The sequence below is a fragment of the Adiantum capillus-veneris genome, chromosome 13, assembly GCF_014529385.1.
Source record: "Adiantum capillus-veneris isolate H3 chromosome 13, ASM1452938v2, whole genome shotgun sequence".
Lineage (NCBI taxonomy): Eukaryota > Viridiplantae > Streptophyta > Polypodiopsida > Polypodiales > Pteridaceae > Adiantum > Adiantum capillus-veneris.
Window position 1 is genome coordinate 101,853,084 of NC_140943.1, and position 144,179 is coordinate 101,997,262.

Sequence of the window (144,179 nt, forward strand, 5' to 3'; positions counted from 1 at the left end):
GGGCATAGGGGCACAATACTATTATGTAGAACATTCAATGAAGTGAGTTTTTTCAGAACGGTTATATCTGCTAGCGCAGTTTCTTTCACCACAAAAGATTTTTTTGTATCGTAGTTATGGAAAGCCACTCCGAGGATACTTTAACAGCACACCACACACCATGGAGTATGGTGTACTCTTGGCTACCCCTGTCTTACCTTTGGCAAGCGTCCAAACATTTGTTATTATTGTGACAGTTGTTTGTGCGATCATGCAAAGGATGGTTTACTTGATATGTAAAGGTGAAGAAAGGAAGTGGTTTTTATTATAAAAATCAGGCTTTTTCAGTCTAATTTAAGTGGTGAAGCATGAGAAAGGACTCATGTAGTTGTGTGTGTGTGTGTGTGTGTGTGTGTGTGTGTGTGTGTGTGTGTGTGTGTGTGTGTGTGTGTGTGTGTGTGTGTGTGTGTGCGTGCGTGCACGCGCGCATGCCCACCCATTCTCAGGCACCATATTCTAAGAGGTAGTAGACCCATGGAATATGGGTCTACTACCTCAAGAAATCTTTTTATAAATTTGAAACATTTAATACTCTTATTCTAGTTCAAGAAGACTAATCAAATTTTGTAGGTCAAACTTAAGGTCGCACCAATTGTACTTTTTTAATGCATTACAGATACAAGCAACAAGGTCTTTTTTAGAAAACCCATTATTAATGAATTTGGTAATAAGCGTAATGAATTCTCCATATGCTATAAAGCTGTCTGACGAGGAATACGTAATAAGAAAAAGCATACCTAGACAGGTGTGTAATGAGTTTTTGAAGAGTCTATTGCTTTTCCTTTTTGTAAATTCAGAGGATATGAGATTGAGATTTTCTCTTTTCCAAAAGAAAGGAGTATAAAAATTGCCCAGGAATGGGGGGGTCAGATTAATCTCAATATTCAAGAAGTGCGTCTTGGAAATGAACCATTTGTCATGCCATATTACTCTATCTGAGCACGTCGGTTCAATGTTAAGACAAGGTGGATAAATATCTTTAAGTGTATCCTTGAACATTGGATAGTTAAGGCTACACAAGTCATCCATAAACCTAAATGAATGACGAAAGTGTGTGAGTGACAAAGTACTAGCTGGGTTACTTAACATTTTTAAGAGCCTTTGATATTTGAAGTGACAAAGATAAATATTACACATAATCGGAGAGCACGAAAATCCCATTGGGATCCCTAAAGTTTGTTTGTAGCAGGCAGCGCCTACTTGGATACAACAATTATTAAGAAGCCAAAAGATATATTTATATAAATCATCCTCTTTGAAGATGAAAGGTGTGGACTTATTAGACATTTTTACCCAACCTTTATGCATTTTTGTTGAGATACATGAATATCCTAATTTCACTCTGTGAGAAAAGGCCAACTTTATAAGAGTAGATAGAGTATTAAAAAGACCATTAGGTCCTTTTAGAGGAATATTCTCATAACATTGTGTTATGTATGCAGTAAAGATAGAGATTTTTTTTTTGGAAGATTAATAGAAACCTCAGCATCGCTTTTTATGATCCAAAAAGGGCAACAATCTATATTTCTGAATCATTTAAGATCATTACGCTTGATGGCACAAATTGCTTCAATTTCAAGCAGAATAAAATTTAAGCAGTAGGTGATGTCATTCGTAACCCAGAGAAAAGACTATTGGATGCATCAGAAATCCATCTAAATTTATGTTTATGATTTCTATAAGTTGGGAAGAGTACATGAATTTTCAGAGAGTTAGGACAATATCCTAGTCCTGCTAACTCATTATTTAAAAGTGTAGTAGTACCAAGAAAACAACTATCAATTTTTAAAAAATCCAAACCGTTGAGCCTAGAATATGCATACTCAAATGCTAACCTTTTACATATAAAGGAAGCGATATTCGAGGCTTTATCAAGGCCAATAATGAACCATTTCTCCTTAACATCAGAAATGGAATTCTTTATTTTAGGAGTAAGCCAGGTAGTATCAGTACTTAGCCATACTTGCGGCATAAGACTGATCTTTTTCCAGAAAAGTTCTTTGAGTGTTGAGGTAAGTAGAATGTAAGCATCCGTCTCCAGTTGGAGTTTTAAGGCTAAGTCGGCCAGGCATTCAAGTAGAGCCAAAAAGGCAAGCTGAGGATTTAGTGGAAACGCAGGAATATGATTCAAGCCTTTACTCAAGAGGTTCCTAACAGGAGCATCAAATATGATTTCAACGTAGTCGTACAAACATGTGAGCCAAAGTTTGTGAAAGTCTTACAAAACTTTGGAAATAGGTGACAAGAGTAGATAGGAACCTCATCATTATGGAGGAAATTATTTGAATAAAATAGATTCTTGATAGGCGGCAGGTATTTCCATCAAAACATCACATCCTTTAGTAACAGAATTGATCCAAAAACATGTCTAAAACATTCTGTAAAGATAGCTTGGGGAGTCAAGAAATCCAAAATCTTGCTAGTACACAAGCAATGTGAAAATATTATCTTACAAGCTTCTTCCTTTGGAGGTAGGTAAAGTCTTCCACAGGAATTCCTCTGTACCTGCACATTACATATCCAAAAGATTTTTGATTGGTAGGTTTCTTCCCTGGCCACTAACATAACTTCTACCTCTCCCTCTCCCAAAAATAGAATCACTCGAGGAGGGAGTCAAGAAAGAGGTGTAAGAAGCAGACGGAGAGACAAGAGTGTTGGGGCGTTTGGAGACTTGAGTTTCATCATCATCAATATTAGGCTTGATTTGCCCAACCATGCTTTTGATTCCTTTATAACCTCCATATGTGGTTAGCAGTGTGCCACACTCATCAGAACCAAGCTCTTGGAGGGTGTCACACATAATCGATCTCTACTGAATAAAGGATATTTAAGCTAAGACCAGCTCCTTAGCTTGTCCACCAAGCCATGAGCAAACGAGGGAGAGATGAAACTCTTTTGCTTTGTCAAGAAAGATACTTGGCACATTGTTGAGGGCATACCAAATGGCATGGTCAAACCAAATGATGCTCGACTTGCAAGCAACTTTAGGATCTAAAAATTTGGATGCACACTTAAGGTAAGGTTTGAACACATTCCATACTGTTTCAGTGTAGTAGTCATCATTATTTTTACTGAATGTCATCACACCTTTGGTTCTTGCATATAAACCTGTATTTGAACTAAATTTTTTGTCATCAAGGAATTTTTTTGTCATCAAGGAAATTCATATTGAGCGAAGCTTTAATTAGATCACCTTTATCCAAGAGTTGAATTCCTTTAAGAACTTTAAGTTTGCATTCTTCAATAGTGGCAGGTGCCAGGTTGGCAAGGAAGACCCAAGTTTCCATAGAAATGGGTGCAAGAAACCCTTTATTTGGGAACAGCCAAAGTTTGTGCTCTACACCCAAGGATTCTACTTCAATCTGTCATGATGGTAAAAAAGGAGAGGCCCTAGATACTTTTGGCACCATATCTAAGAGGGAAGCTTCACTAAGTGAACAAAGGTCCTTTCGAAATTCTTTTACAGCTTTCAAAGTAGTAGCATCTCTACAAAAGAGGCTATTAGTTGGAGGGACTATAGGAGTAGAGGGAGCAATAATAAAGATGGGACTAAGCCTGCAAAATTTTTTGAGGAGATTGGAAAGTTCAGAGCCCTTAGATGAGAAGGGAGCTAAGTCCTGCATATGGGCTTTGAAAATACCAGCCAAATTAGAGGTAAATTCCAGTAGTAGGTTGATACCATCAGATTTATTCTTAACGAGGAGAGCAAGAACCTTCATCCATTGGTCAAAAGAAATAAGCTGGACAAGAGACAGACTAGAATCCTTCGAGGCATCAAAAATTAAGGCTGAAGCCTCGCTATCTTGTATACACTTCAACACAAGTAACGAAGCAAAGGAAAGGGGTTCCATAGGAAGAGTGAGCCCTTGGGAAAGGGAAACAATTTGCATAGATTTCAAGAACAGTAGTTAGATTACATCATTTTGGAAGAGCTGAGTAGACTTGAAAATCTTATACAGAGTTTAACTTCTTTTTACAGCCCTATGCAGATAAGGCCGAATCCTAAGAGAGATATAAGGAAAGATGCTTTCTATTTCTTTAGCAAGTCGTAATTTCTCTGAAATAAGAGCTCTTTTATCACGGTCAGAACAGACCTTTATTCTTGCAGTGAGCTTTCTAGTAACCTGGTAGACAGAAGTAATAAACTAGTGAAATGACAAGACAAAAAGGAAAATTTCTAGAAAGTGAGAATATAGAGTGGAATGGTCGTGCTAGAAACCTTTCACCAGTCAGGTCAAAGGGGACCACTGAGACTGTGTGATAGCACCCCTACCTATTAGCATATAATAAATTATATAGTAATAGGCATTTCTAAGCAGAACTATGGTCTGAGAGAGAAAAACGTATTAGTCAATCTCTCTTATGCGTTTATTGTGTCTGTAGAAATTACATATATATATTGATAGCCATTTTTCGGCTTTCCATAATTGCCATAGTAAGCTACCTCACCCTACCAAATTCACCCAAACACTATGGCTATCCCTACCATTTCACTGTAAATAGGCGTGTGTGAGTTAGGGGGCTTTTCCCATATCTTCTTAAAATCCTCAGCTAGCTAGTCACTAGGCTAGTTGAGCCAAAAAAATACAAAAATAAAAGTATATTATGGCCTTTTTGTGTGTAAATATTTCATTGTATATATAGCCTAGATATAGGGATTTTTTATAATTATTTTGGTATTTTATTTAAATATTTCTACTTAGGTGTGTGTTTTATTAAACCTATGTACACCTTCTTTCATCCTCTTACACCATAATTATATTTTTTGCCAATATGTAGTACATACTCTAACCTCATATTTTTCCTTTATACAAATCACTCCCACATTTTCACCCTCACCCTCGTGAAAACAAAAAATTGATTTCTACTCATTGGTTACGTTTATTATATTATTTACTTGCATACCTTTTCCTCTTTCACCCAAAATAATTCAAGGAGGGACCATATCATATGAGTCCAATATCTTTCCATATCCATAAATCCTCCATATTATTATTATTATTTTTACTCATTATTCTAACACCATGTGCTCATTGAGCTAAAGTCCATGAATAGTCCATACACTAGTCCCACCATGTATATATTTCTTTATTCACCAATAATCCTCCTCCATGCATGGGTCAAGGGCAACTTGGATGCTTTGTATTATGATATGACAAAGGAGGGGCTCACTCTTGGATGCATTGTACAAATTCAACAAAGGAGGGGGCCACTAAAGACTTTTGCAGGCATAAAAACAGGGTTTTTGGTGAGAATTTTGGCACCTATCTCCACTCTGAATTTGGAGTGGTGGTCAAAAGAGAAAATGTAGCCCACGCTCTGAATAATCACCTCCAATTTTTCCATGATTTTTGGAGCTACCAACGGTGAGCTATGATTTTTTGAGTGGACCCTAGTCTGGCCACTTTTCTCACAAGTAGCCCTTAGTCTTCTCTCACCCTTCCACACACCTACTCACTCTTACACATCCCTCCCTCTCCTTCCCTCACTCAAACCTGTAATTTCCATGGCTTCTCCCACCCTCTTCACCATTACCCTTCTCTCTCATCCCTATAGTTCTTTTATGAACCTCTACATACATACACCCTCTCCATGTCTCTCTCTATTGCTTCTATGTTACAATTTCATTTACCTCTCCTAAAAATATCTAAAATTCAGCATCTTAACCATGATAACTTCTGAAAATTGAGGATTTTTCATCAACAAATACTCTTTTCATCGTGGTGGTCAACCGTGGCGACGGCGTAAAGAAGCGAAGAAGAAGAAGACCAGCGGTCATTTTTTCCACAATCTACACAAGGGTGAGTTCAAGCTTCTTCAAAGCTTCACCATCTCAATGATTCTCTTTTAATTCACCCCTCTTCCTTCATCAAATCAACTTATCCTACCCATTGTAAATGTATCACTAACAATTCTAGTGATTATTACCACTAACAGCTAACTTCTCTTGTAAAAATGCACCCACACTATCAACATATGGAGTAGGCAACCGCACAAGTAAAACAAATTCACTCACTCCCATGGAAGTTTCTCTCCTTTCACCACATCAATAATTCTCTTACTTGAGCCCACATCCATGTGACTCAAGAGAAAAGAGAGACCCCATTCTCATTTGAAATTCATAAAAATTCATAATCCTTGATCTTTCCTAATAAAATTGATTAGGCTTAATCCTAATCAAGGCTTCTAAAACCTATAAATAGAACCCATTCCTCCTTGTAAAAGACATCACTATACCATTGCACATTAGATTGAGTGTACCACACGCCAGTTCTATCTTGGTTGTAAAGAGAGAGTAAGCTTTCTATACACCATCACCTTGGTGCATAGAAAAGCTTGAGCTAGTTTGAGTGAGTGCGAGTAGAAGATATTATTCCTACCATTGTTGTATCTACCCCAACATCAATGAATTGGTAGTTTTGGGTGCAATTCATGTCCAAAGGCTCACGCTTCTTCTCCAATTTGGCTTGGCAAACTCATTCAGCTTCATAAGGTGACTTGTTTCATTGAAGGTTGTTGTTTTGTTGCTTGTGATTCATTGGCTATTGTTTGGCTACCATTGTAAGAGGGTGGATGGTGAGAGGGCTCCCATAACCCTAAGACAATGTGCTAGTGATGCTATAACCAAATCTTGTCACTTGATTCCACAAGCTCTAAGTTCCTTTTTTGTGCAAAATATAAAGTTGAAGCTAAGTTGTACACCATCTCTCTCTCTCTCTCTCTCTCTCTCTCTCTCTCTCTCTCTCTCTCTCTCTCTCTCTCTCTCTCTCTCTCTCTCTCGTGTTTTAGTGTGTGAGAGTGTTCCATTGGTGTTAGGGTTAGTGTAAATTCCTTGCTTGTTTGTGGGTTGCTCTAACGATTCTCCTCTTTTGCGTCCTAGTTCGCTCTTAAACTAGGTGGTGCCCCTTGTGTAGTTGGGATTTGGCTGTGGGTTTGTTGTTTTGGTTTGTGTTGTGTTGTGCCCCAGCCCCATTGAGCAGCACGGGAGCCTTGACAGGTGTCTAGAGGTTGCTCTTCTTGTTGCCCGCCTCGGACCGCCTCAATATATATATGAGTTCACAGACCAATAATTCTAGGAAAATACAATGGATTTGTACAATAATTTATTTGTAGTTGAAAATGAATTATGTACAAGGAAGTGAAGATAACAAGTAAAACATGGGAAACAGTCATCCCAGATTTTGGAGTGAAGTTGCTTCAAGGTAAGCGAACTACCACCAGTCATCTACCACATAGAATAGAATGTTTTTATCAAAGAATGTAGCCCTCACCTGCATCCATAGCCACAAGAAAACAATTCATTAGCATGTGACTTTACGCAGGTGATGTTGGGCATCCCAATTGTTATCCATGTCACAATGAAAAAAAAAAGAGTTCTTCTATATGTAATTTTTTGTTGTTTTTTTTTAATTTAAAACAAAGCATAATAAGAATCCTTTTTTAGCCAATCTATCCAGGAGAGTGAGAATCCTCTCAAAGCTACTATATATTGAGTTCGTTCCAAATTTTTTCCATGCCTAACCATAGTTTCAGAAAAAAAAAACTATATAGGGTTTTAAAATTTCCGACATTCAACATATCCATTTCCTATGTTGGGGAGTGTATACCCCATAGGTGCAAGTCCAAGTAAGCATGAGTCAACTAACCCTATACTTGCCATTCAACATATCCATTTCCTATGTTGGGGAGTGTATACCCCATAGGTGCAAGTCCAAGTAAGCATGAGTCAACTAACCCTATACTTGCCATTAGATTTTAACGAAAAAAACCTTCATGAGGAGATAAAGTAGCATCCGGTTTATGTTTGCAAAAAGTTCGGTCTTGAAATTTATCCCACTTACAACTCCTAAAAGGGACCTCTGTACTATATTAGTGAATGCAAAACAAATACATTTTAGATCGGCAAAGTAATGAATATGATTAGTAGACCAGCCAGAGGAAAAAAGTCTGGATTTAACAGACTATATTAATATCAGAATTAAAAAATACTTCTAGCCATATTAATATCTCAATATCTTCCAATGTCATAGTCGACATATTCTTCCCAAAGCCAGTCCCACAGACCTGCTAGTCGAAACATTTACTCATACCAACCAATTTCTACCAACATATACCCAACCACAACGGATTTGTTCATTTTATGATGAAAAACCAGAAAACGAACAGATAAACAATTACTTTTTTAGTGTAGTCTAGCCTTGCCATTCTCACAAGTCATGCTCACGAGGGTCGGTCATATTAATAGGCTACTACTAGCCCAGCCAGTACCAGCCAAGAAAAACCAGAGACCTGCAACCACTCTTTCCCGGAGTAACCCACACACATGTTTATTTTCCTAGTATGGTCAATTCATAGTAAGACCAGTCGGGAAGGTCAACTACCAAGGGATAGGCAATCAGGCAAAACAAGAGACTATCACAGGTTTAGTAAAAGGACCAGTCCATACTAGCAAGTACGAACTATCTCGTTAGTAATTCATCGAAGTCTACACATTATGCTGGAGATGTAATTTCTATACGCTTCCACACATGCTCATACAGGTATGGAATCACTCCCCTATGCACTAATAAAATAAGATTAAGTAAAGGTAAGTTTTTACAAATAGCCATGTTCAGGATTTTTTCAAAAAGAGGTGACTCAACCCATTATAGGCAAGATGCATCAGTATCCACATGTTACACACTTTGAGAGGTGATTCTTCTGACCCTTAACATCAGCATGCAGAAAGGCATTTTTATTTTATCATTTAACAACATCCCATTATTCAGATGCTCATAAAAATTTCAACCAATTTTCCCATATCTGGTTGTCCCTCATTAACCAACTGGTGAAACAATAAAAATAGATTCGAGATTTGGCAACTCACATCATCAAAAAAAAGTTCCTTAATTTCTTCAAGTAAACCAGCTAAAATTACCATCGCAAAACTATAAAGTTATTTTAAAATTTATGTCTAATTAAGCAGTGCTTAAACAATTTATCAAATTTAAGAATATTCATTTAAGCCAAACCTTCCAGCATATATTGTTTTTAAGGCTTCAAGACAACCGAAAAAAAGTTAACCAGTAGACTAGGTGAAGAAGCCGACCTGTACGATAGGCCAGGTCATAATACTAGGATTAATAATATCCACACCCGTACAAGCCAGAAAGAACAGAGACCTACCGACTCTTTTTTCATGAGTAACACATATTAAGTAAGTCATGAGTCAATCTTAGTAAGACCTACTCAGCCAAAAACAAAAAACAAAAAACATCGAGACATTCAGCGGTTTAGTAAAAAGGACCTTCACACATGATCAGTATTTCATTCAGAGTCTACATAGTAAGCCGGAGAACCATTTTATATTTTTCCACACAACATCATGCATGTATGCAATAATACCCCTATGCATTGATCGAAGAGAGTAGGTAAAGTGCAAATTCAAAATAGCCAAGCTTGGGACTTCATAAAGTTGGTGGCCCAACCCATTAAGGCAATATGCATTCAGCATCCATAAGTTACACCCTGTAAGTAGTAATAAACCTAGCAAAAAAATGTCTGCAAGTAGAAAGCTCTCAAGTTTCAAGCATCTTAATAGAAAATAAATTTTATGCGGATATAAAATGCACCAACAACCTCAGTAAATTTTCTACAACCTGGTTGTACCATAGTAACCAACCAGAGACACCACTTTTAGTCTTGAGATCTGGCAGCGTTCCCAAATTTCTTCAAGTACATCAATTAAACCTACTTCTCATAACCATAGATTTATTTGGAAAAACTATCAAATTAACCAATTGTTAAAATATTGCAATTCATCTATTTAAAGCACCTTCCACAATTTAGCAAAACCTGTCCAGATCACAACTTTGTAAAGGCTTCAAGAGAGCAAAAAATTAAGGTAACATGTAGACTAGATGACAATGATTCCATCAATACTTTATCAGTTTTTTTTGACATGATGAAGTCACCACAACAAACTAGATTTGAACACACAACAGTAGTCACAGAACACAATGCCAAGTGAGCATAAGTACTCACCTTATGAGGTATTTATAGGTGATGATGCCACTCTTTAGCAGAAGGGCCCGAAATCAGCCAGGTATTCCTGCCATCGAGGTCGGCCTTCAAGACCCCCTTTTGTGGAATTATAATCAGCACGAGATCTGGAGGCGAGATGTCGACACAGAGATCAAATCGCTCCAGCACTAGCCTGCTAACACTCTCACACTATGCACAAGTAGACGTGTGACAGGCACTTACAAAGAAAAATTTGCAGAGGAGTTATCAGATGCAACATAATAGAAGTATCAAGCATTAGGGTGAACAAAAGACAATTTATGCCAATGTGAAATGAGTATTAAAAAATAGTATCAAAAATATATATAAAAAAACCCTTTATTATGAGCCACATGTGCTTTATTAAAATGGTAGTAGACAGCAAGGTATTTTTGCCTGATTTCAACGTAGACGTACAAACATGTGAGCCAAAGTTAGTAAAAGTCTTACAAAACTTCAAAAATAGGTGACAAGAGCAGATAGGAACCTCATCATTATGGAGGAAATTTTTTGAATAAAATAGATTCTTGAGAGGCGGCAAGTATTTCCATCCAAACATCACATCCTTTAGTAACAGAAATAATCCAAACACATGTCTAAAACATTCTGTAAAGATAGCTTGGGGAGTAAAGAAATCCAAAATCTTGCTAGTAAACAAGCAATGTGAAAGTATTCTATTACAAGCTTCTTCCTTTGGAGGTAGGTAAAGTCTGCACAGGCGTTCCTCTGTACCTGCACGTTACATATCCAAAAGATTTCTGGTTGGTAGGTTTCTTCCCCGGCCTCTAACATAACTTCTACCTCTCCCTCTCCCAAAAACAAAATCACTCGAGGAGGGAGTCAAGAAAGAGGTGTAAGAAGCAGACGGAGAGACAAGAGTGTTGGAGTTTGGAGACTTGAGTTTCAGCATCATCAATATTAGGCTTGATTTGCCCAACCATGTTTTTGATTCCTTTATAACCTCCATATGTGGTTAGGAGTGTACCACACTCATCAGAACCAAGCTCTTGGAGGGTGTCACACATAATCGATCTGTACTGAATAAAGGTGATTTGAGCTAAGACCAAATCCTTAGCTTGTCCACCAAGCCATGAGCAAAAGAGGGAGATATGAAACTCTTCTGCTTTGTCAGGAAAGATACTTGGCAGATTGTTGAGAGGCATACCAAATGGCATGGTCAAACCAAATGATGCTCGACTTGCAAGTAGCTTTAGGATCTAAAAATTTGCATGCACACTTAAGGTAAGGTTTGAACACATTCCATACTGTTTCAGTGTAGTAGTCATCATTATTTTTAATGAAGGTCATCACACCTTTGGTTCTTGCATATAAACCTGTATTCGAACTGCATTTTTTGTCATCAAGTAAACTCATATTGAACGGAGCTTTAATTAGATCACCTTTATCCAAGAGCTGAATTCCTTTAAGAACTTTAAGTTTGCATTCTTCAATAGTGGCAGGTGCCAGGTTGGCAAGGAAGACCCAAGTTTCCATAGAAATGGGTGCAAGAAACCCTTTATTTGGGAACAGCCAAAGTTTGTGCTCTACACCCAAGGTTTCTACTTCAATCTGTCGTGATGGTAAAAAAGGAGAGGCCCTAGATACTTTCGGCACCATATCTAACAGGGAAGCTTCACTAAGTGAACAAAGGTCCTTCTTAAATTCTTTTATAGCTTCCAAAGCAGTAGCATTTCTACAAAAGAGGCTATTATGTGGAGGGACTATATGAGTAGAGAGAACAGTAATAAAGATGGGACTAATCCCGCAAAAGTTTTTGAGGAGATTGGAAAGTTCAAAGCCCTTAATGGAGAAGGAAGCTAAGTCCTGCATATGGGCTTTGGAAATACCAGCCAAATTAGAGGTAAATTCCAGTAGTAGGTTGATACCATCAAATTTATTCATAACGAGGAGAACAAGAACCTTCATCCATTGGTCAAAAGAAATAAGCTAGACAAGAGAGAGACTAAAATTCTTTCAGGCATCAAAAATTAAGGCTGAAGCCTCGCTATCTTGTATACACTTCAACACAAGTAACAAAGCAAAGGAAAGGGGTTCCATAGGAAGAGTGAGCCCTTGGGAAAGGAAAACAATCTGCATAGATTTCAAGAATAGTAGTTTGATTACATCATTTTGAAAGAGTTGAGTAGACTTGAAAATCTTATGCAAAGTGTAACTTCTTTTTGAATTTTACAGCCATGTGCAGATAAGGCCGAATCCTAAGAGAGATATACGGAAAGATGATTTCTAATTCTTTAGCAAGTCATAATTTCTCCGAAATCAAAGCTCTTTTATCATGGTCAGAACAGACCTTTATTCTTGCAGTGAGCTTTCCAATAACCTGGTAGACAGAAGTAATAAGCTAGTGAAATGATAAGAAAAAAATGAAAATTTCTAGAAAGTGAGAATATAGAGTGGAATGGTCGTGCTAGCAACCTTTTACCAGTCAGGTCATAGGGGCCCACTGAGACTGTGTGATAGAACCCCTACCTATTAGCATATAATAAATTATATAGTAATAGGTGTTTATAACTAGAACTATGGTCTGAGAGAGAAAAACATATAAGTCAATCTCTCTTATGCGTTTATTGTGTGTGTAGCAGTTCTATATATATATACACGCAAACAAACTCTACCAGTTCACAGACCAATAGTTCTAAGAAAATACAATGAATTTGTACAATAATTTATTTGCAGTTGAAAATAAATTATGTACAAGGTAGTGAAGGTAACAAGTAAAACATGGGAAACGGTCATCCTAGATTCTGGAGTGATGTTGCTTTAAGTTAAGCGAACTGCCACCAGTCATCTACCACATAGAACAGAATGTTTTTATCAAAGAAGGTAGCCCTCACCTGCATCCATAGCCACAAGAAAACAATCCATTAGCATGTGACTGTACGCAGGTGATGCTTGGCGTCCCAGTTGTTATCCATGTCACAATGAAAAAACAAAGAGTTCTTCTATATATAATTTGTTGTTGTTTTTTTAAAAATTTAAAACAAAGCATATTAAGAATCCTTTTTTAGCCAATCTATCCAGGACAGTGAGAATCCCCTCAAAGCTACTATATATTGAGTTTGTTCTATATTTTTTAAATACCTGACTATAGTTTCAAAAAACAAAACTATATAGGCTTTTTAAAATTTCCGACGTTCAACATATCCATTTCCTATGTTGGGGAGAGTATACCCCATAGGCGCAAGTCCAAGTAAGCATAAGTCAACTAACTCTATACTTGTCATTAGATTTTAACGGAAAAAACCTTCATGAGGAGATAAAGTAGCATGTAGTTTATGTTTGCAAAAAGTTCAAGCTTGAAATTTATCCCACTTACAACTCCTAAAAAGGACCTCTATAGTATATAAGCGATTGCAAAACAAATACACTTTAGATCGGCAAAGTTATGAATATGATTAGTAGACCAGCCAGAGGAAAAAAGTCTGGATTTAACAGAATGTATTAATATCAAAATTAGAAAATACTTTTAGCCATATTAATATCTTAATCTCTTCCAATGTCATAGTCGACATATTCTTCCCCAAAGCCAGCCCCACAAACCTGCTAGTCAAAACATTTACTCATACCAGCCAACTGCTACCAACATATACCCAACCATAGCAAACTTGTTCATTTTATGATGAAAAACCAAAAAACGGACACATAAACAATTGCATTTCTAGTGCAGTCTAGCCTTGCCGTTCTCACAAGTCATGCTGACCAGGGTCGGTCATATTAATAGGCTACTACTAGCCCAGCCAGTACCAGTTAGGAAAAACCAGAGACTGGCAACCACTCTTTCCTGGAGTAACCCACAACACATGTTTTATTTTCCTAGTATGGTCCAATCATAGTAAGACCAGTCGGGAAGGTCAACTACCAAGGGATAGGCAATCAGCCAAAACAAGAGACTATCCGAGGTTTAGTAAAAGGACCAGTCCATAGTAGCAAGTACAAAATATCTCGTCAGTAATTCATCGAAGTCTGCACATTATGCTGGAGATGTAATTTCTATACTCTTCCACACATCCTCATACAAGTATGAAATCACTCCCCTAGGCACTGATAAAATAAGAGTAAGTAAAGGTAAGTTTTTACAAATAGCCATGTTCAAGATTTTTTTTAAAAGAGGTGACCCAACCCATTAAAGGCAAGATGCATCAATATCCACATGTTACACACTTTGAGAGGTGAGTCACCTGACCCTTAACATCAGCATGCAGAAAGGCATTCTAATTTTATAATTTAACAACATCCCATTATTCAGATGCTCATAAAAATTTCAACCAATTTTTCCATATCTAGATGTCCCTCATTAACCAACTGGTGAAACAATAAAAATAGATTCAAGATTTGGCAACTCACATCATCAAAAAAAGTTCCTTAATTTCTTCAAGTAAACTAGCTAGAATCACCATTGCAAAACTATAAATTTATTTTAAAAATTTTGTCTAGTTAAACAGTGCTTAAACAATTTATCAAATTTAAGAATATTCATTTAAGCTAAACCTTCCAGCATATATTGTTTTTAAGGCTTCAAGACAATCGAAAAAAAGTTAACTAGTAGAGTAGGTGAAGAAACCGACCTGTACAATAGGCCAGGTCATAATACCAAGCTTAATAATATCCAAACCCGTACAAGCCAGAAAGAACAGAGACCTGCCGACTCTTTTTCATGAGTAACACATATTAAATAAGTCCTAAGTCAATCTTAGTAAGACCTACAAGGAAGGTCTACTTCTTAGCAACAGTTACTTAGCCAAAAACAAGAAACAAAAAACATTGAGACATTCATCGGCTTAGTAAAAAGGACCTTCACATAATAATGAGTACATAATATACCATCAATATTTCATTCACAGTCTACATAGTAAGCCGGAGAACCATTTTATATTTTTCCACAAAACATCATGCATTTATGCAATAATACCCCTATGCATTGATCGAAGAGGGTAGGTAAAGGGAAAATTCAAAATAGCTTAGACTTCATAAGGTTGGTGACCCAACCCATTAAGGAAATATGCATTCAGCATCCATAAGTTACACCCTGTAAGTAGTAATAAACTTGGCAAAAAAATGTCTGCAAGTAGAAAGCTCTCAAGTTTCAAGAATCTTAATAGAAAATCCATTTTATTTGGATATGAAATGCACCAACAACCTTAGCAAATTTTCTCCAACCTGGTTGTACCATAGTAACCAACCAAAGACACCGCTTTTTAGTCTCAAGATTTGGCAGCCATTAGCCACAGTTAAAGTTCCCAAATTTCTTCAAGTACATCAATTAAACCTACTTCTCATAACCATAGATTTATTTGAAAAACTGTCAAATTAACCAGCTTTTAAAATATTGCAATTCATCTATTTGAAGCACCTTCCACAATTTAGCAAGAACTGTCCAGATCACAACTTTGTTAAGGATTCAAGAGAATAGCAAATTAAGATAACCTGTAGTCTAGATGACGACGATTCCATCAATACTTTCTCACGTTTTTTTGGCATGATGAAGTCACCACAACAAACCAGATTTGAACGCACAACAGTAGTCACAGAACACAATGCCAAGTGAGCATAAGTACTCACCTTATGAGGTATTTATAGGTGATGATGCCACTCCTTAGCAGAAAGGCCCCGAAATCAGCCAAGTATTCCCTCCATTGAGGTCAGCCTTCAAGACCCCCTTTCCCGGGCTACAATCAGCACGAGATCTGGATGCAAGATGTCAGCACAGAGATCAAATCACTCCAACACTAGCCTGCTAACACTCTCACACTATGCAGAAGTAGACGTGCGACAGGTACTTACAAAGAAAAATTTGCAGAGGAGTTATCAGACGCAACATAATAGAAGTATCAAGCATTTGGGTGAACAAAAGAAAACTTATGCCAATGTGAAATGAAGATTAAAAAATAGTATCAAATAAATATATAAAAAAACCCTTTATTATGAGCCACATGTCCTTTATTAAAAATGGTAGTAGATAGCAAGGTACTTTCGCCTGCTTTCGAAAGGTCGATACTCGGTGAACATACTTACGTAACGACTACTGCACCCAGCACTGGGTGGATATAAACAATCAGTAATTCATAATACCGATATTTCACTTGAGATTATAGTCAGAAAGCTATTAAATTGGACAAATTACGAGATTAGACATATGCCAATCCCTACGAAGTGAGATAATGTAAAGAAGTCAATTATTTTGGGAATTTTGAACCCATAACCATTGCGTTCAAGTATCAATGTAGGTCTATAAAAGATGGGCATTTTTTAGAAAAAAGTTAATGCACAGTATCTGCCTTGAGTAGCTTTTTGAGAGTTTACAGCCAACATCTAACTTTGTCATCAGGTGTGTCATACATATTTATAAGCTATGACTTCTAATGAAGATCTGGTTTTAGCTATATCCATTGGACATCTTGAGCAGTCAAGTGAGTCTACTAAGAGAACCACACTACTCCATTATGAACGTCGTTTATTTCCGCAATTAGGAACATCCGTTAATCAGACGAAGTGGTGGACATATCAGGACAGAGTGACGCGGGTGATTCTTTGGGGTCGAGAGCATTTTAGGAACAATATCCATCTGGCGATGGTAGTTGAAGCCATGGGCATAGGGGCACAATACTATTATGTAGAACATTCAATGAAGCGAGGTTTTTCAGAACGGTTATATTTGCTAGCACAATTTCTTGCACCACAAAAGATTTTTGTGTATCGTAGTTATGGACAGCCACTCCGAGGGTACTTTAACAGCACACCACGCACCATGGAGTATGGTGTAGTCTTGGCTACCCGTATCTTACCTTTGGCCGAGTGTCCAAACATCTGTTATTACTGTGACATCTGTTTATGCGATCATGTAATGGATGGTTTACTAGATATGTAAAGGTGAAGAAAGGAAGGGGATTTTATTGTAAAAATCAGGCTTTTTTAGTCTAATTTAAGAGGTGAAGCATGAGAAAGGACTCATGTAGTTTGTGTGTGGGTGTGGGTGTGTGTGTGTGTGTGTGTGTGTGTGTGTGTGTGTGTGTGTGTGTGTGTGTGTGTGTGTGTGTGTGTGTGTGTGTGTGTGTGTGTGTGTGTGTGTGTAAGTGAGAGAGAGAGAGAGAGAGTTGTGGACATTAGCTTTCATGGCTTCTATTGGATGGAGAGAGAGGGGGGGGTGGACAGAGAGTTGCAACCACTGTGCGCTTTCAAGCGGAAGTTAGTTTTATAGGAAAAAAGGCCATGTTTTACTTTTTTCCGCAGCAACGCGCGAGTCACATACTAGTTCATCTTTTAAATGTCAAAGATCTCTTAAGCATTCATCCTGCACTTACACTACTTGTTATGTGATTGAAGATTTGTGAAGCCATGGATCCTACAATATTAAGGAAAAAATAAAAAGCCTTTCAAAACATCTTAAGTGCATAAGTGAAGGGTGAGTTTAAGAAAGTGCAAAGCCAAAGGAGGAGGAGGGGGGGGGGGGGGAGAGAGAGAGAGAGAGAGAGAGAGAGAGAGAGAGAGAGAGAGAGAGAGAGGGAGAGGGAGAGAGAGTCTCCTAAACCAACCAACCTTGGTAATAAATAAACTGATACATGTACAATGGGGGCAATGGGTTGCATATATACCCATTTACGTAAATTGCTCTACCCAAACTTTGACAAATAAGTAAAATAAGTACCTAAAAGCCAAAATAAATAATGGGATCACATTGGTGGGCAGTTCACTTGAGATTCCATAACTTTAATAGGATTATGTGAACATAGCATCCAAGAAGAAACCAATAGTATCATATAAGACTCAAAATTTAGTAACAAAAAGGTAACAAAATAGTGCAAAAAAGTACCATATGAAATAAAAAAGCACCATAAAGTACCAAGGAAAGTACTAGCACAATGTCTAGTGTTAGAAAAAGTACCACAATAGTTAAAGAAAGCACCAAAATAGCTTGAGAAAGAACCAAAATCCCCTAAAATCTTCAGCGAATAAACTAGTCAAGAAGTGAAACATGCCAAATCACCAAACCGTGTGCAAAATAAACATTTTCAGCCTACAAACACAATACAATAAGCCAAAAATACAATACCTCCTTGTTGTTGAACCGTAGCTTAGAGCTTTTGGATATTTTGGAAACCCTGTGTCATCTTAACAAGCGTAGACTTGCTCCCAGCTCATCTCCACATCTCTGATCTCTTCATGAAGAACAAGGATTTGCTACCGTAGTAGAACAATGTGTGCTTCTAGTGTATTAATATCCTCCATCAATTTTTTTGCCACGCCCTCTTTACCTTCATATACTAGTAGTTGGTCCTTGTTTGCTTGGATAGAGGCCTTTAGGTCTATTTGGATGTGACATCGGTTGTAGCAGCCTTTGCAACAATGCTTCTAAATCAAGTAGGTAGTCAACAAATGCTCCTATGTTGGCATGTTTTGGTTCTGTGCAAATTTTCCTGCCACTTTGAGTCATCCGAGCCTTCTTATATGAATGCAAGACATTCTAGGGGAGGAACCATTGTTCTTCCTCCATGCCTTAATTTTATGATCAAGCCATTCCTAGACGCTAAAATCTACAACACTCTTTTCCCAAGCCAATCCCGTGCTACTCTATGCCCTACTGGGTCTTTTTTCTTGCTGCATGCATCTCAAAAGCGTAGCACCTAGCAAATTTGTTGGTCAATTCACCACATGAAGAGGGGTCCTAATAAACTTTGGAGAATAGAAATATGTAGTATGTGGTTGCAAATGGTTTAAATAGATCTTTGGTTTCTTCTAGTACTTGAACTTGAAAATAGTTAATCTCAGTGCTCCAGTGCAAGTCTTCATCAGTCAGGTCCTTAGCGATTTTGAAATCTAGATTGAGGTTGTACTCATCATGCAAGTATTGCGTTGTGTAACACAATTTGGTTTGTTAAGGGTACTCCTCCATTTTATTCATACTTGAAATGTGAAACAAATCAAAGAAATTTTTTGAGATATAGACTAAAGGTGATGCCGGTCATTGTGTCTAAAAAACCCTTATTCTCTTCTCCTCCTTCCTCTCCTCTCCCTCGCTCCCCCTACCTCTCTCCTCCCCCTTGCCTCCTCCTCTCCTCTCCGGCCCTGCCTCTTTTCTTCCTTTGCTTCATTAGGGGATCAGTTTCCATGGTGCTCAATGACATCAGTTTCCATGGTGCTCAATGACATCATGGAAAAAATTGTGTTCCTCCACCACCTACTCCGTAGATCACAACCTTACATATTTGATTGCCCACGAAGTTTTCACCGAAGATTGTACGTGTGGGTCTAAGTTGCATTATACGTTATATGGGATACATATAATATGTCATATACGGGTGTATTTTACATGACCTCATATTATACGAGTGTATTATACGGTGCCATGTCAACAAAAATGGGCAACCGTTTTTTCAAGAAACTTCGATCGGAAAAAAACTCAATGGAAAAATACTTTGCACAAACTTTTTTTCGATCGAAGTATACACTTATATATATATATATATATATATATAATTCAAAAATCATTGAAATTTAGAATAGTTTTGAGATCATTTGTTTAAAATCAATTTAATTGTTTTTAAAATTTGATTGATTCTTCTTTTAGGTTCAAATTGTGTAAGCTTTGTATATTGTGTAGAGCTCAAACTCTCACTCATACAAGGTGTTTATTTTTTAGGAGTCACTTGCTACGTGCTCAGTCTACTCAAACGTGGAAGTGAATTAGTGATATAATTTAGAGGTTGTCGTTGTGTGCACAGTGTACTCTCACCTAAGGTAATCAGTCTGCAAAATATAATAGAATAGAGGTCAGTTTTATTTAGGTAGGTTCGATTATGACGTGCAGATATTTTCTCACCTCAAAGTGAACATAAGTAGAAATATTTTTATGCTGTCAATCACACTATGCTCTCACTGAAATTAAAATTTAGGAATCTCATGTCCAAATACAAAGACATTAAATGATCTTTATTTGGAGTGCTATGTCTATCATGATGTGTGACCATACATGTGCAGCAACTGCAGATAGATAAGCTCTCAAAGATCTACCATGGAGTGTGAGAACTTCATGTTCGCACTTAAGATAGATATGACAATTGTTAAGGTTCGCAATTAATCCTCATGTTACAATGAGGATCAATTGCAAGATTTGATTAATATTATTGATTACCGTAATGTGTGAAAGCCATAAGCTTACACTTTAGATAAATCGATATAGTGCAACGTGATGAAATGAGAATTATTTGTATTGTTTTAAATAAGTGATTAAGATTATCGATTATCGTAATATGTGAAAGCCAAAATCTTGCACTTTAGATAAATCAATATAGTGCAATGTGAGCATTGTGATTGAAATGCTTTGTTTAAAGTGATGAAGTTATTTTGCACTTGAAAGGATAATTCGATTGACATAAGTTCATACATGAAGAACGATAAGACTATCATTGCTTATTTCTAACTGATAATGTAGCATGAGTCTAATTGATAATGTGGACTTGTGTGCACATCATATCGTGTTGGCACATGGAGTATTTTTTATGCACAAGTATATATTTCTTGATATTTTTAGCATAGGACATGGAGAAGTCCCGTCATTGAGCTAGGCAGTGTACTTTAAAAATACCCATCATGGTGGGGCGTAGTGTAGTCTAATTATTTGGAAGAGATTTTCAACTGGTTCATTTGCATGAAATTTTCTCGTAATCTCACCATGGAGCATGCCCAAAGATCCAAGATTGTAAAAGGAAGTAAGAAAAATGCATCATAAAGAATCAAGCAGCAAGTGGAAAATGTCACAAGGCCCTGCCAACCATGCAACATGGCTCCACAGATGTGTGCATGTGCATGTGGGAAAGGGGAGAGGAGAGTATGCATAGTGTGTGGGTGTGGCAAGACTCTCAAGAGGGGCCATGAGAGTGCTCCTTATTCATGTGCATGTATAATGAATAAGGGTAAGTGTGGTTAGTGGGAGGTTGAACATCGGATGTTTGGCCATGTGCAACTTAAAGGTGAATGTGCCAATAAGTGATTGTTACTAGCTAAACTACTACTAACAAGAAAATAGGTGAGAGATTCTCTCAACCTACATCACTAGCTTGCTCACTCAATCTACATCCAACTGTATTGTCTTTAGTGATTAGGGAGCGTGTGTATCCACTTTAGAGTCTGCATGCAAATCCTGCATACAACTTTGTATGGTTTGCATAGATCCACAATGCAACCTTCTAGTGTTTGTCATCGTATGACGAGAAATCCCTACTACAAATGCTCCCACTACAATTGCTATATCAAGCCTCCACACTAGGAGGTTGTACATGACATAACCGAACGCTAACAAAATCTATGCAAAATTGGTTGTACTAACCTCATTAGTGATATCTGCACGCACTAACATCCTTAGTGCTATCTGCATGCACTACATCATCAAGACTACTCATCACGTATGAATGTTTCATCATTGACACTAGGATGGCTACGTCCATCTCATCCATAGGTAGAACTATGTGTCCTAGAATCAACTCATCAACCTCAAGCATATCAAATAACTCCATGCCATCATCTTTGTCTCTCTCATTAGGGAGTAGACATGCTCTACCTCTATCCACATAGACTATGATGACACGAGTGTGTCTTACTAGAGCACTGCCACTGTACCTTTGTCTCTCCAGAGTCTACTAGCATTTCTTGCATAGCTACATGCTATATCTCATGAGTATGGTGGAGCTCACTCATAAAGGAGACACGTCCTCTCTTGCTCATCACATGCTAGTAACAAATTGAGACTATTCCATCTCATACCATAGATACATGCATAGGATATACCAAGCCACTCAAAGCTCCCCTAGCAATCACTAGTGATCTACAATGCATCTAGAAAGACCACTCTTTAAGTAGTATCTGACACCCATAATCCTCCAACTATCCCATTGCGATAAAACTCTATCTCAACCGAGGAACATAGTGCACATGTTGTAGCGTATACGATGCACCACTAGGTAATGACAAGAAAATCTCCTACACCTGCAATTTCAAATGCCAAACCATTGGGCAAGTGTATACAACCAAAGCTCCCACTAAGAAAGTGTTAAACCACCCACAATGTGGTGTGATGTGGAAAATTATATCCTCATCTAGCAACCAAGAAGGGAAGTGCCGCCTCTCGATGACATGTAAGCAAGAGGAATGCTAAAGGTGAATGTGACATCACCGTCACTAGGATATGAAGCCACCACTCTAGCATGTGTCAAAACCTCATCTCCATCATGCATACATCCCCGATGTTGACTCATACATCTGAAATAATGATGCCTATTGTGCCTTGTGTGACCACAATGCCAACATTGTATATATCGGTAACTAGGAGATTGCCATCTCTCACAAGTCCTTAATGTCAACTTTGAATTTTCACACATGTCTGCTATATGGATGTTAAGAAATCAAAACTATGGCAAGAAATCATGGGAGAAAACCAGTAGAGTCTCCCTTGTAAAGTGATCAAAAACTCAAGCAAATCTACCATTAACCATGCCAAAATGGCAACAAAGTGGGAGACCACTCGACCACTACACAATCACAACCATGATCAATGCATAAATTTGATGCTCACATATGTGTAAAATGGCTCTACAATAAGTATACAGTGTAAAGTGCTCAATCTACAGGCATAAATAACATCACTAAACCAAGTGGTTGCAATTTGGGACAAACACTTCAATTGACGTTGTGGAGTGCAAACGACAATGAAAATGAATGCCCCTATGGCCTTGCACCGATCACACTGTCGGAAAGAACAACAGCTGCACTGTCGAATTCACCTGTGTTAAACACATGTAAATCTTGGAGAAGAACAGATCTAGCAGAAACCACACTTGGAATTAGGAGAATTAGAGAACATAAGTGTGTAGATTGGCTCGTGTAGATGTCCGTAGAGCATCCATATGCTTGATTCCGATAAGGAATGAGAAAATTACAAGCATTTGAAGTTCGGGGGTTTTGAAAAAGCTCCAAAAAGGAGGTCTCTGGAAAGTGTCTGCAAGTGTGCTATTAAAGGGGGATTTTTTGGCTCTTATCCCAAGAGATTGTCTCTCCCCCCTTAGCCAACTTCATTCCCCCCTTTAGGCACCTCTTTATTGGTCCATTTTGAGCATTTTTTGGGTAAAAAATGGGTTGTCGACCACTTTTTGACCAAGGCAAGTGGGGGGGGATAGTGTTCGAGGACCAAAAAGTGGGTAGGGCGCCTGTCTAGGCAGTGGGAACACAAATTGGGCGCCCCTCCTCTCCCCAAAGTCCACGAGCCCTCTCAAGCAAGGCCAAGAAGCTCCATTAACTACTTTGATACATCCTTAGGGGGTACCCACTCCCCCCCTTATACCCTCCAATTTTCACTTGCTCCCCCCATGTGGGGTTATTACATTGCCACTTGGCACCATCCTCCCACCTCCCCAATTGAGCCAATAAATTTATTTTTTTGCTCTCCACACCGAGCAATCTTGGCGGAGGCGTGGCGGGTAACTCCGAGCACCGAATGCAACGCTGTAAAGCCCGGCTCGGAGCTTATCACTTCGGCTATTTCTAGAAATTCTCGGCCACACTTTTTCTAATTAAATCATTCAGATCATCCCACTTGCCTTTCCTCGCATGCATCCGCATCCACTTTCTAAATAGGGTACCACCCACCTCCAATGCATGTAACTCATGATGTATGAGTCTGATTCACCGGCTATCAAGTATGACTAAAAGCACTTATCAAAAACCACCTTTTAGAAGTTTGACCAACCTGAAACTCTTGAAAATGACTAATAAGAGCACTCTAAAAACTCAAAGCATTATGTACATCTATGTACTCGGGGCTAGTGAGCAAGCTTTTTAGCATTGATTAGCAACTTCATTTCCACCCAAAAAATGCCTGACAACGTCAAGTGCATAACCATATAGGCAAGTAGTGAGAAAACACAGTGTTCAAAATGCATCCCACAACAAAACTACTTCCAAAGATCTGATAACGGTTTTAAAAACTTGTAGAAACTATAAACCTTGGGATTACCTGTAATATCTAGCCACGCAAGCATATGCAGCTCTCACTCCTACGAGAGTAGGAGTGAGAGTAGATGCAAAGAACGCCAATCTATGTCTGAAATTGACAAATCCTGTCAAAGTGAGAGTAAAACCTTGATCACTGTCAAAGTGGGAGTCACACTTGACCACTAAACCATCAGAGAGTAATTTGTAGATAGACACAAAAAATGGTAAGAATTTGGGAAATTTTTAGCAGTCTCTCTCCTAAATCTTGAGCGAAATCTCAAAAATCTCACCAAAACTGCATCATAAACATGAACAGACACTCAATGTATCGATAGAAAATCCGCATATAGTATACATAAACTCCCAAAAGTTTGGCAATCTAGATCACACTTGAATGAGTAGAATCCATCCAAAATCCCTATAAAGCTATTAATCTGCCACATGCAAGCTATAACTAGCTCACTCCATATTTGCATATGCATACATAGCATAAAACGGCAAAAAATCATGCTAAAAATATTCTTTGAAGTGATCTACATAGTCATACATGAGCACGTACCTGTGTTGCATAAAACAATGATTGTGTGTTGCCAAAAAACATCACCAATGTTAGAAAGGGACACGAAAACTCCTCTTCTTATATCTCTGGTGTGTGTGTGTGTGTGTGTGTGTGTGTGTGTGTGTGTGTGTGTGTGTGTGTGTGTGTGTGTGTGTGTGTGTGTGTGTGTGACTATTTTACCATAAAATGTGTGTGTGTGTGTGTGTGTGTGTGTGTAACTATTTTACCATAAATAATAAGACATAATTGAACTTTTTACATTCAAAAGACAGTTGGCTTGAGAGAGAAGGAATGATAAGTACAAAAATAACTCAGTCTTAGAATCATCTTTGTACAATTTTTATATGAATGAAGTTTCATTCCAATATACAGATATCAGAAGTACTTCTCTTGTCAAAAGTGTCTGTGGAATCATGTAAGGACAACTACTTAAAGCCAAAAAAAACTCCAAAGATAAGATACAGTCCTTACTTGCATCCATCCAAACAAGACAACAGATATGTTAGCATTGAATGTGTTTTGCAGGTATCAAGTGGACTATACCAGTTGTTATCCATGTCCATATTTAACAAGTTTTTTTCAAAAAACTTCAAGCCTTAGTCCAAAGTATTTATTTTATCACCCAAAGTGTAAGGTATTTTAGAAGGTCATACTACCTTTAGAACTAGCTCCATTGATGAAGCTTCATATTCACTTTGCTATGAAGCAAAAGCAATATAAATGATATTTCTTTTAAGAATAATCAACAAGTTTTTTAGTATTTACAGATAAAGTTTAACCCTAATTAGGGTTTTATGTCCTTCTCCTTCCTCAAATGTTACTTACCTTCATTCTCCGATGAGTAAGCCTCTTAGCAAAGGTCTTTAGATATAAACACGATGTCTAGCTAGACCAAGTGTAAAAAAGTAAGTGTGTGTTTTCAAAAAGGTATAGTTAGTATGCCACAAGCCAATCGGCTAACCCCCAATCCATGTATAATGTTGCACCACAGTAAGCAGTAGCGGCCTTACTATATAGACTTAGCCAACTCATATGATGTATTATACCTGTTTTAAACAGCAAGGAATGTTACTCCTCAAAAGTTTCATATTAAGCTACAGCCCACCACACACTGGTTTTAATTTCATCAGGCTGTATAGCTGATTATGCCCCCCAAAGAAAAATTTGATTTTCGCTTAAGTGCCATTACACAGTAAAAAAACAGTGAATATCGGGTATGAAAATTCCCTTTTTTTTAAAAAAAAATGTACCTACAGTTAAATAATGACCAGTTTCAAAAAAAACCAGTAATTGTACCATAGTAATGCTCCCCATTAAGGAAAATTTGGACTCACAAAGGAGCCTTTTGAGGAGTTTGACTTCCTCTCTCATGTCCAAAACGGGCATACGATAAATTTTCTGCAAATCAACTCTAAACTTGGCAGAGATTTGGCAGTTAGAATCTACTCTTCAAGCTCTTTCTATTGATATATAGCACTCCACGAGATTCCTCATATTTTTGATTCTCTTGTGATGTGACAACTCCGTATAGAATCACAAGAGAATCAAAAATAGAATCTTTCAAAATATGAGGAATCTCGTGGAGTGCTATATATCAATAGAAAGAGCTTGAAGAGTAGACTCTAATTGTCAAATCTTCGCTAAGTTTAGAGTTGATTTGCAAAAATTTTACCGCACGCCCATTTTAGACATGAGAGAGGAAGTCAAACTCCTTATAAGGCCCCTTTGTGAGTCCAAATTTTCCCTAATGAACAGAAACCACCTTTAGCATGTAATGACAGTACAGGCTGTAGCGCGAGGAACAGAGCCCACCAACCAGAGGTTCAATCACTTATAGCATGCCCTGCTAAGTATAGTCATCCCGACTATTTAAGTACAGTGAATATTGGGTATGGAAAAATCGTGAATAACGGGTATGAAAAACCCCTTTTTTCAAATTTTTATGTACCTACAATTAAATAATGATCAGCTTCAAAAAAAACCAGTAATAGTACCATAGTAATGCTCCCAAAAGGGACCATCTTTACCATGTAATGTCAGTCAAAGCCAACCACTGTAGTGGTCCTTACCATGTTCTAGAACGAGGAACAGAGCCCACCAAACAGAGGTCCAATCACTTATATCATACTATGCTAAGTATAGTCATCCCGACTATTTAAGTACACCTTTCGCTAAGTACAAGCATTTTTATGAAACAACGTTTTTACCATTTAATCAAAAAAATGACAGTAACGAGATTATTGATGTTAAGCTTAGTGACCAACCTGCATTGGCTGAGTTGTAAGCTCCATGCTTGGTGCAACAGAGATGAAAAAACACGGAGCCCTTACTCTTGCCACAAGTAAAACACACGCCCTCACCTCTTTAAATAGAAGAAGGATGGTCGCCCTCACTCGTGGCTAATCGTCTGCAGCGTATCCTGAGTAGATCAAGCTCCCCCTAGGGAAATGTGGAAGTGTAGCCGCCCGCAATGCACAGTAGGTTAAATCCAAGCGTCTCTAAAAGTTTGTAATAAGTAATTTTTTCACGCTTTGTAACCATCATACCCTTCTATGGGTTCTATCCCATGTTTCAAGAGTAGTAGGTCCCCTTAAATAGAACCTAGAGTATTGACAAGCAAAATACTCCTTAATCTAATTCTTAAAATCGGCTACCAACAAGTGGTTAAGTGTGTGTGTGTGTGTGTGTGTGTGTGTGTGTGTGTGTGTGTGTGAACTAAGCTTTGAAAAAATTATTACCAGTAGCAGCTGGTGAAATGTGTGTGTGTGTGTGTGTGTGTGTGTGTGTGTGTGTGTGTGTGTGTGTGTGTGTGTGTGTGTGTGTGTGTGTGTGTGTGTGTGTGTGTGTCCGCCCTGTCCCAGGCACCATACACAATGGGTCGATAGTAGGCCCGTTGTGAAAGGGCCTACTACCTAAGTAAAGAGATGAGACTATCAAGGTCAAAATGTAATTCAGGCCAGTCATGCCAAGTAAGTGATAGTAGAATTTTACCAATAATGTCATATCCACTGAAGCCATTAAGGCGGTACTTTTTAATAAGTATCTTAATATCCTTCCAAGCAAGGAGGTAGTTAGAAGAGGAGTAGACAATTAGATATAGTAGGCTGATACAAGTGCTAAGGGTTGCGGGGTCTATTACTATTCTTTTTTATGAACTCAAAAGGAGGAAGTTCCAGAATATCTCTCTTCCATATAGATTTTCGGTCATATCCTCCAACACAAGGTATATGAAGCAAAATAGAGAAGTTAAGGAATTGTATTGAAGTGCAAAATAATCCATTGGGTGTTGTGAACCCATGTATAGAAGTTGGTTCTATTTTCAAGCAGTTAGGATATATATGATGGATCTCCTCAAAAAAGATTCTGTTGTTGATGCTCAGTAAGTCATCCATATATCGGTAAGTGTGTCTGAACAGTTAAAGCTTATTAAAATTATCTCCCATAGTTTTGAGAAACCACTTGTACTCGAAGAAAGCAAGGAATATATTACACATAAGCGGGGAGCAGGAAAATCCCATGGGGATGCCAAGGCTTTGGTTAAAGCAATGTCCTCCAGAGATAATGGTACAATTTTCAAGTAACCAATATATATAGAGGCATAGCTTCACATCATTGAAGTGTAAGGGATGTGAAGAGTTTGTCTTTTAGTCCATCTAAGTTTTTTTGAAAGAGATATGTAGAAACAACCTCTTTTACTAGCATTAACAAAAGCTAGTTGGATAACTTGTGATAGTATATCTTTAAGCCCAAGATCTCCTTCTAAAGGAATATTCTCATAACATTGAGTAATATCTGCCCAAAAAAAAGATGAAAGATGTGTTTAGGGAGGTTAAGAGATACCTTAGTAGAGTTTTTTGCTATCCAAAAGGGGTTGTATTGTACTTGTAGAAAGTTATGGCAGATTTTTTATTTAGATGCACAGATAAGTTCAAACTCTGCTAATATAACGTCAAGACAAAGAGTGATATCTTTGGTGATATCCGTGAACATGCCATTTGAAGCATCTGATATCCATCTGAATTTATGTTTATGAGTCAGGTAGGAAAAAGTACTGGCAGTTTAGTATTCTGAAGAGAATATCCCAAATTTTCTAAGTGTTTTGAGATGTTATCGGTAACTGTTTGTAGAGAAGTATTGATTCTTGTGAACTCCTTACCGGATACTCGAGAATGAGCAGCATGCCAGGCTAAGTTTTTACAAATAAGAGTGGGATAATTAGAGCTTTTATCTAGATCAACAATAAACCATATCTTTGATATTTTTTGAAACTCATATGCGAGTTGTGGTGTTAGCCATGAGTTATCTGTAGAAAACCATTTCCTAGGTATTTGTGAGATTTTTTGAAAGAAGCATTCTTCCACTACTCTGGTTAAGTCCAGTAAGACTGCCTTCTCCAGTCGGAGAAAACTGACAAGGTTAGTTAAGCAGCTAAGTAAAGCTGATAGAGCAAGATAAGGGTTTCTTGGAAAGTTAGGTATGTGCTTAAGCCCTTTAGCCAAGATTTTTTGGACTTTGTTATTTCCAATGATGGTATGATCACAAGTACAAACATACATACCCTATGTATCAAAGTTTTTACAAAATGTGATAATCTGATTGCAGATGCATTAAGGGACGGAGTTATGTCAAAGAAAATTATTACTGTAGACCAAATTTTTAATTGGTTTTTGATATTTCCATCCGATAGGTACATTGTCTAGTAGTTTGTGATTGCCAAAAACTAAGTCGAAGCACTCACAAAAAAGCGTTTTAGGATGTACCCAATCGAGAAGCTCATTTTGAAAGAGACAGTGTACGTAAATAAAGTCCTGGCTTGGAAATTTTTGTTGAGAAACTTCCTTCCACATGGGCTCACAACAACCTGTTGTTACATCAATAATTACATTTCAAGAAGGTTCCTGATTGGTGTGTTCAGAGGATAATTCCAAACCTTGCAAGAGAGCAAGGATTTGCAATATCCAAAAATGTTAATGAGAATATGACTACTTAGTGTAGTAAGTAATACAACATTTGGCCTTTCTTGGTAAAAAAGGTCAGATTCTAGCTACTAAGGCTTTTTTAGGAGTATGGTAGACTATGATAGCCGTGAGCAGGAGACCAGAAACATAGTCTATGAGGGCCACCTAACAGCAGTCAACCGGTTAAGGGTTTATAGATTGTAAGTCCCACTTAGAACTATGCTTCAAAACTATTCTTTAAAGCCAACTTCCCAGTTTTTCCATAGAATGGAAAAACCTTATGTTTAGGACGTGTGTGTAGCTATTTTACCATAAATAATAAGACATAATTGAACTTTTTACATTCAAAGATAGCTGGCTTGAGAGAGAAGGAATGATAAGTACAAAAAATAACTCAGTCTCAAAATCATCTTTATACAATGTTTATATAAATGAAGTTTCATTCCACTATACAGATATCATAAGTACTTCCCTATCAAAAGTGTCTATGTAATGATGTAAGGACAACTGCTTAAAGCCAAAAAAAACTCCAAAGATAAGATAGAGTCCTTACCTGCATCCATCCAACAAGACAACAGATATGTTAGCCTTGAATGTGTTTTACAGGTCAAGTGGACTATACCAGTTGTTATCCATGTCCATCATTAGCAAGTTTTTTTCAAAAAACTTCAAGCCTTAGTCCAAAGTATTTACTTTATCACCCAAAGTGTAAGGTTTTTTAGGTCATACTACCTTTAGAACTAGCTCCATTGATGAAGCTTCATATTCATTTTGCTATGAAGAAAAAGCAATATAAATGATTTTTCTTTTAAGAATAATCAACAAGTTTTTTAACATTTACAGATAAAGTTTAACCCTAATTAGGGTTTTATGTCCTTCTCCTTCCTCAAATGTTACTTACCTTCATTCTCTGATGAGTAAGCCTATTAGCAAAGGTCTTAAGACATAAACACGATGTCTAGCTAGACCAAGTGTAAAAAATTAAGTGTGTGTTTTCAAAAAGGTATAGTTAGAATGCCACAAGACAATCGGCTAACCCCCACCCAATCCATGTATAATGTTGTACCACAGTAAGCAGTAGCGGCCTTACTATATAGACTTAGCCAACCCATATGATGTATTATACCTGTTTTAAACAGTAAGGGACGTTACTCCTCAGAAGTGCCATATTTTGCCACAGCCACCACACGGGGGCTTTAATTTCATCAGGCTGTACAGCTGATTATGCCCCCCCCCCCCCCCCCCAAAAATAATAATAATAATAATAAAAATTGATTTTCGCTTAAGTGCCATTATCAACAGTAAAAAAAACTGTGAATATAGGGTATGGAAAACCCCTTTTCTCAAAAAAAAACGTACGTGCAGTTAAGTAATGACCAGTTTTGAAAAAAATAGTAACTGTACCATAGTAATGCTCCCAACAGAAACCACCTTTACCATGTAATGTCAGTCAAAGCCGACCACTGTAGTGGTCCTTACAAGGCTGTAGCATGAGGAACAAAGCCCACCAAACAGAGGTTCAATCACTTATATCATGCCCTGCTAAGTATAGTCATCTCGACTATTTAAGTACAGTGAATATCGGCTATGGAAAACCGTGAATAACAAGCATGAAAATCCCTTTTTTTCAATTTTTTATGTACCTACAATTAAATAATGACCAGCTTTAAAAAAAACCAGTATCAATACCATAGTAATGCTCCCAAAAGGAAGCATCTTTACCATGTAATGCCAGTCAAAGCCGACCATTGTAGTGGTGCTGTAGAACGAGGAGCATAGCCCACCAAACAAAGGTCCAATCACTTATATCATGCTATGCTAAGTATAGTCATCATGACTATTTAAGTACACCTTTTGCTAAGTACAGGCATTTTTATGAAACAACACTTTACCATTTAATCAAAAAAATGACAGTAACGAGATTATTGATGTTAAGCTTAGTGACCAACCTGCGTTGGCTAAGTTGTAAGCTCGATGCTTGGTGCAACAGAGATGAAAAAACACAAAGTCCTTACTCTTGACGCAAGTAAAAACACACGCAAAGCTAAGTGAGGGTCAGAATGCACCCTCACCTCTTTAAATAGGAGAAGGATGGCCCCCCTCACTCATGGCTAATCTTCTGCAGCGTATCCTGAGTAGATCGAGCTCCCCGTGGGGAAATGTGGAAGAGTAGCCGCCTGCAATGCACAGTAGGTTAAACCCAAGCGCCTCACGGCATGGTAAAAGTTTGTGATAAGTAAATTTTTTCACACTTTGTATCCATCATACCCTTCTAAGGGTCCTATCCCATGTTTCAAGAGTAGTAGGTCCCCTTAAATAGAACCTAGAGTATCGACAAGTAAAATACTCCTTAATATGATGCTTCAAATAGGCTACCAGCAAGTGGTCAAATGTGTGTGTGTGTGTGTGTGTGTGCATGTGTGCGTTTGCGTGTGTGTGTGTGTGTGTGTGTGTGTGTGTGTGTGCTCTCTCTTTCTCTTCTCTCTCTCTCTCTCTCTCTCTCTCTCTCTCTCTCTCTCTCTCTCTCTCTCTCTCTCTCTCTCTCTCTCTCTCTCTAGCAAAACCAGGTGTCTATGTGCATATGCAAGTGCATACCCCCCTTCTTCCTCCTATCATTTCTCTCTCTCTACTTCAGCCTATAGCATTACAAAACCCAAATTTAATAGCATTGTCTTATCAAGACTCCAACGTTTGTTTTTTTTGTTTTCTAATTCAGCGCTACCACTAAATTGCCTTGGTTTTCTTGCCTACGCTACCGATGAGCTTCCAAAAAAATTATAATGTTATTGATTTCTTCTCCTTGTGCTATTATTGAAGGTATTGATTTCTTCTCCTTGCACTACTGTTGTTGCTCGGCTTCAGCAGTCCTTACCTTCAAACTCCCCCAAACTTTTTCTCTGATTCTGCTACTTGACTCTATTGCACCGATTCTCTATTATATTCATGCTCAATGTGTTGCAAATCTTGTTTAATCCGGGGACCAAATCATTGTTGGCGCCTACTCTTGCCATCATTTTGGTCATTGCTTTGACCTCTACCTCCTTGCAGTCAAACTCTCGTTGATTGGAATTTGGTGAGTTCTTGAGAACATCCAACTCCTTATATAGCAGTAGCCGATTGATAGTGTGAGGACCTGCAGGCAATGGATATCTAAGTAGGAGTAGCATTGCAAGATAAGATGACAAGGATGTCGGGTCAACGAGCGATGGATTGTAGTAGCAATAATGGAAGGCTTTGCATGGCTTAGTTGTAGAAGGCAATGAGTATTGCAATTTTTGGGTAGCAAATGGGTAAGAGGGCTCCCCCATACACCCTTTAAAAAAACAATTTAAAAAAGGGCCCTCTAAAGTTTGAAGGGCCCTTTCAAAATTTCATTGTGTGCCCATATGCCCTTTGAAAATAGGTTTTCCAGTGGACTATGCAAGGAATTTCAGAGCACACCCTCACTTTTGACTTGTTAACCTTCTATAGCAAGTTGTAATGGCGTTTTTGAAATGTAGGGGGTGGTAGAAGGACCCCCTAAAACTTTTGTGCTACATTTTAGGTGAAGTACCCTTTACTTTTCAGTAACCTTATGAGGCTCAAATTATTTTTTTGCAGGTCCCTCTAATAGCACCATTAGAGGGTCTATGGGGGAAGCCCTCTAAGGTCGATAGCTGATGCGGGAGTCTGAATGGTGCCTCATCAAAGGGGTGCAAACAGGCAGAGCCAAAATGCCCTTTGACGTGCCTTCCCTCCTTAAATAGGAGGTTCTCACCAACACTTCAAAAAAAATTGAGCTTTAATGCAATGAGTTGAACTTTGAGTAGCAAGTGATTGAGGGAGTGCATTAGTAGAGCAATAGGCGTAGGTACAAAACCGTCGACTCTAATACCACTTGTAGGAATTGGGGTGCTCAACCCTAAGCGTCATTAGTGAGATAGGCTATGGTGGATGAAGCCTTAAGCTCACCATGATGCTAGGGTTAGGGGTAGGGCAATGAAAATTAAGCTTATAGTTAAGCCAAGATCAAAAGCATAAAGCATGAGAGTATAGACACAATGATTGAAACTCAAAGTGCAAATGCTTCATTAGAAAACAAGCCTCTAAAGTAAGCTTGGTGCTTTACAATCATTGGCTAGAGAGATTGCACCCTCTTGCTATTGTACCATGTCATCTTTATCTTTCCTAGGTGGCTAGAGGTGTTTCCCACATGGTGCCACAAGTTGGGATTACCCTAACAAGGACAACCCTTTATCCTAGCGTTTTTTTCCTCAAACATGTTTTGCACTAGGTTGTGTGATCGCGATAGCCAAGACTTCTTGCTCCCTTCGACTGCGATGACAACACGTAACTCTCTCTCTCTCTCTCTCTCTCTCTCTCTCTCTCTCTCTCTCTCTCTCTCATGTTCTATGAGAAATAAGAGAAAATTGACTACGCTTGATTTGGAATGATAAATACACATGCATTTCATTTTCAAAAGTTTGTCAATGCCGTGAAATTGGACCATTTTACATAAATGTATAGAAGTAATTAGTCATCATATACCCAATTCTTTTTTAAAATTCGTCAATGCGCTTTCTACTTTGTTTACTTCAGTGTTAGACGCTTATGTCAATCTGCATATATCATGTTAGGTACTATAGCAATGCCCACCAAGCAAGACTGGTTTGCTTTTGGACAAAGAAAACAACAGTGGTAGATTTCCGTAGGCCGCATCTAAAACAAGATTTAGATGTCCCCCTCCAAGGGGATTTTGGCGACCCGGTGACTTGCCCTCGGTTCGGCGGTTGAGGTGACATCTTTGCTCCGAACTAGTGGGCCCGGCAACTCATGGAGGATAGAGTGCATCTCTCCTGCCTTGTGACTAAGTGACACACAAAATTTAATAAGGGGGGGCGAGGGGATCAACGGCGTGGAAGTGCAAGGTAGGATCTCGAGGCGGGCTAAACCCGAGCAGTGAAAAAATCGAGGCAAAAAGGAATCCGGGCAACGCAAAGCTTGGCCATCTGTCAACCAGTTTTGAACCCACCACCTCCGCAGCCCAGGTTTTGGATCACATGGGTACTTATTGTATTCATTCCTGATTTTATGATGTTCTATCCTAAAGAAACATCCACTGTGAGGTTTAGAAGGTTCAATTTGTGGCCAGGTTTAGTTTGAATGTGACTGTTGCGGCTGAGATTGCATAGGCTTTCATGTGTGGACTTGTGAATCATGGATCCCGTAATCACCCCACATTAAATTTTGTGTGTTCTTAGTCCTAAGGGCTCTCCTGCAACAACAGCTTAGGAAGACTTTGGGGCTGCCTCATGCTGATCTGATTCTGGCACCCTGCTTTTGTCTAGTTTTTTTGGTAATCTGAAGGTTGCGCCCAGCATTCTAAGCATGTTGTCCTTGGGTGGTCGGTCTCGGTCATCTAAGCGAGGTGATGGAGGTTAAAGACTCCCCCCCTTATGCAACGGTGCTTGGTAGGCTTCTCTGCAGGGTGGTGCCCTTTTCCACCTTTTCCTTGTTATGTAAGCAGTATGCTTACGTCAACCCAAGCGAATGTGGAAATTACTTCTAGGGTAGTTGCTAAAAGATTTGGTTTGTTGATAGTGACCATGTTTTGGCAACAAAATAGAAATTTGTGAACCAAAGAAAAACCATATTGTAAGGGTGAATCCATTACCAACACCATCTACCTATGCCACTACATTACCAACACCATCTACCTATGCCACTACTTTAAGATTTATACACAAGAAGTTTTGGACAAATTCTCACAATATTTCCCACATTGTGACTTACCTCAACATCATGAGCTTCTATGAGGGAGGTGCCGCATACCTAGCTAGGTATGCGGTGCCTCTTGAGCAGAAGCTCATGATGTTATGCATTGTATGAAAAACATTGAGAAAGACTCCGTTTTCCTACATGAGAAAATTTCTAAATCCTCTTGTGATACCTCTTGGACTTTGGGGCCCCTTCAAAATAGCAGATGAAAACTTTGGCAAACAGTGGCAACAATGGAAGAAAACTTGCAATGTGATTAGTCATAAAATACTCAAATGCCCCATTTAATGTGAAATCTGGAGCCGACTTAGAGATGTCTTATTTCTCTTCCACTTTACACCTTTTTTTCCCCATCTTCTTGAATGATCCTTTAAGTTACAATCTCCACTAATACAAATGTTTGGTTATGTCTTTTGGGTTGAAAAAGCTCCGGCAATATTCAAGCTAATGGTGGAAACACTTCTTTGGCAACATAGGTTTGCCATGTAAGTATACTTTGATGATATCATACTTTACTTTGAGTCCATAGAAGAGCACCAAAGACATCTCAATGTAGGATCCAAGCATTATGTTGGTTCTTCTTAGAAATGATTCAATATCCAAGTCATATTCTCAAAGGATGGCATCCATATGAATCAAGAAGTATATGATCCTATGATAGGAGGTCCATTGAGGAGTTCTTTTTCGTAGCCGACCCACTCCATGAACTAACCAAGAAGCACATTAATATCAATGGGCTACTAAGGAGAAACAAGCTTTCTTGATGCTCAAAGAAAAACTCGCATCTTAACTTGTGCTAGTGTTGCTTGACCTCTCAAATCCATTTGAGCTTCATTGTGAAGCTTACAATGATTGCATTGGAACACTTCTCCAAGAAGGGCATCCTATTGTAAATGATTTAAGGATTCAAGTTTGCACAATGCAAATGTCTAAATTAAATTTTCATCAAAATATATGTTTTTAAAATTGTTTTCATTTGAATTGTATCTTCAATCAATTTAATGAACGATCCTCATCAACTTCTCTTTTATAATTTATGAGGCTTTTAAACAACACCCTATATGCCTCTAATTGATTGTCATCCCATGTAATTCCTCTTCTTTCTTGCTACTAGAAGATTATTGTTATCATATTATCATCTACTACTTTAGTGTTCCCGTTTCGTACAGGTCGTCTCTTACTATTGTGATATACTCACCTAAATAAATTTTTTAGTCCCTCCTTGACTGAGGATTTCACTCTCTTTAGAATGCTCTTGTTTTTTTTAACCAGTAATTTAAGATCACATTTCAATACTACTCTAATTTTTCTTTGACCATATCCTTCATGTAGCCCCTGAAATCCCTTGTTCTTTGCACTTGCTTAAAGCCCTTTTTCCTTACCAATTATACCTAAACTAATTGATGTACAATATATTTATTTATTTATTTATTTAGTGCAACTTTACAAGTAAGAAAATGATGTTGCAAGAAATGAATGCTAACATAGGCAACATGAGCTACCACATACGATGCGGGGGGACTACTAGGCATGATCCAATTCTAAAAAGAAAAATAAGGTTATAAAATATGTGTATAGTGAGTATACATAAATGTGTGTGTGTGTGTGTGTGTGTGTGTGTGTGACACATAGGTACATATGCATATGTGTATGTGTATTTACACGTACATGGTTACATGTGTCCTTGTACTTTCATACCCGTTCACTTTATAATACATGCATGCACATGCACGCGTGCACACATACTTAGGTACATGTAAGCATATACGTGTACATACACATACACATATGCATATGTACCTAAGTATGTGTCACACACACACATTTATGTATACTGACTATACACATATTTTGTAACCTTATTTCTCCTTTTAGAATTGGCTCATGCCTAGCCCCCCCCCCCCCCCCCCCCCCCCCCCCCCCCGCGCATCATATGTGGTAGCTCATGTTGCCTATGTTAGCATTCATTTCTTGCAACATCATTTTCTTACCTGTAAAGTTGCACTAACAATGTTGTGTCAACTACTCATGCTATGATAGCAACATCCTTGTGATGAGTGGAATTATTTAGGCTACCAAAAGTATAAACCCGTAGCCCGCCCCTCCCCCCCATATGTTTGAATAACCACACAAGAACCTATTGCAAGTACCTATCCTTGCATATTAGAATCTCTCTCTCTCTCTCTCTCTCTCTCTCTCTCTCTCTCTCTCTCATCATCCATCATTTTACAGTGTGTTCTCAAATGTTGCACCCCATTACATAATTGTTTTCTTGTTTTGCTTCACCAAAGTCAATCATGGTTAAGAGTCTTCTTGCATGCCTTGATTACTATCAAGCGCATTCGCTTGGCTTTCTGGTTCTTTCTTATTGCAATCACCTCATTGAGGCATCAATTGAAATCTTAATGATTATTGGATTTCACTCGTCTTTTTCCCTCTCTATCATAACTCTTCTTGCCTCTATGATAGAAACTAGCTTGAATATTGAAAATCTTCAAATGGCACACTATACATTTCCTAAGTCCTAGACCAGCATTTGTTGGGTTAAAGGCATGTGTGCCCGGCTGCCCGTTGTTCAGCTGCCCATGTACAGCCATTCTTTTACCCATTCATAATAACTATACTCATAACTACACATTGTAGTGTGAGTACTGCCCCGCCACACACTGTGTCTATCTCCTTCTTCGTGCTGGCTCTCTATGTGTGTGCTCTCCGATCCCAACAAGTGGTATCAGAGCTTGGTAGTGAGAGCATTGAGAGCTCCATCATCATTGTTGAGTCTGCTGAAATTTGATGCTGTTTCATTGCCGTTTTTCGGTCTCGCGCACGCGCGCATTTCTAAAGAGCAGAAGGTTTTTTCGATCTTGGCATTGGAAGGTTTAGCACTCCGCGAGTATTTTCATCGGGTGTCCTAGGGTTTAACCCCCCTTTCGGAGCCATTCGTGCCATCAGAAATCCCATCCAAGCTACAGACTAGGAGCTGCGTTTTTCAGCTCTCTTTGGTAGTTTTCTGCTACTGCATAGCTTCCATAGCCATTATAGGTGCCATTTCTGCAGTGTCTTCCACTTACGTGAGCCCACAGCTCATTTGAGAGTGTGTAGCCTCTTCTTGGAGTGGCCTCATACACACCGATAGAGTGGGAGTTTGGCAGCATTGTCTTCTTCGACTACAGGTACAGGTACAGGTGCAGGTGCAGGTGCAGAGACAGGTACAGGTTACAGGGAGCTTTGGATACAGGTTTCTTCTGTGGTTACAAAACATGAATTTTGACTATGGGACAGTCATGTATATGGTTGTGGTTTGAGTGGGAGCTTCTACTCTTCTAGGCAGTCTGTTTATGTGTGTTCTTGAGCTACAATTTTACATCATCTATGTATGTTGATGGATGTGGATATGGCAGTTTGGCAGACACTCTTTATGCATGATATTGTGGAGATTTGGTTCACTTATACATAGAGTGGGTTTGCTCTTGCTTGCAATGTTGCGGTTTGAGTACGAACAGGTACTTGGTTGACAGTAGAGATTGGACTTCGTTGAGCTTGTGCATTGGTTATATGCTCACTTGGATCCATTTATGCTCACGGATTTGTGTAAGCTTGGTCAGCTTATGTCTCTATTGTGGTTATTCAGACATGGAGTATGTTTATGCCTCTATGACAGCTCATTGTTGATGCATTTTGTGGCACGGTTTGCCTAGGCCGGTTGAGTTACAGGTGTCACAGGTTTATGCATTTGTTTGTGGATTTCTACGTACATTTTTTGACCATATTATGGGCTGATTTATACTCTATGCGTTTGCTCTTTGATTGAGCAGCAAGTGTTGTCAGATTTGCAGCACTACTTTGTTGTGGCAGTTTGTTAGTTGGTTATAGGTTACTGATTGTTGTATTCTTGTTGTAATGGGCACTAAAGAGGACACAGTTTTCAAAATTGAGAAGTTGGATGGTGCTAACATTTCATATTGGAAAGATCAGATTTGGGATGTCTTGGTGCAGAAGAAACAGATTCGACCTCTAAAGTTGCAGGGAGTTAAGCCAGAGAACATGGAGAGGGATGATTGGGAGGAGTTGGATGAGATGTGCAGGTCTACCATTAGGCTTTCCCTTTCAAAGTCTGTTTATTACAATGTGAAAGATGCATAGGGTGGAGCTTATGAGCTATGGCAGCGGATTTGCGATATGTATGATAAGCATTCGTCTGCTTCTATGGTGTATTGGATTAAAAAGCTTATTGATTTGCGAATGGAGGAAGGTGCTTCCATGAACGCGCATTTGAATGAGTTCAATACAATTTTCAGCCAACTTGCGAGGCAGAAAATTACGTTTGAGGACAATGTAAAAGCTATGTTTTTACTTGTCACGTTGCCTGAGTCATGGGACACATTTAGGACAGCCATAAGTAACTCGGTTCCTGCGGATGAGTTGACAAGTACTAATGTGGAGTCTAGTCTTCTCACGGAAGAGATTAATCGAAAGAATAATGCAGGTAGTAAGTCTTCTAGTGCAATGGTTGTCAGAGGCAAGACTATGGACAAGTATAAGTCCAACAGGGGTAAATCTAGAAGCAAGTAAAAAGGATGTGGAATGTTTTCATTGTGGTAGAAAAGGCCATTTCAAAAAGGATTGCTACAAGTGGAAAAGGGAAAATGGACATGGTAAGAAGAAAGACCATGATGCTAAGGACAAGCCTAAGTCCAATGTCAAGATTGAGGAGTTAAATGCAACACAGGGAGAGTGTAGCTCTCAAGATGACCATGTATGTGCTCCAACTAGTGCTACTAGTGAAGAGCTTGGTGATGTGCTACTTGCATCCTATTTTGATGATGCTTTTCTTCTCACTCATGAGAGTAGTATGCCTATGGATTGGGTCATTGACAGTGGTGCTTCTTTTCATGTTACGCTTCATAGGTCGTGGTTTCATGACTAGGATGCTTCGAGCACAGGTACTGTCAGGATTGCCGATGGGCGTTCTATGCAGATTCATGGCATTGGGGATATTCATTTGGCTATGCCAAACTCTACTACGTTTGTCTTGCAGCGTGTGCGTCATGTGCTGGCTCTTGCAAAAATCTTGATTAGTGTGGGTCAGTTGGATTCACTTGGTTTCAATGTATCTTTTGGTGACGAAGGTTGGAAGCTCACTAAGGGCAGCCTTGTTTTGGTTAAAGGTGCTAAGAGGAATACATTGTATTCCCTTTGTGTAGCTAGTGTGGTTGATGACATTGTGGGGATCATTGAGCAACCTCCTGCTTCTTTATGGCATCAGCGTTTGGGGCATATGTCACTGAAAGTTTTGAAGTTGTTGGCACGTGCGGATTACATTCTCGTTTCAGATTTTGGTGGTTTTGAGTTTTGTGAGCATTGCCTTTATGGTCGACATGCTCGGTCTTCTCATAAGAAGTGTTCCACATATATCTTTGAAAAAGCTAGCTTTGGTGCATAGTGATGTCTGTGGGCCGATGCCCAATGCTTCTCTTGGAGGTGCTATGTACTTTGTTACGTTCATTGATGATGCGAGCAGGAAGGTGTGGGCATACCCCATTCGTAAGAAGGATATAGTGTTTGATATATTTAAGCAATGGTTGGCTCTTGTTGAGAACCAATCAGGTTGTAAGTTGAAGTGCTTACGTACGGACAATGGGGGTGAATTTATGTCTCATGCTTTCACTACATTACGTGTTGAGAAGGGTATACGGCGTGAGCTTAGTGCTCCCTATACACCTCCTCAAAATGGTGTGGCAAAGCGCATGAACAGGACTATACAGGAGAAAGTCCATAGTATGCTTTCTATGGCTGGTTTGTCAGATGGATTTTGGGCTGAAGCAGTTGCCACTTCTGTGCATTAGATAAATCGTTCACCTAGTGTTCCTTTGGGCTTCAAAGTGCCTGAAGAGGTATGGACAGGTTTTCCACCTTCGTATGGTCATCTTCGTGTTTTTGGTTGTGAAGCTTATGTACATGTACCTAAGGCAAAACGCAGCAAATTGGATCCAAAGAGCAAGAGATGTATCTTCTTGGGTTATGGTAGCTCTGGTGAGATGGGTTATCGATTGTGGGATCCTATTGATAGGAAGATTGTGCGCAGCCATGATGTTGTTTTTCATGAGGACTCTATGTATAGAGCATCACCGCGAACGGTTGAGGTTCGGCGTGTGATATTTGAGGAGGATGGTCATCGGTATGATGGTCCCATGGCTACTCGTGGGCAGCCCATTGACCCTCAGGTGGGAGATCAGCCCTTGTTGGGAGATCATGTAGATGTGGGACAGCCAGATGCACCTCCTGCACAGTTGTTGAGGCGTTGAGAGCGGCGTGCAAGACAGCCTCAGCGTTTTGTGCCTTCTATGGATGATGTATTGTTGACTGATTGGAGCCATCATGTTATGATGAGGCCATGTCTAGTTTTGACAAGCTCAAGTGGGAGCAGGCTATGCAGTCAGAGATGGATTCGTTGATCCAAAATGATACGTGGGAGCTTACCCCTTTGCCAAAGAGTAAGAAGGCACTACCATGCAAGTGGGTTTACAAGATAAAATTGTGTTCAATGGATGCAAAGCCTAGGTACAAAGCAAGGCTTGTGGCTAAAGGATTCAAGCAACAGAAGGGCATTGATTTTGATGAGATCTTCTCCCCAGTGTGGTGAAGATGTCTACTTTGCGTATGTTGTTTGCTTTGGTAGCTACAGAAGACATGGAGTTGAAGCAAATGGATGTAAAGACAGTTTTCTTACATCCGGACTTGCACGAGGATTTGTACATGGAGCAACCAAGTGGGTTTGTTATTCATGGTTCAAAGAAGATGGTATGCCGGCTTCCTAAGACCTTGTATGGGTTGAAGCAATCACCTCGTGAATGGTATCGTAAGTTTGATGCATTCATGAGTTCATTGGGCTATGTACGCAGTTATGAGGACCCATGCCTCTATACTCGCAGGGCTGCAGATGGTAGTCTTATTGTTTTGGTTTTGTATGTGGATGACATGTTGATCGCAGGGAAGTGTATTTCTTATGTGGATGCCTTGAAACATAGGCTACATGAGACCTTTTCCATGAAGGATCTTGGGGATGCCAGTCATATTTTGGGTATGCGGATCACTCGTGATCGTTCTCGCAGGGTGCTCTTTCTTAGTCAGAAAGAGTACATTGACAAGGTGCTTGAGCATTTTCATATGGAAGGGGGGAAGGCCATTAGTACCCCGTTGCCTCCATATGTAAAACTCAGCCATGATGACTGCCCTCAGACAGATTTGGAGATTGCAGAGATGTCTCAGATTCCCTATGCGTCAGCTGTTGGTTCCTTGATGTATGCCATGGTGGCTACGAGTCCAAATCTTGCTCATGCAGTTGGTGTGGTTAGCAGATACATGTCTAACCCGAGCAAGCGTCATTGGGATGCAGTGAGAGGTATTCTCAGATACTTGAGAGAGACTTCAGAGTTGTCCCTATGTTATGGTGAGAAGGATATGTCTGTTTGCGGATATACAGATTCAAACTATGCAGGGTCAGTGGACTCGAGGAAGCCTACTAGTGGCTATGTGTTCACAATTACATGACCGGTTTTGTGGGCATCACGTTTACAACCATGCGTTGCTTTGAGCACTACAGAGGCTGAATATATGGCTGCCACTGAGGCTGCCAAAGAGGCCATATGGCTCTCACGACTAGTGGGAGATCTTGGTATGGCTGGTGATGCTCCGATGCTACATTGTGATAGCCGAGTGCCATAGCGTTGGTACGGAATCCTATCTTCCATGCGAAGACAAAGCACATTGAGGTGAGGTATCACTTCATACGAGAGATGCTAGAGGACAAGCGCATAAAGCTTGTCAAGGTACACACTGACGATGACCCTGTTGACCTACTCACGAAGTCGTTAGCCTCACAGCGGTTTGCACACTGCAGATCGCTGATGGGCATGGCTTTACTTATTTTGCTGTACTTTGGCCACTTTAAAGGCACACTGCCTTTAAGTGGGAGATTGTTGGGTTAAAGGCCTGTGTGCCCGGCTGCCCGTTGTTCAGCCACCCATGTATAGCCATTCTTTTACTCATTCATAATAACTACTCATAACTACACATTGTAGTGTGAGTACCGCCCCGCCACACACTGTCTATCTCCTTCGTGCTGGCTCCCTATGTGTGTGCTCTCTGATTCCAACAACATTGAGGAAAAAGCAGCTTTGATGTCCATGCCAAAGGAATTTAGTTTACAAGAGGGTCACACGCAATGCTGCTAAGGTCTGAACTTGAGTTATAACGTATCTTTCTGGTGAGAGGTTTCTAGTGAGAGGTTTGCATGAAGTGGTGATAGAGATACACGGGGCACGTGCCTAGAAGAATGATCCGAACCGCTGAGGCTTGAACCTAAGTTTGAACTTCACTTTCAGACTTGTGCTAATCAAAGAGAGACTCATATGCACCTATTCAGATTTAGCTTCATTCAAGCTTGGCAAGCATTTCCTAGATTTATAATCAGAAATTTGTGTGAAACCATCGATTGCTACATTATGCCGAAGAGACTAAACTTTAACACATGCTATTGCAACAAAAATATATGGAGGTGACTCGAACTTAAATTGAGCCTCACTTGTAAGTATACCCTCATTAAGCAAACTGCCACCAACATCACTCAATAACAATGTTTCTTTTGGTATTGAATTGCTTTGACTACAAATATATATAGAGATGAGACTCGAACTTAAGTTGGACCCTCACTAGGCTTGTTTAAGAGAGGCGTTTACCTTTGATCTCGTATTAGCTGGTAGCCTTCGGCCGCGCCTCTCTCTCTCTCTCTCTCTCTCTCTCTCTCTCTCTCTCTCTCCCCCCGCAGGCTTTTTCTCTCGCTGAGCCTGCTGGGTTCAGAGCACACTGGCAGGACTAAGAAGGAAGCGACACGTGTGTAGGGGAGGGAGACAGAATCCCTCCCCCTTTTATAATAGTATAGATAGATATGGATGATTCACTCGACACTAGTGCAACTTCAATGAAGCGTATGATTTTTTTTCACTTTAATCCTAGGAAAAGAGTTAGAGGATCACAACATGTAAAGGTGTGCTTGACAGGGCTTGTGCATTTCTAGACTAATAATTGACGTACGCTGTTATACAAAAGCAGAGCTAGAAACATAGCTAGAGTTTTTGGCTAGAGTCAAAAATAAAGCTTACTCATGATCTACAAAATCAGTCCACAAGAGGACCTAGCTCAGCACATGACCTGTCTCACGCGCGCACACATGATCTAAAGAAACGTCATAAGCAAACTGCAATTCACTAGCACAGTTCATTAAGATCCACCCTCACCATGCCTCGGCTCCCATGGAATTTTACAGAGCCAAGCTGTGCCACATGGCTCTAGTTTAATGATCCGAGATATTTTTCATGCATCGAAAAGAACCATGCTGGTTTCGGACGTGTTAGAAGTAAATATCTAGAGTGTTGAATTTTCTCCCAATGAGCCTTTCCTAACCATTTCCTCCCATCACAAACATTTCTCGAGGGGCAGAAAGAACAATAAAAAAGGCACCTTTGAAAAACAACAAGAAGACATCCAATTTACCACTCCCCCTTCAAAATGACCCATGTAGAATAATAGTGCCCTGCTTGTGTATAAATGTGTCCTCTTTTCTAAGATTCATCGTTACATTTTCAAACTCGGTGCATCTTCAAGTTTGCGAACATTAAAAAATTAACAAACAGTTAATACTTTCATCCTTGAACTGCTGCACTTCCATGAACTTGGCCCCCCCCCTCCCCCCCCCCCGGAAATCCATCAATTGATGGTTAAAGCAGCAATAAAAGTTGACCAACCAAATACGCATATTGCTCAGCAATCCATCAAGCTTAGGGGGCCCAAGACAAATTGTGTAAACTGGTAAATACAACCAACAGTACTCCATGAGACCGACTAATCCTTGCCAAAGTCCGTACTATAATGAGCTGTTGATTCGAGCTTTTTGGCATCATTGAGCTTTCGGACAGCCTGCACAAAGACACTGTTGAGAAGAAAGCATATGACAAAAGTGGAATTGGAGTACTAACAGAACATGACACGACCTTCATGAAATCTTCTTGTATGACATAATCTCGGTCAGCCCGGATCGCAAACATGCCAGCTTCTGTGCACACATTCCTTAAATCCGCACCATTAAACCCCTGCAATTTTTTGAAGTCACAAGAAATTCAATAACCATTTTTAAAGTGCTTAGAAATGGTCTTAACAAGAGTGATAAGAAAGGAAATTGCCTCAGCCAATTTGACAACAGCCTCATAATCAATGTCCCCGTGCTTAGTGATTCCAGCTGCATGAATCTTAAGAATTTCCATTCTAGATTGCTCATTTGGTAGCGGAATCTCAATCTTGCGATCTAATCTACCAGGCCGCAATAAAGCAGGGTCCAACACGTCAGGTCTGTTGGTGGCCATGATCATTTTCACCTGCAAGATAGCTAACTTAAAGCACCAACAAGAGATGTCAGCATGTGTATGCACTAAATAAGCAATGCTTTAAACCTTTCCAAGCTGGTCAAAACCATCCAGCTGATTTAGTAACTCCATCAGAGTTCTCTGGATCTCTCTATCTGCACTGGTACCTTCACTGAACCTTCGGCCACCAATTGCATCAATCTCATCCATAAAAATAATACAAGGCTACAGCCAACATCAAGGTTACAGCAACCAAGTCCATAGGATAGAAACCAAGACCATAGAGAGACACATCAGTTAAATAAAATATTACCTGATGATCACGCGCATAACCAAACATCTCACGTATAAGCCTAGCACTTTCCCCAATGTACTTATCCACAATAGCACTTGATACAACCTGTAACGAGTATCTGAATTAAAGTGAAGTAAATGACACAGACGACACCTCATGAAATAAGCTGCTGTATACCTTCAAGAAATTTGCATCAATGTTGCTGGCAATGGCTCGAGCTAACAAGGTCTTGCCAGTACCAGGTGGTCCATAAAGCAGGACTCCCTGGAAAAAAAGAAATTTCCTTTAATGGCTTGGAAGCAGACCAAAACATTGAGATTATGGTATGGTTAAATGTGTAATGACCTTTGGGGGTTTAATGCCAACTCGCAGGAAAAGCTCTGGATTCATGAGAGGCAATTCAATGGACTCTCGAAGCTCTCTAATTTGGTCACTTAGACCCCCTACTGCAGAATAACTCACGTTGCCAGGGTCTTCATGCAGCATATTGTAAACCACTGGATCCACTTCACGAGGAAGAGCTCGCATAATCGTCAAAGTAGTCATATCCAAAGCTACTCTTGTGCCCGACGTGAGTTTCTCTTTATCCACCTTATTTCGACACCCAACAACATACCTTGGACCACTACTTGCCTTGACAATCACTGCAGATAAAACAGCAAAGATTAAGATTTAACACCATTATTGATTTGGAACCAGTGCTGTATGAGCCAAAAACGTATTCAACATGATGAACTGTGAAAGGTTTTAGGGTAAGGGGTTTCCATGAAAATCCAAAGAAACAAGTAGTCCTTGTTCTGTGTAGCGTAGCAAGATCTCTATTCCTTAAAGGTGATCCTAACTTAAACCTGAGTCAGAGCAAGAGTCCTCTCTGCACATTGACTTCATCTCTCTAAAGAAAAATTCTCTCTCCTCCCTATCAACAAAGAAATACCTATGAGGGAGCTACCAGTGGCAGTTGAGGGCCACCACTTCTTGTGCGGTAGCATCCCGTTCACAGTCTCTTCTCACTCTCTGCTTTATTCGTTCAGTTCACTTCTTTAAAGTTATCGACTAAGCGATAATTAAAGTGATTGCAGATTAGGTATCATACTGTCTTCATCTTTTCTACTATAGTAGAGCTTGATTAAAAGATTAATTATAAGGATCGTCAAAAACTGGACCAAGGAAAAAAGAAGTCTTACATCGTTCATTATCGAGCTGGCGCAGCACTTCCCCAATGATTTGGCCCACACTTTGCAAAGCTTTAAGGTCATCTTCTGTTTTATCGAATTCTTTCTTTGCTCCCTTGGTATTGTCACGCACTGCATAACAGAACATAAAGAAGCATTAGCAAGCCAGCAGTCTAATGTTTGCTTGTCAAAACCATTACGTCCGGGTGGTCTTTGATATTGCAAAACTTTAAGGATGCATTGGTCACATGTCTGTCTGAAGCACATTCCATCCAACCTAAATCTGTGTGCTGTCAAGTTTATGTCATAGATTGCTTCTGCTAGGATACTCCACCATCGAAGACATAACAAGATCTTGCAAGGCAAATAAGTTGGCATCATTGGAACAGAATTGAAATGTGCAGCGAAAGTGATTTATGGTGATAACTCACAATGGGTGCTCAATGTGTACTCAAGGTTCCTTTTACTTCATGAAAGGCTCTATGAGTGAAGAGAGAGAGAGAAGTCTTAACACCAGATGGGGTCCCAAACCCCCCTCCAAGGGCCCCCCTTCCTATTGGTGGACAGGTATTTGCTTTAGATTGCACAAATGCCAGATGCTAATGGGATCTTGCAGTAGATGCTTGGAACTGTGAGGCTAAGGCTTGAAAATGTTAAACGCTGGTGTTGCTGACTTAGATTTGCAACTGTGACGAGGTAATGGGCTGAAAACTGAAGGACTGATCTGAGGTGCTGATACCACTATAACAAACTTGGACACCCCAAGTCTAGATTCTGTCGCGACACAATAGAGATTCACTTCAAAACAATTCACAAATTCAAGAGTCGGCACGGCCCGGCGTAGTTGACTTAGATTTGCAACCGTGACGAGGTAATGGGCTGAAAACTGAAGGACTGATTTGAGGTGCTGATACCACTATAACAAACTTGGACACCCCAAGTCTAGATTCTGTCGCGACACAATAGAGATTCACTTCAAAACAATTCACAATTCAAGAGTCGAAACGGCCCGGCGTAGTTCCATGCCAAGAGAGATTGGCCCCAAAGACTGGCGCCCCTTTCGGTATTTCTTTTATATTAACCTTGAGCAAAGTACAACTCCCACAGGGGTCCTCCGCTCTCAGACTCTACATTTGCAGTAGATGCTTGGAACTGCGAGGCTAAGGCTTGAAAATGTTAAACGCTGGTGTTGCTGACTTAGATTTGCAACTGTGACGAGGTAATGGGCTGAAAACTGAAGGACTGATCTGAGGTGATGATACCACTATAACAAACTTGGACACCCCAAGTCTATATTCTGTCGCGACACAAAAGAGATTCACTTCAAAACAATTCACAATTCAAGAGTCGACACGGCCTGGCGTAGTTCCGTGCCAAGAGAGATTGGCCCCAAAGACTGGCGCCCCTTTCGGTATTTCTTTTATATTAATCTTTGAGCAAAGTACAACTCCCACACAGGGGTCCTCCGCTCTCAGACTCTACGTCCAGATGCCCTGAAAAGTGAGGCCCTTAGGGCTCTTTTATTCTTACAAGGGATGCCAAAAGCAGAGCCCCAAAAGCAATAAACTTAAAAGCAAGTAGTCCCAAAAGCAATTGGTCAAAAATCTGCCACCAGCGCAAATTGCGGAAATCCGTACTATTTGCCACGTCAACATGTCAGTGCAAAATCCGGGCTTCCATACAATGTGCCATGTCAGTCTGCCGTATGTTCTTGCCACATCATCTAGTTTTCTCCGGTGGTCATGCCACGTCATCACTTTGTGATACCACTGTAACAAACTTGGACACAGATTCTGTCGCGACACAACAGAGATTCACTTCAAAACAATTCACAATTCAAGACTCGACACGGCCCGGCGTAGTTCCGTGCCAAGAGAGATTGGCCGCAAAGACTGGCGCCCCTTTTGGTATTTCTTTTATATTAATCTTTGAGCAAAGTACAACTTCCGCAGGGGTCCTTCGCTTTCAGACTCTGCATCCAGATGCCCTAAGAAGTGAGGCCCTTAGGGCTCTTTTATTCTTACAAGGGATGCCAAAAGCAGAGCCTCAAAAGTAGTAGACTCAAAAGCAAGTAGTCCCAAAAGCAACTGGTCAAAAATCTGCCAATAAAAAGCACAGCGCAAATTGCGGAAATCCGTACTGTCTGCCACGTCAACATGTCAGCGCAAAATCCGGGCTTCCGTACAATGTGCCACGTCAACCTGCTCACGTCATCTTGCTTTCTCCGGTGGTCATGCCACGTCATCACTTTGTGGCATACCCCCCTCTTGAAAGAATTGTAATCGCCCTCGATTACGCCTGCAAAACAGACAGAGACCATAAACTAGCTCGGTAGACACTGACTCTTAAGTACCGACGCACTAGACACGACACATCTAGCACTTGTACAAAGACAATAGTCACATCACTGCACATGACATCAGAGGACATCACATGACAATCAATCACAGAAACATTCATTCCAAATCTCAGACCATGACTGTATTTAGTAACCACATCTAGATCCATTCCGAACCTCACTGATGTCAGATTAACTAATCCCATACTACGATCATGTCTATAGAGATTTTCAACTTGAGCACTGTCGTGTGCAAGTAGTCATTTGCCTCGAGCACTGTCGTGTGCGAGAATCGCTCGCCTCAAGCACTGTCGTGTGCAAGAAATCTATTTCGGGGATCCCAATCCATCACTAAGTTCATACTGAACAAAGTAGTCCAATCATGACAACAACTCGTTGCTTCTAAGTGAAGCCATCAGGAGGAAAGAGCAGGTCGCTGCTGCTGTTCGACCCCCCCCCCCCCGCTGTGCCATCGCCCCCCCCCCTCCGCTATCCCTGCTTGTGCTACCCGCCCACTGCCCCTGCTCGCCCGCCTGCACACACACACACACACCCGCCTGCTGCCGCCTTTACACACACACACACACCTGCTTTCCTTGTTCCCCCGAGGTTTTTCTGCACGTTGGATTGAGCCACATTGACCTCCTTGGGCAGTGATAGGCGCACCTTTTTGCAGTTTCTCCCCGCCGTCAGTTCTTCCGCCACAACAGTAGATACAAATGGAGGCTCCAGCTCCACCACAGAGGGACTCGCCCGAAGCCCCCTCGCCCGACCCCGCTGAGCTCACCATTCGACTTGCTCTCTCGCCGACAGAGCAACAGAGCCTAGCCGCAGAGGTAGAGCGATTGCAGGCGACTTCGGTCATCTGTAAGATTCTCTCTCGGCACTCGACCTAGCAGAGGAGAGCTGCGTGACCTTCTCCAGGCCCGCCTTCTCGCCGCCTTCTCGCAGAGGTGGACAGGATCTTGGACGTACAGATACTCGGACACGGTTACTACCAGATCCGAGTTTGAGACTTCCGAGATGGCGTCCAAGGTCATCGCCATGAGTCCATTGACCATCCGAGCAACACGTGCCCACTTTCAACAGTGTAGACATGGTTTCGACCCTGCTTCGGATGTTCTAGTAGAGGAGGCAGACATCCCTATCTCTGTCTGCTTTCCGGGTTTACGGAGGGAGTACTTACCACTTCTATCCAGGATAGGCTCAACTATTGGGACTGTCCTCGAGACACCTCGCACAGCAGCCTCAGTAGCTGCCAAGGCAGCTGGCATTCCTTCAGTTCGCCTTTTGGTCAGAGACACTCACACGCTCCCGAAGGTTATCCTTCTACCTCGGGTGAATGGGGGTTAGTTCAGATAGAGTGTGGAGTATTCGGGCCTCCCGAACCAGTGCTTCATTTGTCGACAGATGGGCCATCTAGCGAAGGCCTGTCCACGGAGGAGGCCTCGACCTACACCACAGCCTCAGCCCCAGCCTGCAAGGGCTGGCCAACAGACACAGCCAGAGACACAGTGCACATAGGCAAAGCCACCCTCTGAGCCTAGAGCTCCAGTGGAGGGATGACAGCAGATTCGTGGTAGACGTCGCCAGGGGCCACAGCGTCAGACTGGCACTCAAAGTGGTCCTCAGGCACCTACTCAGCAGCAGTGGGTTCCCACGGGGAACCGTTTTGGTCCTCTAGAGCAGGATGAGGTCCCTGCCCCAGCCCCTTCCCCAGCTTCACCCTCGACAGCCCCTCCCCCCCCCCCCCCCCCCCCCCCAAGAGTTCCCTCCATCTTCCTCATCCTTCCCCTCGCCTCCTGCTCCGGCTGCCTCTTCCCCCTGCTCTTCTACCTCTGTCGCTCCTTTCCGCCCCTCTTCTCCACCGCTCTCCCCATCTCCCTCTCCCCCCCCCCCCTCCTGCTTCAGTTCCACATTCGACCCAGGGGGCAGGGCCTTCTCCTGCGGCTAGGAGATCTCTTGGCAGCGCCTTTGCCACGAGTCGCTTAGCGAGAGAGGGACAGCCTTTCCTACGGCCCCCTCTACAGGTACAGACATCTTCCCTTGCAGCTATCCCTCGTGGTCTGACGAGCATTGACATCCGGCGCCGATGGGACTTCTTCGACTACGCTTTACTCGTTTTTTCGGCGACCCCTCAGCAGACCATGAGGCAGCCTGCTTCAAGATCCATGTTCTGTTCCTTGCCGCTAGGGGGACAGAGACCTTGGACTCAGCAGTTGGCTTCTCCTTCCCCCTCTGCGGCAGAGACCAGATAGAGTGGACTCTCGACTCAGTGTTGGGATGGTTGCACACACAGGTACTAGAGTTCTCTCACCACATGGGGCAACTAGGAGTTACAGATTTGCTTCAGACTTTGTGGCCATTGGCCAAGTTTGCGGTGACACCTCCAGACTCAACAGGATGTAGACACATTGTGGTTTACTTCTTTGCTGATACACAATGCTAGCCATGCTATGTATACATTCATGAGGACTCCTAGACAGAGGAGGTTGCTTTACGTACGGCTCGCTCTGCTTGGGCTTGGGCCAGGCACTCGTTGCAGTCACGTCTATCTAGAGGACGCTCGGATGCGGATTACTCCCCATCCAAGCCAGCCTCGAAGATAGCCGGTCTAGCTGTTGCGGCAGCATCTATTCTCTCTCGCTCTCCATGAGGAATGTGTAGGGACTAGGTGGGCCCCAGTTTCAGCGCCAGCGGGGCCGACTGCGTCACGAGCTTCACAATGTCTTGTGGGAGGAGAGAATGATCTCCTTATGCTTCAGGAGTACCATCTGTGTGAGAGCCGCATCAGTGGTCAGCTCTTGCGTGGACGATATGATACTTGTTGGTTACCTGCTGCTTTTGGACCTGGAGGCATCCAGGGTGGGGTATCTATGACTATTGCGGACTCTTTGCAGCAGGCCAAGGTGAGCAGAGGGATCATTGTGTCAGGCAGGGTTCAGTGGATTACTATGCAGGTTCAGGGTGGCCTACTGGGTTTCCTGAACATCTATGCGCCCAATGTGGCGAGTGCTCGTGCAGCGTTTTGGTCTCAAATAGCTAAGTCTCTGCCGCAGGCAGAGCATTGGTGCATAGGGGAGGACTTCAACATGCTGGAGGACCCTTCTGACAGGATTGGTGGTAGCCATGCTACTATGCATGGAGTTGAGTTGGCAGCTTGGGAGAGGCTTTGTATGACTTTGAGGGTCTCGGATGCTTGGCAGCACTCTCATTTTGTGAGGCCCCCAAACACCCTGGCCTTCTCTCGATCGGACCGCAGAGTGGGAGGAGTGAATCTATAGCGGATAGATCGCTTCTACACTAGTGACCACTTCAGTGACTTGGGAGGACAGTGGGCATCCTGGCAGGGACCTCCTTCTCGGACCATGCACCAGTGATCCTCACAGTAGCAGACAGGCAGAGGAGTGGGAGCACGATGCTTCGCATCCCAGAGAGGGTCTTGTTGGACTCAGCACTCAGAGAGAGGGTAGAGGCTCTCTGGACAGAGGGCTTGGACAGGCAGGACTCTCCTGCTGACAGAGTGGCCGCAAGCCTAGCACTGATTAGTCGTCTTTTTCTACAAGAGTCTTTGGCTCACCGGGCTGCAGCGAGAGAGGAGGAGCAGCGTCTCAGACGTGGCATTGCTTCGTTACAGAGGATGCAGGAGCAGCATACAGACAGTCCCTGGTTGGAGGAGCAGTTACAGCAGGCTCCACAGGAGCTTGCTAGCACACAGGAGAGGCAACATGAGTTTGCTTTCCACTGGCAGGCATCTCAGTGGACCCATGTGGACGACAGAGTGACTGGTGCTTTCTTTGAGGCAGTGGGACCTCGGCATTCGCATGCCAAGCTCAGTCAGTTGAGGAGGCCCGATGGGTCAGTTGCTTCTGAGCCCGAGGATATATGCATGCAATTGCTACTGACTTTTACCGTGAGTTACTGTCTGCAGAGTCCCAGTCAGCGCGTCAGGATGCATGCAGGGAGCAGGTTTGGACACAGATGCCTTGTCTTGTGACTCAGGAGATGCGTCAGAGGCTTGAGCTGCCACTTCAGCTTGAGGAGCTGCACACGGCTCTTAAGGCCCTCCCCCGTGGTAGTTGTCCAGGTGAGGATGGGCTGACTCCCAGTTTTTTCTTGGAGTACTGGGACCTGCTTGGCCCATATCTCTGCAGTGCTTTTTAGTACATTTTGCACACAGGAGTGATGCTTGACAGCATGAGTGAGGGCCTGATCTACTTCATTCCCAAGGAGGGTGGCTCCTTGGATGAGATTCGACAGTGGCGCCCCATCACCATTCTCAACTCAGCGTACAAAATTCTTGCCAAGGCTCTAAGGATTCAGCCACTTCTGGAGAGTCTGATAGATGGGACTCAGACAAGTTTTGTCAAGAAACGCAGTATCCTTGACAACATCTTTACCTTTTGGGAGGCCTCTGCCCTGGCACGGCTCCGTGGTGAGGACCTCGTGATCCTTCTTCTCGATTTTGAGAAGGCATACGACAGAGTTGACTGGGACTTTCTAGAGGGCACTCTACGCACGATGGGCTTCTCAGATGCTTGGATCAGAGGGGTGTCAGCTTTGTACAGGCACGCTCATAGTCAAGTACTCTTGGCAGGAGGGAGAGGTGATCGCTTCATGCTTACACGCTTGGTCAAACAGGGCTGTCATCTTGCCCCTTTCCTCTTTCTGTTCTATGCGGAGGCGATGAGCAGGTTTTTGGTGTCGCAGCAGGTTGGTCTACGGGGCTTAGCACTCCCTATTCGGGGAGATGAGCTACTGGACACTGAGTTTGCCGACGACTCAGCCTTGTACTTAGATGGCCAGGAGGCCAACCTCCACAGGTGTGAGCAGGCTCTGGAGACCTTCTGTTGTGCATCGGGCACACTGATCACTGGAGAAAGACAGTGGCTTTCTCGGTTGGTAATGCTCCTGTGCCAGATTGGATGCCAGGAGAGGGTTTCAGGTGGATCCCCCCAGGGACTGCAGTTCGGTACTTGGGCTATCAGGTTGGTTTGGACTTGTCTCCCGAGCAACAGATTGCTCCCCTTCTCCTATCTATCAGGAGAAAGTTGTTACACTGAGCTCAGCACGACTTTCTTTGGCTAGCAGAGTAGTAGTTGCCAACCAGGTGTTGTTGGCGATTATGTGGTACATCACTTCCTGCTAGATCTTCTCGAGTTCTTGTATCAGCCACGTAGAGAGGCTGATCAGGAACTTCCTTTGGTCAGGACGTGACACTCAGATACCCGAGCCAAGGTGGCTTGGCAAGTCATCACTCTTCCTTGTTCAAAGGGAGGGCTTGGGATCATTGATCCAGCACAGCAGAGCAGAGCCCTTCTTGGGAAGTTCATCGTCAGAGGACTTCTTCCAAGTGAGGAGCCTTGGAAGGAGTTCTTGCTACAACGGCTACGTGCTAGGGTGCCTCAGGCAGGAGGCCCTTGGCAGCCTTCGACCAGATGGATCTTTACAGAGATGCGCAGAGTTGGTCTGAGCAGGAGACTGGAGGACCGCTTCGCTGTGAGTCTACTTCGATCTTGGGAGCACTTGCGGCATGGCCTGGAGCAGAGACAGCCTACGTGCATGGAGGAGCACGGCAGCCCCTCGTCTGGAACCCCATGGTTAGCACTCAGAGAGGCCACTTGGTTGGTAGTCGACCTCATGTTTCCTGGGGTCCCATGGCAGCAGGTCCAGCGTGCTCTTTAGGTGACTGGCTAGAGTTCACAGGTTTGTCACAGGAGGTCCAGGGCCTTCAGTTACAGGGCATGAGAGGGGTGCAGAGCATGTGCCAGGACATCACAGAGTCAGTTCCAGCTGAGTGGCTCACGCCCCTCGAGCCAGTAGCACCCCGGTGGATGGGAGCCTTCACACGATTGGAGGTTCTCATCTCAGTGAGGGCCTGCTCAGAGACTGTCCCAGCTCTTTTCTTCGAGCTTCAGGGTGGGGGACGCCTTCAGCGAGTTGCAGTAGAGGCCCCGCAAGTAGCAAAGTGTTGTTTTCAGAGGATCCAAGTAGTGGGCATCTGTAAGAGGACCGTTGTCATAGATCCTGATCCAACAACTCTCGAGACTGGACACTGGAGGCTGTGGGCTTGGGAGTGTTGTCCACTGGCACGAGTACAGTGGGATCCTGGTGAGTGGCTATGGAGGGATCCCTTCTCTTCTGCAGACCACTCAGGAGTCCCGTTCTTTCAGTACACTGTTCGACTGGGACGTCATATACTAGCAGCACAGAGAGAGGCCCGCCCCGCTGCAGCACCTCATTGGCAGGAGGAGGGGCGACAGCTGAGTTCTTGGCAGTTTTTTGGGAGAGGTCGTGGGACTCCAAACAGCCGAGACGAGTCACCTTGTTTCAATGGCTGGTCGCACACAGAGCTACAACAGTCGGGAGCTAGCTAGTGCATAGTGGTCTCTCGGCCGCATCTGCAGCTTGTGACCACCTTGTGGAGAGTCAACGTCACTGTCTTTGGGACTGTCCCTCGGCCCAGCAGGTGTGGCTACGAGTTCTTCGGCTCCTGCCTGCTCTCTCCACGGCTCGACAGTACACTTGGGGAGCAGCGGCTTGGTCCACCCTCTCAGGCTTGCCCCGTGCCACCAGCAGAGACTGTTCGTGACTTCTGGCTAGAGCTGATCCACACTCTCAGAGGACATTTCGAGGGACTACAGGGCAGCTCCGACTGCATGCAAGAGCACAGAGAGGCTTTCCTACGACTCTGGCGTCTTGGGCCTTTCTACACCATGGTCCAGGGTGTACTCCGATGGCACTACCGACCACCTGTGTCGCTTTTCCCTCCCCCCATTTCTTGATTTAGCCCCATTGTACATATGCTGGTTTTTTCATTGGGAGAGTCTCCCACCATGGTTGTTGTAGCCCTCTCTTGAAGAGGTGGTTGTAGCCCTATGGGCAATTTCAGTAACTAATAGAAGGATCTTTTTCTCGGAAAAAAAAAAAAAAGTGGTCCAATCATTCAATTCCAATTGTGTGGCCATCTCATCCCGCAGGAACTCTTGATGCACGCGCGACAGATCCATTGAATTGGTCGTGATTCAATTATCAGGTTCATTCGAGAGCTGTCACTGCTCCAAAATCATCATCATCTCATCTTGTTATCTGTTCACAAATAGCAGGTTCCATTGGTTTCATTCAAAATTCTTAAAACTTATCTTTGTTTTGGAGTTGTCATTGCTCCAAATTCGTAATCCATTATCATCAATTTCACCTGTCATGTACACACATCTAGCAAGCTCTTCCAGCCAACATTAATCTCATGAATCAAAAATCATCTTCAGAAATTCCTATTTCAGAGTTCTTCATTTACACACTTAGTTCATACTGAACACAGTGTTTCAATCATCTAGTCATCTCATTCGTCCAGAAGTCTTGATGCACATAGATCCCTGTGTAGCCATCTCATCCCACAGGAACTCTTGATGCACTCACCACAGTATCCAATCATCTCATTCATATGGGAATCTTGATGCACTAGAATCATTCAACATGCGTCATCATTCATTCATTCATATTCATCATTCTTATCTCAAATCGAAAGGATATCCGATTCATTCCTAAGTTGTTTCAGTCTCGATTTCACCATCTCATCCTTGATTTCACCTGCAAAACAGGCAAAGCGACGGCTCACCTCGTTGCAAAAGAGTAGATGTCCAACTCCATGCTTCCCAATCCATACAGAAGTGAGTTCATCGCTTCTATTTCCGGTTATCTGTCACAAACAACCAGATTGTCAGTACATCAGTATCTCTTTCAGTGTCATTCCCAATATCTAGTTCATCTTCTAGTCAACAGCTCTATCCAGCTCTTCCTACGAATAAAGCTTCCGTTTTTCTGCACTCGTCTGTCCTTTCAGCTCTCGTCTCATCCTGAGAGGAGAATCAATGGCCTCATGTCATCTCCAGTGAATCTCATCAATCGGGTGATCCTTCAGGTATTTCGCAAATCTCGGATCTTTGGAGTACTTGATCAACCTTTTCACACCCACGTCAACCTACAGTGGACGCTTGTAATATGCTCTAGCAAACTTCTCCACCAAAAAAAGAAAGCCCAAGTCTCCATTTTGTTCTTCAGTTCCCGTGCCAAATTTCAATTAGGAGGTGTTATCTCTGTCAGATTCTCCATGAGGACCCATGTGTAATCTAGGAATCTTTATGGCTTTATGCCCTGTAAGACAAAGCGATGAAGACGGGAGGGCGCTCGATGCGCGATGTACGAAGGGTGGGAGTGACTAATAAGTCCGGGGTTGGAACACGAAGATTCTTCAGTGTCAATTTACACTTCAGTGTCGATTTACAAAGTGCCCAAGTGCCACGTAGGCTCTTTGATAGACCCGTATGCTTTGAGGAAAGCACACGCCTGATGCTCTGATACCACTGTAACAAACTTGGACACCCGCGAAACAACAAAGATTCACTTCAAAACAATTCACAATTCAAGAGTCGGCACGGCCCTGCCAAGAGAGATTGGCCCCAAAGACTAGCGCCCCTTTCAGTATTTCTTTTATATTAATCTTTAAGCAAAGTACAACTCTCGCAGGGGTCCTCCGCTCTCAGACTCTACCCTTAGGACTCTTTTATTCTTACAAAGATGCCAAAAGCAAAGCCCCAAAAGCAGTAAACTCAAAAGCAAGTAGTCCCAAAAGCAACTGGTCAAAAATCTGCCAGTAAAAAGTACCAACGCAAACTGCGGAAATCCGTAATGTCTGCCACGTCAGCATGTCAACACAAAATCCGGGCTTCCGTACAGTGGCCACGTCAATCAACCGTACGTTCCCGCCACGTCATCTGGCTTTCTCCGATGGTCATGCCACGTCATCACTTTGTGACACTAAATCCTAGAAGTAGGAGTTAGCTTGTCCACATGCACATAGGGTTAGATGTGCACGTGACAAGAATGAACAGACATAACATCCCAATGGAAGGTTTGAGGCCACAGAAAATACCACCATGACCCCATCACATGAGGAACACAACCAAAACAAAGTAGCGTATATGGGCATTCAAAAAATTAAGACTTTTCTTAATACCAGGTTGTCGGAGCTATTCCAAACTCCAGTGCTTGCATTTGGAAACTAGAATACAACCAAAACCTTTGATGACACAACGCTTAGCCAAGAAGTTCCAGCATTTGAAGCTGTATGTAACACCTCCAGACTCTACCTCCACCTTGAAAGCATTTGGTTGAGGCAGCTTCATTCTGCACTCTTCCTTTCTTCCAGTTTCAACAAAACGAACCCAACCATTTCCCTATCTATTGCATACGCCCACCCTTTCACTGGTACGTGCTTTCAGTTATGGTGCATTAGTTCAGCAATGCCTGAAGTGAGATCTAGCATTCGTGTAACACTCTGTTTCCTCATAGTTGAATCACAAGTTCTAGATGACCTCCTCTACCTGCATCTACATAACATCAATGTGCGAAAGTTTGCAAGTAAGCTTTGAGTAGGAGGAGAAGCTTGTATATTTTTGGCATTAAGGCTTGTAGATTTGAGGGTTAGATCTGTGTCTTAAGCAAGGACAAGAACCAAAGTACTACATGAACCAAGGGAGTAAGCTAGAAAATTGATGAGGGGCCAGAACTTGCAAAGAGAAAGAGAAAAAACCACATCAAATCCGCATGCCAAGCTGCAAACTCGTTTCATCTTGGGCAAAGCATTTCTGACATGCATTCCAAGTTCCAGTGACGACAAAGAAGAGATCTAAAGTACCAAACACTAAGACTGCCACCAACTTGATGGAGAAATTGATGGCTTTGCATGACAACCACCAACAGCCGCGGACAGAACACGGAGAGAACCTTTTACTAGTGCAGATCTACAGATACTCAAGGACAAGAACAAGGGGAAAGGAGAAAGAAGTTGTAACCAGTTTTAAGAATATAGACCATAAGTCTAGGTCAGAGAAGAACTTAATCACTGCGTTTGTCGGGCAGCCACAAATTTTTTCTTCCCTGGAAAAGTGGTCCATGCAAATCTTAGACACAAATGCAAGAAACCTCCTAGCCATGCACTAATTTTCCCTCTCCGGATTCCCCCTTCTCCCTCTAGAGGGCCCTAATGGCTGATGTTATATTTCGAGCACTTCCTCCAACGTGGCGGAGGGAGCTCTAGGCCTAGTACCAAAGACTCGGTGATTGTATGGCACTTACATATCATAATCTCCCAGAAGCTTTTGAGTTTTGAAGGCTTTTCACTGTAAGTGCTTTTCAGGCCAAAGGCCTTTAAATATGAGGTTAGGGCTCATTCTCTGGCATGCTTCCTGGAGAAGGTGCAGAGTCTGGAGTACCGGCTTGTATTGTGTTGATGCAATATAAAGAAATACCGAAAGGGGCGCCAAGGTTTGGGGCCAATATTCTCTGGGGTGGAATTCCGCCACTCTGTGTCGTGTGTCGTCTCTCTATCTCAGTTCTGTATTTATTGAAGTGTTAAAAGTCTGTTCAGACTGTTCTTTTCTATTGGCACGTGGTGCCCGTCTTGTGACAACAGGCACTTCATACGAGGATCACGATCACTGACAATAGATTGTGGCATACCATAGTACTTGAAAACATTGTACATAAACAATCGTGCCATCTGGTCAGATTTTATCTTCTTCCTGACAGGAATAAAAAGGGCTCGCTTGTTGAACCTGTAAATAATAGTCCATAAACCATTATTCCCTGTTGGTGTTTAAAACCGGCCCGTAGGGCGGTAGGCGTTGGCTTTCACCCGATATTCTTTACTTTAAACACACACACAGAGCACTTTGCAAAGAGAACCTGCGACGGGAGTTAACACTTGAATACACACACGGCTCGGAAGCTAGAATGCTCCGAGCAGACGCCGACAACCTGTAGGCCCCAAAATTGGCGCCCCTTTCGGTATTTCTTTATTCTTTAGGAGGGTAAATTACAAGGTAAGGTCCTGGGAATCTTTCACGTGTATCCACCTAGATACCATTTGATTTGGCCAAATTTCGGCAACATAACAGCCCCAAAACTTGCGCGAAACCAATTCCCCTGCTGGAACTCGCTTGCACTGTCGTATACCCTCTGATTCCTGTCCAAAAACAGTAAATTCAGCACGCTGTATTTACTGGTTTTTGCCCTGTTTTCAGCCCCAAACAGTCCCCTAACTGTCCTTTGCCAGTGGGGCACGATTCCCAATGATCCTGGCGTCCGTATGGCTGAAAAACAGTGAATTTACAGCGCATACACAGCGCTGATTTTGCACCTGTACGGTGAGGTTATGACCCTCACCAGTGCCTGCTTTGGAGCAGCAGTTAGCTACCCCTGTTCCTGCTCAAGGAGGCTCTTGCCTCAGCACAAAAGCATGAACCCACACAACTGTACATCAGTCAAATGAGTAGCCCTCTTGTGGGGCATCACATAACTGCACGTAGGGGAGAGAGAGAGCAGTGTGTAGTGTGCAGGGCATCACTCCTAGCACCACATTGTACATGAGAGGGAAAGAAAGCACTCCATAGCTCTTAACCTGTGACAGGTTGCAAATGAGGCTTCTCCCAGCTTAAAAATCAGCGCCCATTTTTCTGCAAGAGGAAAGTTCACCAAAATGTGACACTTGGCGCATTTTCAAGCATTTTCCCGTTTCGGGTTTGCCGCTTAAAAATATCCTGACCGGTTGCCCAGTTGACTTCGCGGCAGAGTTATAAAATGTTCCCCTAGTCATACCGAAAGTAATGACGCGAACACATTTCACGGCCCAAAATAGCAGTTCCCTAAATTTTAGGAGATGCTTTCGTTGGGCTCCCACTGGTCTTCTGACCATCTATCCTCATTGGGACCGCATCCAAAAGTGCAATGTGGCCCAACTGTCGGATACTTTTTGTTGGAAGTCCCACCTCGACTTTACGCCTTAATTGAGTTCACTTCCTAGCATCCACCAACTTGCTAAGTGCGACGGGGGGACCTATATGATCTTGCTCTGAGCCTAGACATCCTCTTACCATACGAATTCCAGTGCCGACCACTTCCCGTCTGCGGGTGAATCTACCATTCACATTGGCCATACAATGTCCGACCGTTTGCTACTTCAAAAAGAGGGTCTCAAAACAAATAAAATAAACCCCATTGGAAAGAAACCAACAACCAAGGTTAGCAGTTGCCACATCTCTGTGACATGGTTAATAACTGCCACGTCCTCGTGACATACCCCCCTCTTGAAATCGCAAACGTCCTCGATTGCATACCATAAATACACGCCACTGATGATCTTGTGCTATTAACACTCTTTTATCATCGCATGTATCCGCAAGAAAGGTCGTAACATACATAGATACAAATGACTTAATGAGGCCTTCATACTTTTGCCATTTCCATCTATGGCACTGAATTTATATGTACATTTGATGTACTAGCTCTATCATTACCCCTCCTTTGCACACGTTGGGTTGGGGCATAAGTAGGCTGTAACCCAAAGGCTTCAAGGTAAAGCTGCAATACATTTGGTGACTATGACAGTTCATGCTCTTCCATCCACTTTGCATCCATAGGCGGATAGTTCTTGAACTTCACCAAATAACGTCTTGCAACTTGTCCTTTAACTTTTCTGTCCTTATGTGCCAAAACTTGCTCAGGTACCAGGATCTCATCAAGTTCCTCAACTTCTGGCTGATCCTCAACTGGCATATCTTCTGGCACATCACCCACGAAGGGTCTTAAAAGACTCACGTGAAACGCATTATGAATCTTCCACGCATCAGGCAATTTCAGCCTGTAAGCCACATCGTTGATCTTGTCAAGCACTTGAAAAGGCCCATAGTAACGCATGCTGAGCTTAGGAAACAGTCGTTCCTTGCCCTTCATCTTCTTTAACCTTGCCTTTTCGAACCTTAAGAGAACCCAATCACCAGGTGATAGTAACAATTCACGACGGTGACGATCAGCAGCATTTTTCTGTTTTGCCTGAGTTTTCTCCAAGGCAACTTTAATCTTCTTATACATCTCATCCATGTTCTCAACATATCGATCTGCCTCAAAGATCCTGTCCTTGGTGTGCAAAATGGGAGGAACCTTTTTGCCGCCTTCAACAATCTCAAAAGGTGCTTTGCCAGTAGATGAATGCACCATATTATTGTACGCATACTCAAGCATAGGCAAATACTGTTCCCACTTGCCCTTATTATCTGACACATAGCATTTCAGCAGATCTAAGACAGTAGAATTGGCCTCTTCTGACTGTCCATCAGTTTGTGGATGAAACGAAGACGAGAACTTGAGCGTAGTACCCATGTTCTCAAACAATCCTCTCCAGAACAAACTGGTCATGCGAGGATCACGATCACTGATAATCGATTGTGGCATACCATGGTACTTAAACACATTGTACATGAACAAGCGTGCCATCTGATCAGATTTTATCTTCTTCCTGACAGGGATAAAATGGGCCTGCTTGCTGAACCTGCAGATAATGGTCCATATACCATCATTCCCTGTTGGCGTTCTTGGAAGATCAAAGATAAAGTCCATAGCAATGCTTTCCCATGGCTTATCCGGAATCGGCAGTGCTTGTAACAACCCTGGTGCCTTTTGCCTCTCAAACTTGACCTTTTGGCAAACTATGCATGCTCGCACAAAGGCATCCACATCTCTCCTCAAGGTAGGCCAATAGAAGAATGTCTCTACCGCCTTAACTGTTGCATCAATGCCACGATGCCCTGCATACGGTGGGACATGACTCTCTTCCATGACCTTATGTCGCAGTGGCCTAGTGACACAAAGTCTGCCATGCATCATCATAAAACCATCTCTGAGGAGCTAGTGCTCGTGATGTTGCCCCTCTTGTAACTGTTCAAAGATCCTTGCAAAATCTTCATCAGCAATATACTGTTCCTTCATGTCATCTAACTCATGATGATAAGGAATTGACACAGCTGAAATTTGTGGCTTTCTTGATAACGCATCAGCCACAACATTCTTCTTGCCTTCCACATGCATAATCTGGAAGTGGAACATGGAAAGAATGTTTGCCCATCGCATATGCTTTTCGGATAACTTTGACTGTGTCAAGAAGTATCGCAAGGTCTGATGATCTGTTTGGACAACAAAATCAGCACCTAAGAGGTAGTGCTTCCAGCTAGAAAGCGCATGAATCACGGCCAAGAGCTCTTTCTCATAGACTTGCATAGTCCTCTCTGGCCCTTGCAAAATTCGGCTTTCATAGGCTACTACCCGTCCATCTTGCATTAGCACTGCTCCGATGCTACTGCCACACGCGTCACACTGGACCACAAATGACTTCCTAAGATCTGGCAAAACAATAACTGGATCTGAAGTCAACTTTTCCTTTAAGAGACTAAAAGCTGAAATCTCTTTTTGGGTCCATCTGAAAGTGACCTCTTTCTTTTGCAATGCGTGAAGAGGCGATGCTATCTCTGCAAAATTTCTGATAAACCTTCTATAGTAGGAACACAATCCCAAGAAGCTTCTGACATCGTGCACAGTCTTCAAGTCTGGCCATGTCTTGATAGCTTCGACCTTTGCGGGATCCATTCTAACACCATCCTTTGAGACTATGTGGCCCAGAAAGTGGATCTCTTCGAGGAAGAATTCACTTTTCTTAGGATTGACAAGCAACCTGTGACTGCGCAGCTCTTCGAACACAATGGTCAAGTGACGCCTATGCTCCTCTTCATTCTTCGAATACACAATCATGTCATCGAAGAATGTTCCAACAAACTGTTGATGCGAGCGGAAAATCCGGTCCATCATTCTGTTGAACGTGGCTGGAGCATTTGTTAGCCCAAACGGCATCACTAGAAACTCATAAAGACCAAATGTCGTTCTAAACGCAGTCTTGTGCACATCCTCTGGGCTTATACGAATCTGATGGTACCCACTCTTCAGGTCTATCCTGCTGAAAATTGCAGCACCCTCTAAACGATCGAGAATATCATCAATGCGAGGAATAGGAAACCTATTCTTGATGGTATTCTTATTCAACGCACGGTAATCAATACACATGCGCCATGAGCCATCCTTCTTCTGCACTAGGAGCACTGGGGAGCAAAAGGGTGAAGAACTAGGCTGAATCAGCCCCTTCTCTAATAACTCCTCAACCTGGCCCATAATCTCTTTCTGATGTGCCGCACTAACCCTGTAGGGAGGTCTATTTGGTTGGCTACACCCTGGCACCAAATCTATCCGATGGTCCTCAGGTCTCTCTGGCGGTAATTGCGACGGTAATGAATCAGAAAAACAGTCACTAAACTTTTGCAAAAATGCTGACCTTTCTTTATCTAACACAGATAAATTTGACTGATCCCTATCTGAGACATCACGTGCAAAAATCAAGTACACAGAAAGATGATTCTTTATTACAGAAGTGATAGCAGAAGCAGATACAATAGGGACTGACTCTCCTTTAAGCTTTACATCCAAGATGTGAGTTTTGCCCCTATGCTGTACAGTGATCTTTTTGTTGTAGGCATCCAAGACTCCATGCACTCGGAACATCCACGGGATCCCCAACAAGGCGTCACAACCTTCCAGCGGCATGATGTAAAACTCTTCAGTGTCCACATACGACTGAATATGCAGACGCAGTTTTCCAATGATAGGAGTAACACACTCTGAGTGGCCAGGACATGCCAACCCTGCCTCTGCTGTGTACCCCATTTCTTCAGCTTTGATGCCGAGCTTCATAGCTAACTCTGGTGAGATAAAGTTGGCTTTGGCACCTGGATCAAAGAAGATGAGTGCCGTCTGATCTCTAACTTTACCCCATCTCCTGCATAACTCACTGGCATCTGTGCTGGGCCTGTCACCCACCATGTCTGGCACTAAACCTGCCGTGGGTTTAGGCTTCTTGCCTTTCTGGTCTTCTTTATTCTCTGAGTCAGCTGGCCTTTTCCTTTGTGGACAATTGATAGAAAAGTGACCAGGCTGCTCGCATATAAAGCATTTGTTCTCAACCATTAGGACCTTCTTTTCCTCGAGCGACTTGCGCACAAAAGGCTTCCTTTTCTGTTTCTTTGCCTGCGCTCCAGAAGTCCCAGTTGAATCCTTGTCTTTGGTGGCCTGTTCAGACCCCTGTGACGCATCAGGAGCCGTTTTCACAAAGGGCTTCTTCGCTGAATTTTTCTTTTGCTGCCCTCCTTTATCACTGCTCGGAAATCCACTGTCCTCTCCTTTCAACAGGGCAAGACCAGTGTTCGCAACTTCCATAAGCTGAGTAAGGGTAGCCACTCTATTCTTTGTACAGTAAGCGCGAAGCCCTTTAGGCAACCCACAACAATACTTCTCTATCTGCTCTGTCAGTGGCACAAATCTGTAGGAGGTCACTGAGAGTAATGCTTTACAAAACCTCCTATTGTACTCCAGCAAGCTCTTGCACGAAGCTGCCGTAAGCTGGTGCCAATCTGTCAAGACATCGGCTTCAAATTCATTTGATAGCCAAGCAGATGCAAACATTTGCTTGAAGTAAACCCAAGTGGCGGGTGCCTGTCCTTGCATTAACAATGTCGTCCACCATGTAAGCGCATTGTCCTTTAAGAAAGTGGCAGCTTTCCTGACCTTCGAGGCCTCTGTAAAATTCCCTCCCGCATAAGCTGTATCAAACTGCTGGAGGAAAGTGAGTGCCTTTGTCTTATCCTCGAAACCACATAAGGTACTGAACTTTACCGCTGCACCACCTTCTTTGTAAGCCTTCGGCTTCTCTAGTGCCCCCAAGTTGTCATACGGGATGGTCTGCAACATGGGCACTGTAGTAGGCATGATCGGCACGTGTTGGCCATTCACATTTTGCGTCAGAGGTGCGATATCTGGCTGCTGTCCAGAAAAACCAGCCATGCCAAAATAACCCTGTGGCACCCCAAACTGGCCCTGGTTGCCGTGGAAACCTTGCTGCATGCCGATAGTACCATACATGGGGTTTGGCATGATGCCTTGCATACCCCCGAACACTGTTCCTGGCATGTACGGCTGACTTCCAGACGCATAACCAGCCATACTTTGGAACACTGATCCACCCCCGAAATACCCAGGATATACCGTGGGTGGTGGAAAAACTGAGTGCATAGCCTGGTATCCAGCTCCCTGTCCATTCAAGACAACATGCTGGCTCTGAAAGGTGGCGGGCTGAACTGGCATAACCTGTGGAATAGGCGTTCTAGCCACCTGTTCAAGCACGGGAGGAACCTACTTTGGAGCCCCCGACTCCGCAACATGCGAGTGTTCCCTTTCCTCCTGCGCCTCATGAAGTACCTGGGCTTGAGCTTCAACAAGCTCCGTACGCGGCGTAGGTTGCCTATTTTGATGTTGCACTGGTGGCGCTTGCAAGAATTCCATAAACCTCGGATTCTGCACCAGCTGCGAAAAGACATTCACCGCGGCAACTAACTGAGTCTTAAACGCATCATCCTCAAGTTGCCCTGTCATAAAGCCCTGTACTACTGGAGGGACATTCACGTTGCCAGGAGGTACAGACTGACGTGGCCGTGAGCTCTCGCCAATCTCAAAAACCATAGGAATCTCCTGCCTGTCCTTTGGAGAGGAACCCTCTTCCATAATTCCCTTCCCCTTGTCGGCCATAGTGTAATCCCCGTGTTCTTGCACTGTGTGTCTTTACCTTGAACAATCCAGGCTCACTCTTTGAGGAAAAAGTGATTGATGTCCCGACAACGGAACCATGAAACCGGCCCGTAGGGCGGTAGGCGTTGGCTTTCACCCGAAATTCTTTACTTTAAACACACACACAGAGCACTTTGCAAAGAGAACCTGCGACGGGAGTTAACACTTGAATACACACACGGCTCGGAAGCTAGAATGCTCCGAGCAGACGCCGACAACCTGTAGGCCCCAAAATTGGCGCCCCTTTCGGTATTTCTTTATTCTTTAGGAGGGTAAATTACAAGGTAAGGTCCTTGGAATCTTTCACGTGTATCCACCTAGATACCATTTGATTTGGCCAAATTTCGGCAGCATAACAGCCCCAAAACTTGCGCGAAACCAATTCCCCTACTGGAACTCGCTTGCACTGTCGTATACCCTCTGATTCCTGTCCAAAAACAGTAAATTCAGCACGCTGTATTTACTGGTTTTTGCCCTGTTTTCAGCCCCAAACAGTCCCCTAACTGTCCTTTGCCAGTGGGGCACGATTCCCAATGATCCTGGCGTCCGTATGGCTGAAAAACAGTGAATTTACAGCGCATACACAGCGCTGATTTTGCACCTGTACGGTGAGGTTATGACCCTCACCAGTGCCTGCTTTGGAGCAGCAGTTAGCTACCCCTGTTCCTGCTCAAGGAGGCTCTTGCCTCAGCACAAAAGCATGAACCCACACAACTGTACATCAGTCAAATGAGTAGCCCTCTTGTGGGGCATCACATAACTGCACGTAGGGGAGAGAGAGATCAGTGTGTAGTGTGCAGGGCATCACTCCTAGCACCACACTGTACATGAGAGGGAAAGAAAGCACTCCATAGCTCTTAACCTGTGACAGGTTGCAAATGAGGCTTCTCCCAGCTTAAAAATCAGCGCCCATTTTTCTGCAAGAGGAAAGTTCACCAAAATGTGACACTTGGCGCATTTTCAAGCATTTTCCCGTTTCGGGTTTGCCGCTTAAAAATATCCTGACCGGTTGCCCAGTTGACTTCGCGGCAGAGTTATAAAATGTTCCCCTAGTCATACCGAAAGTAATGGCGCGAACACATTTCACGGCCCAAAATAGCAGTTCCCTAAATTTTAGGAGATGCTTTCGTTGGGCTCCCACTGGTCTTCTGACCATCTATCCTCATTGGGACCGCATCCAAAAGTGCAATGTGGCCCAACTGTCGGATACTTTTTGTTGGAAGTCCCACCTCGACTTTACGCCTTAATTGAGTTCACTTCCTAGCATCCACCAACTTGCTAAGTGCGACGGGGGGACCTATATGATCTTGCTCTGAGCCTAGACATCCTCTTACCATACGAATTCCAGTGCCGACCACTTCCCGTCTGCGGGTGAATCTACCGTTCACATTGGCCATACAATGTCCGACCGTTTGCTACTTCAAAAAGAGGGTCTCAAAACAAATAAAATAAACCCCATTGGAAAGAAACCAACAACCAAGGTTAGCAGTTGCCACATCTCTGTGACATGGTTAATAACTGCCACGTCCTCGTGACAGTGTTCTTGGAAGATCAAAGATAAAATCCATAGCAATGCTTTCCCATGGCTTATCTAGAATAGATAGTGGCTATAACAACCCTTGTGCCTTTCGCTTGTCAAATTTGATTTTTGGCAAATCAGACATGCACGCACAAAACCATTCACAGCTCTCTTCAAAATAGGCGAATAAAAGAATGTCTTGACCGCTTTCATTGTTGCATCTATACCACGATGTTCTGCATACGGTGGGACATGGCTTTCTACCATAACCTAATGTCGCAATGACCTAGTGACACATAATCTGCCATGCATCATCATAAAACCATCCTTAGAGAGATAGTGTTCATGGCGTTGCCCATCTTGCAACTGTTCAAAGATCCTTGCAAAATTTTCATCAACAGCATATCATTCCTTCGTGTCATCAAGCTCATGATGATAAGGAATTGGTGTAATAAACTTGGACACCCCAAGTCAAGATTCTACCATGACACAGCAGAGAATCACTTGAAAACAATTCACAATTCACACTTGAGTCGACACGGCCCGTCGTAGTTCCGTGCCTGGAGATATTGGCCCCAAAGACTGGCACCTCTTTCGGTATTTCTTTTTGTATTGATCTATGTTCAAATTACAAGAGAGTGGGAGGGTGCTCACTCTCGGACTCTGCGTCCAGATGCTCTGAGAAGTGAGGGCCTAACTACTTATTTATTGGTTACAAGGGATGCCCAAAAAGCAAAGCCCCAAAAGCTGTCAATTTTAACAGCTTCTTAAAATAAAGCAACTAGCCCAAAAGCTATCCAAAAATTCAGCTAGCGCAAAATGAGGAATTGCGTACACTTTGGCACGTCATCAGCTGCTACGCAAAAGCAAATTTCTGTCCGATAGGCCACGTCATTTGTAAGGTGCAGCGGAATGAATGTTGTATTTTCTCAAGATTAGTGATCTGTAACAGACTTGGACACTCCAAGTCAAGAATCAACCGCGACAGCACCAAATAACCACTTCAAAACAATTCACAGATCACAATAGATTTGCATTGGCCCGGCGGAGTTCCGTGCCTAGAGATATTGGCCCCAAAGACTGGCGCCCCTTTCGGTATTTCTTTTTATATTAATCAGTCAAAGTACAAGAGAGTAGCTAGGGTTTTACTCTCAGACTCTGCGTCCAGATGCTCTGAGAAGTGAGGCCCTCACCACTAATTTAAAGATACAAGGGATGCTCAAAAGCAGAGCCCCAAAAGCTTTTTAAATAAAAAGCATCAGTTCTCTCTCTCTCTTAGAGAGTCTTTTCTCTTTTTTTAATTTAAAAAAAAGCAAAATTCGCGTCGCTCATCATTTTCAAAAAAAAAATTTACTTTTTATTTTTTTTTAAAGCCTCCGCGATTTTCGGAAATTAGGGTTTTTGGCAGAAATTAGGGTTTGCAGGAATTTTAGGGTTTCTGACAAAAATTAGGGTTTCTGCTGTCCGCCACGTCATCACTTTGTAACATACCCCCCTCTTGAAAGCATTGTAATTGACCGCGATTACACCTGCAAAACCGACAAAAGCCATAAACCGTCTTAGCAGACACTGACTGTTAGTACCTACGTACTAGGAACACACATCTAGCACATGTACAAAATCGACAGTCACATCAGACAACATCACAGGACATCACCAGACATCATAGGACATCACATGACATTCAACATTCATTCGGATCTTAGACCATGATTTATCGGCAATGTAGCTAGCAATCACATCTAGGTCCAATCGGGACCTCATCGATGTCCGATTGACTAACCCCTATTGCAACCATGTCTATTCGAGATCAATCAGACCAAAATGCTGCAGTCATTTCGGCTATCAATTCCTGCACTCAAAAGAAGTCAAGAACAAATCAGTATCATTATCAAGAATTCCATTTCATAAAGTCATACAGAAGAATATTGTCAGCTCTCAGTATCCCTGAAGCTCAAAGAGACATCAGTGACTCTAGTATCTAAATCAAGGCATCTGTTGACAAAGGAGTGGAGTGACTCCCCTCTTGTGCATCCCACTGCACCAGATCTCCGGCCAAGCTGAATTCTGGGTTCCATTTGGAGTAGACTATGCTAAACCAAAAGCATCGAGGTAAAGTTTCACAATCTGAGGAGTATAAGCAAGGTCGTCCTCCTCCATCCACTTCGCATCAAGTGCAGGATAATTCTTGAACTTAACCAAGAACCGCCTTCGGACTACCCTTATTCTTCGTATCCTTATGTGCCAAAATCTGTTCAGGAACAAGGATCTCCTCGTTTTCTTCCACTTCGGGTTGCTCATCAGGCTCCCCATCATCAGGCACATCACCCTTAAAAGGGTTCAAGAGACTCACATGCAATGCATTATGAATCCTCCAAGTATCTGGCAGTTTCAATCGGAAGGAGATATCATTTATCTTGTCAGTAATCAGGAAAGGTCCGTAGTATCGCATACTAAGCTTTGGAAAAAGCCTCTCCTTTCCCTTTTTCTTTCGTAGGCGTGCCTTCTCAAAAGTAAGAGCACCCAATCATCCTCCTTCAATTTCAAGTCGCGACGATTGCGATCCGCTGCCTTTTTCTGTCGTTCTTGAGACTCCTGCAAAGTCTCGCGAACCTTGGCAAAAGCCGTATCCAAATCTCGCGAATATTCATCCGCGTCAAATATCTAATCTTTCGTGCGCAGGGAGGATGGAACCTTCGCAGCACTTTCAATAATCTCACATGGCGTCTTCCCCGTCGAGGAGTGTATCGTGTTATTGTAGGCAAATTCCACCAAAGGTAAGTTCTTTTCCCATTGAGTCTTCTGATCTGAGATACAAGACTTCAATAAATCTAAAATCACTGAATTGGCAATCTCAAATTGCCCGTCAGTCTGCAAGTGGAACGATGACGAGAACTGCAACCGCGTGCCAATGTTCTCCCAAATTGCCTTCCAAAACAAACTCATAAATCTGGGGTCTCTGTCGGAGACAATCGTCTCAGACGTGCCATGTAATCGGAAAATCATCGTGATCATTCTGTGTAATCGGAAGATCAAAAATGAAATCCATTTCAATACTTTCCCAGGGGCGGGTGGGTATGGGTAAAGGGTGTAACAATCCTGTGCCTTATGCCTGTCAAACTTGACCTCTGGCATACTGCGCACAACTCTTCCACGTCCTTTTTGAGTCACGGCCAAAAGAAGTATCTCTCTACCCCTTTCATGGTGGTAGCAATGCCGCGGTGACCCGTAAAAGGTGGACAGTGGCATTCAGTTATAACCTTTTCCCTCAACGGCTGTGTAACGCACAACATAGTCTTTTTCATCAAGTAGCCATCCCGAAGGGAGTATCCAGCTACTGTCTCCCCATCCCGTATCCGTGTGAAAATATCTGCAAAATCTGTATCTGTGGCATACTGATCGACCATATCCTCGAAGTTCCTATGATATATCGCGGAAACAGCCAGAACCAACGGTTTCCGAGACAAAGCATCTGCCACCACATTCTTCTGTCCCTGCACATGGACAATCTGGAAGTGGAACTGTGACAAGATGTTCGCCCACCGCATCCGCTTTTCCAAAAGCTGCTTCTGTGGCAAGAAGTAGCGCAAACTCTGATGGTCTGTAAAGACAATAAAATCCGCTCCGAGTAGGTAATGTTGCCACTGAGTAATGGATAACCATCAAAAGCTCTTTCTCATAAATCTGTGCTATCATCTCCGGCCTAGAGAACAATCGGCTCTCGTAAGCAATGACATAGCCTTCTTGCATCAAGACCGCACCCAGACTACGACCATAAGCATCACAAAATACTTCAAATGACTTCTGCAAGTCTGGCAAAGTCAAATCTGGTCCTGTATCAATTTCTCTTTCAATGTCTGAAAGGCAGTCACCTCTGTGGATCCCCACAGGAAAGGGACTCCTTTCTGTATCAAGATATGCAAAGGGGAAGCAACCTCTGCAAACTTTCAGATGAACCGTCTGTAGTACGAACACAGTCCCAAGAAGCTTTCAACTTCATGGACATTCTTCAAATCGGGCCAATCACGTATAGTCTCAATCTTGGCCGAATCCACTTGCACTCCTGCTGCTGAGACAAAGTGTCCCAAAAAGTGTATCTCTGAAGCAGATGATCTCTGTGTTCGGCCTCATTCTTGGAGAAAACAATGATGTCGTCAAAGAAAGTGCCAACAAATAGCCTGTACTCTCGAAAAATCCTGTCCATCATCCGGTTAAATGTCGCAGGAGCATTGGTTAAGCCAAAAGGCATCACCAAAAACTCAAATAACCCAAAAGTCGTCCGAAAAGCTGTCTTGTAGACATCTCCTAGCGCTATCTTGATCTGATGATATCCACTCTTCAAGTCAATCCTGCTAAAGCACGAGGATCCCTGTAACCTGTCGAGTATATCATCGATCCTAGGAATCGAAAATCTGTTCTTGATGGTGATTTCGTTGAGTGCTATAATCGATGCACATTCTCCAAGATCCGTCTTTCTTCAAAACCAACAACACTGGAGAGGAATACGGTGAAGAACTAGGCTGGACAAGACCCTTTTCCAAGAGGTCTTTCACTAGGTTCATAATCTTTTCATTTTGTACTCAGCTCACACGATAAGATGGCCGATTCGGTGGCGTGCTTCCAGGTATCAGATCAATGGTTTGATCTTCAGGCCCTCTGAAAAGCAATCGGCATGAGTGTGGAGAAAAATCCTGGCGTTCTTTTGATCAGGTCAAAACATATTCAACCTTTATCCATCGTTCAGTTCTCTCCCAAAAGAATGAGTAAGAAACTGAAGTTCATCAAGTACAATCTCTAAGCCCTTCATTTATCAAAGTCGCTTTCTCGGCCCAGTAGTCAACCACGGCGTAGTTCTTGTGGTACCAAGGGATCTTGAGTAGAACGTCACTCGCGTGCCCTGAACACCCCTGTCATTGCAAACAAAGTTTGCCAATGCTCGGTGTAATGGCAACATCCCATCCGGGTGTCAGTCGAACTACCTCCGCCTGTGGCGTCAGTCTGTCGGGCGTAATTCCAAATCGAGCCGCCAATTCCAAGTGAAAAGAAGTTAGCCTTGGCTCCTTCAAAAGAGCTTCCTGATCCTTCACTTTGCCCCATTAGATTCGGTGCACGTCCCACGCCATGTGGTACCAATTCTGCTTTTCTATCTGCCTTTTCTGTCACGTTCCTCAACTGCTCTCGAACTCTCACGCCTGTCGTCGTCTTTATCATTCTGTTCTTTCTGTGCCTTTTTAGGGCACTTCACGGAGATATGTCCATGTTCCCCGCATCCAAAGCACTTCCCCTCTCTGATGAAGCGACCTCTCTCCTCAGGAGTAAGCTTGGGTCGTGCATCCTTTTTCTCTGGGTTGCTCTTTTTCCTTCTACTTTCATTCCCAGAAGGCTGTTCGGCTCAATGTGTCGTGGCCTCCTCTGTGGGGTAGGTCAGACTGCCAGAGTGAATGGCAAAGCCCCGCTTCGCATGACTCGTCAACTCCTGAATCCTGAATAGAAGCTGACTTCTGTTCCAAGCAGTGATCTCGGATCTCTGTAGGTAGACCCAAGGTAAACCGCTCAATCTGTTCTCTGAACGAGATCTTCTTGTGAAACCGGCCTGTTCAATCCAAAAAGGGCGGTAGACTTTAACTTAAACCTTATTTGCTTTCACACATTTAATTTGTCGTCCACTTTACCTGTACTTTCAAAACACAACAAAGGGGAGAAGGATACACGCTATTAGATTGCACCTGTATGAGTAGACCGACACCAGATTGGCCCATAACTTAGGCGCCCCTTTCTGTATTTCTTTATTGTTTAAAAAAAAGAGGGAATAAACGTTGTGGTTCCCTACAAGCTGCCCCGCACAAACTTGGCTGAATTTCAACTGTTCCGGCCCGATTTCGGCAACATAACTGTAGTAGGTCCCTTCACAGTCAGTATTCCCACGCATGGAATGACTTTCCCGACGCATACGGGCACTTTGCAAAACCTGGCGAGAATCTGCAGCACGCTGAATTCTCTGTTTTCAGCCCTGAAAATGCGCCAAATCACCTGTACAGCAGTCCCCGAACCTCCTGGGGGGGTATTAGGGACCGTTTAGGGCCAAAACCCTAAACCTGCAAAAATACACAGCAGGCTGTAATTTCCTATTTCGGGCTCCGTTTCGCGTGCCGGTCGCATCCATAGCAAGTCCTCGAGCTCCCGCACCTGTAGGGCTACTTGCCCTTTGAATCAGACGAGATTTCTGGCGTGAAACCTCTCCGAATTACTGCTGAGAAGTTGCATGTTGAGCGGGAAGCTCCTGCTGCCTCTTCTGCCAGAAAGTGCTAACTTGGGTTTGCTTATATATTAACTTAGCAAAATTGCCCTACCTACTTTTGTTGGAAAGTCACTTAAAAATAATAAGTGAAAATCCGAATAAATAGAAAAATAGGCTAAATGCACTGGAAAATTCCCCTAACTGATGCTAATGGATTCTGATGGGAATCCGATGATCATGCTGTGTGCAACCGGAGGATATGCATCTATGCTAAGTGACTGGGCATGCACGGTCTACGAATAGACTCACAAAAGTACCAGATCACTGCTAATCTAGACTGACTGAACTGACGGGAACCCTGCTGTGGTGTAGCTTGTCCACGGACACATAGGGTTGGGATGTGTCACGTGACATCATCGCTTTCGCGTTTTGTGCCACAAAATCCGAAGACCTGTACATAGTCCGTACAGCCTATCGACGCATGTTGCGGAGGTCCGTACTGCTGCCACGTGTCCAAGTGTGTCCAAGGCCATGCCACGTCACCGATTTGTGACATACCCCCCTCTTGAAAGCATTGTAATCACCCTCGATTACGCCTGCAAAACAGACAAATGCCATAAACTGTCTTAGCAGACACTGACTGTTAGTACCGACGCACTAGGAACAACACATCTAGCACATGTACCAATCGACAGTCACATCACAGGGCATCACTTGACATCACATGACAAATCACATTCAAAATATCATTCCAAATCCCAGATCATGATTAATCGGCAACATATTTAGCAATCGTATCTAGATCCGATCGAGACCTCATAGATGCCAGATTAACTAATCCATATTGCAATCATGTCTATAGAGATTTATGAGACCAAAATGCTGTAGTCATTTCGTCTATCAGTTTCTGCACTCAAACAAGTCAAGTACAAATCAATTAGTATCAATTTCATTATCGGGAATTCCAGTTCATAAAGTCATACAGCAGAATATTGTTAGCTCAGCAATATCCTTGAAACCCAAAAGGGGACATCAATGACTCTATTCCAAAATCAAAGTATCGGGGCAATCTGTCGACAAAGGAATGGAGTGACTCCCCTGTTGTGTTGTTAGGTGCAGCGGAATGAATGTTGTATTTTCTCAAGATTAGTGATCTTTATGGCTCAAGGTTCCTTTTAGTTCTTAGGGAATGTTGCTAATTGGACTATTTCTTATTTTTAATGATTAATTTCTTTTTATGAAATTAGGATATTTTAATGTGTACACTAAGAACTGTAAAAGATTGTAGCTACAGGAAATGCCATCAGGAACGGACAACTCTGATGTGTCATTTGATGGGTGACGGTAAACATCGCGAAGGAGTTTCCGTAAGTTCGGTGGAAAGGGCCGGGTTACGAGTGCCCCTAATGCGTCACATGATGGGTGACGGGTGCATCAGTAAGGGGGCATCCCGTAGGCTAAGGAGGAAATCCGAACTGAGTAAGAAAATACGCGTAAGAACGCAAGCACAAGAATAAAGATGGGTTCAATGAAGCTTTTTACGAAAAGCAGGAACAATCGCGGGAAGGCAGACGCTTTCCCGCGAGGAATCTATGTTTGCATTGCATTCGTGCATGTGTTGCATACAGGGACGCCTGGGAAGTGTTGTGAAATGCATTGGTTTTAACTTATAAGGTTTTATTGAGTTTTTGGGCAGGTTCAGACCAATTTTAAAATATGCCGGCCACCCACTTAATAAGTGGGCAGCCACTTAGAAGATAAAGCAACAAAACCAGCCAACGAATTCTCTCTCCCTATTTCGGGTAGAACAGCGCACACAAAAAAAAAAAAAACGACCGCGATCTCTACGCGAGCAGCTATTCGTGCCGTGGCCAGGGAGCTATAAAAGGCTAAAGCACCACATGCCCTCACTCAAAGGGGGTACCAACATCAGCAAGAGAAGGCTCTGCCGCCACAAGAGATCACGAGACTACGAAGCACGGAAGTCGCTTTTTCCCGCGCAAGAGCGACAGGTATCTATTGTGGATTTGCCATACGAATTGTTGTCGCGTGTTTGTGTGGTTTGTTTTGCAGGAATCTCCAGTCTTACGGGAAGGCCCTTCACGGGAAGTACGGCTTCACGCCTAAGTCCCTTACGGGAAAGTACGGCTTCACGCCTAAGTCACTTACGGGAAAGTACGGCTTCACGCCTAAGTCACTTACGGGAAAGTACGGCTTCGCGCCTAAGTCCCTTACGGGAAGGAACGGCCTTGTGCCCAAGCCCTTTACGGGGAAGCACGACCTTCGGGTCTAAGATTATAGAACGGAGGGGTTTCCTCGGGTTCTCGTGCTTGTATAAGAATTCTCCTTGAATAAAAGAATACTCTTAACGGGGGGGGACCAGCCCATCTTCTGGTCCCCAATACTGTGTCGATCTTCTCCCTTCTCTCATGTTTTCAAAGAATTATAATTTTCAGATTTTTCAAGTGCTCGTGTACGCTCCCGTTTTGTGACAGGGAAAGAAAGAGCTTTCCGTCTTATGGAGAGTGCTATGATCACGAACAAAGTGAGTGGATATTGTGCGTGCAAGTGAATGAGACTGAGAGAAGGAGAGAGAAGAGATACGACACCGAGAGGTTGTAAAACCCTCCTCCAAAGGCCCCACTCTCGTCGGCGAGAGTGGTCTACTTATTGATTGCACAATCTGGTACAAATGGTATGCATGAGACAGATGCAAGTCTAGGCTATGTCGACGATGACGACGGTGATGACGAAGTCGACCTAAGGGCTGAAATCTACAATCTTTCTACTGCTGTCCAAAAACTCTATGGGCTGAAATCTGCGAATCTTCTATCTGCTGATCTATGTCGGTGACGATGTCGATGACGACGATGCGACGACGACGCGCTGAAAACACAGATGCTGAAATCTGCGTTTTCCGGGCTGAAACTGTAAACCTTGCGGAAACTGACCGTGCGGCGAGGAACTGCTTCGGGAAGGTGAGATCTGCGAGGTTCGGGACTTGATCTGCGGGTACTAAGGGCTGAAAACTGAAAACGCTGATGTTCTTTGACCTTCCGTCACGGAGAATCTGCAAAACGCTAGGGTTTGTAAAAAACGCTAGGGCTGAAAATCTGTAAATCTGACGCCGATTGTCTGCAAAGACAAAACGCTAGGCTGATCTGCTATCTGCTGTAGTCGCCGGGGCTGATCTGCTGTGCAAAACACCAGGGCTGGTTCTTCATGCAAAAACGCTAGGTTGATGGATCTGCTCCAAAAACGCTAGGCCTCTTGGGGGGGGTCTGCTGAGAAGTTGCCTGTTGAGCATGTGCTCCTGCTGCCTCTTCTGCCAAAAAGTGTGAACTTGGGTTTGCTTATATATTAACTTAGCAAAATTGCCCTACCTACTTTTGTTGGAAAGTCACTTAAAAATAATAAGTGAAAATCTCAATAAATAGGAAAATAGGCTATATGCACTGGAAAATTCCCCTAACTGATACTAATGGATTCTGATGGGAATTCCGATGATCATGTTGTGTGCAACCGGAGGATATGCATCTATGCTAAGTGACTGGGCATGCACGGTCTACGAATAGACTCACAAAAGTGCCAGATCACTGCTAATCTAAATTGACTGGACTGACTTAACCCTGCTGTGGTGTAGCTTGTCCACGGACACATAGGGTTGGGATGTGTCACGTGACATGTGTATACCCACTGCACTAGATTCGCCCATGCTGAAATCGGGGTTCTATCGGAGTAGACTACGCTAAACAGAATGCTTCAATGTTAAGGTTCACAATCTGAGGAGTATTTGCTAGGTCCTCCTCCTCCATCCACTTTGCATCCAATGCGGAATAGTTCTTGAATTTAACCAAGAACCGCCTCATCACTTTTTCTTTTATCGTTCTATCTTTATGTGCCAATATCTGTTCTACAACGAGTATCTCCTCGCTTTCCTCCACTTTGGGTTGCTTATCGGGCACATCGCCTTTTAAAGGCTTCAAGAGACTCGCATGAAAAGCATTGTGAATTCTCTAAGTATTAGGCAGCTTCAGTCTAAAAGAGACATCATTTATCTTTTCTTTATCTGGAAAGGTCTATAGTATCTCATGCTAAGTTTTGGAAAAAGCCGCTCCTTTCCCTTTTTCTTTCTCAGGCGTGCCTTCTCAAAACATAAGAGCACCCAATCGTTCTCCTTTAATTTCAAATCGCGACGGTGTCGATCTGCTGCCTTTTTGTATCTTTCCTGAGATTTCTCTAAAGCCTCCTGGACCTTGGCAAAAGCAGTGTCCAAGTCCCTCGTGTACTGGTCGGCTTCAAAAATCTTATCTTTCGTGCTTAAGAAGGGTGGAACCTTCGAAGCACCTTCAATAATCTCAAACGGCGCCTTCCCCGCCGAAGAGTGAATCATGTTATTGTAGGCAAATTCCACCAAAGGTAAAAACCTTTCCCATTGAGTCTTCAATAAATCCAGTACAATTGAATTTGCAATCTCAAATTGCCCATCTGTCTGCGGGTGGAAAGATGACGAGAACTCCAACAGTGTGCCAATGTTCTCCCAAATAGCCTTCCAAAACAAACTCGTGAATGGATCTCTGTCAGAGACAATTGTCTCAGGCATGCCATGTGATCTGAATATCTGGGCAATGAACAGTCTTGCTAAGTAATCCAGCTTGACTGTTTTCTTCACTGGAATGAAATAAACTTGCTTGCTAAATCTGTCAATAACAGTCCAAATACCATCGTGCCAGCTCTGTGTCTTCGGGAGATCAAAAATGAAATCCATAGCAATACTTTCCCAAGGACGGGTGGGAATGGGTAAAGGCTATAACAATCCCTGTGCTTTATGCCTGTCAAACTTGACCTTCTGGCATACCAAGCAACTGCGTACAAAATCGTCCACGTCCTTCTTGAGTCTCGGCCAAAAGAAGCATCGCTCCACACCTTTCAAGGTGGTATCAATGCCGCGGTGACCCGTAAATGGTGGACAGCGGCATTGGGTTAGAACCTTTTCCCTCAACGGCTGTGTAACTCACAACATCGTTTTCTTCATCAAGTAGCCATCCTGAATGGAATATCCGGCTACTACCTCCCCATTCTGTATTCGACCGAATACATCTGCAAAATCTGGATCTGTGGCGTATTGATCGACCATATCCTTGAAGCTTCTATGATGTATCGCGGAAATAGCCAAAACCAACGGCTTCCGAGACAAAGCATCTACCATTAAGTACTTTTGTCCCTGCACATGGACAATCTGGAAGTGAAACTGTGACAAGATGTTCGCCCACTGCATTTGCTTTTCCAATAGCTGCTTCTATGACAAGAAGTAGCGTAAACTCTGGTGATCTATGAAGACCGTAAAATCGGCTCCGAGTACGTAATGTCACCACTAAGTAGGAGCATGGATAACCGCCAAAAGCTCTTTCTCATATATCTGTGTTGTCAATTCCGGCCTTGAAAACAATCGGCTCTCATAGGCAATGACATGGCCTTCTTGCATTAAGACAGCACCAAGACTACGACCACAAGCATCACAATATACTTCGAATGACTTCTGCAAATCCGGCAAAGTCAAAATTGGTCCTGTAGTCAATTTCTCTTTCAAAGTCTGAAAGGCAGTCTTCTCTGTGGATCCCCACGAGAAAGGGACTCCTTTCTGTGTCAAAATATGCAAAGGGAAAGCAACCTCTGCAAACTTTCTAATGAACTGTCGGTAGTAAGAACATAAGCCCGAGAAGCTTCTAACTTCATAGACATTCTTCAAATCGGGCAATCACGTATAGTCTCTATCTTGGCCGGGTCCATCTGCACTCCTGCTGCTGCTGAGACGATGTGTCCCAAAAAATGTATCTCTGATAAGAAAAAATCACTTTTCTTTGCATTGATCACCAACTTGTGATCTCGCAATGCCTGAAAGACCTGTAGCAGATGTTCTCTATGTTCTACCTCATCCTTGGAGAAGACAATAATGTCATCAAAGAAAGCGCTAACAAAAGATCTATACTCTCTGAAAATCCTATCCATCATTCGGTTAAAGGTCGCTGGAGCATTGGTAAGGCCAAAAGGCATTACCAAAAATTCAAATAAATTGAAGGTCGTCCAAAAAGCTGTCTTGTGGACATTTCCCAGTGTGATTCGAATCTGATGATATCCGCTGTTCAAATCGATCTTGCTGAAACAAGAGGATCCCTGTAGTCGGTCAAGAATTTCATCGATTCTCAAAATCGGAAATCTATTCTTGATTGTGATTTTATTGAGAGCTCTATAATCAATGCACATTCTCCAAGATCTTTCTTTCTTCAAAACCATCGACACCGGAGAGCAATGAGGTGAAGTACTCGACTAGATAAGACCCTTTTCCAAGAGGTCTTTCACTTGGTTCATAATTTCTTCATTCTGGGCTCGGCTCACACGATAAGGTGGCCGGTTCGGTGGTGTGCTTCCAAGTATCAGATCAATGGTATGATCCTCAGGACAAGCTAGTGGCAACTCGCCTGGCAAGCCCTCAGAAAAGCAATCGGCATAAGTGTGGAGAAAATCGAACTAAAGAGCCTTTTGAATTTCAACCATTTAATTGGAGCTTCCTGCCTCAGAAGAAGAGTGGACCACCATGTTCGAGCATTTTCCTTTAGAGAAGGCTATGTCAAACTGTTGAATGAAGGCCAAAGCCCTCGGAGCATCTCGGAACCTAGGAAAGGATTCAAATTGAATCGACTGTCCACCTTCTTTAAATTCTTTTGTTTTCTTGCTCTTGGCTTCGAGGAAGTCATATTGGTTGGCTTTGTGGAAGTGCTTCTTTTCAAGAGTGCTTGTCCATGTCTTTCTACGAGTACAGGTTCCACTTTTCTGCACTCATCTGTCTTTTCGGCTTTTCTCCCTACCTGAGAGGAGAAGCAATGGCCACACGCCATCTTGAGTAAATCTTATCAATCAGGTGTTTTGCCAATCTCGCGTCCTTGGAGTACTTGATCAATCTATTCACAGATATGTGAATCTACAGTTGATGTTTGTACTCCTTTCTAGCAAACTTTTCAAAAAAGAAAAATTCACGCGTCGGATTTTCAACTTTTCTTTGCCCCCTCTCTCTCTCTCTCTCTTTTTTTTTTTTTTTTTGGTAAAAATCAAGTACAATATAATCCCCAGCGGATACCAAAAAAGGCCTATCACGTGGGGTGTACAAGCTGAATGTAAGGGTGATAGCCACTATAGTGACAACTCTACTAGAACAATCTCATGGTGGTCTATATGATGAGTGGAGGAGAAACCACTGAGGAGGTGCATAATGCCATGTAATCTGTCCACCTGTAAGTGTGAAGAAGAGTGGAGATCGAGCCCAACGCCGAAGGAAGTCAAATCGACGAGCCTCGACTGCTCTAGATGTACCTGAGGAAGAATCCCATTGCCAAATGAGGGTGTGAATGATGTCCAGCCAAATGGAAGTGAGGGTATCCGGAAGGAGTTGTGGAGCCGCACTGAGAATGTGAAGACAACGAGCTCTCCAAACATTCCATAGTGCAATGCTAGTGATAACTGAGAAGATTTCATCACGCGTCTGAGAGTCCCCCTGCCAAGCAATCTGTGGTAACATAGCCAAAGTCCCTCGCCGATAACCCGTCGAGGTAAGCATAAGAGCTGGATCTGTGTCTGAGCCCTCGTAGAAAAGATGCAGTCCGGGCATCGGCATCAACCAGGAGACAGATCCCCAAGTGAGAAATCCATGTTGAACACCAGCTCTGCTAAGTAAAGAGTAAACTGCTAGCCACACTACATGAGAAGACGAGCATGACCAAAGACAGTGTGCAGGTGACTCAGGGAGTCGCAAAGGACAGTGAGTACATAACGGATCATGACCCATAGAAGCTAGCCAAGTCCCAACTGGAAGTCCTGTATGTGCAATCATCCACATGAAAAAAGAAATACGACGAGCCACATGTAAATCCCACATGGCTGATCAAAACTGTTGTAGATAGGCATGGGAGAGACCTGAATGTAACCAGAAACGCATACGAGCGGGCTGCTCTGTGTGTTGTCTCATCAATACGAATCTTCCAATTCTGACAGTGTACTCAAAGAATGATACATGTGCACCGGTGGGGTTAGGGTGAGGCCAATGCCACTCTCCTGGGTCCCAATAAAGCTGAGATAGGGCACGACCCTCCCACACCCAAAGCCTCCAAAGTGCAGCATCAGCGGAAGCGAAACGGGGGTCAACACATCGACGCTTCCTGCGAGAGCCAACTACTCGTATGGCTTCCCATCGAGCGCCGCTGTAGAGAAGGTGCGGAGAGGTGGTAGCATATGTCAATCGAGCATGCATCCCCGGAGAGTAGTCAGTCTCAACTGTGAACAGCATGGTGTCAAAACGAACTAATAAGAGAGTGCTCTGAGCAAAGAGGCCTTCCCAGCCACAATGTGGAGGCATCTGAACCGTGTCTCGCATGACCGCGTCCCAGTGTGAAGGAATGGCGGAGTCAATCTCAAGCAGTCTGTCTGTTACCCCGCGACCAATGTCATAATGTTCTGCCACAAAATCTGCATCCAGCATACGTGTCTCATGAAACAACCGCATAGAGGCAGCAGGGCCAGTGTCCCAAGCAGCCAAATCAATGTGAGTCCTCTCTCCAAGCTGACGGGGTGGATTAACTGAAGAATCAAGAACTGCATCATTCCAAATGAGAGGTTGGCGTTCAATCTCTTCACGGCATGAGGGAGGTGAGCGTATGATAGCTCGTCGCATGGATACCCAAATCTGAAGGAGTGAGCGGATGAAAGGTGAGAGAGTGCTGGTGCACAAGGGGGCATCCGTAAAGAGAAAACGAAACCCTGTTTGCCAAGTATGGCCATCTCTAGTGCCGAGGCGTGGAGTAGCTGTGGAAAGAGCGGCCTGAAGAAGCATCTTCCAAGGTTCTTGCCCGGGAAAGAGACCCCGAACAATAAGCTTGGTAAGAAGGGCGCGGCTCTATCATTCTGGATCAATAATGCCAAGGCCGCCTGCTGACCTAGGACGAATAATCGTGGACCAGCGAACTCGAGCACGAGTATCAGTAGTCCCATCTGTGCCACTCCATAAAAAATTCCGCACGAGTCTGCATAGTTGAGCTATCACACCAGAATGTAGCATCCAACAGGAGGCCGTATACCATACTGTAGCCAGAATGACCTGGTTGGCGACCAATGCACGGCAAGCCAACGACAGATGACGTGAAGACCAATGACAGCTTCCTGCGAATATACTGTAGTACGGGTGCAAACTGCTGTTGTGAGGAAACGTCTAATCCAACCTGAAAGCCAAGATATCTGCATGTCTGACCCGGCTGCAGCCATGTGAAACCATCAGTCACCCCCCAAGTAGGTATGTCATCACTGCCAACCAGTAACCCATAGGATTTGTGCCAGTTAATGCGTGCACCACTGGCAATGCAAAAAACCTCCAGAGCCTCCCGCATGGCATCAAGAGCTGCTAGCAAATAGCGCAACATCAGCATAGTGTCATCAGCAAACTCCTGATCGATAAGGTCCGGAGCTGAAGGTACTGGCATGGTCAAGCCACGAAATGCATGACTCTGCGCTCGAAGAAAGTCGGACATAGTCTCTCCTACAAACAGATACAAATATGCTGCTAAAGGACATCCCTGACCGACAGATCGAGAGAGCTCAAAACTACGACTGACACGACCACCAATAGTAATAGCACTGCAGGCAGTCCTGAAGAGAGCGAAAATGCCTGAGATCCATGTCGAAGGGAAACCCATCCTGGCTAATGATCCTTCAAGAAACTCCCACTCAACACGATCGTATGCTTTCTCGAAGTCAAGGATGAAAAAAGCGAGAGGTTCAGAAGATGATCTGGCCCACTCTACTGCCTCATAAAAAGTGAAGATATTATCCAGTATGCATCGATCCATGACAAAGCCTGTCTGAGAAGTATGAATAATATCTGGTAAGAACGGTCGCAAGCGATGGCTGATCAGTAACGCTAATATCTTATAGACCGAAGGGAGTAGGGTAATAGGTCTCCACTGGCGGAGCTGTGTGGTGTCACCCCCTTTCGGAATAAGAGATATGAGACCTGAACAAAGATCCGGATGCATATATCCTGATGCAAAGATATCCTGACAACCACGAAGTAGTGGTATTTGCGATACATCCCAATAGGTCAAAAAGAAAGCTCTAGTGAGGCCATCCTCGCCTGGACAGGAAGATGGATCTAGACTCTCGATAGCAACATAAAGCTCTGCAAGTGTGAATGGAGCCAACAAGATCTCTGCCATACTGTCTGTACAACGACGTCGGGTGTGATGCCATATCTGCTCACGGGCATGTAAAACCTCAGTAGTGCATACATCAGCAGTGAACAATGCCTCAAAATAATCTGCAGACATATCAAGAATAGCATCAAGATGCATATGAAGTGTTCCCTGAGCATCGCACAAAGTCCGAAGGGTGGTGCCAGGAGGGCGCTCTTTATGCGCAACGAAGAAGTCCTTATTCATTCGATCAGCTTTAGCTATCCAGTGAGATACTGAAGCATGATGAGTGAACTCAGACCTAGCCTCCTGGACGCAACGAATTTCCTCTGTGAGCTCTGTCTGTCTAGCAGCGAGATAAGCATCCTGAGGCCACTCTTCAAGCAAGCGTTGTATGGAACCAAGAGGAATGTGGAGGTCAAACTCGCGTACTCTCAACTGACGATGAATAGTAGCAGTTTGATCACGGCAGTAAATACTAGACTAAGTAATGCAATGGGCAAGGAACTCTCCAGGGGGACCACAATAAGAAGCACCCGTGGACCACAAGTCACGAATCTGCTGCTGCAAAACTTCAGTGGTGAGAACACTGTCAGGGATGCGGCAGCCTCGTCTCTGTGCAGAGGATCTAGTGAAAGAGATAAACAATGAGATGGGTAAATGATCTGAGAGGCTGGTCCCTCGCCAAATAGTAGTAAATCCACCCAGAGCTGCTGCCCAAGGCCCAATGTAAAAACGATCAAGTCGCTCTAATAACTTCCCTGCTGTCGCTGAAACCCCCACGAGTAATGAAGTGTAGCAAGGTGGTGACCAAAAGAGCGTATGTGCCAGGCGTCAACACCTTGAATAGCTAGAAGAAATCGATCCCAAGCTGGCTGCTCATCGGGAGAAATGGATGATAGAACTGGAGGAGTGATAGATCGCCAGTCAGAATCGCTCTCGACGTTGTTGAAGTCGCCTCCAACAACCCAAGAGTCTACAGCAGGTAGAGCAGCAACCAGGGAGGACCAAAAAGTAGCTCTCTGCCGAGGAGTAGTGGGTGCATAGACTGACATAAAACCAATTGTAGAGTCCTGAATCCGGATAGAAACATAGACTGCTCTGCCAACGACCAGGGTGCCATGCTGCTGAACTGATGCCAAGTAACGTGGCCCCACTGATATACATACACCGCAACTCTGTCCATGAATGCCCAGAGCAGGCTCCCAAAAAGTGTGAGCTCCTGAGGGCATGAGATTACCAAAGGGAGTGGCAATCTTATGCTCCTGTACGAGTAATATATCCACAGTGCCTACTACATGAGCGTGTAAATCTCTGCGAAGTAAAAGCTTACGTGAACCTCTTACCCGAGAAGTCTGTAAACCATTAGCATTCCAAGAAAATACATGTAAATCCATAGTCTGCATGAAAGAATTGGTAAAGCATCTGTCTAACTACGCATCTTCTTGGAGGCAGCTGGGCCATCCAAGGGGTGAGCTTCAGGCGGGAGGAAAGCAACCCGCAAGCCCTCTCTAAAATATGGTGTCTCATTGCACCAACTGCAGACCTCAGCTTGTTTACATTGCATTACAGATGTTGCAGCTTTGACACCCCAAATGCGCATAGACATAGGAAGCACCACATCTGAGGATACATGAATGATCATAGGCAATGAATAGCAAGCATATACATCACTCCATTCCATAGCACCAATACATGAAGGGAAGTGTGGAGACAATACATCCGGAGCGGAAGTAGACAACCATAAATGAAGCTGAGCCATAGTTTGTGCATGCACAAAATGCAGAACCTGATCCTCGGACCATTCCTAAGCTGCATGGAATGGAAGGAAAAAGGAATGGGTAGGCTAAGAGCGACTACCTATTAAAGAGGGAACACAACCTGGCTTGTGATGCATAAGGTAGAGCTGCACCCTCAATGGTCCTTCTGAGTCACCGCACATTTCACCCCGATGAGTTCCCCAGGAAAGAGGGCAAGAGCTGAGGAAACTGTGTGGGACGTAAGTATGGGAGGGGGTGGACCAGAAGGTGGAGGGGGGGGAGTAAGGGCGAGAGGGAGAGGAGGAAAAGGGAGAGGTAGTAGCGGTGAATGATCCATTTGCATGGGAATAGGGACCTCGGGAAGAGGGGTCGGAACGGGCAGGGGAATGGCAAGTGAAGGAGGAGCTGGTAGCAGAGGTAAGTGATCCTGAGCTGAAGAAGAAGAATGGCGAGGAGAAGCAGGGGGTAAGGGAGTGGCGGAAACTTGAGAGGGAGCAGGAGAGTTAACACTGGGGGTTGCATGCGGTGTGGGTTGCTGACGAGGACGGAAGGAATGGTTACGACCAACTATCTGCCATGCAGTCTCAGTAGGAACTGAAGCAGAGGGAGCACCCGTAGGCTGCTGAGGTGCTCTAGTAGTAGTAGTAGGAACCGGCTGTGGACGCTGACCACGTGGCTGAGCCTGGGTGCCACGAGCCGGCTGTTGTTGACGCCGATGGCGTGGCTGAGTGGGGCAATCGCGTGCCAAGTGTCCTATCGCGTGACAACGTACGCACTGTCCTGGGCGGCCAGTGACTACCATTCGGCAAGAGTAGTCTCTATCACGCACAGCCACAATAACTATATCTGGTAACGAAGTATCCCCAAACACCAGGACCTGAATGCGAGGTGGACCAGATGAGAAGATGCAGGAACCTGGAACTATTGTGCCAAAATGAGCAGCAATCATCCGAAGGAGATGCTCATCAATAAAATGAAGAGGCATATCCGCGAAGGAGAGCGTCAGACGGAACATTTCAGAGGGATGTGGCTGTAGTGTACAAAGGGGGTCAGATGACCTAGAAAGATACAATGGCAGCATCTCCTAAAATTTAGGGAACTGCTATTTTGGGACTTGAAAATGTGTTTGTGTCATTACCTCTGGAATGACAAGGGGAACATTTTCTTACTCTGCCGTGAAGTCAACTGGGCAACCGGTTGGGAGATTTTTAGGCGACAACCCGAAAGGGGAAAATGCTTGTAAATGTGCCAAGTGGCACAATTCTGTGCACTTTCCTCATGCAAGAGAAGGGGGCGCTGATTTTAGAGAGGAGAAAGGCTCATTTGCAGATTTTGTCACAGGTTAAGAGCTATGGAGTGCTTGCTTTCCCTCCTATGTACAGTGCGGTGCCAGGAGTGATGCCTGCACGCTACGCACTGCCCTCTCTCTCCCCTATGGCAATATGTTATGCCCCTCTAGTGGGCTTTTCATTTGACCAATGTACAGTTGTGTGGGTTCATGCGCGATTGCCGAGGCAAGAGCCTCTTGCACAGGTACTGGATTAGCTAGCGGCTGATCCCCCGCAGGTACAGGTGAATTCGGAGAGGTTTCACGCCAAAAATCTCGTCCGATTCAAAGGGCAAGTAGCCCTACAGGTGCGGGAGCTCGAGGACTTGCTACGGATGCGACCGGCACGCGAAACGGAGCCCGAAACAGTAAATTACAGCCTGCTGTGTATTTTTGTAGGTTTAGGGTTTTGGCCCTAAACGGTCCCTGATACCCCCAGGAGGTTCGGGGACGCGAGGGGACCGCTGTACAGGTGATTTGGCGCATTTTCGGGGCTGAAAACAGAGAATTCAGCGTGCTGCAGATTTTCGCCAGGTTTTGCAAAGTGCCCGTATGCGTCGGGAAGCTCATTCAATGCGTGGGAATACTGACTGTGAAGGGTCCTAGTACAATTATGCTGCCGAAATCGGGCCGGAACAGTTGAAATTCAGCCAAGTTTGTGCGGGGCAGCTTGTAGGGAACCACAGCGTTTATTCCCTCTTTTAATCAATAAAGAAATACCGAAAGGGGCGCGTAAGTTAGGGGCCAATCTGGTGTCGGTCTTCTCATACAGGTGCAATCTAGCAGCCTGTATCCCTTTCCCATTTGTTGTGTCTTGAAAGTACCGGTAGAATAGACGACTAATAATGGGTGAAAGCTAAATCAAGGTTTGAAGTAAAGTCTACCGCCCTTTTTGGATTGCACAGGCCGGTGTCATGGTTCCATCGACGGGATCAAATCACTTTTTCCCATAGAAGTGAGCCTTGGTCAGTTTGGGCTCAAAGACACAGGGGATCTTAGACCAGACACAGGAAATTGCAATTATGGCTGACAGACCAGATGATGTGACTGAAGAGGTTTCCTCCTCACACGGTCAACACACACATGAAGTGGGTGAATCCTCAAGACCACCACAGACGGATGATGATATATTCAGGACCCATTTAGCTACTGCTGTGGCTATGTTCACACAAGTAATGCAGAACCCGAGGTTTTTAGCCTTTCTGCAACCTCTTCCGTCTCAGCAAGTTGGGTCACTGGATCATATTCAAAAGCCTGTTAAGGCTCGAGCACAGGTGATTCATACTGCAGAGTCAATGGAAACACCTGTACACTTGACGGAGAATATGCGTTCTCCACAACCTGTGCCTAAGGTGCAAGAACAGGTGGCTGAGATGCCAGTCTTTCAAGCTGTACCAGTTCAGCCTGCCACTTTTCAGCAGCCTATAGCTGGTTCTAATGGGCAGGGAAGCAACCTACAGGCTATGCAACAAGTCTTCCCACCACCTTCACTACACCCTGGCTATTTTGGAGGTGGATCGGTATTCCAGAGCATGGCTGGTCATGCACTTGGAAATCAGTTTTACACGCCAGGAACAGTGTTCGGAGGTGCTCAAACGATGATGCCTAACCCCATGTATGGTGTCACGGGCATGCTACCAGGGTTTCAAAGCACTCAAGGCCAATTTGGGATGCCACAGGCAAATTTTGGTATGGCTGGAATTACAAATCAGCAACCAAATATGGCATTTCCAGGTCAACTTAATTGCGGTCAGGGAACACAAATGAACCCTAACACTGTTCCCATGTTTCAGTCACTTCCATATGACAACTTAACGCCACTGGAGAGGCCAACTCCGTACAAAGAAGGTGGCAAAGGTGCGACATTCACGACCTTTACAGGGTTTGATGACAGGAAGAAGGCTCTCTCATTCCTCAGCAGTTTGACAAGGCCTATGCAGGGGGAAACTTTACAGAGGCTTCAAAGGTCCGCAAGGCAGCCACTTTCTTGACAGGGAATGTGGGACAATGGTGGACAACTTTATTGCTTCAAGGGCAAGCTCCGTCCACATGGATTTACTTCAAGCAGATTTTTGCAGCAACATGGTTATCTGATGACTTTGAAGCAGATGTCATGACAGAATGGCACAGGCTTAATGCTGCCACTTGCAAGAATCTGGATGACTACAATCGGAAGTTTGGAAAGCTCTACTTCCAATAACTTCCTATAGGTTTGTGCCACTGACAGAACAGATTGAAAAATATTGTTGTGGCCTACCCAAAGGATTGAGAAAGTACTGCACGAAGACCAAAGTCACTACTTTGACGCAACTCATCGAGGTAGCCAACACTGGCAATGGTTTGCTCAAGGGAGAAGATTGTGAATTCAATACTGGCGTCAAGGAAGGATCAGCCAAGAAAAATTCAGCGAAGAAGCACGTTCCCAATGAGGCTCCAAAAGGGACTGAGGAGCCAGCCAACGCAGGGAAAGGCAAAGCTTCGGCTGAATCAGAAAAGGGACCAGCGAAGAAATGGAAAAGACGTTTTCCTCGCAAGTCGGAAGAGCAAAAGAAGGTCCTGAGGTCAGAGAACAAATGCTTCATCTGTGAGCAGCCTGGCCACATGGCTTACAATTGTCCTACAAAGAAAAGGCCAGCTGATTCTGAAGACAAGGAGGACAAGAAAGGAAAGAAGCCCATGGCTGGTCTACTGCCAGATATGGTGGGCGACAAGCCAAATTCAGATGCAAGTGAGCTTTGCAGAGCATGGGGAAAAGTCAGGGATCAAACAGTGCTCATCTTCTTTGATCCAGGTGCCAAAGCCAACTTCATTTCCCCAGAATTGGCTTCCAAGTTGGGAATCAGACCTGAAGAGATGGGGTATACAGCAGAGGCAGGTTTGGCATGTCCTGGCCATACAGAGGCTGTGACACCCATCATTGGAAAGTTGCGCCTACATATCCATTCCTATATAGATGCTGAAGAATTTTACATCATGCCACTGGACGGATGTGATGTGTTATTAGGTATTCCTTGGTTATTTCGTGTACACGGAATCATGGATGCCTACAACAAAAAGATCACTGTACAGAGCAGGGGAAAGACTCACATTCTGGATGTAAAGCTTAAAGGGAAGTCTATTCCCACTGTATCAGCTTCTGCTATTACTTCTGTAATGAAAAAGCATCTTTCTACGTACTTAGTTTTTGCACGTGAAGTGTCAGATTGTGATGAATCAAATTTATCTGTGCTAGATAAAGAAAGGTCAATGTTTTTACAACAATATAGTGACTGTTTTTCCAATTCATTACCGTCTCAATTACCGCCAGAGAGACCCGAAGACCATGTGATAGATTTGGTGCCAGGCAGTAGCCCACCAAATAAGCCTCCGTACAAGGTTAGTGCGGCTCAGCAGAAAGAGATAATGGGCCAAGTATAGGAGCTGTTAGAAAAGGGGCTGATTCAGCCCAGTTCATTGTTGGTGCAGAAAAAGGATGGCTCATGCGTATGTGCATCGACTACCGTGCACTGAACAAGAATACCATCAAGAATAGGTTCCCTATACCTAGAATTGATGATATTCTGGACAAATTAGAAGGAGCAGCTATGTTTAGCAGGATAGATCTAAAGAGTGGGTACCATCATATCCGCATTAGATCAAAGGATGTGCACAAGACTGCATTTAGAACGACGTTTGGCCTTTACGAATTTTTAGTGATGCCCTTTGGTCTCACAAATGCTCTTGCTACGTTCAATCGGATGATGGACAGAATTTTCCGTCCACACCACCAATTTGTTGGTACATTCTTTGATGACATGATAGTCTACTCAAAGAATGAAGAGGAGCATAGGCATCACTTGGCCATTGTGTTCAAAGAGTTACGCAGTCATAGGTTGCTCATCAATGCAAAGAAAAGTGAGTTTTTTCTGGAAGAGATCTACTTTCTGGGACACATTGTCTCAAAGGATGGTGTCAGAATGGATCCTGCAAAAGTTGAAGCGATCAAGTCATGGCCAGATTTGAAGACGGTGCATGATGTCTGAAGTTTCTTGGGACTATGCTCCTATTACTGAAGGTTTATCCAAAATTTCGCTGAGATTGCTTCACCTTTACATGCTCTTCAAAAGAAGGCAGTCACCTTTAGATGGACACAGAAAGAGATTTCAGCTTTTAATCTCTTAAAGGAAAAGATGACTTCACATCCAGTCATTGTGTTGCCAGATCTTAGGAAGTCATTTGTGGTCCAGTGTGACACCTGTGGTAGTAGCATTGGTGCAGTGCTAATGCAAGATGGCAGGGTAGTAGCCTATGAGAGCAGAATTTTGCAAGGGCCAGAGATGACCATGCAGGTCTATGAGAAAGAGTTACTGGCTGTGATTCATGCGCTCTTAAGTTGGAAACGCTACGTGCTAGGTGCAGATTTCGTTGTCCAAACGGGCCATCAGACCTTGCGATACTTCTTGACACAGACAAAGTTATCTGAGAAGCATATGCGATGGGCAAATATCTTGTCCATGTTCCATTTTCAGATTGTGCATGTGGAAGGCAAGAAGAACGTTGTGGCTGATGCCTTGTCAAGGAAGCCACAAATTTCAGGTGTGTCAATTCCTTATCATCATGAACTTGATGATATGAGAGAACAGTATGCAAATGATGAAGATTTTGCAAGGGTCTTCGAGCAACTAATGGATGGACAACGTCATGGACACTATCTTCTCAAAGATGGGTCATGATGACGCATGGCAGATTGTGTGTCACAAAGCCATTGCGACGCAAAGTTATGGAAGAGAGTCATGTCCCACCGTATGCAGGGCATCGTGGTATCGATGCTACAGTTAAAGCGGTTGAGACATTCTTCTATTGGCCTACATTGAGAAGAGATGTGGATGCCTTTGTGCGAGAATGCCTAATTTGCCAGAAGGTCAAGTTTGACAGGCAAAAGGCACCAGGGTTATTGCAACCACTACCTATTCCAAATAAACCATGGGAAAGTATTGCTATAGATTTTATCTTTGATCTTCCGAGAACGCAGACAGGAAATGATGGTATTTGGACCATCATTTGCAGATTCAGCAAAGCAGGCTCATTTTATTCCTGTCAGGAAGAAGATAAAGCCAGATCAGATGGCACGCTTGTTTATGAGCAATATTTTCAAGTATCATGGCATGCCACAGTCGATTGTTAGCGACCGTGATCCACGCATGACAAGTTTGTTCTGGAGAGGCTTGTTTGAGAATATGGGCACAACGCTCAAATTCTCTTCGTCATTTCATCCTCAAACAGATGGGCAGTCAGAAGAGGCAAATTCTACTGTCCTAGATCTGCTGAAGTGCTATGTGTCAGAGCATAAAGGAAAGTGGGAGTAGTATTTGCCATTGGTGGAGTATGCATACAATACAACAATGCATTCATCAACTGGCAAGGCACCTTTTGAGATAGTTGAAGGTGGCAAGAAAGTTCCTCCCATACTGCATACAAAGGACAAGATATTTGAAGCAAATAAGTATGTTCAGGACATGGATGAAATGTACAAGAAGGTCAAAGTGGCCTTAGAAAAGACTCAGGCAAAGCAAAAGAAAGCAGCTGATCGTCACCGTCGTGAAGTGGTATATTCACTTGGTGATTGGGTGCTTCTACGCTTTGAAAAGGCAAGGTTAAAGAAGATGAAGGGCAAGGAATGTCTGTTTCCAAAGCTCAGCATGCGTTACTATAGGCCTTTTCAAGTGTGCGACATAATCAGTGATGTTGCATATAGGCTGAAATTGCCTGACAGTTGGAAGATTCACAATGCGTTTCATGTGAGTCTTCTCAGACCCTATGTGGGTGATGTGCCAGAAGATATGCCAGCTGAACATCAACCGGAAGTCGAGGAACTTGACGAGATCTTGGTCCCGAAACAGATTTTGGCACATAAAGAAAGAAAAGTGAAAGGCAAGGTTGCTAGGCGTTACTTGGTAAAGTTCAGAAACTATCCACCAATGGATGCTAAGTGGATGGAAGAAGGTGAACTTGCAGAGTCACCAACTGTGTTATCACTTTACCTTGAAGCCTTCGATTTGCAACCTACCTTGACCCCTTGAGTTTCAAAGCTACATGGATTGTCAGTGTGAAAATGGCTTTTGAAACAAATGATGAATACATGTTACATGAATGTTAGAGTTGTACAGATTGTCAATTTGGCACCCCGTATCTACAGCCCATCACTGCCGCATTGTTTGCATCAGTTTTCAGCCCTTGCATCCACGTCGGATCTGCTGCATTTTTGCAGAAGGCATTCAGCCCTTAATTCCTCCACATAGGGTGTGCAAATCAGCCATAGATCTACCCCATGGTGGGCATTTGCAACCCACACCAAGTCAGATCTCATCAGCACATCAAATCAGCCCCGGAGGTGCTTCATTTCGAAGAATTAGCGGTGGTACCATCATCCATCAATTAGAGTAGAGTCTCTATGCACATCCAATTTACGCTAGCTAAAGCAAATACTAAGGGTTGGAACCCATCGATGCATCTTCTCCTCTCTATATCTCTCTACATCTCTACCGCATCTCTCTTGACTCTCTTTGTTAACCATCAATAACACAAAGTTACATTCATTAACACAAGGCAAGAACAAAGGATTATGAAAATAAAATTGCTTGATTCTATCTTCTCTCTCAATTCCATTGCATCTGACAATAGAGAAGGCCAAAATGTTGATGATGGTTGGCAGTTCACAAGTGGATGGTAACTCCATTGGGCAGGCATTGGCAAATGTAGTTTAATGAGGGGTAGTCTTGGTTCACATCTCAGCCCAATGGACTCCAATGCCACAAAAACACCGAGAGGGCTAACCCCCCAACCCCCGCTCCTCAGACAGATCAGCCACCAAATTAATAAACGGTACCCTACGAATAGGGCAAAATAAGCATATACAGATTGGAGAAATGTAATATCTCTCTCTCTCTCTCTCTCTCTCTCTCTCTCTCTCTCTCTCTCTCTCTCTCTCTCTCTCTGTACACAAACACGAAACTAAGGGCAGAGAAAGTTACAAGTTCGTGCTCTGGTTTCGAGCTCCTTCCGCTGCAAAAGCTTCTTACGGTACTCTGCTAAAGCTGTTAGACGTCTGGTTGCATCATCTGTCTCAGGCATGGCGCAAGTGTTCCTGGTAGCAAGACGAACCGTAGCAGCGCAGATCGTCTGCTTTGAAAAAATACACTTCGGTTTCCTTTACTTACAAGTTACAAAGAGGTGAACCCCAACCCCTCAGATGGGATCCTCCACGTGGCAGCCTACATAACTATAATCTTAATTATAATTATAAATTATAATTGAGGGAGAGCTCACAATTGTTCTCTGAGTACTCGGTAGCCAAGCTCCCTCAATGTACTCCTCCATCAAAGCCCAAGGTCGTGGGGCTGAAGACCTGGGCCATTCATCTAGTGTCAATTAAAAGTCGTAATCTGGACTTTGCATGATGTCGATGCTTGCCAATGCAGCACCCTGAACGCTCAGAGACCAGTACAGTATGCACGCTTTGTCCTACTAACACATCAGCACACAAAATGCTCTATTGTGTTGACACATCAACACACAAAATGTTGAAAACAACATGCAATTGTTCGTTTGCATGGAGCCAATCACAAAGCCGGTAATATTTGTCCGCATGCAGTGAGCTAGCCCCCCTTCCTTGGACTTTTGACGGTCAGGAATGGTCCATGTTACTAACCATTCCCTCTCCCTGTCGGTCGCCATGCATCGCTATGAAAGTAGGGGACCATTCCCTACCCATAGGCTACCTCTGACCATGCATTGCACATTATTGCTTGTATGTCGATGGGTATATTCATTCCATGCCACCAGAGGCTTGGTTTGGGCAAGGCTAGGTTGCATGGGCAACTTGCTTCAACGATCTGTCCCATCATCCCCTAGCCGTCTAATCACACTTATTTCCCACTAACAACGTGCAAAGGCATGAAGTCCTCCATCATTAATGATTGAATGAGATAATACAAGGGGGCAGGGGTAAAATACCGCATGACCTAGATATATGGGGGTGCCAATCACAATAAGTGATAAACTAGACAATAAGTAACATAAGAAAATGTACTTCTACCTCAAATATGATCGGCCAACCACAAAATTGAGCACTCCCTAAATTGCTCATGGGAGATACTAAAGCCACTCTTGGACAAAAGATGTAACTCTAACACCCCCTCTTAGTTCTTGGACGAGGAACAAATCCAAGGGAGCTGGCATAAAGGGATAATGTTTCTTTGCGGTAGAGGTTTGATGAAGATATCAGATTGGTTATCTGACGTAGAACAATATTCAAAATTCAAATAGCACCATCCAAGATCTGGTTTTTCAAAAATTTAAATATCTCTTTCATTACAAGGTACATTTATAAAAAAACCCAAAAAGTAATTCAATGATTATAGCACTTCATTGTCTATGGCGGCTAAGAATTCAATGCCAAATATCTCAATCTTCAGCATTTTTCAAAACTAAGCTCTTCTTTTTGAACTCATTCTTTCCCCCATTCCCAATATGTGCACTCTTGTACGCAAATATTGAGCGTTCTTTCCTCCATTGCCCTCACCTCCTCCTGCAGACACTTTTGATTAGGCATGTCTCAATCAAAGTTTATAGCTTCTACCGAAGGAACTTCTACAAGGAATCAGAGAGAGGTGTATCATATGCATATAGAGCTATCACAAAAGTATGAGCCCCTATGCAAGAAAAACAAACAAAACATCATTTCTAAAGCTTCGAAGGGGAACTTTAGATCACATGGCATGAAAAATGTATACCTTTGGGCGGACGACAAAATGTATCATAAGCATCCCATCACAAAGTCCACTCCACCTTTCAAGGATATAACCTATTTTGTGAATTATGTAAGAGATGGCCACAATGGCCAGTGGCTACACCAGGCAATTAGCTACACGAAATGATGTTCTACAAAAAGAGAGAGACATTGCATGCAACAAGAATGTGCACTTGCATCAAAAAGTCGTGCAGTGTGCTCAGCAAGTTGAGAGTAGCAAGGAGACCATCAAAAATCCTATGCAACAACTTAGAGAAAAAAATAGTGCTAGGTCCTCAACAAAGAGAAAGAAGACTATGGGACATCGAGGACTTGAAGGTTGGCTTGTGAGGAATTAAGAGGAATTAAGCCAGCAAGTAAGTCCATATATCCTTCTTAGGTTTAAGTTCATAAGCTCTCAGACACATCTCTTACTTTTAACATGCATGCCCAGATCTTTGCTTCACCTCGACAAGGAAGTGGAGTGCAACACAAGCACCTCTTTGGCTCCTTACGGTCTCATATTGAATCTAAAAAACGTTGATGGCCTCTTGGATGACAATTGCTATGGTAAGATCGTTGCAAAATAGCTTAACAACCTTTTAAAGGAGAACCAACTCCATGCACAGGACGTTCAATCATTTTTTTATGAAGCCAATAGATCGAATAAAGGATATGCTTCCATTAACAAGTATGTGACATCATTTGTAGTGCTATTCCATTAGGAAAGGGCTTAGCTTTCTAACTCCTCCTACTCACATCTGTGCAAAAACAGGTCAAAAATATTCACGTTAAGGACACACTACTTCCAAACCATTCAAAAAACAAGACAAGAAGTGAACGAGGAGGTGCTTCAAACGTTGGGAAGTCCTTTCCACGTTGAATCGACATACATATCGCCAAAAGTAGAGGAAGTGGTATATGACAAGTATAACAATATTTCTTATGATTTGATCTGCAGATATACATTGTGTAGTTGTTTGATGCTACTCCTAAAGAGTGTAACGGTGTTCTAAAGTTTTTCGTCAAGCTAGATGAGTGTGAGCTTGTAAAAGAGACGAGGTTGAGCGAGTCACAATTATACTCATGAACAGATCCCAGGATACACTCATTAGATTGGATGAGCTTAGAAACTTTAGTGTGCAATCTAAGCATAATATTTTTCTTTTTGCAACCTTCAAGGTGAGTTGATGTTATATTTAACCAAAGTTCTATGGTTTTGAATGTGATTCCAAATAGCTTAAAAGTACCCTTTCAGGTGTTGATTGACAACTTAGATATATATTGAATTGGTTTGTTTATCAAACTAGCATCCCATAAATAATAAGCGAACAAAGAAATGGAAAGAAATTGGATGTGGAGGGTATGGGATCCTAGACAGTTGAGTGGCACATGGGTGGAGACATAGAGACCTTGATATGCTTATACAATTTTTCCAAAGGAGCAACAAACAAAAGCCCAACTTAAATTGCGTAGGAGGGGTTCACATCCTGCACAAGCCATATTGGAGAAGAGCGTTTAGATAGGCATCTAAGCGACCCTAACTTTCGACCCATTTTGGATAATTCATTATTCAGGGTACACAAATGCATAATGCATGCACTTTGTAGAATTATAGAAAAACTAATGTTTCTCTATATCTATTTTGCATCAACCACTTGACCTCCCCCTGCATGCAAAGCAAAGGGCAATCTCAACCTTAGAGAGACAGTGTTCTTAGAGATGGGTTTACACGGAGGCTATTCTAACATAGAGCAGGATGAAAAGAGATCTAAGAACAGAGAGAACGGTTGGGATGTTCCAAAGAAGCTATCCGTTAGTTGTGTGCAAGCCCGACTCTTCCTATCAATGCATGTGATTGGAAGATAGCGTAAAAGCCATAGTGCACAAGAAAGACAAGCATTGAGATACAATACGTGAAAAGAATTTCACAATGTTGTAGTTAATCATGCAAACAATGGTGCAGCAACACGACTTAGAAGGCGAAGGTACAAAAAATCTTGGATGCAATATTCAAGTTTTGTGAACTAAAAACATGGAATGATATCAACTATGATAATTTCCAAGAGGTTGTGGAGATCTTCCACAATACATTTATCAGTGCGTGAACAAATTAGCATATCACTCACTACATGGTAATATAACTAGTTTGATGATATGTGAATCTTTTGATTTGCAAATATGTTTCCTTGTAATGTTTGTGCTTGCTTTGTGTGCAACACATTATATGTAACCGCATGCCTTGGTTCTCAAGGCAATATGGCAGCTTGGGTATCTAGTCTACACAATGCATGGATAAAACCCACCACCAAAGGCTCGTAGTGGTTATTCAACCATACTCAACATGAAGGTGGTGTAAACAAAAATAGGTGAAAGAAGCTACATCAATGGACGTATTGGAAGGAGGTATGGGAGTTTTCCTCTATGACAAGATGACATGCAGATTGGCGGCTACAAAAAGACACATGGGAAGAGTTTGGACAACACCGTTGCAAGTTGTGTCGTAACTCTCAGCTATAGCAAGATTCGAACACAAACCTTAATGTTTCAAGAATACTTGATGTAATTTCAACTCTCCATCATGTGAATGATTTTTGCATCAAATTAGATTACTTTGCAAGATATCAGAACAAAATCAATCTAACTTTGATGCATAAAACTATAATGAAAATGAAAATAACTTATTTATTGCAGGTGACAGGTGGAAAAAGCAAAAGAATATGACCAAAGGACATCACATTTATGTATATTGTATTATTCAAGTGCTCTTTACGAGCTATGGCCATTTATTCACTTTGAGCATTCAAGAAATCTATAAATAAATGTGCAAGAAGAAAATGCTTACTCTTGCACGGAGGGAGATTGCACCCAATGTCTATGTACTTCGTCTCTTCTCTCTCACCGCACCGGTATAGCACTCCGCTCTAGGATGTACACATGTACTCTCTCTCTCTCTCTCTCTCTCTCTCTCTCTCTCTCTCTCTCTCTCTCTCTCTCTCTCTTCGTGTATCGATTTGATTACGCGCTTGTGAAATTCACCTCGTATGTAAATTTGTCGGTTTATGGCTTGCAGTATGTTGTTTTTGGTATTTTGTAGGACCTTCCCCACCTCCATCTATAGCAGTGGTATCAGAGTTCATGGCTACGTTCTTGGAGATGCAAACTATATTAGATATACATAATTAAAAATTGCATGTGAGACAGCTGGGTTGATGATCCAATTTGCGACCACATAGATCATCCTATCACAGATGAGTGTAGTGTTATTGTTTTGAATGGTTTTATTTTTTTGTTTTCTTTATTCCCATTTTTTGTCTTGATGTTACCATTCGTTACACAATTCTAAGGGACATGGATGAAGGAATTAATGAAGTGATTAGGAGGAATTATTGTTGTTGATATCATTGACAATTGATAACGTGCATAATCAAATGATTAATAATATTGAGGAAATCGAAGAAGTGGGAATCGAAGTAAGAAGAGAGCCGTGTTATTTTACTGTAATATTATTTGATATTATTTACCCGTTGCTTTGTACTAGGTCCCTCTCTCGCAAGCCAGTAGATATATATCTCTTTGTAAGCGGGTTATACAAATTGACGAGCGAGTACTTCCGAGCAACAGAATAATCGAGCAAGTCCCTTTAGACATGCTTTATTGCTTTAAAAATTTGCAGAAGTGCGTTTTCCAATGTTGAAAACTAGTCCCACTCTACTTATCAACAAAATCATCAAGAAAGAAGACAAGATGTTGCATTCATTCCATCAAAACATTCATTACATTAAACAGAGAGAAATATATTCAATGGAACGAGAAAAAAAGTTCCCAGCTTGCCGCAGAGTTGACGAAACCATTTTGCGTTTGCATGGGATTGTTATCGCATCAAAAAGCCAAAGGCACCTATGTCTACTATTCTAGCACTTTCCACCCGTAGTACTTGGAATACATTCCATATAAAGTCTCCAAAATTCTTCCAGTGCGACTTTCTCAACTTATCAAATGACTCCCAAGTGCATATAACATAGTATTCTATAGTTGTCTATATCATTAGCATAGGGCAAGCATAGGGCTCTAGCATTCACTGTCCTATAGGTAGCAATTTATCAAAGTGTAAAAAGGCGTCTGAGAGTAGCAAATGATCAACCTTAACCAAGGGCTTGAGCATTAATGAGAAAAACATAATCAATTAGTAGTCGAGAGTAGCTTTTTAGAGCTTTCCTTGTCATTTGTGAGCAAGCTGGATTAAAGAAGTTTATAAGAGCCCCGTCTTGCCCAACAGCTGTAGGAGCTATGGGGTTGGAATCACTAAATCATTGCATTCATGTGGAGTGCATGCAATGGTTATGCGGGCTTGTTGAAGCACTACAACCCCATAAAATTTGCAAAAACAGGCAAAACTTCCAGTGCTCCACAATGCTTTGCAAAAGACATTGCAAAATTGGTATATTTGGGCATCTTCCAACAATATCCCGGGCCTCTTTTATAGAGCATGGCTTGCATGTCCTGCAACCAGTCTTCGGGAAAAATGTATCTCAGCTTAATATCGTTCCATTTTCAATTTTAGAAATGCCGGTTGAGGGCAAGGGAAAAAGGATAAATTCCACCTCAAAATAGAGAGAAATACTCTAAAAATAAAAAATAACCTTTTTTTTAAATTTCCTCTTGCAAAATCCAAGGAAAGGAATTTTGTATGTTTGAGAAAACATTGCTAGCAACCCCTACAAGTTCATGGTGGGACATAGCTCCAAGTTTAATAATTCCTTGAGCTTGAATATGGTTTCTTTAAACAACACATGGCAGCAGTGCAAGTCATTTTTACGATTTTTTTCAAACCAATTACCGTAGCCGCAAACTCTACCTATGGCACCGCCAGTGTTTGGAAAAAATGTGTCTCAGCTTAATATGCGTCGTTTTCAATTTCAAAACTTCTGGTTGAGGGCAAGGGGGAAAGGAGAAATTCCAACCCCAAAATAGAGAAAAATAGTGTAAAAACCTAACATAATTTTCTAAAATTTCCTTTTGGCAAATTCAAGGAAAGGAATTTTGTATGTTTGGAAAAATGATTTCTCTCGAACATTGGGCACCGCATGCTATAGAAGAATCCTTGGTCTATTGCTGCAACCAGTCCACGCCGACGCGGACTGGTTGCAGAAGTAGACCTGGGAGCTACAAAGAAAGAGGTGAGACCAGGGTGCTACAGAGGAAGATCAGGTGTTTTACGTTATCCTCATCCTCCTCTTGTGCCTCATGGTTGCAACAACCACAAAACTATAGCGATGACGACGACACCAAGATTGCACCAGCGGAGGATGGCCAAATGATGGCAACGAAACACGTCGGAAGCGAGCATTGACGCATGCACAAAGGTATTCTTCTCACAGGCTCCTGAAATGGTGGCCATTGTGGTAGAAATCTTGGGCACCATTTTGAGGCGGTTGGGAGAAAGAATAACCTATTGCGAGCTTACATGGCTTCAACTTCATCCTCCTCCTTTGGAATGCAGGAAACCCTGCCCTTAACTCCTTCCTGCCTTGGTTGATGCGAATCACCATTTGTGTGTGTGTGTGTGTGTGTGTGTGTGTGTGTGTGTGTGTGTGTGTGTGTGAGAGAGAGAGAGAGAGAGAGAGAGAGAGAGAGAGAGAGAGAGAGAGAGAGAGAGAGAGAGAGAGAGAGAGAGAGAGAGAGAGAGAGAGAGAGAGAGAGAGAGAGAGAGAGAGAGAGAGAAGGAAGGCTTGACATTGCAACTTTGACACAGACAATTGAATTGAAAGTGGCCATGAATTGCCAAGGTTCTGTTGGTGTGCTTGGGAAGATAGATACGCAATGCAAAACAGAAGTTCAAGCTAGAGGATGTTCTTTCTATTGTTTCCAAAAATAGAAAAGCTACATCATTTTGGCCAAGTGAAGGAAGTACAACATCATGGTTTCATCTGGAAATTTATTTTTGGCTATTATGACAAGAGCTACGCTCATGAAGTGGCTGGTGATTTAAAAAGGAAACTCTTGCATACTAAATGGCATTTATGTCATGATCTTATTCCATCTTGCCAACTTGTGTGTCGTGGTATGGTTAATGATATCACTATCTTATATGGCAATAATTTGCGGCTTTGTACATTTCAATCATTTTGCCCATCACATTGTGGTCTTGAATTTTGTATGGTTCTTTGAATCATCTTACCTGCTATCCCCTCAAACCAGTGAAGATTAGATATTTGGATAGGCAGAGAGAGAGAGAGAGAGAGAGAGAGAGAGAGAGAGAGAGAGAGAGAGAGAGAGAGAGAGAGAGAGAGAGAGAGAGAGAGAGAGAGAGAGAGAGAGAGAGAGAGAGAGAGAGAGAGAGAGAGAGAGAGAGAGAGAGAGAGAGAGAGAGAGAGAGAGAGAGAGATCTTGGAAGTTCAACTAAATATGCATCTCTCTTGTCTTTGTTATGTGTGTGAGTGCCTAGAGAACAACCATAGAGATCTGGTAGGCTTTGGAAGCTATAAATTGCCATTGTTTATAAAAGATTCTTTCAATCTTGTCCTAGATATCCTTGAATTAGATGATTCTCTAGGTGTGCCAATGACTTTGGGTGTTTTCAAAGTGATAACACTCACATTGTAGGTACTTTTACGAGATTGTTGATTCATGGCGTTATATCTGCATCTAGTAGGCAAATACACCTTAGACTTGGGCCATTCTTATGCTGAAGAACTTGCATTTGGCTCTGGGTCATGACTCATGTCATTTTAATTTACTAATCATGATAGACTCATTAGGGAAGAAATTTGCACTTCCAAGCTTCCGTTAAAGAATGTCGTTGTCTGTAAATTTTATCTGAGTAAAGGAGACTTTAGGAATCAACTTTTGATGCAATTGAGCAAAGCAACAACTCAAAATCTATCGTTTTGACATGAGCCTCATAGAATGGGCCCTAATTCTCTTGTATTCTTATCAGATCTTAACATGGATTAATTGTTAGTCAAGTCTGGTAAGAAGCAATAAACAAATCATACCTTGAGAATCTGGTTGAAATGATCATGAGGTAGTTGGAACTTGGATATTCTTGAGCTCATCATGCATTGGGCACATCACTTCATCACCATTGCATACGCCATCCAAACCTCCATTTCAGTGCCAAGTTAGCAAGGGGAAAGGAAGTGTAGCTCAAGGGTGTTGCACTACGAAGCTAAGAGGAGAGAGAGAGTGTGAATGTTTGTGCTTGCTTTAGGCACTTGTTTTCGCCTGCCTACAAAAGTGTAGTTGTTTTAGGCTTCAATATGTTCTCAGATAGTAGTGTAGGCTTACGAGGTTATGTGCTAACTTTTTTGCAAAACTTAGGTGCCAAAATTTTGTGGGAAACTTTTGAGAAGAGATATACCACATGTGATTGAATTATACATGTTTTGAGTATGAAGAGATTGCTTGTGTCTTGAATATTAAATTTTCATTAATGGTTCTAAACTGTCATCTCTTATCGATTGAGTGTAAGATTTGTGGTAGTGAAAGTAATGTGCATGACATAATTTTTTTCTTTCACCATTTTTGCGCTCGTATCAATTTGCTCGGATATGTCTTCGCTCTTTTTTTTTTTGCTCGGTGATTTGAAACCCTCTTTGTAACCTACCTTCATCACCATGGGAACAAACCCCAAGAGACCTTTGAAAAAGGGAAAAAAAGCAAACGATCGTGCGCTGGGCATGAGTACGCAAAAGCGTTGGTGATGGTATGCAGTAGCAACAACTCTTGACGACCCACTTTGTGCTGACTCACTCGACAACCAACGACACAGTCTGAGCAATTGCTCCAGTGCATGGCCAGTGATAGCAAAGGGTAGTGCCCACCCGCCATACGACCTCATGATGCATCCACCACCGTATATCAACCTCACAACCATTCGAACCCCCCCCCCCCCCCCCCTCTCTCTCTCTCTCTCTCTCTCTCTCTCTCTTCCCCAGTCTTTCACCAACTTTCTTGGGGCATGCATATCATCAACCACCCATTGTGGCGATCACATGGATCCTTGATCTCTCTCCCTCCCTTTCTCAACTAACGGTGCCCACCCAACCAACTCTCTCACTATCTCTCCCTTACAGATCCTCCAGCTATTTCTCTCTCCCTCGAGTCGTCATGTGCATGGTGGCCCAACCCATTAGTAACCCATGCCACATAGCAGTATCGGCCCCAGTAAGATAAGCACTCTCGCCCACATTCCCTCCCCCCTTTGCCGGCATAGTCGTTGTTGCGCCACTGTTTCTCTTATACTGCAACACCATCACCACACAAACCATCATCTGCCAATACCCCTCCTACTCTTTTCCACCACTCGAGATCCCAAAAAAAATCAGGCACAACTGAGCCGCCATTTTATTTTTTATTTTTATTTTGTCTTCACACACTCATCTTTGTCGATCCCTGAGAAGTCTGCAGCAGGTAGTTTTAGAACCGTCATTGGATGCCATGATGCTATTCACTGCATACACACTCGTAGCTTGCCCAACTACCACCTCTAACTCTTTGCCGACGTGGTCAAGCTCTCCGAAAAACTTTCCTTGATTTTGACTCTTGTAATGAGTACGCGAAAGCTTGGAGGCATTTCAAGAACCCCCATCTACCCGCAATGTCTTCTGGTTTTGGAAATATGGCACCTCTTCAAGGACATTTGAAGAAAAAAATTTGGTAGACACATGTCGAATATTGGGCTTGGAATTGGGTACAAGATACAATTTTCTTCCATTTTTGGTTTACCGCATGCACAACCCATTAGTACTCTATTCACATAAGAGCAAAGGAGAGTGAAGGAGTTTTAAATTTGGACGCTCTCAAGGTCCTTAAAAATTTACTTCGGTGAACCTTCAAGGCAAGCTCATGGTATTGAAGCTTTTAAGGCTTCACCTCTTTGGACTTAAAACCATCCATAGTTCCGGCTAGCCGTCCGAGGTTTGGCAATTGAATTTGGCAAGGCCCATACCTTGCCCTCTCCAAACAACCAAGGACAATCTCGTTTGGATCCATGCATGTAACACTCCAGTTTGTCAAACACGAACATTTCTATATTGACAACAACAATGATGTAGTTGCATTATCAATAATATTATGTCATGCCTAACAAGGTGAGAATCTCCTGAGGGCCTGCTACTATCAAAGTGGAAAGTACCCTCAATGAACTCGTTATATCAATATCAATTGTCCACCCCAAACTGCCGAGGTCTATTTGGTTTATGGCCCAAATTTGATTTACTACGCATTGAGGATTTGTTAATTGATTATTGTCTATCTAGATTATGTTTAATTTAGTCATTTTATTTCTTCAAATCATTAGTGTTCAAGGGAGAACAATTTTGTAGATCCTTTATTACCTTGAAGTATCTACATAGCAATCCATGTCTTCATATTTATGTGAGACTCAAAGATCCTAAGTATAGTTTAGGGCTTTACGATGAGATGTGAATATTTGTCAAGTTTTAAATCCATCGCAAGACAATTTACTTTGTCCTACATTAGATCATTTCTCTGAAATGTATTGGGAGTGAATTTCATAAGACATTTTCTATTAGAACACACCTTAGAAGACAATTGCTAACACGAAACAAGTCCAATACCGACCGACTATCCTAAGTTTAAAACTATTCTACATATTTATATATCTCTTTCATAATCCACTACCTTTCCTTTTACTTTTACAAACTCACTTAGTCACATTAAGGTAAAATTACACTTAGCAATATTCTATAACATTATAGCATAAATTCTCTACCATCCACACTAACCTGTAATCTGTAGTATTCAGTTCGTCTAACATGAAAACTCTATTGTACAAGATTGCACCACACTCTTAAACGCTCCTAAATGCGTCTACTAATTTCATTCAGAGTGAAAACAACAGGTACACATATTTAATTTAGCGATATTGCTTCTCAACTTGATTACTAGTTTCTTCTTTAGAGAATCTCCAGGTACGCACACTATGAAAATCTCAAAATGTTTAGCGCACCCTTTTACCATGTTTTGTAGAAAGAGAGTTCAAAAGGGGTTGGGCAGGGAGGATTGGGGGGGTGGGGGATTTTTTGTATTTCAAATATTACCACGGGTATACCTGCTATTATTATTGTGTGTACTACCACAATTATAGATGCTAATATTACAACGTCGATTATCAAACCTTGACCAGGTGCTTAAACATTCAAATTTTGGTGTTTTCCTGTGTTTTGCTTGTGAAAAAAAACTAAAGAACATTATATAGAATTTTAAAAAAATAAAAAATTATGATATTAAAACATGAAACAATAGCTATGTGGATAAACATGAAACTACAAAGAGCTTGCTCCATCCTAAAGTTATGCATGCACCTCCATGTAAAGCAAGCACTATCAGAGATGAGAAGCCAAACATGGACGACATCTTCTATCGAGGCATGGGGATGATTGAGTGAAGTGTGCCCACATTTTACTAGATGGTAGCAACTATGTTAGTTTCTTCAAGTGCTATCTTGCAACAATGTGCACGTGTCCTACACTTTTGCAAGAGTCTTTCTCATTCTCTTGCTTATTGTGGATATTTTTTCTTTTGTTATCATCTTTATTTTCGCTTCTACTACCGCACACATATTTCACCCAAGCGATTGCATTCATGCACTCTTCACATATTCTAAAAGGCTTTATGTAGTGGTGCCAAAGAGCTCTCCTGTCATGAAAAGGTGTTGAACAAGGAGCACAATAAAGAAGCTCTTTTTCAGAGCACTCTCGCACTACCCACAACACAAAACGCTAACTCCACTTGCACCCATAATGCTTTATAATACCAATGCTTCTTAGAAAAATGCAAATCATTTGTTATTTTTCATAAATAATTGTTCTAAAAATGTATATATATTTTGTTATCAATTAGATTAATCACTCCCACTTGATTAACAGAATTTAGCATTCTTTAGAAAATTAGAGAGAGAAAGAGGGGGTGGAGAGAGATGAGTGGACGACAAAAAAAATCATAACTTCAAGTATAAAAAATGTTTATGAATCACCTTCCAAAAGATCTCTACAAGAAGCGTCATCCAATTCTAAGCTCATGGCTCCTAAATCGATAAAGAGAGAAGCTGAACTGTCATTTGTGGATGTGTTGGCTTCATCATCTTCGAATGCATCACTCTATCTCATCATCATGGCAATCATCCTCGCTAAGACTTGCGGTTGTGGGACTTGAATCATTGATTTCTCTCTCCTTTGTCTCCCCTCATCCAAAGTAGTCGGTGTGGGAGAGGGTAAAAGATGGTCTTCACTTCATTAGTGACAAAAATGGTTCTGCCCTGAGGTGTTACAGGAACTACAAACCAAAGTTTTGGTTGGTGGATTGCTAGGATATAGATGACCCATAGAAGAGAAGCTCAAAGTGAGGAACATTGGTATAATTGATTTTACAAGTAAATAAGGGTAAAGAAGGTAGTCACTCACCTGCTCACAATTGCATGGCAAAACTAAATTTTCATACCTCCCTGTGTGATGCACACTAGAGTCCACCATGTAGAGGACATTCTCATGCCGTCTAGATACATTTGCAAACCACTTGCACTTGAAGATGAAGGTATGAAAGGTTCTAAAATTAACCTTTAGTATCCTTTGAATAGTCCCATAGTACCTGGCTTCATCACCATCTGTGTCAAAGTTGCCCATGATGCCACAGTCCATGGTGGTCGACACTCATGAATGTGGCATATATGAAAGTGTCGACCCTTTGACCACATAGAGTTAAAGAAAAGGCACTACAAAATAAAAGAATATATTTTATCAATTACAAAGATAAAATAAAGAAAAACTATACAATATGGTTTATGAGTACTCTACCTTTGGTACGCAACCTTGTGCATACTCTTATTCTTTGTTGATGATGTCTTCTCCACGTTCTTTTGCTTTCTTCATTCTCTCAAGAATCAGCACTGATGCTTCATGCACCAATATTATGCCCGTAACTAACTTGCAAAAACATTAACTTGTCCCCGGCCCAATCCCAAGACCTCAAATACCTTCAAATATGGAGAGAGCTAGTAGCGAGTGAGGAAGATGAAGAGAAGAAGACGTATCTCTACGAGAAATAAGTAGTCTCCTCATGTATAATCACTCTTAGAGCATAGCTTAGCATAGTGATAGTGAAGGTGGAGAGATTGATAAGCATTGCTTTGAGCATAACTCTTGGTTAGATTTGCATTCCATAGCCAAGGGGTGTTGGTGTAGGCTCTCCACTTCTCAAGCTTGGAGAAGGAGATGATTTGTGTGCACAACACACAATGGGGGACTATGTGTGTGGCTTGTGGAGTATAGCTATACCATTTCTCATTGTCCGGACTAGCTGATGCTTTCTTGAAGGAAGACAACTCACAAAAATCTATCAACATGACATAATCAGCACCATGAACAAACCTATACAGCTGCTTTGATGGTTGGGTTGACCTTTGAATCAAAGGCTGCATATTTCCAACTTGCTATCTAGCCTAAAAATTTGCAGCTTGTTGTCCTCTCATTTTGACCAAATTCACACTGACCAACTGATTCATATTGTTCAAAGCCCGACTGTCTTGCATGTTGTCCTACATTCAAGTCTGCCAATTTTGATGGTCCTAATTTGTGTTGCTCCAATTGTGAACTATGATGGGCAATTTTTGGATGAGTCTTTTTAGCACCATTCCCTGCACTTTTGGGAGCATCATCAGCAATTTGATGATAACCATTAGGCATACACTTTTCTTTAAAAGGTACATCTTTCCGAAAAACAACTCTCTTGACTTCTACTCACGACGTCATATGGTACTCCCCTTTGGTAGCACCCCTACACGCAACGGTAAACCCGATTATGGAATAGTTAATAACTCTCATTCACGAAGTGATATCAGAGACCTAAATAAATTTATCTCAAGTTTAATCAAGCTTATTAGTTGTCTAAGTGGGTTTGCTCATCCGGTGAATCTACATAGTGGTCCTCCAAGGAGCATGGGGTTCAAAAAAGCAGTGGGAAGCAAGTTGTTTTTTGACCATAACTCTTAGCTTGTGCGTGATTTTCATGTGACACCTAAGAAAGAAAATTTTCTAAACAATGTGTTTTATATCTGGTTTAGAGGATTTGGGCTGGTTCATAACAATTTGTGAGTTATAACCAAAATAGTGTTCCTACCGCCTACGTGACGTGAAACGAAAATCGCTTTTTGTATACACATGTGACCATAAACAAATTGTGTGCATAAATTAGCATGATAAACATGATTAGATAGGCATGGATCAAATTCATACGTACTCAAAAAGTCCATACATGCACTCTTGTATGAAAAAGCAAGCACCGAGAGGGTAGCTACTCAGAGAGAGAGAGAGAGAGAGAGAGAGAGAGATGATGGCTATGGACTATAGAGCTTTTCATCGTGCTTTAGGATTGATTAGGGATTGTTGAAAGTCTTCTTGCTTTGCCGAAAGAGAGCGGTGATGAGAGCTACGTAGAGGTTTTCACCATGAAAGACGTAGGAGAGCACGTACATCGTAAAAAGAGAGAGGAGATAGTAAGCAAGTAGAGTAGAGAGAGAGAGTATTTTTCTTCTTCTTCTTCTTCTTGCGAACAAGAGAGAAGAGCTTATGGAGATGGTGATGAAGCGCTTGCACCACTTCATATAATAGGTATGTATTACCGTGCGGTAGTAGACGCAACTGACGGAACTGAAAACTGAGCCTTATAGGTGAATTTATAAGCACAAGACAAGGCTAGAGTGAGCCCCAAGCCAGCTACTAGCATCCCTTCTTAGCTAGGAATAGCTACATGCTTTTGGACACGTTTCTAAAAACATGGCACAACTTTTGGTGGTCAACTCTCCCACTTACCATTCAATTTTTACATTAAAAATTGACTATCCGGCTACTATCCCCGCAACTAATGAAACCGTGACTACATTATGCCGCACCGTGATACCCGACATAATTTTGACTTTCCAGTATTATCGCGGTGAATTTATGATACCGCTTTTTATAAAAATAATTTTCGTAAAAATCTCATTTTTTCTTTGGGTGGTCATTTTTAAATTCGACGAAGACTAAAAAGTAATATTTTCATGTTTAGGTCATCTTAAAAAGCACGTTGCTTTTTAAAAACTTTGAAAAGCACGAAAAGATAAAAATAGCGTAAAAAGCAAAAAATAAATAAAATCTAAAATTGAACCCCTTTTGATGATGTCACTTGCAGCAGGTTCCCCTTGTCCACTTAAATAAGAAAGCGGACTCGAATTTCACTAAAACGCACTAAAGATCATGAAAAGTTAAAAATAGTGTGAAAAGCACTTGAAAACAAATTTTTACAAAACTAAACCATAGCTTCCCCGGGACTCGTAGATTAAGGATCGACCTTGCTTTTTGCAAAAAAGCACCGAAAAGCATAAAAAACATGAAAAGCTAAAAAAAAGCGGATTTTTTCAAAACTCAACCAAACGTCTTGACCTACTAGAACATGGAAATGACCTTTCGTTTCACTTTAGAACCTTAGAACACTGCCAAATAAGCTCTAAACCAAATTTTTTTACAAAGCACACATTAGAATCTATTTATTTTACTTTTAAAATAGATGCAAATTTTGGGGATCTTATAATAAATGTGTGAAGACTGTAATGTTGTTTGTTTTAGTTTTGAAATGGAGAGATCGTGCTTATTAAGAAGCTTGTTATTGAATGCTCTTGCAGATTTCATACAAGCTCCCTATCAACCTAATCTCTTAGCAACAAAGGGCAATCAAGTATATAAACTTCATGCTTGATACATATGGGCGTTCAATCTTCAAAATTTCTTGACCCCTTCCAAGGAATAAGAACCTACATTCTTTAGACTTCTTTTTGTTGTGATGCTCTCTACTCTAGAACCATTGTTATGCTTTCCTCTACCTTTCTGACTTTGAAACTCTTCCTACATTCAAAATCTATTGACCATTTCTCAATTTCTTCTTTCTAATAATCAATAACATTGCCAACAAGGTTAAATAAAGGACGACATCCAATCACCGGTGGCTAACCAAAATGTTCATAAACAATAATCACAAATACATCATAAACACCATCAAGGCACATCAAGTAAGGTAATAGTTGTCCCATCCTAGCACATCAACATCCTTCATAACTACATCAACTTTGCATGGAAAGATGCAACTATGAGCATGAGTAACAGTGGATTTTATAAGGAGAGAAATTGAATAACACTATTCTTCTTAGATCACATCCAAAGCATTTAGATACTTTTCCTAAGGGCTTTCAAATTGCCTCAACAAGTGGATTTTTTTGTCCCAAAAGCCTCTTCTTGTTCCCACAATGACAAAAAAATGGAAGAAGAACTACTCTTGCTATCTTGAATAAGCATGTCACCATTTGTTCAAGATTGTAATCCGTTGCATTTGAAAAAATTCCCAACTTTAAAATTACCAACAAGAGCTTATAATAATCTTATGCATCCCCAAGATGTAAGATCAAGTACTTATTTTTAGCATACATGGTTAACATATGCAATGGAGATGGTTGAAAACCATACTTAAACATTAATCCATTTATTGCTACTGTTGCAACCAACTTTGATCTAGTTAATATACTTATTTTTGAAGTTAATTTTACTAAATTTTATCACATATATAAGTTGCAAAGTCCAAATATTGAGTGCTCAACATGGCCATAAAAACATGCAAGCATGCTTGATTTTAAGAACTCGCATGAATACCATGCAAAAAATTTAGGTGTCAAAAAACCATGCTTAAGTTATCTAAGTTTGTGCTTGAGTGCATAGAGTGTGTGCTCAAATGTTGAGGAGTTTGTGCTTGATTGCATAGAGTGTGTGCTTGATTGTTGAGAAGTTTGTTCTTGATTGCATAGAGTGTCTACTTGAATGTTGAAGAGTGTCCTTGATGAAAAAAACATGCTAGAATGATTGTCTAAGACCATGCTAGGAAGCTAGGGATCATTCTCAAGCTTGGATTCTTGGTCCCAAGTCTTGGTATCATGATGGGTCTTGAGTTCCCAAATAGAGATTCTTCATTTCTCATGCAAATAAATAGCATGGTTTCAAGACCATGCTCAAAAGCTAGTGATCAAGGTCGTAAAATCATGCCAACATGCTTGGTCTTAAGTGCTCACTAGCATGTTTGGTTTTAAGAATTCACTAGCATGTTTGGTCCCAAGACCATGCAAGCATGTTAGGTGTCGAGACCATGCTTCAATTATCCATCTCCATGTTTATGTTTGATTAAAATATTGTTCTTAGTCCACAAGACTTGCTAGTATGCTTGGTCCTAGGACCATGCAAGCATAGTTTCACTACACAACGGTCCATTAGCCTTCCTACCATGCTTGGTGCAAAGAACATGCTTGCATTAAAAATAATGAACATGGTTAGAAGACCATCCTTATAGCTTAAACTTTAGGTCTCAAGATATCTAAATAGATATGAGTTAACATGTTTTCCAGACCAACCTATCATGCTAAGGATTAATATGCCGCTTGAATTCTTGATCTCAAGACCGTGATTAAGTTCCAACTAGCAAAATAATGAACATGGTTAGAAGACCATCCCTTATAGCTTATTCTTTAGGTCTCAAGATTATATCTAAATAGATATGAGTTAACATGTTTTCAAGACCAAGCTATCATGCTAAGGATGAATAAACCGCTTAAATTCTTGGTCTCAAGACCGTGATTAAGTTACAACTAGCAAAAGAGGGGATCATTATCAAGACGGATTCTTGGTCCCAAGACCAATGTTTGGTTCTCAAATAGAGATCATGATTTCAATACCATGCCTAAACACTTAAGTGTTGGGTGTTGCTACCATATCTAAACACATGGGAAGTGAGCACGGTATAGCAAGAAAACTGTTGTCCCCAAGAACATGCTTCTACCCACAAATACTATTTTGTCGTGAAACCATGATATAAAGCCTCATCTTCATGCAAATAAAGATAGTTCATTATTTGTTTTATGACAAAAAAGAGCACGGTCTCAAGACCATGCTAAATGATCATGAGCATGGTTTTAAGACCATGCTTGGATGCAAGTCTCAATGCCATGCTACAAAGTTCAATACTGAGTATTGTCCCAATGCCATGCTAGCATGCATATTCTTAAGTATACTTGGACCAATGACCATGCTTGATTGCCAAAGCTTCAAAGATTTTCGTATTCAATTCTACAACTATGATTCAATTTACTCTAGGAGAATGGTCTAAAGTACTCTTTAAGATGCATAGTTAACCAAGACCATGAAAAATACAATATAACCAAGAATAAATACATTGGATCATGTGAGAATTTTACAAATTCAATAAGGTCCCAAGACGTTGCTAATCTAGGTCCCAATACCATGCAAAAATACACAACAACAACATGATCATAAAAGCATGCTAGCATGCTCAGTTTTAAAAACTCACTTGCATGCTTAGTGCCAAGACCATGAAAGCATGCTAGGTGTCAACACCATGCTTGAATTATCTATCTCCTAGTTTGTGCTTGATAACAAAGTGTATTCTTGGTCCACAAGCCATGCTAGAATGCTTCATCTTTGGACCATTCTAGAATGCTAAATTACACAATGATCCAACAACTTGATGCAACCCCATGATTGAATTACAAAATAGTGGGAATGGTCACAACACTACGCCTTATTGCTTAAATGTTGGGTCTAATGCATTATTTGAATACATACAAGTGAGCATGGATGCATGCCCAAGCAACCATGCTAAGGAATAATATGCAGTTTAAATGCTTAGTCCCCAAGACCATGCTTGAGTTTCCAAATGGTCCAAAATTCTTAGGTGCTAGGTCTCAAGATTATATTTGAATTACATAAAAGTGATCATAGTCACAAGACCATACTACCATGAATAAATGATCAATATCAAGATCAATTCATGATCCTAAGTGCTCATCCCAAGAGCAATCTTTGGTTTTCATATGAAAATAGAATTCCAAGATGCTTGGTTGCATACCATGCTGCGATCCACAAAGTGAGCATGGTCATAAGGCCCCCTAAAATGCTTCCTGCTAGGAATGTGCTTGAAGTCATAGAAGTGAATTGGTCCAAAAACATTGCTTGGATTCACTAAATTAGGATAGTCCTCATGAGCATGCATGATCCTAAGATCATGCAAGAAGGTTAGGTCTCAATACCAAGGTAGAAATGTCTGTCTCAAATATGTTCTTGATTACCAAGAGTGCTCTTGTTCCACAAGACATATCAAATTATGAGATAAAACAGTCGCAATAATATTGAGCTCAAATAGTCTTTATAGTTAAACACAAGATTTTAGACTCTAGTGTGGTGCATGGTATCAAAGCCGTGATTGAATTCCAAATCCATGATAATCCACTTGGATGCAAAAAATTCCAAATAGTGACATTGATCATGGAAAATAGGAAATAGGTCTTTTCAAAGTCCTTGGTTCTAAGATCATGACTATTATCTCTATGAGCATGGTCTTAAGATTTTTTTAGGATGGTCCCAAAGCTTAATTTAGCTTGCTTAGTCTTAATATAATCCTTAAAAACATGGTCCCAAGACCATGCTAGCATGCTAGCTCTCAAGGAAATGACAAGATGCTTGGTGAAAGAACCATGCTTAATGATGTAGTTCAATTTTCTTTTGTGCTTGGTCCTAGGAGGATGCCAAACATAAATTATTCCATTTTGAATTGGGTCTAATGTCCATTTTTGAATACATGGATATTAAAAATGGTCCCAAGACCATGCTACCATGCTAGGCATAAAAATCAAGCGTGGATAGTTGGTACCAAAGCATGATGTTCACATTTTGCGCATGGTCTCAAGACCATGCTAGCATGCTTATTTTCTTGAGTATACTTTCATTCAATGACAATTCTTGATCCCAAGACTTCAATTCTTATAACTAATTCAAGGGGCATAACAAATATGAAAGAGACCTTTGAATAATTCTTGGTCCTATGACCATGGTTGAATTCACTCAATGAGAATGGTCTAGAGAACTTTCTAGGATTTCCAAAGGATTAAGATTTTGAAAAATACACAAGAACCAAGAGAAACAACATAGGTCCCAAGACCTTTCTAGCATGCTTTGTTTAGTGCTCTAGTAGAAGGTCCCAAACCATGTAATAATAAACAAAGTCAACATGTTCATAAAACCACGCAATAATAAACAAAGTCAACATGTTCATAAACCATGCAATAATAAACAAAATTGAACATGGTTATAAAGTTACTAGCATGCTTGGTCCCAAGACCATGCTTAAATTATCTATCTTTAAGTTTATGCTTGCTTAGAAAAGTGTTCTATGTCTACAAACCTTGCTAAGATGCTTGGTCCTAGGACCATGCAAGGATTTCTTCACTACACAATGGTTTAATAGCCTTCCTACCATATTTGGTGCAAAGACCATGCTTGTATATAAAATAATTAATGTGGTCACAAGACTGTGCTTTATGGCTTCAATGCTAGGTCTCAAGACTATTTAATAATGTATATACATGTGAACATGTTTGCAAGACCAAACTATCATGCTAAGGAAGGATCATACCCAGCTTAACTTTTTGGTCCCAAGACCATGAATGAGTTCTTAAGTATAGTTCATCGTATGATCATGCTTGGTCCCAAGACTACAAATCTAATACTTAATTTGAGGGTCAAAATAAAATCACAAAAGATACCTTTGAATAAATCTTGTTCCTATGACCATGATTAAATTCACTCTATGAGAATGATCTAGAGAGCTTCCTAGGATTTCCAAAGGACCAAGACCATGCAAAATACACAAGACCCAAGACCAAACACCTAGGTCCCAAGGCCTTTCTAGCATGGTATATTTAGTACTATCATACAAGGTCCCAACCATGCAATAATAAGCAATGCGGACATGGTCATAAAATAAGGCAAGCATTCAAGAACTCACTAGCATGCTTGGCCCCAAGACAATGCGTCAATTATTTATCTCAAAGTTTTTTCTTGATTAACAAAGTGTTCTTGGTCCTTAAATCTTGCTAGTATGCTTGGTCCTACGACCATGCAAGGATTGCTTCACTATACAATTTTCTAGTCTTGTTCCTACCATGTTTGGTGTGCTTGCATTATATAATAACGAACATGGTCACAATAACATGCCTTTTATCTTAAATTTAAGTCTCAAGACTATATTTGAATACATATAAGTGAATATGTTTGTAAGACCAAGATATCATGCTAAGGATTAGTACCTAGCTTAACATTTCGGTCCCAAGACCATGATTGAGTTCCAAAAAGATCCAACATTCTTAGATACTGGGTCTCAAGATAATACTTGAATTACAAAAAGGCAAGCATGGTAACTAAGTTGTGTTCACATTGTAAGAGACCAATATCAAGACGGATTCTTGGTCCCAACTCTATGAGAATGATCTAGAGAGTTTCCTAGGATTTCCAAGGGACCAAGACCATGCAAAATACACAAGACCCAATAACAAACACCCAAGTCCCAAGGCCTTTCTAGAATCCTTTATTTAGTGCTATCATACAAGGTCCCAACCATGCAATAATAAGCAAAGTGAACATGGTCATAAAATGAGGCTAGCATGCTCAATTTTAAGAGCTCACTAGCATGTTTGGCCCCAAGACTATGCAGCAATTATCTATCTCAAAGTTTTTGCTTGATTAACAAAGTGTTCTTGGTCCTTAAATCTTGCTAGTATACTTGGTCTTGGGACCATGCAAGGATTTCTTCACCACACAATATTCCAATATCCTTCCTACCATGTTTGGTGCAAATATCATGCTTGCATTATAAAGCAATGAACACGGTCACAAGAACATGATTTATAACTTAATTGTTAGGTCTCAAGACTATATTTGAATATATATAAATGAACATGTTTGCAAGACCAATATATCATGCTAAGGATCAATATCAAGCTTAACTTTTTGGTGCCAAGACCATGATTGAGTTCCAAAAAGATCCAACATTCTTAGATACTGGTTCTCAAAATCATACTTGAATTATAGAAAGGTGAGCATCGTCACTAAATCATGTTTGCATTGTAAGAGACAAGAATCAAGATGGATTTGTGGTCCCAAGACATCATCCCAATACCAATGATTGGTTTTCAAATAGAGATCATGGTTGCAATACCGTGCCTAATTAAGTTTTGGATGTTGATACCATATAAAAAATGTTGGGTGTATATACCGCATCTGAGTGCATACAACTAAGTATAGTCACAAGACCATACTATCATTAAAGGGATTGATAGAAGAATTTGATTATTGGTCCTAGACCATGCTTAAGATTTTAAATTTTCTTGAACTCGTCATACCATTTTTAAAGACATATATATGAGCATGGTTTCACTTGCTGTCATGCTAGGATCAATATCAATCTTGAGTTCCTAGTCCCAAGTCTTGGTATCAAGATGAGTCTTCCCCCCTTGCTTGGTGCAAATACTAGGCTCGACTTCTCAAATAATGAGGGTGGTTGCAAGACCATATCAAAGTGCATACAACTAAATCTAGTTGCAAGGCCATACTACCACCATTAAAGGAATGAACAACAGTCTTTGATTATAAGTCTCAAGACCATGCAGTTGCTACCATGCTAGGGATCAAATCAAGCTTAGATGATTTGTATCAAGTCTTGATATCAAGGAGTCTTGAGCTTCAAAATAGTAATTCTTTGTTTGCATTGAAATAAATATCATGGTCTCAAGACCACACTCAAATGCTAGTGAGCATGGTCTTAAGACCACGCTTAGATGCAAGGTCTCAATACCATGATCTGAAGTCCTAATACTAAGTATAGTCCCAACACCATGCTAGCATGCTTTTTTTCTTTGTATACTTAGCCCAATTCCATGTGTGCTCCCAAAACTTCACAGCTTTCCATATTTGACCTACAACCATGATTGAATTCATCAAGACAATGAAAGATACAATAGAACCAAGACTAGGACTTTGGACCATTTGAGAATTTTCAAATTCAACATTTTCCCAAGACCTTGCTTGTCCAGGTCTCAACACCATCATGCAATCATACACAAAGTCAACACATAATAAAATCATGCTAGCATGCTCGATTTTAAGAACTCACTTGCATGCTTGGTAACAAGACTGTGCTTGGATTATATGTCTCCAAGTTTTGCTTGACTATTAAGAGTTTTCTTGGTCCACAAGTGATGCTAGAATGCTTGGTCCTTGTACCATTCTAGGATTCTTAATTTCACGATGATCCGAGAAATTTCCTACCATGTTTGATGCAAAGCCCATGCTTGCATTTTGAAATAATGGACATGGTCACAAAACTATGCCTTATGCTTCAATGTTGGGTCTCAAGATAGTATTTGACCCAAAGCACCCATACTAAGGATTAATACCTAGCTTAAATTCTTTGTCCCAGGACCATGCTTGAGTTCCCACATGGTTGAAAGTGCTTAGCTGTTGGGTCTCAAGATCATATGTGAATTGCACAAAAGTGAGCATGGTCACAAGGTTATGCTACCATGACACAGATCAATATCAAGATGGATTCTTGATCCAAGTGCTAATCTAAAGAGCAATCTTTGGTTTTCAAACAGAGATCATGGTTGAAATACCATGCTCAATCAATTTAGTGTGAAATGTCAATACCATGCCGATATACAGTTCCACATTGCTTGGTTGCATGAACATGTTGAGATCCACAAAATGAATATGGTTATAAGGCCTACAAAAAATGTTTAGTTATAGAAATGTGCTTGAATTCATGGAGTGGAATTGGTTAAAAACATTGTTTGAATTCACTTAGTTAGGACAGTCCTAACTCCTAAGATGTTCAACAATTCATGTAGCCAAGACCTCGATTTGCTTCAAACAATGACCATGCTACCATGCTAGGGATTAAGACCATGAAAAGATATTCAAATTTGGCATGGTCTTACAAGCATGTTAGCATGCCCAATTTTAAAATTGTATAGCATGCTTGGTCTTAGGACCATGCAAGCATGATAGGTCTCATGATCTTGCTTAAGCTCTTTGTTTCAAGTGTGTGCATTCAAAGCCTAGTATTCTAGTTCCCAAGGTATTGTTGTATTCAATTGACTGGCATGCTTGGTCTTAGGACCATGCAAGCATGATAGGTCTCATGATCTTGCTTAAGCTCTTTGTTTCAAGTGTGTGCATTCAAAGCCTAGTATTCAAAGCCTAGTATTCTAGTTCCCAAGGTATTGTTGTATTCTTAGGGATCACTATCTATACCAGTGAACATGGTTACAAGACCATCCCCAAATGCTATAAATGGTGGATCTCAATATATGGATACATGCAAGTTGGAATGGTTGTAAAACAATGATGTCATAGAAGGGATCAATACCAATACCATGGTAGGGTGGTTAATCATAAAACCATGGTGTGATGCTTGGTCAAATGACCATGCTTGAATTTACCAGCTGAAAAGTCCGTAAGGCTACCTAAAATGCTTGCTTTTAGGATCATGCTTAAATTCATGGAGTGAAAATGGACTCCAGATCTTACTATAGTTCATGGCGTGAGAAATTTCTCAAGATCAAGCTACCATCCTAAGGCCCAAAACCATGAGGGAATACAAAAAAGTGATTATGGTCTTGTAGGCATGATTTTGAAAAGCCACTAGTATGCATGATTCCAAGACCATGCAAGAAGGTTAGATCTCAATACTATGCTTAAAATTTTTGTCTTAAATCTATGTTTATTACAGAGAGTGTTTCTCGTCCACAAGTCATGCTAAGATGTGTGGTCCTAGGACCATGCTCAAATCTAGATGACATTATGAACTTGAATTTTCTTTAAAATTAAAGGAAATCTTGGCAACTTGGTTGCAATGCAATGCTTAATTCTTGGTCATAGGACCATGCTGTGATGCTTGAATGTAAGGAAGTCATAATGTGTCCCCAAAATGCTTGGTACTAGGACCATACTTGAAATGGTCATATTCCCTAGACCTTGCAAGGTTTGTTGGCCTTGAGACCATATAAGAATTCAAAACTCTACTGACATGCTTGGTATCTAAACCATGCTTAAATTCCAAATCCTTGGTAACTTGATTGTCCCCACAAAAGTTAGGATAGTGATAATAACTATGTCAAATAAGAAATAGGCCTTCATAATTGTTTTTCCTAGGGCCAAGATTGAATTCTCCCTATGAGCATTTCCTAGAAAACTTTTTAGGATGCTCCCAAATATAAGTCTAGCTTGCTTGATCTCAATAGAATCTCCAAAAACTGGTCCAAAGACCATGCTAGTGTGCTAGGTCTCAACAAATTTACATGATGCTTGGTGCAAGAACCATTGTTAAATGATCTAGTTCAAACAACTCTATGCTTGGTCTTAGGACCATGCAAAACACAAAAGAAGTCCATCTTGAATTTGGTCTCAAGTCCATTTTTGAATTCATGGATATTAAAATGGTGGTCATCTGATGCTACCATGCTATCAAAATCAAGCTTGGATTCTTGGTTCCAAATTGTGATATCAAGAAGACTCTTAAGTTCATATGCAATGATTTGGGTCACATAACATATTCCCTAGGCCTTTCAAGGTTTGTTAGCCTTGAGACCATACAAGAATTCAAAACTCTAGTGACGTGCTTGGTATCTAAACCATGCTCAAATTCCAAATCCTTGGTAACTTGATTGTCCACACAAAAATTAGGATAGTGATATTAACCATGTCAAATAAAAAATAGGCCTTTTCTTAAAAAAATAAAATCCTAGGGCCAAGATTGAATTCTCTCTATGAGCATTGTCTAGAAAACTTTCTAGGATGCTCCCAAAGATAAAACTAGCTTTCTTGATCTCAATAAAACCCCCAAAAATTGGTCCAAAGACCATGCTAGTGTGCTAAATCTCAACAAATTTACATGATTCTTGGTGCAAGAACCATGCTTAAATGATCTAGCTCAAACAACTTTATGCTTGGTCTTAGAACCATGCAAAACACAAAAGAAGTCCATCTTGAATTTGGTCTCAAGTCCAATTTTGAATTCATGGATATTAAAATGGTGTCCATATGATGCTACCATGCTAGGAATCAAAATCAATATTGGATTCTTGGTTCCAAATTGTGATATCAAGAAGCCTCTTAAGTTCACATGGAGTGATTTGGGTCACATAACCATGATTGAATGCCTACATGATGGGTGTCAATACCATATATTGGTGCAAAAACTATGCTTGGATTATCTAGCTCAAAATTTTCAAATCTTGGTCATAGGACCATGCATTGAATTGGGTCTCAAGGGAAAATTTGTATACATTACCGCCTTTCTTATCCTAGATGTTTTCTCCATACTAGTTTTGAGACTCCTTATTTACCTATTTTGCAAGTAGGACTGCAACACCATGCTATAGCACTTGCTAGGGATCAATAGAAAGCTTGGATTCTTGGCCCCAAAGGCCATGCTTTAGTTTTGTAAATTTATGATCGTCACAAGACTATCCCCAAATCCCCAAATGCTATAAATGGTGGATCTCAATATTTCAATACATGCGAGTGAGCATGGTTGTAAAACCATGTTTCCATTATAAGGATCAATTGCAAGACCGTGATCAATTGATTGTTCATGGAATCATGGTGCGATGCTTGGTCATAAGACCATGCCAGGGTTTAAAAACTAAACAAGGCCATAAGGCTACCAAAAATTCTTATAACTTATTATTCAAATTTGGATTGATGCATACTTTTTCTCGCTCTTTCAAGACATTCCCCTCTTCCCTCTCTCTCTCACTTGAACATCATCACATCCTTGAAGAAAAAATGACCCCACCTACTCAGGTCATCAGCATCACACAAGGTACCTCTATCACACAAATTTCCTAGGCATGTGTGTGTAAAATGCATACTTGCACAAATCTATGTTTGTACGTTGTGGGTAATGTGTACATGACACAAATCTATGTGTATACCTTGTTCATAATGTGTTTATGACACAAATGTATGCTAAAGAGATAAGGAAATGGAGCATTGGAAAGGAGGTGGGTGGGAGAGACACACAGAGAATAAGAAGATAAATTTAGCATGATAGGTACATGCTTGACAAATGTCATAGATCTATTCACCGAGCCATACCTCTTTTTCCTTATGCTTAAGTTCTCTGAACCTCGGATTGTGTTTGGTTTGATGGTTAGCTTCTCGAGTACATCTTTGTGCCATCCTCTGTCTAGAGGCAATAATCAACTCATTTGCATTGATTTTGCTTCGATCCAATTGTCTCTTTCCTCAAAATATTCTCTCTTTTGAGAAAGAAAGTGAGCTCACATGTGTGCACTCTGCAAACTAAACAAATTTTCCTCTCTCTCTCTCTCTCCCTCTCTCTCTCTCTCTCTCTCTCTCTCTCTCTCTCTCTCTCTCTCTCTCTCTCTCTCTCTCTCATATGCACTAGAGAACAAGAACGGCTTGGTTCAAGGGCGGATGCCAATAGAGCGAGCAAAAAGAGGGTTGAATTGAAGTAAACACTCAAGAAAGGTAGAGGATGGCTGTAGAGAAAGGTGCCCGGAGCTTACTAGTGGGATGCTTGAACAAAGCAAAGAGCATTCCAAAATCTCCTTCAAGCTGATTTCCTTTGTGTGTGTGTGTGTGTGTGTGTGTGTATTTTAGATCAACTACCCGTACAAAATCCAAGCAAGAAGAAAAGTGCTCTAAGTATTGAGGACATTGAAGGTCTCCACATGAGTAGTGAGACCATCGAGAGAAAGAGATAGAGCATAATGGTCCTTTGTCAGCTACACCTGATTGGCTGGTAAATGTGCATACAAGCCTGAGGGGATTGTTTGTAATTCTCTCTCTACTTTCTCTCTCTTTAGTGCACATACACAATAGATAGTGGAGACTTTTTCTTCTCTCTCTTTGGGGAACATGCTTAGGCAATGGTCACACAAGGCTTAGTTATCAGTTATTTGAACAAATAACTAAGCCTCATTCTTGGGAGGATGAATGAATAACTAAGCCTCCCGTGATCATGTAAGAGGCTTAGTTATTCATTTAATGATTTGTCTAGGCATAGTTATCAAACATATAAAGGTTTACCTAATGGCTTCAAAACAAAAATGTTCCCTACATAAGTAGTGCAAGGACACTAAGAAACGCTTATGTAGTGCAATGACACTAAGAAAATGCTAAAGGGAAATATAACAAAAGGAAAACACAAATGTAGATGACGTGCACTCGATCTTCTCTTTTATATGGAGATGAAATGTATTTTGACTTTTCATTTCCCATGACTTTTCATTTACGTGGGGCTTTCCATTTTCTATATATACTCACCGTTCAGTTATACATTTGAAATGTTTTGAGAGAATTTTTATTTTTTTCTTGAGATTGGGGAGACCTAATTATCAATAACTGACAAGTAAGCCTCGCATGACCGTGCCCTTAGCAGTAATTGACGACTCTCTATGGTTTCTCTCTTCAACACGCACAAATGCAGCAGTCAAGACGCTCTCTCTCTCCGTCGACAATGGATCCTTGGACGCTAGTCAATAGTGGATTCTTGGATGCCAACAGCCCAAAACACTCTCTTTCTCTCTCTCTCTCTCTCTCTCTCTCTCTCTCTCTCACACACACACACACACACACACACACACACACACACACACACACACACACACACACACACACACACACACACACACACAAAGAGAGTCTGTGTGTGTGTGTGCGCGCGTATGTGTGCGTGCTTCGTTGTTTGAATTAGCATCATAGCGTGGTGGCAATAAGCATGCATAATTCTCTCTCTCTCTCTCTCTCTCTCTCTCTCTCTCTCTCTCTCTCTCTGAATCAGCATAGAGCAAGCAAAGAGAGCAACCACGCATTCAAACTTCAAATTTTTTTTAATCTTTAAGAGGATGGTCACAGTCTTAAGACTTAGGGTGGGTTCATGCGAAGGCTCGACAAAAGGGAGGTTTGCTTCATCCAAAGCCTCGTTCTCTCTCTCTCTCTCTCTCTCTCTCTCCTTGGTCTCTGTGCTTTCTTCCTTCTAAGGGAATTGTCACAATACCATGCTTGGTTGGGGAGTTTTAGGACCAATAAAGCTTTTGGGAAGAGAATATGAAGCCTCATAAAAAAGATGATCTCAAAAGCATGCTTGAATGCTAAAAATTTGCTTGCTCCAATGGTCCCAATGGCTACATAAATGCAAAGAGTGAGCATGGTTTGTCCCAAAAAAAGTTTCCAAGGCCACGATTGGATGCTTCATCTAAGGAACATGCTTGAATCCACAAATATGCATGGTCCCCAAACACTACTCTAAGACCAAGATGAGATAGTGGGTCTCATGGCCATGCTTGTGTGCACAAATTTCTCATGTTCCCATGACCATGGTTTGATACCTCCTCATAAGATTTTGGTAGGATGCATTGTTCGAAGACCATGCTTGAATGTAAGTATATGAAGTAAAATTATATTTAGCAAGATTTCTATAGTATCCCTAGGGAAAAGTGGACTTAAATACTACATTGCGGAGTGGCCCTTGACCACTAAATGACAAATTATGGTTCTAGGACCAGTCTCCAATTACAAGATCTAACATAAATTCAAATTTGGTTTTGATTTTCTAGTCTTATAGCCTATTTTGTCCAAAAATGATATTTGTTACTATTGCTGAGTATTATGCTTAATAATGATATTTATTTTTTCCCTCTAGTCAACCTTTGAGATAGTGGAAACCATGAATATGTCATAAAAGTTTTGTAGACTTGCACTATAAATAAAGGGTAGGTTGTATCAAATATTCTTCCAAAAACTTGCATACTAAGGCCTCTATCGTTCTTTGGATGGAATATAGGTATGGAGGTTTAGGTTGGGAGACAAGGTACATATACTACCAGGGAGTGAATGTGTTGATGTTGGCTACATTTGTAGAATACATGCTACAATGGCACTAAGATTGATAAGTCAATGATCATTATTGTGGGCCTCAAAGAGAAGGACCCATGCAAGATCTCAACCCATTTGTAGATGTAGATAAAGGAGAATTTGTTCTACTATTCCTTCTAGATGAAGATGTGTATCCTATTTGTCTTGAAATGGCTATGTCATTCATCGAGATGGATAACGACTAGATAAATTCTTGTATTTGGAAAGATGTCGACACAAATGTTTGGTCATGGAGACCTAAAATTCCAAGACCATATGCAAGGATAAAAATACAAGTGAGGGAAGCCAAGAAATCCCAGCAAAGGTTGCATATAAATAGAGAAGTCCAATCACATGCTGATGCATGTAATCCTTAAAATCATAAAAATACAAATCTTGTTTTTCATAAACATTTCTTAATGGTCTTTATAAACACTGTCTTTTTGCAAGAAGTATGAATCTCTTTGAAAGATCCTTGGTTGCATGTCCATCATGAGAGAGAGAGAGAGAGAGAGAGAGAGAGAGAGAGAGAGAGAAAGAGAGAGAGGGTGAGGGGAGAGAGAACGAGAGGGAAGATTCCCAAAAAAATTAAAAAATTCCCACATTGTGCAAAATCCACCAATTTCAAAATGCCCATAATGCAAAACTTTTCCCATTTTATCTAATATGAAGTTTACATGTGCCTAAAAAAAAAGAAAAAGCCTATTCAATAGTAGCTTCTTGAATGCCCTTGCCCTGTAACCATACACAATATTAGCCTTAATCCCAAAAAAATAGGATTCCTTACAAGGCCCATGCAAAGTCCCTATTTTTCTTAATGCAAATGTGGTGTTGTACGAAAGGAAAAAACAAATTTCTTGATGGGCTTCTTGTATAAAATGTCACCTTTTTTGAAAGGTTTAATTGTAGGATATGCCTAACTTGGCTAGGACACAAGAATATGGTCTCCTAGAGCAAGTTGGTTGCAATATATGTTGGGCATGTCTATGGAAAGGAAGCTTCAAATGCAATCACATCTACTTGCATCTTGAAGGTATGTGCCCTTACACAAGACATTGACATGGGTGAGAAAATTCTCAATGAAATTTTTCAGAAAAATGTTGTTCTTGGTGGTGCTTTGCTTGATATGTATGCCAAATGTGTTGCCCTCACAAAATCACAAGAAGTTCTTGCAGAATATGTCCAATTGGTTGTGGCAAGGAATGCTTGGACTGTTTTAATGAGTTGGGACATGAAGGCCTCTCTCTGGATGCATGCACCTTGAAATAACGTGCCCTTTTGGAGTTGTTGATAGTATGGGTGAGTGAGGACAAGGATGTATTTGCATGGGAACATACTAATTTAAAAGGAGTAGATCCAAAAGTGTGCCAACATAGGACACCATTGAAGCATGATGCCAGACCAATCAGATTACAGAGGTAGAGGATGAACCCCAATTATGCCAAGAAAGTCAAGGAGGAGATCGAAAATCTTCTTAAGACTAGGTTCATAAGAGAGGTAGAAAGCAATGATTGATTGTTTCCCATAGTGGTATTCCCTAAAAAGAAGAAAAAACCAAGGGTATGTGAGGGCTACAAGAAGTAAATTGTTCAAGTTATCAAGGATCATTTCCCACTACCCTTTACAGACATGTTACGAGACGAGATTGCTGGCCACAAAATGTACAGTTTTATGGAGGGATATAGTGGCCACAATCAACTCAAGATAGCACCTGAAGATCGGGCAAAAACTACTCTCATCACGACATGGGGAGCATTTATGTATCTGCTGGTAATGCCACTTGGACTCTGCAATACTTCACAAACTTTAGAGAGATGCATGATGGAGATATTTAGTGAGTTTTTGCAAAAGTTTTTGGCCATATCTATTGATGACTTCACCATCTTATTCACAAAGGAAATTCACTTGTTATTTTTGGAGATGGTCTTTGTGGGAGGAAGAATGCAAGTCATAATAGAGGCCCATAGGGAAGATTCTAGAGGACCTTTCTCCCATTGATATCACTTATAAGAAGATTCTACAAGCAAGTTTATTGTGGTAGACTATGATGGCTGATTTCAAAACTTTCTGTAAGACTTGTGACATCTGTCAAAGAACGGAAAGACCTATGGTAGTAAATATGACACCCTTGACTCTAGTACAACCACCATGAGTATTTATGAAATGGGGACTAGACTTCCTGGGCCCATTCAAGTAACTCCTACAAAGAATAGATACATCATTATGGCTACTTGTTATGTTAGAAAGTGGGTAGAGACAAAGATAGTACCAGACAATACTACCAAGTCAACTAATCTATTCATATATGAGAACATTATCTGTAGATATGGTTGCCCCAGAGTGATAGTTTCAGATCAAGGCACTCATTTCATCAATGATACTAATGAAGCTATTCGTAGTTAAGAGTAGGAAATCAATGGCATATTACCCAAGGTGCAACAATCAAGCAAAAAGAAACAATAAGGCACTTAAGACCATTCTCACAAAGATAGTTCAGAAAGGACCACACCAATGGGATACAAAGCTCCATACAACATTATGGGCTTATCAAATTGCCTATAAAGTCACTACTAGAATGACACCCTTTAAGCTGGTATATGGCAGAGAGGCAGTAGTCCCCATGAAGTTCATTATTCCCAGCCTTAGACTGGTAGTAGAACATGGAATGGATTTCAATCAAAATCTGAAACAGAGGTTGAATGAGTTATTGCAGCTGGATGAAATCAGAGAAAGGGCCATGCTGGAACAAGAGGAGGAAATATTGGCATGATAGTAAGAATAAGGTGAGAGAGTTTAAGAAGGGTGATATTCTACTACTGCTATATCACTTAAAAATGGGACCAAAGAAGCCTAACTTGAAAATAGCATGGTTTGGACCCTACAAGGTTGATTGAGTATTCTCTAATGGAACGGTCAGATTAAGAGACCTATCTAGATTTTGTTTCTTGGAGTTTACAACGAGGCCAACATCAAACTAAATTACGCTAGATCAAAAGAAACTTGAGTAGCCCCAGAACCAAAACACCATTCTGTCACAAAGTGAACCTCTAAACTTGTTCCACATTAGGCCAAGTTAAGGAGATGTGCCAACAATTGGCTAAACCAATTGAGAAGTCCAGAGTACTTTTGAATTAGAAAAATCAGAACCAATACCATATGACAACCTTATCAATCATAAGAAATCATGAATTAAGGTCAGAATCTTCCAGGTAATGAGTAGGCGGCTAGACAAATGTATGAGTGACACGTGGCCAACGATGGCCCTAAAACCATGAGAGCAAGACCATGGAGCATTCATAGCACATATAAAGACTACTATGCAAAAGGTGCATGACCCTGCACTTCTATCTTAAGTTGTCGCATGCCTTATCTCTGTTGCATGACCTTCTCCACCTTCGTCGTTTACACAACATAGATTAAGATCCAGACCTTCACCATATTCACCTTATAATACTACACTTTTTCGCTCCAAACCCGACACACCAAAGCTGTCTTGTTTCTCTTTATCCACCACTACAACTGCGTTGTCATCCTCACAAGAGTACTCAAAAATTGCAGACATGGCAAAGACAAATAGAGTATCAGTGCACGTGTAGGAAAGTGTGTACTAGGCCACACAACTCATTGTTGAAGCCATAAGGCTGAAGAACAACCCCACATATGTTGTTGAGAATCTCTTTAGCATGCTACTAAAGAGACTGAAGGACTCCAAAGCTTAGATGTATCTAGCGACATTTCTACACAAGACTCTCATTCAACAAACTACCAAGGTCAAAACTCAGAACCAACATGTCATCAAGGCCCGATATGCCTAGCAATTCCTCTATTGGGCAATCTGTCTTCCACCTCATCCTCATGCCAACAAGGTGTGGGGCAAAGCAACAAGCACTAGGGCTAGCATGAATCAAGCTATTGCCCACTAGTAGGATTCTGCTGACCAACAAACTAAACGACACAACCAATGAGGGTATTGATTTAGCTCTTATCACAACCGGTGCAAAGAGAACAAAAAAATAGGTTGAAATAGGGATAGCATGAGGTATGTTAGGAAATATGACGTAGCTAAATAGCTATTTGAGTAGATTACTTAATGGAGAGAGATAGATTTCACACACAAGAGATTATAGAGTAGAGAGAGAGAGAGAGAGAGAGAGAGAGAGAGAGAGAGAGAGAGAGAGAGAGAGAGAGAGAGAGAGAGAGAGAGAGAGAGGGAGAGAGTACACACGATATACGTGGTTCACCCAATGTGGGCTACGTCCACGGGAAAGCAGCCACTCAATGGCTTTAGTACTTCAAAACAAGAAGTAGTTTACAAAGGGATTATACCCTTAATGGAGCTCCCGCCTTGCTTCACTCTCACCACCTCACACGCACCTTGTTGCATCAACTTCACACTCTGAAATGTGTGTAGAAATGGTCTCCTTTTATAGGCCAAAAGGGCTGCCCTCTCTCATGAGAGGCAGCCATGTGTAGTCGCCCTTGTGTAGATAAGTCCAAATCGGACCCTTCAATCTGCCCATGTGTGGCCGCCCTTGAGAAGACAAGTCCGCTTTTGAATTCGGCCACCGGCCACCGGCCATTGACTTCCGACCACCGGCCAACTGACCGGTTGTTTTTCGACCGCTTTCCGACTACCGTCCGGCCATAATATTCTGACAAAAAGGAATATTCCGACGAAGGAAAAGTTGCCCTTGATTTTTGGCCATGAAAATTTTGGTTTGCGGCGAGTGATTTTCCTTCACTCACGATGGCTTCTCCTCATAATGGGGGCCTTACAAATGTGCGCTTTTACCACAGAAAATTACAAGGGTAAATCAAGCTCCATACTTAACAAGGTAGTACCAGTGGAAGTGTTGAACCCCCTAACAAGAAGCAAAAGATAACGGTCCTGTTGAATCAATTTTGATCAAAACAAACACCTCTAGAAAATCTTCTGGAGGGACAAGGCCAAGGGGCATCATATAGATAAGCCCATCGATCTACCCTATACTCTACTAGATACTCAACAACAGACCATTGAAGCACATCATGCCCCACTAGTGGACATAAGGGGCAAAGATTCCGCTTAGACCCAGTTAGCCCTGCCAGTGCCTCCAGTTCAATAGAGGCAACTGAATCGTCTTCAACGCCTTTAGAAATTGCTACATGGAGGGATTGTGGTGCAACAAGTAGATAAGACACTTATGCCTTACCCTGCCCATTTCTTTGCTTATGAAACTTCACAAACAAACATGGATGCCATAATCGATGGCTGTGTGGCCACCATGATGTCGGGGTGAAACACAATAGTCAGTGCCATGGGGCAGCTGGCTCTCAGCTAGTTGAAGCTCAGAAGAAGACTCTTGGCTCAATAAGAGTAGCCCTTCAAATAGAACAAGAGACTAAGACTAAGCTAGAGAAGGCTAAGATTGAGTTGGCCAAACTTGCATCTAAGATGTTGGAGATAGCCATTGAGCACAACAACTATGCACAATCTTGTTGTCAGCAAAAAGATATAATAACACTCAAGAATGAAAAACAATGGTTATTGAATGAGAAACAATTTATTGAAGAAGAGAAAGAGAAGTTTCAGGGTAGGCTAGAGGAGAATAAAGCTGCTCTGAAGTCACTAATGGAAAACCATCACATCCTCCGGCAAGCTATAAAACTGAAAAATATATCTATTAGTCTCTAGTAGATATTGCTGATCTTGAGGGAAACTTGACCTTGAACATGGAAGATGTGCAGAATGTTCTTGACTCCATGAAGCTTGAATTAGAGAAGAAGTCTGAGTAGTATATAGGAGCACTGATCAATTTGGTCTTAGTTGAATACATCAAGAATTAGGACACTAATGAGGAAGAAGAAGACCAAGAGGAGGACCACAACCGCGGTAGGATACAAGAGCTCATGATGAGGATGATGATGATGAGTAGGATGATGATCAATCACCTTCTGATTCTACAACTGAGGGAAATCAATCTACTCCGAGGGTAGTGGACCCACTAGCCACACTGACCAGGCTGATCACCAAAATTAACAAGAGGATTAGAGTCAATCTGGTCAAGGTCAAATCTAGAGCAGTCTCAAACACAAGGCACTGCTAGTTCCCAAAAGTCGATGATACAACAAGCCATTGTTATACATACCTCAAGGAAGCAAAATAGAGGTAAGAGTCTTCTCATGGAGTCAAGCTTTGACTTAGAATCTGAACAAGGTTGCTCCACTAAACTGTTATCATTGAGCAAGCCAATGAGAGGATACAAAAGCAGTTCATGTTCAAGAGTTCCTTCACTATGAAACAACCTACTTTGATCTAGAAGATGCTATTTGTGGGAGCCAGATGTATGGTCAACAATTGAAAATTACTCAGCTATCACAATCAATAACTTTGTCAGCATCCTAGTTGTGTTCAAGTGTTGGAAAGAGTCCCTGAATAGTTCATTACAAAAGAAGATCTTATGGTTAATCCTCATCTGTAGAATCCCACCATAATAAACTTGAAAAGTCTTGGCTTAGAATTGGAGATGCTATTAGAAGACAAGACAACATGTAAGTGCATGAACAATATCACAATGTAGCTAATGAAGTGCTGATACAACTTTAATGCGCTAGAAAAATCTTGGATCATAACATTCAACTACTTTAAGGAAACAATGCCACTACTAGTAGAGGGACAAGGACTAGAATGAGCCTAGGAGAATAAGAGAGGAACCTCAAGAGCCTCTTCCACTTGGTTTGAATCACTCAAAAAATGATGTGGCAAGAGAACCAGGTGGTGATGAATTTTATAGAATTTGTCCCAGATTCTCTTGCACTGATCAAATGCCCTTCTTGCTAAAGAATCTCAGCTACCAAGGTCATTTTCAACCTTGTATCCAACCTACCTAGAACTAATTGACTGACAAAGCTACATCAAAATAGTAGATAAACTTAGAGATTTGTATGAAGGAGCAATAGTTGAGTGGATAGCCTGGAACTAAGTGTTTCTACGAAGGAGAAACAACCGAGTGGACAACCTAGAACCAAGTGCTGGGCATGGATCATGACAACAATTTGATTAGAGCCCTTCACAATTTCAAGCTAAAGATGGGCTAGTGGAGAGTAAAAGTTTGTAGGTTGATCAAGATTACAAACTAGCTACTGCAACTTACAATAGAGGTGTCCAAGATACCTGAAAAGGATCTAGCTAACAAGGCATCCTCTGAACCTTAGAGAAATGGCTGAAATATTCTTTGAAGCTTGAAGACCATATTAGGTATTTTGGTAAAAATCTCACATTATGGGAATCTCCAAATCGACTAAATTCATGTAATTTGGGAATTTTCCACTTAAAGTGGGAAAAATTGAGGTGTGTGGTTAGTAAATAAAGTGAAAATCTCATAGGATTGTGGTGTTGATAAACACCAAAAGTCAAGAGGATGTACAACACATGGATTTGAATAATAACTATAAATTACATAAAACAAAGGAAGATACAAAAAAGATTTTGTTTACAAATTGACTAGTATAGTCACAATAGAAGCTCCACATAATTCTACTCCACATTTGATACCATATCTGAACTTTGATCCAAGTGTGGTTGATGTGCACGAGTGAGGCCTTCTTTGGCTTTTAGAGCATGCCTTTCTGGAATCTTTATTCTAGAAAATGGTCCTTCTTTGTTGGGTCTCCAGGACCAAACAATTGCATCTACAGTTTCCCACACTTGTGGGTCCTTATAGTTGACAGCCCAATAACCCTTCCAACAATTACTGTAAGCTTGAGTATCTGTCATCCCACTTTTTCTCGCGCAAGGTGCCCAATATTGAATCAAGAGTTTTCTGTAGTTTGGTGATGTAGGCTCATTATCAATGTCAGATAAAGCCATTGCAAGCCACACTGGATAGATTTCTGTGTCACTTAGAACAAGCATAAGAAAGTCACCTTGGTGCACATCAGACATAGGGTCAAAATCTTCCCTTGGCCTATCTCGTTGAGGCCCACAAAAATGATCGTTCAACTCTTCAAGGCCTAGGAATCTTTCTGCTCCTTGTTGCAAATTCATTGTAGTGCTTTGTAGGTGAGAATATTCTTGAGTTTTTGGCCAAAACATTTCATACAAGACTCCCTGTGATATGATTGCTTTTCCAATCTCTTCAATTACCTTACTCCAATAATCTATCACGGGTCTATAATATCCCGGAATACTTGAACCATTCCCTAAATTTTTCCAAAATTTTATATAGTTCTTTAGCCCCAAAATGACTTCTTCGTGGGCCTTGACATACTCCGCCATTTGTACTAGAGGTGGATCTCCATGTGGTAACATTGGCTTGCCTTCTGTGTCTGTTTTCCAAAGACGAATACTTCCACTCCAACTTGATACACCTACATGTGCCTTATATTGCATCATTGGTGTCTCATCCTGCATAAAGAACCTGAACTGAAGCGGTTTTGAATGTCCAACAAGTATGTCCTCATGTGTATGCCCAACCATTAAAAATCCCAGCTGGATGGTTTTGAAAACACCCCTTGCAACAAGCATTGACAAATAGGCAAATAAGTATCGATTTTTGTTTTCCCCTGCACAATTATCCAATTGTAGCAACAAGTTCTTTGGCAATCCGCGAAATGTTGACCCCAATTCCTCTTCTGCAATTTTTGACGACTGCACAATGGGCTCTTTTCCATCACTCAAGTTATGGTAGTCCAAAGCATCCCTTGAGTTCAAAGCATGTAGTAGTGAAATATTGCTCCTTGGAAGTCCATTTGTTACTAGATCACCAAGAGGATGCTTATCTATCCTCTCTAGGTTATGTAAACAATTAGCAATTGAGCCAATTGTAAGATTTGGATCAGCTGGCCACAAACCATTCAAGACAAAGTGTCCGTAATGACCTTCTCCATGTCCATGAGTGATCATGCCAATCAATGCCACCTGCAGATTATATCCTGAATCCACACCCTTGGGAACAATGCGTAATCTAGGAATGGAAATCTTCTTTTGATCCATCTTATCATGGATTATGCATACATATTTTTGTGGTTGAGTTTCTGAATACGTGCGCCATGCATAATATAGGCTTCTGCAACTCTTTTGTTGTGCCATGTGAACTTCTCTCTCCCTCAAGAGAAGAGCTCTCTCTTCAAGAGAAGGTTTAGCTTCTAACCTTGCCTTGATTGAGCTACAAATATTGCACTTAGAGAACTCACTCGTCTTTGTTAAAGTGACATGTGGGTACTCTTTGTTCCAAATTCTACCAAAAGAAGATTGGGATAGCTTCTTCTCATAGCCCATTTGGTCAAGTGTCGTGTTGATTTCACATAAAATATCCACTTGTTTGTATGTTGATGGAATCACCAATTGAGTCTCTCTTGAGCCATCTAGCAGTGTTCTACTTCTATGTGGCATCTTCTCAGAGTTGTTTTCCACAAACTCATTTAGTAGTGCTCTTGCTAAACTAGTATGTTGAAGTCCCCTTCTCAATGTACATGTGTTCCCATGTACATATTGGCGCACACCATTTTCAAAGTTCTCCTTGTATCGATAAAATGATGTCTTTGGTATTCCATGTAGCTCATACCATGCTCTACAACAAACAATAGAGCCATTTAGCCTGAATTGGTATCGTGACTTCTCATCTTTCTGATAACATATAGAAAGAACATCATAAACATAATTAGTGCGTGATTTTTGAGACTCTCCCCAAAACTGTTGTCATAACCTTGTCACCATATCACGATTTGCAAACTGGCAACATTTTTGTGCACAACAATCAATGCATGATACCCTTTGAATTGATTTGTTTGAAAGGTAAAAAGTCGAAGCTGGTGCTGCTTTTGATTTTTGAGTCCTGTTCATGAAAGTGTATTGTCTCTTCCTTGACAACTGGACAACATTACTCCCATCAAGTTTTTTTCCAACATTGTCATCGTTGGATACATCCTCATATGTAGCATGCATGCCATCAACATGAACAAATCGTTGTAATGGGCTCCCATTCAACATTGTTGTCTGCTTGATGGGCCACTTTAGCAAAGTGATGCTACCCACTTCAACCACATCATCAATGCTTGCATTTTCTCTTTCAATACCCACACCCACACAATCAGGACCAAGTTCCTGAAAGTTGACATAATCATGTGGAAATACATATAAGATGGTCCCTTCATTCATGGTTTGCATCATTGTGTCATCTTTTAAAAGGACCCTCTGATTTCTCCAAGACTCTCGAATCATTGCTTCAAATTCTGGGCTTGTCATAGGTATTGCATCTGTAACTAGAGGATCAAAATGATCATGTTCTTCATCACCATTGTAGCTTTCCTGTGGATCAATTAAGTTCCCATTTAATACAAAAGATTGCAAAAGAAGCTTTGACCATCGAACAACACTCCATAATGAGCCTTGGAGAGATGAAGTATCCATTGTAGGAAAAGGTAGGACCACATCCTTCAAGCATTCCTCCACTAGTATGGAGACATTTCCTTGCCCTATCTTTGTACCACCACAAGTGGAATCTGGATCTGTTCTACACACACAACCAATACCAACAATTTCATTGTCAAGTATCATATGTACTTTCTCCCCAGATTCAAAGTCCATCCTGTAAGTGAAAAAGATTACATTGTTAAATCCATAGTTATAGAAAAATACTCTTCAAACAAAAAATCATGCTACAACATGGAAAAGGTTTGCATAGGTTGGACAAGTGGTGAACCTTGAGACCAAATCCTCCTTGCTATATTAATGGAAGCAAGGTTGGAAATTATGGTGGATCTTGAAACCAAAGCATACTTGCTATATTAGAGCATAGGTTGGACAAGTGGTGGACCTAGTTGTAATACCCACTGCCACCTATCAACTACTATAGGACTATGCTTTCCAATGTCCAAGTATCCCTTGAGGATTTCAAGGTTGAACACGTGGTGGACCTTGAAACGAAAATCCCCTTTCTATATCAGAGCATAGCTTGGACAAGTGGTGGACCTAGTTATAATGCCCAATATCCAAGGTGAAATACCTTAGGACCTTGCTACCTTGCTTGCCAATGTTTACGTAGCCCCTCATTTATTTAATGGAAGTAAGGTTGGACAAGTGGTGTACCTTGAAACCAAAGCCTCTTTGCTATATGAGAGCATAGGTTGGACCTAGTTGTAATACCCACTGCCACCTATCAACTACTATAGGACTATGCTTTCCAATGTCCAAGTATCCCTTGAGTATTTCAAGGTTGAACACGTGGTGGACCTTGAAACGAAAATCCCCTTTCTATATCAGAGCATAGCTTGGACAAGTGGTGGACCTAGTTATAATGCCCCATATCCAAGGTGAAACACCTTAGGACCTTGCTACCTTGCTTGCCAATGTTTACGTAGCCCCTCATTTCTTTAATGGAAGCAAGGTTGGACAAGTGGTGGACCTTGAAACCAAAGCCTCTTTGCTATATGAGAGCATAGGTTGGACCTAGTTGTAATACCCACTGCCACCTATCAACTACTATAGGACTATGCTTTCCAATGTCCAAGTATCCCTTGAGTCTTGCAAGGTTGAACACGTGGTGGACCTTGAAACGAAAATCCCCTTTCTATATCATAGCATAGCTTGGACAAGTGGTGGACCTAGTTATAATGCCCAATATCCAAGGTGAAATACCTTAGGACCTTTCTACCTTGCTTGCCAATGTTTACGTAGCCCCTCATTTCTTTAATGGAAGCAAGGTTGGACAAGTGGTGGACCTTGAAACCAAAGCCTCTTTGCTATATGAGAGCATAGGTTGGACCTAGTTGTTATACCCACTGCCACCTATCAACTACTATAGGACTATGCTTTCCAATGTCCAAGTATCCCTTGAGTCTTGCAAGGTTGAACACGTGGTGGATTATTGAAACCAAAATCCCCTTTCTATATCAGAGCATATCTTGGACAATTGGTGGACCTAGTTATAATGCCCCTCCTTTCTTTAATGGAAGAAAGGTTGGAAAAGTGGTGAATCTTGAAACCCAAACCCTTTGGCTATATATAGAGGATAGCTTGGACAAGTGGTGGACTAAGTTGTAGTATCCAATGTCCAAGGTCCAAGGTGAACTATGTAAAGACCTTACTTCCAAAAACAAAGTCGTACAAGTGGTTCTCCTTCAAACCAAAACCTCCTTAGTGTATTAGAACATAGCTTGGAGAAGTGGTGGACTTAGTTGTAATGGTGAATGTCCAAAGCAAACTATTATAGGACCTTGCTTCCCAAATCAAGTTTGGACAAGTGGTGGATCTTGAAACCAAAACCCCCTTACTGTATTAGAGCATAGCTTAGATAAGTGGTGGACCTAGCTGCCATGGAAAATGTTCAATGTGAACTGCTACAGGACCTTGCTATTAAATGTCTAAGTAGAGCTAGCTTCTTTAATGGAATCAAGGTTGGGAAAGTGGTGCATCTTGAAACCAAAAGCCCTTTATTGTATTAGAGCATAGCTTGGATAAGTGAGGGACCTAGTTTTTATGTGTGATGTCCAAAGAAAAGTATTACAAGACCTTGCTTTCCAATATTTGAATTGGTCAAGTGGTTAAAACTAAGTATAAAACTTTGACCATTTTCTTCTCGAATTGCCAAAAAGCTAGTTTTAGACACCCCTAAATAAAAATGGTTTAGGGTGGCCTTAAACAACGTTTTTTCAAAGACTTGAACAAAAGGGTTGCCGAAGAGTAATGAAAATTTATTATGGCTTGAAGTGCCTGAGTATGTGAAAACAAGCCTAGGTTTTCCACGAGGCAAAAGGTGACATAATAAGAACATTGGAAACTTAGGATTGACCATGTGGCCTAAACTTTGGCAAGTGAAGTGGTGGCCAAGTTTTGTGGCACAGTGTGCACTTGGTCCTATATGTGTTGACCACTTGGCTAAATCTAGGACCATAAGGCCAAACCTTTGGCACCTTAAATATAGTATGGGACATAATCTAGAACTGCTATAGTAAATTAGTAGTATAGTTAATATGTTAATATTTATTTAAGTATATGCTAAATATAATTTATGTTCAAAATTTCACTAATGAAGAATGTTCCCATTTAGCACTCCAGATGCGGGGTCTTAGGGCAATGCCACAATGGGGTGACAAGGCAGCGCTTCCACGTGAGGTTTGGGGGTAGCGCTCTTGATGGGGATGCGGAATATAGCGCTCTCGATGGCGGGGCTTGGGAGGCTGATTTTGGGATATTGTTCTGGGCGGGGTCCTGGGGCAGCGCCCCAGGCGGGGTCAAGGGTCCGGGACAACGCCCAAAGATTTTTTTAAAAAAGTGAATTCATAATATAGAGTTACGCATGTTTTGCATATTTTCAACCATGATTTCTTTAATTTTGGCTGTGTGAATTGGTTAATGTTTTATATTGCTTTTGTTTTTTTTAATCCTATGATAAAACATGGACTTGTAGCATACGTGGCATTCTAATAAACCCTATCAAGATTAGGCACAGAGAGAGTGCACGAGCAACGCACACAGAGAAAGCAGGCGAGCAGCAAACACACAGAAAGCGCACATGGATTGCACACAGTTGGAGTATACACGCACGTAGAGGAGCAAGCCCGGCATCGTACACAACACACAGGTGGAGTGCACAGGATTGAAAGTTCGCGCACAAGATAAAGAAACTGCAGCGTACACAACGCTTTCCAGAAGGGCAAGATTAGGCATAGCTTCTTCTTAGGAGACATTGCACACCTCACGAATAGAGAAAAAACAGGTATTTCTCTCTCTCTCACTCTCTGTCTTTCTCCATATAGAGAAGATGGTTCTCTGTAACTCTTTTTGCACACACACTCTCTCGTCAAAAGACAGAGATACGTAGTTTAAAAATATCCCTACACACATACACATATTCCCACACATCGTCTTCCTCTCTTCCACATACATAACCACAGTGAAATCTGTTATCTTGTTGTCTCTCTCTTGAAAATACATGTACATATTCCCACACATCGTCTTCCTCACTTCCACATACATAACCACGGTGAAATCTGTTATCTTGTTGTCTCTCTCTTGAAAATACGTGCACATATTCCCATACATCGTCTTCCTCTCTTCCACATACATAAACACAGTGAAATCTGTTATCTTTCTCTCTCTCCTCTCTCTAGAAAACATGTATTTCTCTCTCTCTCTCTCTCTATCTATCTCTATATCTTGCTATCTCTCTCTCTTGAAAATACATGCTCATGTATGTATGTATATTTGTGTTATTTCATTGTAATACTCAGACATAATGCAGATACACAATTACACTTAATTACGATATGCACACATAGTATATATACATACATAAATATCACAAATAACTAACACATTGTAATACTAGTAAACTTGAATGGAAGACTTACTTGCGTGATCTGTTAAAGTCGATTCTTGTAGCGAGTTCTGGATGTATGCTGAGCTGATTTTCCTCTAATCCATTTGTAGATATGATTGTAACTTCTGTTTCTCAAAAATAGTAGTGTTGTTTAGTGATACACCTAATGGACATAAATGGTTGAAACTAGGACATGTAGACCAAAAATACGTGTATTTCTTTGGATGAATATATACACTTTTTCGTGACCCTTACCACAAGTGGTGGACCTTGAGACCAGTGGACTATAAGGACCTCCAAACAATACCTTGTACACTCAATCCTTCTTGGTATCTAGGTTGGACAAGTGGTGGACCTTGTTCAAATTCTCTAACCACTCTCTCTAACATGGTTACATAATTTAGCTGTGATAAATTCATATCTATGCAAACTAATATCAGTTTAGGCTTGTTAATTTGAATTTGTTTGAATTTATGTACAATATAATGATTTGAGGTTTGCATATTTGAATTTAGGTGGTATAATGATATCTTTTTGTGGTAAACTTGAATTTAAAATCAATTTCGCGTGGAATATTTTAAATTTAAGTGGTAAAATTTAAATTTTTATAAAAAAGTTTGAATTTTAAAATTTGGGATGGATATTTTAAAATTTAGGCGGGATATTTAAAATTTGGGAGGGATATTTTAAATTTAGGCGATCAGATTTTGAATTTTAAATCTAGGCGGGAAGGTTTTGAATTTATAGCGAGATCTCCCTTACATAAGAGAGTATAGGTTGGACAAGTGGTAGACCTTAAAGCTAGAGCATCCATGCTACTGGACATGATAGGTAGGGAATCTAGTTGAATATTGTATGTATAATATATATGTAATAGATCTAGCTTGGACAAGTGGTGGACCTTGGAACAAAACCCCATGTAAAACATATCATGCACATTCCAAGTGGTGAGAAAAAATATCATTTAAGATATAGCCTTATAGGTTAGACAAGTGGTGGACCTAAACACAAAGATATTCTTAATGTAATGACATAGAGTGGAAAACTAGTGAATCTTGAGACCAAACCATGCTACTAGTGATAATAGCTTGGACAAGTGGTGGACCTTGAAAGTAATCCCCCCATCTACGAAATATCGTGGGTTTAAGGTATTTTGATGGAGCCTAGCATCTTGGAGACATGGTGCAGCTTGCTTCTCTTCATGTTTCAATGGAGACTATCTTGGACAAATGGTGGAGCATCCTTCTCTCCATGTTTCAATGGAGCCTAGCTTGGACAAGTGGTGGACCTTTGCTTCTCTCTATGATTCAAGTGGTGGACCTTGGAACCAAACCCCCATGTAAAACCTATCATGGTCACTCCAAGTGGTGAGAAAGAATAACCTTTAAGATATAGCCTTATAGGTTGGACAAGTGGTGGACCTTAACACCCAAATATTCTTAATATAATGATATAGAGTGAAAAAGTGGAGAATCTTGAGACAAAACCACTCATGCTACTAGCGATAATAGCTTGGACAACTGGTGGACCTTGAACGTAAACCCCCCATGCTTCAATAGACTTAGCTTCGACAAATGGTGGAGCATCGTTCTCTCAATGTTTCAATGGAGCTTAGCTTGGACAAGTGGTGGACCTTTGTTTCTCTCTATGTTTCAATAGAGTTAGCTTGGACAAGTGGTGGACCTTGGAACCAAACCCCCATGTAAAACCTATCATGGTCACTCCAAGTGGTGAGAAAGAATAACCTTAATGATATATCCTTATAGGTTGGACAAGTGGTGGACCTTAACACCCAGATATTCTTAATATAATGGCATAGAGTGGAAAAGTGGTGAATCTTGAGACCAAACCACTCAGGCTACTACCAATAATAGCTTGGACAAGTGCTGGACCTTGAATGTATACCCCTCATCTACGACATATCGTGGGTTTAATGTTTTTCGATGGAGCCTAGCATCTTGGAGACATGGTGCAGCTTGCTTCTCGTCATGTTTCAATGGAGCCTATCATGGACAAATGGTGGAGCATCCTTCTCTCCATGTTTCAATGGAGCCTAGCTTGGACAAGTGGTGGACCTTTGCTTCTCTCTTTGTTTCAATAGAGTTAGCTTGGACAAGTGGTGGAGCTTGGAACCAAATCCCCATGTAAAACCTATCATGGTCACTCCAAGTGGTAAGAAAGAATAACCTTTAAGATATAGACTTATAGGTTGGACAAGTGGTGGACCTTAACACCCACATATTCCTAATATAATGACATAGAGTGGAAAAGTGGCGAATCTTGAGACAAAACCACTCTTGCTACTGGCGATAATAGCTTGGACAAGTGGTGGCCCTTGAATGTAAACCCCCCATGTACAAAATATCGTGGGTTTAAGGTATTTCGATGAAGCTTAGCATCTTGGAGACATGGTGCAGCTTGCTTCTCTTCATGTTTCAATGGAGTCTATCTTGGACAAATAGTGGAGCATCCTTCTCTCCATGTTTCAATGGACCCTAGCTTGGACAAGTGGTGGACCTTTGCTGATCTCTATGATTCAATAGAGTTAGCTTGGACAAGTGGTGGACCTTGGAACCAAACCCCCATGTAAAACCTATCATGGTCACTCCAAGTGGAGAGAAAGAACAACCTTTAAGATATAGGCTTATAGGTTGGACAAGTGGTGGACCTTAACACCCAAATATTCTTAATATAATGACATAGAGTGAAAAAGTGGTGAATCTTGATACAAAACCACTCATGCTACTAGCGATAATAGCTTGGACAAGTGGTGGACCTTGAACGTAAACCCCCCATGTTTCAATAGACTTAGCTTCGACAAATGGTGGAGCATCGTTCTCTCCATGTTTCAGTGGAGCCTAGCTTGGACAAGTGGTGGACCTTTGTTTCTCTCTATGTTTCAATAGAGTTAGCTTGGACAAGTGGTGGACCTTGGAACCAAACCCCCATGTAAAACCTATCATGGTCACTCCAAGTGGGAAGAAAGAATAACCTTTAAGATGTAGCCTTATAGGTTGGACAAGTGATGGACCTTAACACCCACATATTCTTAATAAAAGTGGTGAATCTTAAGACCAAACCACTCAGGCTACTAGCAATAATAGCTTAGACAAGTGGTGGACCTTGAATGTAAACCCCTCATCTACGAAATATCGTGGGTATAATGTATTTCGATGGAGCCTAGCATCTAGGAGACATGGTGTAGCTTGCTTCTCGTCATGTTTCAATGGAGCCTATCTTGGAAAAATGGTGGAGCATCCTTCTCTCCATGTTTCAATGGACCCTAGCTTGGACAAGTAGTGAACCTTTGTTTCTCTCTATGTTTCAATAGAGTTAGCTTGGACAAGTGGTGGACCTTGGAACCAAACCCCCATGTAAAACCTTTCATGGTCACTCCAAGTGGTAAGAAAGAATAACCTTTAAGATGTAGCCTTATAGGTTGGACAAGTGGTGGAACTTAACACCCACATATTCTTAATAAAAGTGGTGAATCTTGAGACCAAACCACTCAGGCTACTAGCAATAATAGCTTGGACAAGTGGTGGACCTTGAATGTAAACCCCTCATCTACGAAATATCGTGGGTTTAATGTATTTCGATGGAGCCTAGCATCTTGGAGACATGGTGCAACTTGCTTCTCGTCATGTTTCAATGGAGCCTATCTTGGACAAATGGTGGACCATCCTTCTCTCCATGTTTCAATGGAACCTAGCTTGGACAAGTGGTGGACCTTTGTTTCTCTCTATGTTTCAATAGAGTTAGCTTGGACAAGTGGTGGACCTTGGAACCAAACCCCCATGTAAAACCTATCATGGTCACTCCAAGTGGTAAGAAAGAATAACCTTTAAGATGTAACCTTATATGTTGGATAAGTGGTGGACCTTAACACCCACATATTCTTAATATAATGACATAGAGTGGAAAAGTGGTGAATCTTGAAACCAAACCACTCAGGCTACTACCAATAATAGCTTGGACAAGTGTTGGACCTTGAATGTAAACCCCTCATCTACGACATATCGTGAGTTTAATGTTTTTCGATGGAGCCTAGCATCTTGGAGACATGGTGCAGCTTGCTT

General features: G+C 41.7%; 1 protein-coding gene across 1 annotated transcript; it reads right to left on the reverse strand.

Annotated features, from left to right (window-relative positions):
* Window positions 1-45,143: 45,143 nt before the first annotated feature.
* LOC147444538 (26S proteasome regulatory subunit 10B homolog A) lies at window positions 45,144-95,402 on the reverse strand. Its single transcript, XM_086527118.1, has 9 exons — window positions 95,215-95,402; window positions 47,247-47,366; window positions 46,408-46,706; window positions 46,240-46,326; window positions 46,081-46,167; window positions 45,855-45,992; window positions 45,588-45,779; window positions 45,399-45,497; window positions 45,144-45,324 (listed from the first exon to the last, which is right to left on the reverse strand). The coding sequence occupies exons 1-9, from the start codon at window positions 95,312-95,314 to the stop codon at window positions 45,250-45,252; spliced, it is 1,197 nt and encodes a 398-aa protein (XP_086383244.1). The 5' UTR covers window positions 95,315-95,402; the 3' UTR covers window positions 45,144-45,249.
* Between the last annotated feature and the right edge of the window lie 48,777 nt (window positions 95,403-144,179).

Bases quoted from the DNA above. Each gene is read 5' to 3' on its own strand.
- LOC147444538 (XM_086527118.1), bottom strand. From the start codon at position 95,314: ATGCCTGAGACAGATGATGCAACCAGACGTCTAACAGCTTTAGCAGAG. The intron at 46,327-46,407 runs GTCATTACACAT...CTTTTTTTCCAG, and splicing joins TTGGCATTAAACCCCCAAAG to GGAGTCCTGCTTTATGGACC. The intron at 46,168-46,239 runs GTATACAGCAGC...TACTCGTTACAG, and splicing joins TTGATGCAAATTTCTTGAAG to GTTGTATCAAGTGCTATTGT.